Here is a 144,179-nt window from a genome sequence, read left to right on the forward strand (position 1 = left end):
ATAAATAAGAGTGGAACTTTCAGTGTATCCTTGCTTTTCCACTTGCTCAGGGAGGAGAAACCTACAGAAGCTTGCCCAGCATTTAAGCACTTAAGCAATCTTAATTTCTTTTCTTCTTTTATGTAATGAAAGCATCATATTTTATACTAACCTTCATCTGTCATGTAACTTGCAGAACGTCTTACAAATATACACATGGAAATTAAAATATTATCATCTTAGATAAGAAATACAATGCCTTCAGAGTGCTTGCTCAAGTGTAATAAGGTTTCTTATAATGGGTTTCTATCTATTTTGAGGAAGAAACACAGTGGCCAGTAAGTATATGACTTCTAAAATAAGAGATGTGAAAATACTTCACTTATATCCTATGATGCCATGAAAGGAGAGCTGAGAAGCAATCATTTAGATACAAAAAAATAAGAAATTATGAGCCTGAAAAATTAGTTAATATCCCTTAAGTCTAAATACTAAATATAACATTGTTTTGCTTGATATATTGAGAATTTAATATAAAATCTGATATACATAATTTAAAGATTTATTATTTATATGTAAAGTAATATATAGTTATGATTGTGTAGGTGCCCAGAGAAGCAAGTAGAGACTGTTTCTCCTTCTGGAGCTGGAGTTCTAGGCAGCTATGTGCCACTGACCTGTGTGCTGGGAATTGAACAGAGGTCCTCTAGAAGTACTTCTATTCACTGAGTTATCACTGTATACCTTCATTAGTTTGTTGTTGAAATAGTTTAACACATCAGGGCACATCATACCTAAAAATATTTAACAATTTCATGCCAATTAAATAAAGCATTGATATGATTGTCACCATTGTACTAAAGGAAATCAATCTTATGAGTTGACCAAAGATACAAACAGCGACTAGATACTAAATTAATAAAGTCCATTTATGAACTATTTGTACCTGTGTTTTAAAATATTTACATTTTTAATAATTTTAAGTTATGAGTTATACAGACTAACAAATTAATAGTTAATATGTGAATAAAGATAAGTTAATCCTGCCTGTTCTTAATTGTCTTTACTAATTGTTTAAAGAACAAAAAGAGGAAATCGTGTTACGCTGTTTATTTTCTCAGGAATTAATAATATGGAACTTTTCTGCAGTTCTGAGAAAGTTCAGAAGACAACAAAAAGTCTATGCAGCTCATAAGCATTTCTAAGAGTATTACCTGTTAGGAGCGATTTTCCTTTAGATGAATTTAAGACATAGACTTATTTTCACTATAATAAATCACTATCATTATCTACTTTCTTGTTTATACTCAAATCACTTTGGGATAAAGTGTCAATGACTACAAAAGAAGAACATTCTACACATAATAAAAGTTGCAACATTCTGAGTAACAACATTCCTCAAGGGCAGACCTAAATTTGTAGAAAAAGAAATACAGAAGGACTTTGTCCAGTCATGTTTTAAAGAGAAAGGAGACACGTTCCTCCTTGATGCTGCTGAAATGTTTATAACCAGCTCTTGACTATGTTTTTCACTCTGGGACTACATACTGGAGAGTGGTGGGCTCAAAGGAGCTTACTCTTTTATGTTCATGGACTCATAAGCTTTCATTTGCACTTAGTCTTATACATTGCAGCCAGGGCTACCACTCACCAACCAGAATGAACAAGACGCTGACAAAAATCAGCTCATGTAACTAGATCACATTCACTTAAAGGTTAAATATGAAGAAATGGTGTTTAATTTATGCTAGTGCTTTCAATAATTATATCTAAAGCATTAATATTGTCAACTCTAAGGCTTGACAAAGAACATGCATTTTTCATTTATTTTTGTCACATATGTGGGGGAACCTGAATTATAACAGGGCAATGATAGTGTTTATAAGTTAACACTTTGTTATTGTAATGTTCATGAACAATAAATCAACATAATCATGAGATACAAATAAAGTGAGAGAAGAAAACCAAATAAAAGAGAATTATTGATACAATCATACAAATAAAAATGCACTACCATGCACTCCAGATATTTTCAATGGTATATTTTCATCAGGGAACCAGTAAGTTTGCTTTCCAGTTTTATATATTTAATTTTCCATGGGGTCCACAAAACATTTAGTCACTGACCTTTTTTCAGTAATACTTCTTTTATGTACTTTGATATAGCTGTTTATCACTAAACCCCACCAAAATTAATTCTTTGATAGTCTGAAAAAATATAATCTATAACCATTTTGTACCCTTTGCATTGAGTGACTCCTCATCTTTTAGACTGCACACAATGATAAGATACAAGAAACCTCACCAGTGCCCATTTAGCATCAATGACTTTACTTCGTTCTCTTACTGTGTCATCATTAATGGTTCTCTACTAATTGCTGGCATTCACTTGATGAGTAAAAAGTCAAGCAGTGATGGATCACCATGTACAGGAGGTAGAACAAGAGCTTGCTATACCATTGTAAGGTGAAGCCAGAAACTATGGAGTATAGATACAGGATACAGAGGATCCTGCAATTGTGATATATTTTAATAATACAAAAATGACCATATTACACACAATTTTTTTACCTATCACTATGCTGTCAATACTACAGAACTCACTTCTGCTGTGCAGGAGCAAATCAATTCCCAGAATGCAAAGCTGTCACTTAGTAGTGGAGAGGGGTCCAATCTCTTGCCTTTTTAAACTACAGCTTCTGAAAGTCGATACAAGAATTTGATGCTAACAATTTACAGCTTTTTTTTTTGCTTTCTACTGTTTATTCTTGACTATAAAAATACAAAAAAATATTAGTGGCATAGCAAATTTAATCAGCCTTTCATTCTATATGATGACTCTGTCGCAAGCCCATGGTGACAGGAATTGGCAGGCGTGTTAATTCCATATAGTCAAACTGCAGTCAGCCGAGGAGTGAAGACAGGCAAAATTGCAATCCAAGATGGTCTTGAAAAAATAATAACATCTAGAAACAATCAAACTGCATTCATTAATTCAAAAGAAGATCTGAGTAAACCAGTGATATATAATGAATGAATATATAATGAACAATGAATATAAGAAATCAAGTTTTCTGACATCTTGTATACTTAATAAATTTATTGTTAGAAAACTTAATTCTAATAAGTCTTGCTTGTCCAGATTTGGCATTTCAATTCTCTACATGTTGGATATAATGCACTTTTTGAAACCGTTTACTGGATTAATTTAATTAAGAGAGGTGAGAGGCTGCTAAAGTTGTAGTCATAGAGCAGTAGATAAAAGAACGTTATTTTTGTTGACACATGTATCAAAAGATTATCAGTGATTTGAACAGAGAATCACACAATAATCATAATATTTTCCAACTGATGTCTTTTCATGAAGATGACATCAAATTTTCTACTGAACAGTTATTCGCCTTTCATCTGCTGATAACTTCCATTATACTTGGGGGAGTCTAGCCTCTAATATTGCCACTTCTGTAACATTTTCAACCAGTTCAGCCCCATTTTTTTAGGTTCAGCATTTTTAATTCACTCCAAACTTTGTCTTGTCATAAGTCATGTTTGAGTGGTGTTCAGTTTTCCTCTAGCTCTATAGACTTTGACAATTATATGTCAGTACATGTCACTATTTATAGACATCTTCATCATACAAAACATGTTCTGCATAGTTTATAAGTCTTGTATCTTGTATTTTGACTCTCTCCCAGTCCCTCTCGCCCCCACCTGTGTGTGTTTGTGTGTGTGTGTGTGTGTGTGTGTGTGTGTGTGTTAGAGCATAATTAAATACATAGGACATGATTGTTACAGTCATATACAACAATTACCAAATCTTTTAGTTCATGGTCATTTGGGGTACTTTGAATAAAATTTCTAGGAGCCTCATTGATATATTATTTTTTCCTGTTAATATGCATCAAATAGTATAATTAAGGGATTATTTTTGGGTTTATGCTTCATGTACATAAGGGTCCCATATATTTCAATATTCATCAATTCTTGTTACTGTAGTCCATTTTTATTGTAGTGATATTAACAGGTTCAAAATAATATCTTTTAGTAGTTAAAGTTTGCCCTTCTTTGATCGTTGAGAGATTTTTAAACAGAATTATTTTTATAGTGTTGTCTTATATGTGTATCATTTGGGAGAAAAGTGTGTTTGGACTCTTTGTTAACTTTCTAATTGATTTTTATCTAGAGCTACAGTTGGTTGATTTCTTCTGCATTTTTTCACTCAACTCCTTATCACAGGACTGGGTCACAATGTTTTCTGTATTGTAGAGATTGTCTTCACTTTTCTGGTGCTATTTTATATGGTTTCTTTCCCATTGCTAAAGTACCATTGGACTTCTTTATTTTCTATGATAGTTTGGGTTTTGATCTTATATGCACTGCTGCTTCCAATGTCATTGTAGGATAAAACTCTATATTGAATTACTTCACCTCTCTTAAGTTTATATTTTATTTATGATATGGCATAAAGTGAAAATTTCACTTATTTCCAAGTATACATCCTGTGCTCCTTAATATCATTCACTGAAAAATCTCTCCTTTTCATATTTTATGTTTTTGGGAACTTCACCAAGGTCAATGAAGCAAATATTTGAATTTATTTCTAGGCACTTATTGTTTATTATTTCCTGATTAATATTGTGCTAAAACATGCAATTTTAGCTACAGATCACTGAGGCATATTTTAAGACTATACATTTTAGGTATTAAAGCTTATTTGCAAGATTACTATGAAAAAATTTTATACTTGCATATGAATTTATAAACATTTTTGATGTCTGTGAGATCTGCCTCATGAAGGTTCATAGGAATAACATTGAATTTGTATGTTACATTGGATCATAAAGGCATTTGATGTTTCTTTTCCTACCAGGAAAGCAGGATATGTTTCTATTTGTGTTTTCGTTAATTTCATTAACTAGCATTTTATAATTTCCCAGATGTAGATTTTATCTTTTCTTCTATTAATTTATGATATCATATTATACTTTTACTACAGCATAAGAAATATAACAATAAGTATAGAACAATACCATTGATGTACAAAGATAAAAACTTATCTACTAATTCATAGAAAAAAATAATTCAACCTCAGCCTATTAAAGTACTCCTACACCATGATTCTTAATGTTTATTTCTGGAATGCAAAAATGGAATAGCCCAAGGAAACATTAATTTAATCAGCAACATTAATGAACTACAGAAAAGCATGTCACATATTTTACCATAGAAATAAGGATCTACAAGTAGTGTACACAAATTTAACCCAGTGGAATAAATAAATTGCTAATTATGACAAGAATAGAGTTAATATTATTAATAAATGTGAGAAAATAATGGTCTTTTCTGAAATTAGAAGGCAAAGAAACTTCCCATAGACTATTTTGCACATTATTATAAGTCTCAGTGAGAACAATTAACCAGAAGAATGAATAACATACAGCAACATGAGAAATGACATCAAATTCTCTCTACCAGATAGATAATATTATATTATGTATAGAAACCCAACAAATTATATCAAGAAGACTTTAGAATTAATAAACTCATAGAGCAACTTTGTAAAATACAAAACAAAAATAATGAATCCAATAATAAACTTCTTAAAATTAAATTAAGAAATAATACATTTTACACTGGCATAAGCCACACAAAGAATGGATAAATGTAGTGAAATTTCATTTAGTTCTTTTTTTTATAAAGTGACACAATGTTCTCAGGCTCTTTCTCCTTGGTGTTGTTTTTGTTAAGTCCACAAAGAATAAATAAAATATTGACAGTTATTTGTTGGAAATACAGGCCAAATCAAGTAATACTCAATGTTAATGTTGAGGCATAAAATTAAAACTGCAGAAAAATTACACTAAGGAAAAATTATTCAGCTATTATAATAAAATAATTTTATAATATTGAATTTAACAATTTTGGTGGCTGAATTTGTTGTTGATTTTCTCAATATGTATATAGAGGTGCTCCTGAGTGACGTAACCCAGACACAAAAGAACACGCATGGTATGACTCACTAATAAGTGAATATTAGTTCAAAAGCTCACAATGCCCATGATACAACCCACAGACAATATGGAGCATAGAAGGAAGGAAGACCAGGATGTGGATGCTTCAGTCCTGCACTGCGGGGGGAACAGGATGATTGTGGGAAGGGGAAGGAGAGGGGGACCAGAGAGGGAGACAGAAGGGAGAGGAAATAAGGGTGGCAGTATCAGGAATCAGAGGAAATATGAGAGAGGTACAGAGGTTCAGGAAACTGAACAAAAGTATGTAGCAGGGGGAAGAGGAACTGGGGATAGCCTGTGGAGGGTCCCAGACATCAGGGAAAGGGAAGACTCCTGTCTTTATCTGAAATGTGCAAGAAGGTGGCGATAGAACCTGTTGACACCACCTCCAGTGATAGGCACTGCATCTGGTTGAGGTATGGCACCAAAGTCCGCCTCAAAGTTTTTAACCCAGAAGCATTCCTGTCCAGAGGAAGAGCAGGGACACAAAATGGAACAGAGATTGAAGGAAGGTCCAACCTGGGACTGCCCAACCTGGGGATTCATTCTGTCTGCAGACAACAAATCCAACACTGTTGCTGTGGTCAAGGAACTTACTGTGGTGGTTCCTTGGGAGGTCCGGCTAGCAACTGTAGAAACTGACTAATGCAGATGTGGATGCTTGGAGCCAACCCTCAGATTGAACTCAGGGAACCTGGTAGGGGAGCTGGCCGAGGGACAGGAGGAGCAGAGGGGGATTGCAACCTCATTGGAAGAACAAGATAGACTGGCTTGACCACCACTTCTTCCAGAGTCTAGACCACCAACCAAGTACCTGGAGTGATCCATGACTCCAGATACATGTGTAGCAGAGGATGACCTTGCCTGACAGCAATGGGAGGGGAGACCCGTGATCCTAGGGAGGTTTAATGCCCCAATGTAGCGGAATGTTGGAATGGTGGGGTAGGAGAGGGTGGATGAGTGGGGAAGCACTCTCATAAGGCAAAGGGAAGGGGGGAGGGCAGATGTTGGATGGGGGATTGGTGGAGGGGTGACTCGGAAGTGGGATATCCTGGCATGGGAGGTTAGCAGAGGGCGTCACTGGGAAGTGGAATATCATTTGAAATGTAAATGAATGGAATGATTAATAAAGGAAAAGAATTTCTAAGATCCCTGAAGAACTGGGGAAATGAGTTGTGACATAAACTCTTTTATTTGAGAATACCTTAGCAGATGGCAAGGCAATCAGGACTAATCTTCCAGGCATACACTTGTTTGCACTTCTGAATTAAAAAAAAAAAGGCATTCGTTTACATTTAGCTTTCTTAGTGACCTTGTTGGTGCTGCTACTCTTAGTAGGGCTTTATTGTAATATATTTTCATTTTCCCAAGCGCAGCCTAATGACATAGCTTAGTACTTTAAATTCCTTTTCGAATAAACCCGTGATTGTGTCACTACAATGAATTCACATTACTATGAATATGCTGTGTCCAATATCATGCTTGTCATCAGCACTTTATTTTACCTGGGCCTCTCTGCTTAGTTAGTCGGCAAACAGCTCAAAATTTGTATTCTATATTCCCACTTGCCAGGAAAGCACCTCTTTGCCTGAGGCTTCTGTTTCTGTAAAGGTAATTGCTGTTCTTTCCCATCAGTAGTTTAGAGTAAAAAAGAAAACACTTTCACCTGTCTTTCATGGATCTCCATTCTTATGCTATAATTACAATTAATTGCCCGTGGAGTGTAATATGCACACACACGTGCACACACACACACACACACACACACACACACACAATCTCTCTCTCTCTCTCTCTCTCTCTCTCTCTCTCTCTCTCTCTCTCTCTCTCCTGGCTCTCTGTCTGACTGATAATAAAATCTGCCGTTGCCTTCCCATGCTTATATTACTTTTGGGTTAGTTCTCCTAGTGCATTTAGCTCCCTTTCCTCTCTCATAAATTTTCTGGAGCCTTATGAGTTGGCCTTTTATGTGTTAAATTTTGGATCCAAAATTTTTCAAGAGCTTGAGTCTCATGTAGAAGGGTTTCTGGTATGTATATGGCCTTAAGAGAGATTTCCGTGACTGGCTTTTATGAAGGATTTCTCTTTCCTCACTATTTCACCCTTTAAAACATTTCTCTTTCCTTCTCATTGTGACTGTGGCTAATTTTTTTTATATCACCCACACAAGACTGCCATGACCAGATTATCTAAGCACTACCTTACGTGTCATTGCTGAAGGCTTTGTGGTCTTGTTAATATTTAGGATAAGCTTACAATGGGCAACAGAACTTAAAATGTGGTTGTCCCTTTTCCAATTTGTTAGTGGCATCAAATAATTGACTTTTCTCAGGAGGAGGAATTGTGACGTCAGATGGAATAGAAATTTTAGCTCAAGCTTCCTTCTCTTTGCCTGTTCTACAGACTTCACACTAAAGATTGTGATACTAATTTGGCCACCAGGTCTAGCTTAATAATATTCAATTTACCATCTCCCATGGTTATGTCTTCAGAAATAAACCTTTCTCAATCATGCATATATAGTCAATTTATTCTGTATCCTTGAAGAACATTGACATGTTATACTTTTGTCTTCTGACACATTATATATTCATTTATTTATATATTTCCTCTTCCATACCATGACAGCATTAATGCATAAGACTTGAGTGCTATTTTTCTTTCCTTTTTTAAAGATTTATTTATTTTGTGTCAGAAGAGTGCATCAGATTCAATTACAGATAGTTGTGAGCCACTATCTAGCTGCTGGGAATTGAACTCAAGACCTCTGGAAGAGAAGGCCAGTGCTCTTAACTGCTGAACCATCTCTCCAGCTTGAGTGCTATTTCTTTATCTCACTATTTTCTAGAAATATATCTCAAAATAGTCTAATTCTAAAATAAATGAGTAAATGGATAGTATATTATTTTATGAACAGAATGATAGTTCATAAAACCAAAGCAAAATAAACTCTATAAGAATATATATGTAAGTAGAACTTAGTTTATGAAATTGCCAGGTAGTGATTAAGAAACCTTTACATTTCTGTCTGTATCATTTTCATTATGTGTCAGTATACAGACACATGAGTGTTCTCATTAGGCTGTCAAGGTAGATGATTGTTGTATTTCTTCAATTACTTTCCTTCTTTAATTTTTGAGGAAAGGTCTCTTAATGACCCTAAATCTTGATTACTTAACTAGATTTGCTGTCCAATGGCACACCAGTTCTTCCCCATTCAAGGCTGACATTTTCAGCATTCAAATCTATTCTCATATTTTTACATGGGATCTGAGGATTTGAACTGATGTAATCATGATAGCATAACAGGTCCTTTACCAATTCAACTATTTCTTCAGCAACTATTAAGTGATTTTTATAATGTTTTCCAAGAAATAATCTGGGTCATTTTTTGTTTGTTTGTTGACCTAACTTCATCTATTATCTATATGTTGATTATCTAATATATGCAACAGGTATATACATATAGAATTTTAACTAACCTATTTACAAAGGGTGAGTGGGACACAAATAATCACAACTGCTCACAACCAACACACTACCAATACATGTGGAAGGAATCAAGAGGGAGGACACTTAAGAAGGGAAGCAATGAGGAAACAAAAAGCAAGGAAATGTCCACTTATCAGTGAGTATGTACTATGTGTGTTCTTTTGTATCTGAGTTAGCACACTCAGGATGATATTTTCTAGTACCATCCATTATCCCAAAAGTTCAAAATACTACAATATTACCTACAAACTATATGGAGCTTAAGAAGTAGGACGACCAAAGTGTAGATGTTTCAATGCTACATAGAAGGGGAAAGAAAATAATCACAGGAGATAAAGGGAGGGAGGGACCTGAGAGGGAGAGAAAAGGGGGGGGGAATAGGAGAGCAGGATTAGGTATTGGAAGAGACAGGAGAGAAGTACAGAGGGTCAGGAAATTGAATAGAAATATGAGGCAGTGGAAAAAGGGGAACTGGCATTAGCCACTAAAAATGTTCCAGACTCCAGGGAAGCTAGAAGCTCCCAGGACCCAACTGAAATGACTGTAGCTGAAATACCCAAGAAAGGAGAGAGAGAGAAAACCTGTAGAAACCACCTCTAGTAGATAGGCATGGCCCCAAGTTGAGAGATGGCACCACCCACCCATCTCAAAAAATCTTAACACAGAAACGCTTCTGTCTAAAGGAAAGGCAGGGGCAAAAATAGGACAGAAACTGAAGGAAGGGCCATCCAGAGACTGCGCTACCTAGGGATCCATCCCATCTGCAAACACCAAACTCCAACACTATTGTTTATGCAAAGAAGTATATGCTGAGAGGAGTCTGGTATAGATGTTACCTGAGAGGTTCTACCAGTACCTGACCAATGCAGATGCAGATACTCAAAGTGAACCAATGCACTGAGCCTCAAGAGCCCAGTGGAAGAGCTAGGGGAAGAACTGAAGGAACTGAAGGGAATTGCAACCCCATAGGAAGAACAATATCAACTTATAAGATAATCCTGGACTTCCAGATTCTAAACCACCAACCAAAGAGTTTACATGAAGGGATTTATGGCTCAAGATATATATGTAGAAGAAGATGGCCTTATCTGACATTGATGGGAATGGAGGCCCTTGGTCCTGTGGAGGCATGATACCCCAGCATAAGGAGATGTGAGGTGAGAGTGAGTGAATGGGTGGGGGAGAATCCTCATAGAGGCAAAGAGGGTGAGGGAGTATGGGAGGTTTGTGGAGGGGTAACAGGAAAGGGGATATCTTTTGTAATGTAAACGAATAAAATGATCAATTAAAAATACCTCTCTTGGGCATATACCCAAAAGATGCCCCAACATATAGCAAAGACACATGCTCCACTATATGCATAGCAGCCTTATTTATAATAGCCAGAAGCTGGAAAGAACCCAGATGCCCTTCAACAGAGGAATGGACACAGAAAATGTGGTACATCTACACAATAGAATATTACTCAGCTATCAAAAACAATGACTTTATGAAATTCATAGGCAAATGGATGGAACTGGAAAATATCATCCTGAGTAAAATAACCCAATCACAGAAAAACACACATGGTATGCACTCATTGATAGGTGGCTATTAGCCCAAATGCTCGAAGTACCCTAAATGCACAGAACACATGAAACTCAAGAAGGATGACCAAAATGCAAATGTTTCACTCCTTCTTTAAAAGGGGAACAAGAATACCCTTGGCAGGGAAGAGAGAGGCAAAGATTAAAACAGAGACTGAAGGAACACCCATTCAGAGCCTGCCCCACATGTGGCCCATACATAACTAGCCACCAAACTAGATAAGATGGATGAAGCAAAGAAGTGCAGGCTGACAGGGACCAGATGTAGATCTCTCCTGAGAGACACAGCCAGAATACAGCAAATACATAGGCGAATGTCATCAGCAAACCACTGAACTGAGAATGGGAACCCTGTTGAAGGAATCAGAGAAAGAACTGGAAGAGCTTGAAGGGGCTCGAGACCCCATATGTACAACAATGCCAAGCAACCAGAGCTTCCAGGGACTAAGCCACTACCCAAAGACTATACATGGACTGACCCTGGACTCTGACCTCATAGGTAGCAATGAATAGCCTAGTAAGAGCACCAGTGGAAGGGGAAGTCCTTGGTCCTACCAAGACTAAACCCCCAGTGAACGTGATTGTTGGGGGGAGGGCAGTAATGGGGGGAGGAGGGGAAGGGGAACACCCATATAGAAGGTCAGGGGGAGGGGTTGGGGGGTGTTGGCCCAGAATCCAGGAAAGGGAATAACAATCAAAATGTAAATAAGAAATATCCAAGTTAATAAAGATGGAAAAATATTATGCACATAGAAAACTGGGGGGAAATGAAGTAATTATATTTTAATTAAAATGTACAAGATACAAAGAAAATCAATGAGACTCTATAAGAGAACACTAATTTTTCTTTGTAACTGTGTGTTATTTGCAGTTAGCTTCCTGGTTTTGGTTGGGATCCTATGTTCCTACTCCATCTAAAGGATAGGACTTATCAGGCTTGGACAATGTTTGTAAGTTGTTATGAACATAGTTTTGTTGTGTCTGGAAATTTCTATTTCTTTGGTTTCATTCATCCTTTTTGGCTTTTACAATATTTCTGCCTCCTCTTCTGTATAGCTTCCTGAGCTATCAAGGTAGACTTCTACATGTTGTTCAGGTTTTGTTCTGTTTCTTAGTTCCCAATTACTGCAGTGGAATCTCATTGAGTATATTAACCATACTTAAGAGTAGGCCCATTCCCAGTAGTATCTTTTAGATCTCAGGTCTTTGGCTAGTATATTGTGGTTTTTGATTTTGTATATTTACATTTTAGTGTGTGTGTGTGTGTGTGTATGTGTGTTCATATTTCTTGTGATTTTTTATTTTATTTTTTGCCCTGGTTGTTTGATTTCTAAAAAGAAATGTAAAAGAAAGATCTTAAGTTTGGATACGTGGTGAATTGGGAAGGTCTTTGGAATCTCTGAGAAAATGTTTGGTGTTGGAAAACCATAAACAGAATATATTGAATGAAAAATCTTGTTTTCAATGAAAGAAAACAGAAAAGCAAAAACCAAAACCCACTAAAAACTGTTTAAAAATAACAATGCTATCTGATATGTCTTCTCATTGGAACATGTGTCTATTTGACACTTTTAAATGTCCACATGTAAGTGTCCACATTTCAGTATCAAGATTTTTTCAAATAATTGACCTTTAATATTGAGAAATATTAAAGAAGGTCATCAATTCTGTCATTTAAAAAATGTAAAAAAAAAAGCAGGACCCCAAATAGTGGGCTAAAGTATGTTTTCTTTGTAGGTTGGGGTGTAATATTCATTTCTAAATACATTTACATTGAGATCAGTGAATGTGGATAATCAGAACAAACAAGTGTTCTTATATTTTTACCAAAAGTTCTGCAGAACTGAGGGATCATTCTTTGTTTACATTTGTTCTGAGAGTAGAAAGAACTAATATAATTGTTAAGAGAGACCATAAAAAATTTGTTCTGTTGGCTTCTATCATACTTTATAACTGGTGTAGAATTTTAAAGTGGTACATTTTTAATTTGTCCATTCACTCACTCAGTTTCAAAAATAAAATACGTAAGTTTTGTATTGACGTACTTGTACAAGTATTAATGGTACATATACTGACCTTTAAAATAGATGCACAAATGTACAAACACGTACACACACACACACACACACACACACACACATGCCTATACACATGCACATGTGCAAATATACACAGAGTCATGAACTCAACACAGTGAGACAGGTTTCTTAGTTGGTGCAGTGAAATAATTGAGTATGGATATCCTGTATGTAATTATGCATAATGGCATAAAGAATGTTTTATATCAGTTTTATATTTACTCATTTTAAAATTTACAAAAATAACTTGTGTCACATTCACATCTTTTATACTGATTTATTGTTGTATAGCATTTGAATCTAAAATAAAAGTTTTTGTTTATTTTTGCAGAAAAGTATTCCATTCTGCTTGTTGTAGAAAATTTAAGTGTACTTCATTTCACTGATCATGAGATCTCTGATTTTGTTATGATAATGTCAATGAGCAAAACACCTGGTGGCAGCCACCTGTGCCTTACATACCAGTTTGAGTTTAAAAACAGATAAATAAAATGCCAAAATACTAATTAAAGATACTATCCCGACAAGAAACACAAGTTCAATGTTTTATTAACAGCACCTCCAGCATTATATAGTAGGTACTCAATAAATATGAATTAAATAATAACTACCTCAAAAGTTAAGTTTCCTTTCTCAATGAAACAAAACAACATGGGTAAAAATATATGTATTGCCATTATGTTTATGTATCAATTTTTAAATGTATGCATACAAGAGGCAACTGGTTTCAATTATCCCGATAATGTGCCTTCTATCAGCATTCCATTTACCTTTGCACTCTGTGTTGCTTTTCAAATAGCATTTCACTGCCTTGAAAGAGTCGCTGTTCTGCCTGAACACAAGAACTTACTTACTAAAACATTTCCTAATACCTACATTTAAGCTAAGAGTTTATCAGATGCTTATATGTTCGCCACAGTGTTTGCAATATTTCTGAAATGTTTTACAATTTCTACTGTTCAAAGGCAAGTGTTGTCTTTGCCTTCTGTGACTAAGGCATTTACTTTTTCTTGGAAATGTTGTAAGCTGAAGGGGGGAAAAAAGGTTTTCCTTTAGAAATGTAAACATTTGTGCTATTAGGGTGGTACCAAATGAAAGCCTCCCTGATTGCTTTAAATGAGCCATTTAGAAAACCTTTGCCAATGTAGACACAGCCCGTTGGCATTCCACAAGATTGCAGAATGTTCCACCTTTTTTGGTGCTTTTGCAGATCACACCAGGGATTTGAGTAAATTATGTTGGCTTTTCTTCAGAAACCAGATGTTGCACCTCTGCTGAGCTTTACATAGGAAAACAATGTATTATTACAGTGAACATGAGCTGTGCAATCAGAAAGAAACTCCACATCTGGCTGTACAAATCACTGCCCAGTTCGAACCTGTGGCAACGGTCTATACAGTGACTAACAGCTTACTACTAACTGAGGGGTGGAATTAAAAAGGATAGTTAGAAGACTTTGTGGATTGTAAAAATGCATAAGAAACCATGGGTATTGCCTAGAGAGAGTTGGTCCCTGAGGAGTGCTGACACACCGAAGATCAGAGTCACAGTCTGAAAGGCTTACAGGCTCACAAGAGGAACAGTCGCCAGTCACATACAACAAGAATAACTAACACAGAGATAAGCAGATAGCAAGAGATAAGCACAAGAACCTAATCAACAGAAAGCAAAGCTACTTGGCATAATCAAAACTCAGTTATCCAGCCACAGCAAGCCTTAGATATACAAACACACCAGAGAAATAAGATGTAAAATCATATCTCATGATGGTGATAGAGAATTTTAAGAAGGACATAAATAACACTCTTAAAGAAATACAGGAGAACACAGGTAAACAGTTAGAAGCCCTTAAAAAGGAAAAACAAAATCCCTTAAAGAATTACAGGAAAACACAACCAAACAAGGTATTGAAAAATCCATCCAGGATCTATAAATGGAAATATAAACAATAAAAAATATCACAAAGGGAGACAACCATGGAGATAGAACCCTAGGAAAGAGATTAAGAGTCATAGATTCAAGCATCACCAACAGAATACAAGAGATAGAAGCAAGAATCTCAGGGGCAGAAGATACCATAAAAGACATTGACATAACAGTCAAAGAAAATACAAAATGCAAAAATCTCCTAACCCAAAACATCCAGGAAACAAGGACACCGGGAGAAGTCCAAATGTAAGAATAATAAGTATAGAAGAGAGTAAAGATTACTATCTTAAAGGGCCAGTAAATAGCTTCAACAAAATTATAGAGAAAACTTCCCTAACCTAAAGAAAGAGATGCCCACAATTATACAAGAAGCCTCCAGAACTGCAAATAGGCTATAGCAGGAAAGAAATTCCTCCCTTCACATAATAATCAAAAGACAAAAAGCATGAAACAAAGAAAGAATATTAAAAACAGTAAGGGAAAATGGTCAAGTAACATATAAAGCCAGACCTTTCAGATTATACCAGACTTTTCTCCAGAGACTTTAAAAGCCAGAAGATTCTGGGCAGATGTTGCATTAACATAGATGGAGAAACCAAGATATTCCATGACAAAACCAAATTGACACCATATCCTTCCAAAAACCCATCCCTACAAAGGATAATGAATGGATGAAGAGGGAAACTGCACCTTAGGAAAGGCAAGAAAGTAATCTTGCAAGAAACTCAAAAGAAGAGAGCCACACACAAACATAATTCCAACTAGAACAACAAAAATAACAATCATCTTTTGTTAATATTTCTTAACATCAGTGGACTCAATTACCCAATAACAAGACATAGACTAACCGACTGGATACGTTAACAGGACCCAGCATTTTTCAGCATACAGGAAATGCCCCTCAGTTACTATGACAGACATTACTTCAGAGCAAAAGGCTGGAAAAAAATGTTCAAGCAAATGGCCCCAAGAAACAAACTTCAGTAGCCATTCTAATATGAAGTAAAATCATCTTTTAACAAAAAGTTGCCAAAGAATAAGAAAAGACACTTCATATTCATCAAAGGAAAAAAATCTAACAAGATGAACTCATAATTCTGAACATCTATGCTCCAAATTTAAGGGCACCCATACTCATAAAGGAAGTTTACTAATGCTCAAAGCATACATTACACCTCACACAATAATACTGGGAAACTTCAAAACTCTACTCTCATCAAGAGATAGATCATGGAAACAGAAACTAAACAGAGATAAAGAAAATATAACAGAAGATATGAACCAAATGGATTTAACAGATATCTGTGAGGATTTCATCCTAAAAAAGGAAAATACATTCTTCTCAGTTATCATGGTACCTTCTTCAAAATTGACCATATAATTAATTGGTCATAAAGAAGGCCTCATCATATACAAGAAGACTGAAATAATCCAGGCATCCTATTAGATCACCACCATGGACCAAGGCTGATCTTCAATAACAAAAAGAAAAAAAAAAGCAAAGAAACAAACAAACAAAAAAACAGAAAAGCCACATACAAATGGAAGCTGAAAAGTGCTCTGCTCTACTCAATAATAACTTGGCAAAGAAAGAAAAATTAGGAAAGAAAATACAGAATTTTTAGAATTTAATGAAAATGAAGACACAATATACCAAATTTATGGGACACAGTGAAAACAGTGCTAAGAGGAAAATTCATAGCTCTGAGTGACTCCAAAAATAACCTGGAGAGAAGATACACTAGGAGCTTGAAAGCACAACTGAGAGCTCTAGAACAAAAAGAAGCAAATGCACCCAAGAGGAGTAGATGGCAGGAAATAATCATTCTCAAGGCTGAAATCAAACAAGTAGAAACCAAAAGATTTATACAAAGAACCCACCAAACTAGACGTTGGTTCTTTGAGGAAATTAAAAAGATAGATAAACCCTTAGCAAGATGAACCAGAAGGCACAGAGACAGTTTCCGAATTAACAAGGCAGAAATGAAAAGGGAGACGTTTACATTTCAAATGTCATTTACATTTGAATGTAAATAGAAAATAAAAAACAAAATAGAGGTGAAGGCAATTCTAATGCTTAACCCCAGCTTCTACACAAGAAAGGAAGAAAGAAAGAAAGAAAGAAAGAAAGAGAGAGAGAGAAAAGAAAAACCCTAATTTTCATTCAACATACTTTGTTCATATTCTTTTCCATCTACCAACTCCTCCGAGATCATACCCACCTCCCTACCCACCAAACAATATTCTTCCTATTTCTATCTCTTAAAAAATATTAAACGCCCCAAAACAAAAGAAAAAACAAACATAAAATTAAAACAAGTGAGTAAAAATCAGTAATACAAACAAAAAAAGCACTCAAACAAAATAAAACAAAACAAACAAAAAGAAGAAGAAGAAGAAGGAGGAGGAGGAGGAGGAGGAGGAGGAGGAGGAGGAGAAGAAGAAGAAGAAGAAGAAGAAGAAGAAGAAGAAGAAGAAGAAGAAGAAGAAGAAGAAGAAGAAGAAGAAGAAGAAGAAGAAGAAAGAAAGAAAGAAAAAGGAGACATAACAACAGAAACTGAAGAAATCCAAAAGCATCATCAGATCCTAGTACAAAAGCCTATACTCAACAAGACTGGAAAATCTAGATGAAATGGAGAATTTTCTAGACAGATACTAGGTACCAAAGTTAAATCAGGATCACATAAACCAACTAAATATTAGTCCCATAATACCTAAAGAAATATAAGCAGTTACTAAAAGTCTCCCACCAAAAAGCCCAGGACCAGAAGGGTTTAGTGCAGAATTCTATCAAACCTTCAAAGAAGACCCAATACCAATATTCTCCAAACCATTCCACTAAATAGAAACCAAAGGAACACTACGCAATTCCTTCTGAGACTACAATGCTCATACCTATACCACACAAAACCCAACAAAGCAAGAGAATGTCAGACCATTTTCACATATGATTTCAAAGCAAAAATACTCAAGAAAATTCCCGCAAACTGAATCCAAGAACAGATCAAAACAATCACCCATAATAGTCAAGTAGGCTTTGTCCCAGGGATACAGGGGTGGCTCAATATATCCACATCCGTCATTGTAATCCACTGTATAAACAAACTTAAAGAGAAAACCACATGACCATCTCACTAGATGCTGAGAAATTTGAGAAAATTCAACACCCCTACATGATAAGAGTCTTGAAAAGATCAGGAATTCAAGGTCCATACATAAACACAGTAAAAGCAATATACAAAAACCAGTAGCCAAACTCAAGCTAAATGAAGAGAAACTTGAAGCAAAACGACTAAAATCAGGGACTAGACAAGGTTGCCCACTCTCTCCCTCCCTATGAAATACAGTACATGACATCCTAGCCAGCATAAATAGAAAACAAAAAGAGATCAAAGGGATACTAATTAGAAAGGAAGAAGTCAAAATATCACTATTTTCAGATGATATGATAGTATACTTAAGTGACCCCCAAAATCTCAGCAGAGAACTCATAAAACTGATGTACAACTTCAGCAAAGTGGCTGTACATAAAAAATAACTCAAATCAGTAGCCTTCCTCTAATCAAAGGATAAACAGGCTGAGAAAGAAATTAAGGAAACTACACTCTTCACAATGGTCAAAATTAATATAAAATACCGTGGTATGACTTGAATCAAAAAAGTGAAAGATGTATATGACAAGAACTTCAAGTGTCTGGAGAAAGAAATCAAAGAAGATCTCAGAAGATGGAAAATCTCCCATGTTCATGGACTCTCAGGATTTTTATAGTAAAAATGACCATCTTGCCAAAAGCAATCTACAGATTCAATTCAATCACCATCAAAATTCCAACTCAATTCTGTTAGAAAAAGCAATGTACAAATTCATTTGGAATAACAAAAAAAAACTTGATATCTAAAACTATTCCGAAAACAATAAAAGAATTTCTGGAGGAGAAATTGAAGAACACCTCAGAAGATGGAAAGATCTCCCATGCTCATAGATTGGCAGGATTAATATAGTAAAAATGGCCATTTACCAAAAGCGATCTACAGATTCAATGCAATCTCCATCAAATTACCAATCCAATTCTTCAAAGAGTTAGACAGAACAATTTGCAAATTCATCTGGAATAACAAAAAACCCAGGATAGTTAAAACTATCCTCAAAAATAAAAGGACTTCAGGGGGAATCACTATCCCTGAACTCAAGCAGTATTACAGAGCAATAGTGATAAAAACTGCATGGTATTGGTGCAGAGACAGACAGATAGACCAATGGAATAGAATTGAAGACCCAGAAATGAACCCACACACCTATGGTCACTTGATTTTTGACAAAGGAGCCAAAACCATCCAATGGAAAAAAGATAGCATTTTCAGCAAATGGTGCTGGTTCAACTGGAGGGCAACATGTAGAAGAATGCAGATGGATCCATGCTTATCACCCTGTACAAAGCTTAAGTCCAAGTGGATCAAGGACACCACATCAAAACAGAAACACTCAAACTAATAGAAGAAAAACTAGGGAAGCATCTGGAACACATGGGCACTGGAAAAAATTTCCTGAACAAAACACCAATGGCTTATGCTCTAAGATCAAGAATCGACAAATGGGATCTCATAAAACTGCAAAGCTTCTGTAAGGCAAAGGACACTGTGGTTAGGACAAAACGGCAACCAACAGATTGGGAAAAGATCTTTACCAATCCTACAACAGATAGAGGCCTTATATCCAAAATATACAAAGAACTCAAGAAATTAGACCGCAGGGAGACAAATAACCCTATTAAAAAATGGGGTTCAGAGCTAAACAAACAATTCACAGCTGAGGAATGCCGAATGGCCGAGAAACACCTAAAGAAATGTTCAGCATCTTTAGTCATAAGGGAAATGCAAATCAAAACAACCCTGAGATTTCACCTCACACCAGTGAGAATGGCTAAGATCAAAAACTCAGGTGACAGCAGATGCTGGAGAGGATGTGGAGAAAGAGGAACACTCCTCCATTGTTGGTGGGGTTGCAGACTGATACAACCATTCTGGAAATCAGTCTGGAGGTTCCTCAGAAAATTGGACATTGAACTGCCTGAGGATCCAGCTATACCTCTCTTGGGCATATACCCAAAAGATGCCCCAACATATAAAAAAGACACGTGCTACACTATGTTCATCGCAGCCTTATTTATAATAGCCAGAAGCTGGAAAGAACCCAGATGCCCTTCAACAGAGGAATGGATACAGAAAATGTGGTACATCTACACAATGGAATATTACTCAGCTATCAAAAACAATGACTTTATGAAATTCGTAGGCAAATGGTTGGAACTGGAAAATATCATCCTGAGTGAGGTAACCCAATCACAGAAAGACATACATGGTATGCACTCATTGATAAGTGGCTATTAGCCCAAATGCTTGAATTACCCTAGATACCTAGAACAAATGGAACTCAAGACTGATGATCAAAATGTGAATGCTTCACTCCTTCTTTAAAAGGGGAACAAGAATACCCTTGGCAGGGAAGAGAGAGGCAAAGATTAAAACAGAGACTGAAGGAACACCCATTCAGAGCCTGCCCCACATGTGGCCCATACATATACAGCCACCCAATTAGACAAGATGGATGAAGCAAAGAAGTGCAGGCCGACAGGAGCCGCATGTAGATCGCTCCTGAGAGACACAGCCAGAATACAGCAAATACAGAGGCAAATGCCAGCAGCAAACCACTGAACTGAGAATAGGACCCCCGTTGAAGGAATCAGAGAAAGAAATGGAAGAGCTTGTAGGGGCTCGAGACCCCATATGTACAACAATGCCAAGTAACCAGAGCTTCCAGGGATTAAGCCACTACCTAAAGACTATACATGGACTGACCCTGCACTCTGACCTCATAGGTAGCAATGAATATCCTAGTAAGATCACCAGTGGATGGGGAAGCCCTCGGTCCTGCTAAGACTGAACCCCCAGTGAACTAGACTGTTGGGGGGAGGGCGGCAATGGGGGGAGGGTGGGGAGGGGAACACCCATAAGGAAGGGGAGGGGGGAGGGGAATGTTTGCCCGGAAACCGGGAAAGGGAATAACACTCGAAATGTATATAAGAAATACTCATATTAATAAAAAAAAAAGAATTTCTGGAGGAAATCACCATCACTAACCTCAAGGTGTATTACAGAGCAATAGTGATAAAAACAATGTGTGGTTTTGGTACAGAGACAGGGATTAGATTAATGGATTATATTTGAAGACCCAGAAATGAACCCACATACCTATGGTCACTTGATCTTTGACAAAGGAGCTAAAACCATCCAGTGGAAAAATAACAACATTTTTAACAAATGGTGCTGGTTCAACTGGTGGTCTATATGTAGAAAAACAAATATTGATCCATTTTTATCTCCTCATAAAAAGCTCAAGTCCAAGTACATCCAGGACCTCCACTTAAACCCAGATACACTGAAACTAATAGAAGAGGAATTAGGGAAAAGTCTTGAATACATACATGGGTACAGAGTACAGGGGAATTTCTCCTGAACAGAACACCAATTGCTTATGCACTAAGATCAACAATGAACAAATGGAACCTTATAAAATTGCAAAGCTTTTGTAAGGGAAAAGACACTGCCAATATTACAAAATGGCAACCAACAGTTTAGGTAAAGATCTTTACCAATCCTACATCTGATAGAGGGCTAATGTCCAATATGTACAATGAACTCAAGAAGTTAGACTCCAGAAAACCAAATAAATGGGAAACAGAGCTAAATACAGAATTCTCAACTGAGCAATATTGAATGGTTGAGAAGCACCTTAAAAATATTCAACATTATTAGTCATCAGGAAAATGCAAATCAAAACAACCATGAGATTCTACCTGACACCAGTCAGAATGGCTAGTATCAAATACCCAGGTGACAATCAGAATGGCTTAGATGAAACTCAGGTGACAACAGATGCTGGTGAGCATATGGAGAAAGAGGAACACTCCTTCATTGTTGGTGGGATTACAAGCTGGTATAACCACTCTAGTAATCATTTTGGAGATTTCCTCAGAAAAAGAGACATTGTATTACCTTCCGACTCAGCTATACTACTCCTGAGCATATACCCAAATACATACAACATACAACAAAGACACATGCTCCTCTATGTTCATAGCAGCCTTATTTATTATAGTCAGAAACTGGAACAAACCCAGTTGACCTTCAACAGAGAAATGGATACAGAAAATATGGTACATCTACACAATGGAGTATTACTTGGCTATCAAAAACAATGACTTCATGAAATTTATAGGCAAATGAATGGAAATAGAAAATTTCACCCTGAGTGAGGTAATCCAATCAAAAAAAAAAAGAAAGAAAGAAAGAAAGAAAAGAAAACCCAAAATCAAGAACAAGAAATCATACATGGTATGTACTTACTGATAAGTGAATATTAGCCCAAAAGCTTGAATAATCCAAGATAACAATCCATAGACCTCATGCTCAAGAAGCTTAAGAAGAAGGATGACCAACTTGCAGATGCTTCAGTCCTTCTTAAAAGGGGGAACAAAAATATTCATAGGAGAAAATATGGAGACAAAGTTTGGAGCAGAGACTAAAGGAATGGCCATTCAGAACCTACCCCATGTTGAGATGTAGGTCATATATATACAGACACCAAACCTACACAATATTGATGAAGTCAAGAAGCACATGCTTACACTTCAGGAGCCTGGTATAGTTGTCTCCTGAGAGGCTCTGCCAGATTCTGACAAATACAGATGTGAATACTTGAAGTCCACCATTGGATTGAGCACAGGGTCCCAATGGAGTTACAGAAATGACTTAAAGAGTTGAAGGAGTTTTCCACCCCATAGGAAGAACAACCTTATCAATGAGACCACACAGAGTTCCCAGAGACTAAACCACTACCCAAAGAGTACACATGGACAGAACCATGGCTCCAGCTTCATATGTAGCAGAGCGTGGCCTTGTTGGACACCAAAGGCAGAAGCCTTTTGTCCCACCAAGGCTAGACCCTCTAGTTTAGGGGAATGTCAGGGTGAGTAGGCAGGAAGGAGAGGTTGTTGGGGAGGAAGAGTACTCTCATAGAAGATGGGGGAAGGGGGATGGGATAGGGGGCTTTATGGACAGGAATCCAGGAAAGGGAGTAACATTTAAAATGTAAATTTAAAAAAAATCTAATAAAATAAAAGAAAAAAAAAGAAATGGACATTTAGGAGTCTTCAAACAAAACATATAGGATTGAAGAGTTAAGATGTGCAGGTCCAAGAAAGGTGAATTAGGTAGAATATAGAATACACTTAGAAGAGTAACTACTACAGTTAACATATAAAGATGAATTTTTAGGGAGTTTGAGTAAATCTCTATCACATAGATATACAAGCATTCATATTTTCAATGAGTGTAATATTTATTTCCAGAAATGGAAAACAAATTTTCATATGTTGAACATATCAATCAATTCTGACAAAATGTATTTCATGGCCTATTAAAAGAATTACTATATGTATATACATATATATATATATTGCAATGTATACTATATAATAATATATGTATGTAAAGATTGATAGGTGAATGGTATTCATATGAGAAGATATTTTTTGTAAGATGTAGTGATTTCTTCTTTTTTTAATGGTTCATGCGATCTCATTTATTAATAACTGGACCCTACACTAACATTTCTTTTTCTCTTTTTCTTTTTTCCCTTTTGGATATTAATGTAACATAGAATCATGAGAAGTAGATAAAGAGTCTGTTAGTCTGTCTTAGATTACTGTATCAAACAGCTGAACCTGGCTCCTCTCTAAGGAAAAGAGATTTATGTTTAATGAAGTTTTTGATACTGAAAGTTACAAGATCTGATATCCCTGTCTGGTCACAGCTGGGGACCCACTTAGCTGCAAAACAAAGGGTAGAGAAGGAAATGGCCATTTACAGAAGAGGCCAGGTACATGAGATGAACTTCCTGTATTACAATGTGCTCTTATAAGAACCCACTTTGAGAGGCAGCATTAGTCCCTTTTGCATTGCCACAGATGTGACCCCATCAGGCCCTGTATTTTTTTAATCATTTTATTTGTTTACATTTAAAATGATATTCCCCTTCCCATTACCCCTCCACAAACCTGCATCCCATCCTGCTCTTCCCCAGCCCCATTCCCTCTATGAGGTTGCTCCTCCACCCATTCACCCACTCCCATCTCACCCCTTTAGCATCCCCCTATGCTGAGACATCAATCTCCCCCCCACATTGATGTCAGTTAAGGTCATCCTCTGCTACATAAAATCCACTCTTAATGCTGTGTTTGAATTACTATGTCATCATTGCATAATTCTCAATAATTCTTTGAATCCACACCTCAAGGTAAGAAATACAATATCAGTTTAATTCTTTATTATATAAATGTCTAATACTTGGGATCACCCCTGTCAACATCAGTTTGAAGTGTCTATTCATGACCCCAGTGGTGAGATACAGATTCACTCTCCCTTGTTTTATATATTACAAAAATAGCATGATTAAATAAAGCACATACCAAAAATGATTTAATTTATAATGCATGTTAAAGAGTAAATATAATGTTGTGCTATTCCCGAAACATGGAAAACAAACTATTTTTTCTATCAAACTGTTAATTGTATTAGAATAATGTCTATCTATTTTTCTAAGAACTATGTAAATCCCTTTAATTGAAAAAAAATAAACAAATTGTTCATTTTGTATTTTTTTATTCTAAATCATTAGAAAATTAAGAGTTTGTATTTATGTTTTCCTTTAATTAAATTATTGATTCGTTGATTTTGTTAATCTTGGGCCTTTTTCTAAGTTGTTGTAGATATAAACACTTCATTGTACAATAGTTATCAAAGCTTTCATTCAGAATGTATTATTCTCTTTACCATGTCCTTCTCTCCTTTTCTTCTATCAATTACTTTTTTCAGCTGCACTCTATCACTCTTTATGCTCCTAAATAAACAAATGAGCAAACAACAAAACAGCTCCCTTCTCACCAGCAGGGTGTCAGCTATACTAATTTCTCAATAACAGCTCATGAAGCTGCACAGACTGAGCAGTGGGCAGTGTAATTGTAATGTAAGCTTGAAAACTTGAGACTAAATCCGTGCATGCATGTAGGAAACCAGGTAGAGAAATCCCAGCCCATAGCTCCAGCATTGAGGACGGGACACTGGGCTTGGCTAGCTACCAAAGGCAACCAAGTTGGTGCGTTAAACAATGTTTTAATCATATTTATAGAAGTTTAATTTCTAGCTTGCAATGTGTGTGCACTTAGTTTAAGAGAGAAAAAGAACTCTTACACAAGTTTCCCTGAGGTCCATTAAATGACTGTGGTCTCTGTATCTGTTTTAGTCAGCTCCAGGGTGGGGCCTTGTTAGAGTACAACAATGCTAGTTGCTTGTTCACAAGCATAACATTAATACTGTCAGGGGGTGCTTTTTGCCCATGGGGTGGGTCTCAAGTTGGGCAAGTCATTGGTTGGCCATTCCCTCAGTTTCTGCTCCATTTTTCTCTCTGTACATCTCATAGGGAGAATGCATTTTGAGTCAAAGGTTTGGGGGGGTGGGTTGGTGTCACTATCTCTCCATTCTGACTTCTGTGGCTACAAGAGGTGGCCACTTCAGGCTCCATATATCCCACTGCTAGAAGTCTCAACAAGAGTTCCCATCATAGATTCCATGGAGCCTCCACAATTCCAGGTCCTGGTAAGTCCTTAGAGATGATGCTTCCTACATCTACCCAAGATGAATCCTTATCCATTCTGTGTAATTTTAGGTTAAAAACATAGTGTTATTTTGTTGTTGTTTCTGAATATACATGCATACATACATACATACAGTCAGACAGACAGACAGACATACAGACATATGTGCATGCATATTAGCGCGCATGTGTGTGTGTGTATGTGTGTGCATGCGTGAGAGTGTGTGTGTGTGTGTATGTATGTATGTATGTATGTATGTATGTTTATGGATAAGTTACCTGCATATGTGTCTGTACATCATGCATGTGGATGCTCACTAAAAGTTGAAGAGGATTCCTTGAAACTGGAGTTAGAGATGGTTATTGACCTCTAGATCAGTACTAGTAACTCAACTCTGTGTGTGCTAGTAACCACTAACACATTTTTCTACTCACTCTTGAGCACTGCTTTAGAGAACTAAATTCACCCTCTGTTCTTCACAGACACAAACACACACACACACACACACACACACATGCAGAGAGAGAGAGAGAGAGAGATAGAGAGAGAGAGAGAGAGAGAGAGAGAGAGAGAGAGAGAGAGAGAGAGAGAGAGAGATTAGTCAGGAAGAAATCTGTATAAACGGGGACTACTGTAATCAATTGTATAGTCCACCATGCTTAGGTCTGTAGAATTACCAACATTCTTTTATAAAGGAAGAGGGTCTGGATTTCTTATACTGACAGCTTTGGCTAGTCAAATACATGCCAGTTTCAAGAGATATCAGAAAAAGTGAAGTGAAAAAAAAAAAAAACACAGCTGTGTCTTCCTCACCTCTACACACTCCCCTATCTCTGCTCACTTAATCAACAATAAGTAATATATCAGTAGTTTCTACCATAAATATTTTTGTTCCTACCAAATCATTACAGCATATAGATCATTTTATTTTACGCCTTTAGCAGTAACAGTAGAGTTATGATGTAACATACATATCAGGTAATATGCTAGCATCTTTCACTGACAATACATATAATTTATAGGTTTTGGATAATATACACAAATATGTGAGTATCTTATTTGTAATAAGCCTATTAAAAAACAATATTTTTTTTTGCTCTCTAGAGAAAAGATCTCAAAAGACTTACCATAAATTTTTCTATGCCATTAAAAGATTTTTGGTTTTTTCTTTCATACATCCATAAATTCATGGACAAGAAAATTTGCATGTATATATATATGTATATATATATATATATATATATATCAGTTTATTGGTACCACTGAACAAAATGTTTATTTGTATTTTTAAGAGAAAACAGTATGTTTCATTATTACTCCTGTTAGCACATGCTTTCTAGAGGGGTGTGTCATGGACAAGAGCTGAGTTTATCATATTTGAGTTTAATCATTTAAGATTAATTAATAGCACGGATTTTACTCTTCTCTCTTATTCCATACAAATTTAACTTATTTACTCTGTTAGCTATTTATGTTGTCAGGAATGTTAAAGGTAAAGTTCTAAACTCAACCATTCTGCTAGCTGCACAAAGCCATTTGGAGGCATTCATTCCTTATCCCTAAAGGACCCTGACAAGGCATTATTTTTTACAGTTATTTTTTTATCCTGACTCCACATTGGAATGTCTTCAAATCCCTCTTTCTTTAACCTATATAAGAGTAACCACTCATTCATTGTTATTACATCTCCTGAATCACCATAAACATATATTTGGTTCATAGTGCAATGATTTGAAATTATTTAGATCAAGCTTGTTTTATAAACTGAAATTCTTCATTTAATTAATTGACAGTAATACCCCAGCATGAAAGTCTAGCCATTAAGAGCATGGATTTATAGTTAGATATTTGATAACATGATCTTCATCCTCAAATCTGGCTGTTAATATTAATTTCCTATTTGTCTAGTAATAGTTGTTTCCATATGTGCTTTGAAAAATATATGTTGACATCGTAGAGTAAACAGTTAACAGGAAGTTATATAAAGCAAATGTTTATTAATTGTGAGTAGTGATTATCATTGCTAAAAATGTGTACCCTGCATATCCTGGCATGATGTGCATCTGAGCATACCACATTTCTGGGGCAGACCCGGGTACTACCTCTCTGGATTCATAGGCTCTAGTCATGATAATTAAACATATCAATGTTTTAAAGAGTCCAAGTCAACCTTTAATTTAGTGGCAATATATTTTTCAACATCCAACCTATGAAATGGTTTATTACATAGTATGTGTTCTTTATGAAAAGTAGAAAATATGGAAGAATATAAAGACGAAAATTTAAAAATCGGTACTAATTTTACATCCAAAATATGGCCACTCTGTTTGCTAACAAAAGAAACTATATTTGCATATTCAATATCTAGCCTACTTTTCCTTGTTAATATGTCACAAGCAATTACACTGTTATCAGGGATTTGAAATATCGGCAGTGGCTACATAATAATCTACTGAATGTACATGTTACAGTGTGTTGGAGATTCCCCAGATACTGGGTATTTGCCTAGTTCCTTTTGAATGTCTGTTACAAAGATTCTTAGAAGTGAAACATTGGATAAAGGCTAGGAAAAAGTGGAGTGCTCTTAATAAGAAATTGTGAACTTGCAAAAAAGGAAGAAAGAAAAAAGAAAAGGAAAAAGAAAGAAAGAAACCTACCTCCAATGAGCTTGAGGTTCAGCCATTCTCACTGAATGTTCACGTATTGACCTTGCAAACATACGTCATACATATTAGTACTTCTCTACTTCTTGTGAAACTGACCCCTGAATAAAATTTATGTTTATTCACTGTTTATATGTTCACCAAAACAGTTTGTAAACTCATTTGTGAGTTATTTTCACTTTGATGCACACGGTTTGGCTTAGAAGAGGCATAAGAGATTCTGACTGGCACCGGATAGCACGCTCAAAAATCTGCTTCCTTGGTAACAGCTGATTCTAGCCTCAATCACTTACATGCTACATCATTCAGTCAAATGACCTTGCTTTTTTCTGCTATGATTTCTTTAAAAATAAATGGAATTTAGTGCATTATCTAAGTGGTCGGTGTGATAAGTGACATAAAAAACATAACCAAAGAGGGAAATCATAATAAGAAATCATAATAAGAACTTCTAACATTGAAATGTATGCATTGATGTGCATATATATATGTATATATATATGTATATATATGTATATATATATGCTCTCTCTGCAATACTATCACAAGTTAAACAGATAGGATTATTAGAAAAATTATGTGTGTAAAGGTCTTCATTTTAGTAAAGAATTTTATAGTTTAAAATAAATTTCAACAAAGAAGTATAAAATATGGCCAAAAAAGAAAATGTTTTCATTGCTACTGAAAGGCTAAACTACTACAGGGTAAATAGACACTGCACCCCGTTATGAGTAACACATTCAAAAGTCTCTTCTTTTTAAAGAATCTATTTTTACTGCTACTTATTTTACAATCTAGTTTGGTACCATAATAATATCATGTTTGCCTATCTGAAGCACATTTGTTTTAAATTTTAATTTTGTTGACTTTTTAACTAATGTTTCAAACTTTTTAATACGTAAATATTGCTGGCCAGTTAGCCATCAGAACAACAATAGTAAATTTTGAAGTATTGAGAGGGAATCTGTAAGGGCAATCCAATAGTACACCAGTGTCTTGTGGGCTTCTTTCAAACCATGAATAAAAGAATGAATTATTCTCTTTGGTATTTGCATTTTGATTGAAATTATGGAAAACTCGATTTCCCTTATTTATTACTTGCATGGCATGTGTTTCCCTTGCAAACTGTCATACAGTAAATACCACAATGGTTCTAGATTGGAGAGGAAATTTGTAAAAATTACCGTCATGAGCAATTTTAAATAAACCTGTACATCACTTTTTAAGTAGATGTGAAAATAAAAGACAAAACTAAGAACTTACTCTAAAGTATAGTCACTGAAACTATAAACAATTAGCTGGAAATAACCCAGATGTACCACAACAGAAGAAAGAATCCAGAGAATGTGGTTCATTTACACAATGGAATATCACTTAGCTATTAAGAATGAAGACAACCTGAGTTTTGCAGGCAAATGGATGGAACTAAAAAATATCCTGTCTTAGTCAGGGTTTGTATTTCTGCACAAACAAAATGACCAAGAAGGGATGTTACTTACTGGCTTCCTTCCCCTGGTTTGCTCAGCTTGCTTTCTTATAGAACCCAGGACTACCAGCCCAGGGTCAGCACCACCCACAATGAACTGGGTCCTCCCTCCTTGATCACTAGCTATGAAAATGCCTTACAACTGGGCTTCATGGAGGCGTTTCCTCAACTGAGGCTCCTTTCTCTGTGATAACTTCAGCTTGTGTCAGGTTGGCATATAAATCCAGTCAGTACACTTCCTGAGAGAGGTAACTCAGACCCAAAAGGCACACATGTCATGTACTCACTAATAGGTGGATATTAGTAAAAAATGCAGAATACCCAGAATACAGTCCACAGAACTCAAAAAGATTAGCAAGCTGAAGGGCCCAGATGAGGATGCCTCAATCCTACTTGGGAGGGAGAATAAAGCAATCACAGGAGAGGGGAAGGAGGGAGAGACCTGGGTGGGAAAAGGGAAAAGTGACACGGAGGGGAAGAAGGGAATATGATCAGGTACTGGGTGTGTGTGCAGGGGAACAGGACTGAAGCCCTGAGGGCAAGCAGAAAGAATGGAAGCAGGCAACCATGGGAGGTAGAAGGTGGGGGTGGGGGGTGCATCCAGAATGTACCAGACAACTGGGAGGTGATAGACTCTCGGGACTCAAAGGGAGGGATCTTAGATAAAATACCTTCAGTAAAGAGAGGGAAGTTGTAGAGTCCACCTCCAGCAGAAAACCAAGGCATCAAGTGAGGGATGGGGTTGCCATTCCACAGTCAAAATCTCTTACCCATAATTGTTCCTCTCAGAAAGAACTGAGGGGAAAAAATAGAGAAGATCCTGTAGAAAAGGAGGTCCAGCGACTGACCCAAATTGGGATCCAGCTCAAGGAGAGGCCCCAAGACCTGACACTATTACTTAGGCTATGGTGTGCTCACAAAAAGGGCCTATTGTGACTGCCCCCGGAAAGACCTAACAAGCAGCTGAAATAGTCAGATGCAGATATGTGCACCCAGACAATGAACAGACGCTGCTAACTTCTCTGTTGAATTAGAGAAAACCTGGAAGAAGCTGAGGAGGAGGGCGACTCTGTAAGAGGACCAGTCTCAACTAACCTCGACCTCCGAGATCTCTCAGATATCGGGCAGCATATACCAGCCTATATGAGGCCCCCAGCACATACACAGCAGAGGACTCATAGGGTGTAGGTAGGTCTCTTGTGGTGCGGAGTATGGGGAATAGGAGCATCTTCATGGAGATGGGGGTGAGGTGGAACAGTCAGAGGGCGGTCAGGGAGGAGGATAAAATCTGAACTGTAAAAGGGGATTAAATAAAATTAAAAAAATTATAAAGACAAATGTGTCACACATATTCGGATGTTAGCTTTCCTTATACAGTTAACGATAATCAAAATGACCAAAGAAACTCAGTATTTGGAAAAATGAAAAACAATTTTTAGTTTGTGATAAAAATATCATTTTAAAATATATTTTAATAATTCTCTGATTATTTCATTTAAACCTTTTGTGTTTATATTTCCTCCACTCCTACAACTTGAAATATTTGTATAGAAACGCTGAATCAAATTTGTGTTAATTATCTACTTACAGTTATGAGATTATCTACCCAAGTATGATCAATTTCTAATTTGAAAACTGTTCTCTGTATCTCTGTGTCTCTGTGTACTGTGTCTCTGTCTCTGTCTCTCTCTCTCTCTATCTATCTATCTATCTATCTATCTGTTTCTCTGTCTCTCTGTCTCTGTCTTTCTCTTTCTCAGAAAACTCAAATGGATATATACTTTCTACAGTGGAATATTTTTGAACTAGAAAATATTTCTAAGTCATCATTTCTTACATTTTACAATTTCTGGGAGACTTGAGGAAATGGTTAAATATCCAAGACCACACAATTGAAAAGAACCAGTTAGGAAAAGATAGTAAGCTCATTATAGTAAGCCATGGTTCTGTTTGTTTGATTTTTTATTATAAGTTCTCCATTCAATATCAAGGAACAAATGGAATTATTTATGAGATATAAAATAGTATTGATATGGTTAACGCTAAATTTCAAGAGATGCTTATGTTTTTCTGTAACAGCGTGCTTCAGAGTTCCACCTTGCTCTTGCTTCTGCTAGTCAGGCAGCTTGAGCAGCTTTCTCTATGACTTGTACGGTGCTGGGAGAGTAGAAAAGCATCATAATCCCTCTGCTCCTAAATTATGTCTTAAATCCTGGGAGCAAATAAGATATAGTACACAAATAAGCAGAAGATTCAAATAAGATCTACAGAGGAAACTAAGCTACAGTTAGAGTAAAAGGTGGGAGAAAGTCAGCAGGTGATATGAGTGCATCACTTTTAGACAGCAATGGGATGTTCTATAACATTGTGTGAATATTCTATAGTATTGTGGGGATCCAGAAGCCATGTGAACTTGTAGGGAAAATTGAAAGAATAAATCTTAGCAAAGTACAGGAAGGAGACTTCTGCCTGTGAAGCTCCCCATTTGGAATTATCTGTTACCTCAGGTTATCCTATTTGCTTTGCAGTCAGAACTTACATATTCTTCCAGATTGGTATTCTGAGTCTAAAGTGTAAGATTTTTATCTTTCTTAGCCTTTTATAGTTCCTGAAAAAATTGACATGTGCAATAAACTATTTCTTTTAGCAATTAAGTCTTAGTTCCCTTTAGTTTATTCACTTTATCCTGACTATACCACTCTTCTTCTCCCAGTCCCCTTTCACACATCACTGTCTCTCATTCCCCTCCCCTTCTCCTTGGACTAGGGGAAAGAATCCAGTCACTGCTGGATTGTCATATCTCCTCCCACTAAGGCCAACCAAGGCAGACCAATTAGGGCAACAGGATCCACAGGCAGGCAATGGAGTCGGGGAGAAACCCCCTACCTCCAGTTGTTGTTGGGGCACATGAAATCCAATATGTACACCTGCTACATAAGTGCTGTGAGAGGGTAGGGGAGGGAGGTACATCTCATGTCATATTTGTGGTTCAGTCACTGGGAGCCCTCACAGGGTCAAGTTTGGTCTTCTTGTGGAGTCCCTGTCCTCTCAGGGTCCCTCAATCCTTTCCCCTACTCTTCCACAAGAATCCCTCAGGTCCATCTAATGTTTGGTTTTGGGCTTTTGCATCTGTTTTTGGTCAGGTGCTGGATGGAGCCTCTCAGAGGACAATTATGCTTGCAGACAGGAGCACAGCATAACAATTAAAGTTTCTCTCTTCAGGCTCATCTTCCTTTAGATCTGAACAATCAGGATTTATATAATAGATTTTTCACTTTTCATGGCTTTTGTTTTGCATTTATACACACAGTTATACATTTTAAATGTAGTTAGAGGTTTCTGTGTGTGATTGGATCTCTTAGAAAATATCTTCCCTTTTTTTAAATCTGAGGCAATACTGGAGCTCTCGAGCTATGTGCAGTCTATAATTAGCTTTTACTTTTGTCCAAAATCAGATAAAAATAGCTCTTGTTTCTAAACCACTATTGTTTATACTTTCTTGGTTTAAACATGCAGTTCCAATCCAAATAGGTCTTAACATGGAATACTCTGGATAGACCTAATGAAAAAAAACTATTTAATCTGGATATTTTATCATAATGATTGCCTGTGTGCCTCTGACTTTGACATTAGTTAATTAACATCCATTTAATATTCCCCTTCAGAATGCATGCACATGCTCATCGTTCTTCTGACACCATGACCTCTGATTCCCCTTGGCTTCCCTTAAGTAATAACTAGGACGTCCTCTCTTGTGTTGGCATCTCCTGCTGCTGCAATCATCTCAAGGCAGCTACTTTTGTTTTATGCTCATGGTTGTGGGCTTGAAAACAACTAAAGAATTTCACATCATTTGTCTGGCTCTTTGAACTGCCTTAGGCTTTGTCAAACAAATTTAAAATACAGTTATGGTAGTTTGCTCACAGTAGAGTTTAGGGTTTCTCATAAATGCCCTTCTGGATTGTTCGTTCTAAGTTGGAGAGTCAAAATAAAAGGACTTTAAAAGAATCAACTTCTGTGAAGTCAAACTTTGAGGTTTCAGTGAACCAAAGTTTTATATATACATATATTCTATTTGTTTTCTTTTTCCTTTCTCAGTTCCATAAGCAACTTACATAATATACTTACAACTTTTAGAAATTTGCTTACTCTTTTTTTCTTCCACAACTAATTGGAGTTGCAAAAGTTACAGCCACCAGCAGCCACAATGACCACAGAGTGAAATGAAGTGGCCTGTGGTCGGTAGTGATTCATTATGCCCAGGTTTTAGAATTAAACTTAATGGAGGGGAAATGGGTTGCTCATTATGAGCGGTTGCCATTTTCTCCATTGATTTAACCACACTGTTAAACACAAATAAGAATATATTTTGCTTAAAATTTACAATTGAATTCAAGTATTTTTCTCTTAAGTTTATATGAATTAATTCTACCATCAGTTTTCAGCAGTCCTTTAAAAATCAAAAATAATTGATTAATGTTTTGAAGATAAAAAAAGAGTTGAACTCATATGCGGCAGAAAATAAATCAGTGTGTTCAGCATTAAGTATTTAAATATATAATATTTTATATATTGCATATATGTATATTGCTTAATATACTCATGTAATTATTTAGTAATTTGTATAATTATAAATATAATATATCACGTTTATATATGATATGAATATAAACTAGTAAAAATCCAGTTAAAACGCATTGTAGATTTATTAAACATACTTTTGTAGAGCCTATACATTCAGCAGAGGGAAAATATTCTCCTCTTTTATGTGTTGATAAATAAGACATTGAAAAAAATTGTAGACTTTAAATGGACTATACTAGAAAGATGACTTCTTGGGTAAGATGTTTGCCATGCAAGTATGAGGTTCTCGGTTCCCATTTAAGCACTGGGCATTCTGTCTCTTGTTTACAATCTCAGCCTTCTAAGGAACACTCAAGATGGGTTGTGCGACTCCTTAGCCTGATAGCCTAGTGGATATAGTGAAGTCTAGGTTCAGTGATAGACCCGGCACTGAAGACGGAGAAAAAACAAAGATGAATAACATCTTTTGGAAAAAAGCTCATGTCATGTCAACCTCTTGCTTCTGTTAGTCCTGCATGGGTGTGTGCATACTCACAGACTGATTCATGAGCACATATACATAGCGCATGCGCGGACACACACACACACACACACACACACACACACACACACACACACGCACGCACGCACACACACGCACGCACACACACACGCACATGCACGCACGCACGCACGCACACACACACACGTTATCCACACCATTTACAAATTTTAGGGTTTTTAGTTTTTTAATTATTGGATATTTTATGCATTTACATTTCAAATGTTATCCCTTTTTCAGGTTTCCCCTCTGGAAGCCCCCTATCTCATCCCCCATCCCTGCTTATATGAGGGTGCTCCCCCACCCATGCACCCAGCCACTCCTACCTCACTGTCCTGTCACTCCCGCACACTGGAGAATGGAGCCTTCACAGGGCCAAAGGCCTCTCCACCCACTGATGCCCAACAAGGCCATCCTCTGCTACATATTTCAACTGGAGCCATGGGTCGCTCCATGTGTACTCTGGTTGGTTTTTCGTCCCTGTGAGTTCTGTGAGGTCTGGTCGGTTGATACTGTTGTTCTTACTATGGGATTGAAAATGCCTTCAGCTCCTTCAGTCCTTTCTCTAACTCCTCCATTGGTTCCCTGTCCTCAAATCCTCAGTCCAATGATTAGATGTGGACATAGGGCTCTGTATTTGTCAGGAGCTGGCAGAGCCTCTCAGGAGAAAGCTGTAACAGGCTCCTGTATGTAAACACTACTTGGCATCAGCAATAGTGTCTGGGTTTGGTCTCTGTATATGAGATGGATCAGTCTCGGGATGGCCTTTCCTTCTGTCTGGGGCCCGGGGGCTGGGGAGTTATATCCCTGTACACCACAAACCTATTTGTATCATGCTCTTCTTATTTTAAATGTTTTAAATTTGAATGTTCATGGACATTCAGCTGCCGAGCATTTTGGCTCCCTCACATTTCCACTCTGTAAGTTTCAGTGAAATGGAAGGAGCCTACAGCAAACAAATGGCGTGAAAGTGACCCTGTGCTCATATGGGGATGAGGTCATATTTGTGTTTCTTCGCAGGAAGAAATGGGGCAAGATGGCTGCAGGAAAGTTTGGTGTGACAATTGGAACAATACTGCCCTCCTGCTGATTAACTCTCTGGTGATCATGGTTCCTGTAAGTGGTGAAGTCTACTGGGCCTATGTTCCTAACCCTCCACTAATACATCTGGTAGTGTGGTCCAGACTGGAGATTCTCATAACCGATAATAATACACAACTTCTTGGATCTCTCTGAACTGGGGAGTCAACTTATAATAAGATGATGACTTTCAATGCATTTGGGGGTGCGATTCCTGTTTGCTTTGTGAAGTATAGTATGATTGCTGGGTGTATTTCAGTGTTTCCTCAAATTTGGAAGAAAAACCTTTTAGCTGTACTCAAAGCATAGAGATATGCATGAGATAACATTATAAGGAATTTGCCCCTAATCCTCATGAGATTCAACCTTGTGGATCTGAACCCAACAGTGAACAGTGGTACTGGCATTTATCAAAGTTATTAGATGGAAAGAATGTTATAATCAAACCCCAATGTGGTTTAATGTTTCCAATAAAATGTGAATTATTGATTGGGCAGGGAATCCATCAAACATTGGGCAAAAGGAGATGTCCCTAGGCCTGCAGCAATCAGAAGAATTTGTTTTTATCCTGGTAAAGGATGTTATATCTAACATGATAGAAACAATTTGTTTCTCATAAAATATAATGTTATCATTTGAATAAAAAAGAAATTAAAAGTGTTTTTACTCAGCGAGAGCAATATGATACAAACTTCCTTAAAACATTTAGACACAATAATTCAGAACAATTTACAAAGTTGGGATAACATGCAGAAGAAATATTAAAAGTCCCTAATAGCCAGTAGGAGTAAGAATGGCCTCTCAGATCTTCTCACAGTATAGCTGGATCTCTCTCTTCTTTATTTGCTGTATCATACTTGGTTACTCCGTTCTAGCAGCAGTTTTTGTTTTTGTTTTTTTGTTTTTGTTTTGTTTTGTTTTTTGTTTTTTCCAGAGCCGAGGATCAAACCCAGGGCCTTGCACTTGCTAGGCAAGTGCTCTACCACTGAGCTAAATCCTTAACCCCAGGTTACTCCATTCTAAATCGCTCTCCTTCTTTCGTTTATTTGCCCAATACATGATATGCAGAGGGTGTGTTGCGTATTGGACATCATTCTAACTAATCTCCTTGCATGAAGACAGGAATTTAAGTGAAAGTGGGTTTTTTTTATATTTTAGTGTAAACATATGTTATATTTTTCATGGTGTACCAGATGATCATCAGTTTCGAGGAGATAGCTTGAGGTTAGGCAAGGATTGTAGGAGTAGATGTCATACTTTTATTTCCTGTATCCTAATTATACTCTGCCCAATAGAAACAAAGCATTGCTTAGCTTGAGCACCACAATGGGAAATTCTCCTGAGGTTGTAGGCCCTTACTTTAGCAGATCCATTTCCCCTCTACAAGCACACAGACATGGATATTTATGCCACACAGCTGCTAATTACATGTGTCTTTCCCAGGATTAATTAAATGCGGGTTTGACCTTTGTCTTTTCTGTGCTTCATATTTCAATCTTTGAAGCACAGTGTATCATTTTTTTAAGTGCATTCCTAATCTCCCTCTGGTACAAGGGGTGATATTCAATTACTTTTGTCAAGTTTCCCGATTTGCTTCTGGCAGTGAGACCCTTAAATGTAATGTAAATTCACCGTCTTGACAATTATCCATTCTCATATCATCTATGCAGAGAGCAGGAGGTTAAAATTCACCAAAAAACATATGATTTTTTTTTTACAAAATCCACTGTTTCTACTCAGGTCGTTATAGAACTTTGGCAGAAATGAGGCACCATGTCCTAAGGTTGTTCTTTGTTTTCACATAACATTCAGATCACCCAGGTAACATGAAAAATATTTGTGCTTGATCCCACATCCAGGGTTGAATTCCACACGATAGATGAGACATGGGTTCTTATAGTTTTGAAATTTTCACAAAATGATTCTATTTTCTAGGCAAGGAAAATGAGAAATTCAGATGTAGCAAGAAACCTCTGTCTAACCTACAAGCTTTGGAGAAATGCAATCTCAGACCATATCTCAAAATATGGTTCAGTATCTAAATTTTAACAAAACCACTCATTAGCTGTCTGAGCATTCACATTCAGAATTCAGTGCCCAGGTTTCTTAAACACTTCCTCTTTGTGAAAGTATAGAAGTCGAGAGAAGAAATGTTTTCTCTGTTCTAGAGTCAGGCAATTGGGTAAAAGAGAACATGGTTAGATTCCGGTTTTAGACTCCTCTCTTTTGATTATTTCTTTGCATGTAGTGACTTTTCACCATAAAGGACTATAGATTTTGTAAATGTATAGAACCTTGATTCAAAGTGGAAGAAATCCATGCACAGACCAATAAAAGAAAGAATAAATTGCACCACTGCTAAATAAAAATCAATACAGCCAAAGACCTTAAGCAAAGAGTACTGAGAAGTTAGTCATACTTTAATAGCCACATAGAAATTTGATTGTCATAATAGCTTTAGAAAATTTACTGCTGACCAAGTAATGAGCTTTCTCAGACTCCTACCATATATTTATTGTGTTTTTTTCCTAACTTTTGATTTTCTACTTCTTTTTTTAAGACAGAAACAAAACAAACATTTAAAAGTACTGTCGTAAATTCTGTGTACCATAATAGAGCTAGCTTTGATAATTTTCATTCTTTGCAGAACTTATTTGATTTGTGTTCCAGTATTTGTTTGTGTAGTCCAAAAATCCATTGTAATCAAAGAAAATGCCCAGAAGAATTTCCCCTCTAATATATAGTTATCTGGTCCTGTTTATTATAACATCAAAAGCAAATAGAATGAAAGCAGATGGTCTTGTTATCAGGGGATGGCTCTGACAGCATTGTGTACGCATGTCAATTTCTTAATCCTTAAGAAGAGACTATTATCATTCATGACCACAGTTGAGAAAATAATGAAAAATAAATACCTCCCATGAAAGAAGCACCTATGTGTTACAAATCTATTCAAAATGGAATAGTGATATCATGTACAATATTTCAAAATCATAAAAACACATCTTTTGGTGAAGAGTCAATGTTTGGAATCTATTGCAAACTATTTAGCAAACACTGAGTCCTAATTAATAAGGCATTGGTTATGTGCTTACTATCTTAGGGATTCCATTGTTGAGATTAGACACTATGACCAAGGCCATTCTTCAAAAAGGACAACCTTTAATTGAGGCTGCCTGACAGGATCAGAGGTTCAGTCCGTTATAACCAAAGCAAGAGAGCATGCCAGCCTCCAGACAGGCATGGCTTTGGAGGAGCTGGGGATTCTACATCTTAATCTGAAGGCCACTAGGAGAAGACTGGATCCCACATAACTAGGAGGAGCCTCTCAAATTCCAACTCCACAGTAGTACACTTCTTTCAGCAAGTCTACGCTTACTCCAATAAGACCACATCTCCTAATAGTGTCACTCCCTGGGCCAAGCATATTCAAGGCACCACATTTCAATCCCTGGCCACCATAGACTTGTTCAAACACATGAGTCTACTGGGGATATACTTAGGCATAGAACGATGCAAAATGCATTTAGTCCTACTTCAAATGTCCCATAGTCAATAACAGTTTCTACAATATTAAAAGCCCAAAGTTCAAAGTCTCTTCTGAGACTTATACAATCCCTAAACTGTAATACCTTTAGAAATCATAGTTACAAAAAACAGATTATCTACCTCCAATATCACAGGATATGCATCATCACTCCTAAACATCATAATGCGGAAATACTGGACCAAAGAAAGACCCAAAAACCAGCTGGACAAACTCAAAACTCTGTATTTCCATGTCTGGTAGCAAGGTACTTTTTTTATTGTTGTTTGTTTTGTTTTTTATTTAACAATCATATTTATATCAGTAAATTTAAATTCCACAAAACATCTGCACAAAGAAAATCACAACCAATTGAAAATGATATAAACTGCCCACCTAGATAAGATTAATTTTAGTATAAAAATCTATCTCTTATGAAATATTCATAACTACCTGTAGCCCACTAAGGTCACACAAATCTGGGTCACCCTTACCTTCCTCTATTTTGGTTCTTCTTCCTCTTTCTCCTCTCTCTTGCCTCTCTTCAAACCTATGTGCCTACCTAACTATTTTACTGCCTAATCACAGGCCTTGCATTACCTTATGCCTGCCTTCACCTGCATAAAGACAACAGTCTACACATCACCCTTCCTGTCTAATTAAAAAAGGAACTTTTCTTTCAAATGAAAGCTGAGCACAACTATTACCATTCTGTAATTATAAAGTATAAAATACCTAAGACCCAGTCTATCATTTTTTGTCAATTAAATAGTAAATTCTGTTGTCTACTGTAGCTTAAGAAAGGCTGAAAATCTATGCGTCCTGTCTTGGCTACCTGGTGTATTATCTGAAAACTATCTAAATACATACGCATTCTCAATGTGAAATAGCCTGGGTGGGCTATGAGGCTCTAATTAGTATTCAATGCCCATCAGAAATCTGAGAATTACAAATCCCATCTGAAAACATAAAAAGCCTAACACGGCTTCTAGAATGGAGGCAAGTTGTAGAGACCACCACCTACCTATACAATCATCTGTTAGCAACAAGTAAGAGCATCAGGCTTCAGCCTCTGGCCCAGTAGCATCTGATAGAACTTTGTTACATAGAATTTTGAAGGATTGGTTATTGTGACTTGCCAGAGATTATCAGTTGACTCTTCTATGTGTCCTTTTCTGGACAGTATTTTGTGTGTAGGTGAAATAGTTAAATTCTGCCCAGTAGCTATCTAGTCACAATGTATTATCTCACTTGGAGGTAGAGATGCTCAATTTCATCTTCGAATCCACAAAAGGGCAGCTGCTAGGAGCAGATATGCCTTAACAAAAGAACACATAACATTAAATGTCACATTCTGTGGATTTCTGAGGTTTTTGAAAACCATCTGTCTATATAGAGTAATCTGGACTGTTGTCTGTTGACTACCCTTAGCTATTTCTAATAAATTATCTTGAAAACACCCTAACAGTAACCTTAGAGCCATGAAATTGCTATCTGGCCCTTAACTTGGATATTTAATTATCTCAGCTCAGTAATAATAACAGTTATAGGACTGGGTGTAAGCCTTGTATTACTAAATGTGTTGTATAAGCACAGTGCCAATATGACAGTAACAGTATCAATCTCAATTTTATATCAATAAGAAATTTGTACAAATGAAAACTTAAATTTGTATCAAATAAATTCTGTACCATTGTAAGAGATTATAACTTCAGTTTAGTAACAAATATAAGGATTTTTACCAAATGAGATTATTGCTATACAATTTTGCTAATTTTTCTCTGTTAAATTATGACCATTTCTATGTTCTCCAGAAGGACAACCTCAGAACCACCATCCTCAACCCTCCAAGTTCAGGACATTGGGTTGATAACTCTTCCCAACTTTTTCAGGCTAAATATCGGCTTTGAGATATCGTGAGGTGGTAGGGAAAATGAGGCCTTCGGAAGGCCACCCAATGATTGTTGTCTCTGATGCCTGTCCTGACTTGATCCATCTCAAAGTCCCTGAGATCAGGAGTTCAAGCAGGTCATTCAGAATGTCTGACAGAGAGTCAGCAAAGCTATACATTCTGTAATATATCAATCTCAAAACAAAATTTTAGTATTTTCAGAGTTCTACATGGAATGTGTCAGTCTGTGGAGGATGGTCGGACTGGTTAGGATGAAATTTTGTACTTTTTTTTATTTTCTTGAATCTAGTTCTTCCGGAGAACTGTGATCAATCTGAACCTTCCAACAAATCTGATAGTTCTGCAAGGTGTCCAAAGCCTAATCACCTTTACCTTTCCTTTCTTTTTCTTCTTCACTTTTTCTATTAGATATTTTATTTATTTATAATAGCCAGAAGCTGTAAAGAACCCAGAGGAAGAGAGGAATGAATTCAGAAAATGTGGTACATTTAAAAAATAGAGTATTACTCAGGTACTAAAAACAATGCCTTCATGAAATTCTTAGTCAAATGGATGAAACTAGAAAATATCATTCTGAGTGATGTTACCTGATTATAAAAGAACTCACATGATATACACTCACTGATAATTAGATATTAGCCCAAAATCTCTGAATACCTGATACAATTTGCAGACCACATGAAACTCAAAAAGAAGAAAGACTAAAGTGTGGATGCTTCAGTCTTTCTTAGAAAGGCAAACAAAATACTCACATTAGTTATATATAGAGATTAAGTGTGGAGCAAAGACTGAAGGAAATTCCATCCAGAGACTGCCACACATGGGGATCCATCTCACATGCAGTCGCGAAACCCAGTCACTCTTGGGGATGCCAAGTGGTACAAAATGACAGGAGCTTGAGATAGCTGTCTCCTGAGGAGCTCTGCTAGAGCCTGACAAATACAGAGGAAGATGCTCACAGTCAACTATTAGACTGAGAACAGGGTCCCCAGTGTAGGAGGTAGAGAAAATACTGAGGTAGCTGAGGGGGTTTGCAACCCCATAGGAAAAAGAACAATATCAACCAACCAGGCATCCCAGACTTCCCAGGGACCGAACCACCAACCAAAGAGTTTACAGGGAGTGATCCATGGCTCCAGCTGCATATGTAGCAAAGGATGGCCTTGTTCAGCATCAATGGGGGGAGAGGCCCTTGGTTCTGTTAAGGTTTGATGCTCCAGAATAAGGGAATGCCAGGGCGGGGAGGTGGAAGGTAGTGGGTGTGTGTGGGGGAGCACCCTCATGAAGACAGGGAGCAGGAGGATGAGAAAGGGGTTTTCCAGAGGGGAAAGCTGGAAGGGAGATAATATTTGAAATGTAGATAAAAGTATTCTTCATATTTCCAACTTCTTTCACCCTTGTTGACTGCTCGTGGCAGATCGGGCATTCAGTGACAGCAAAGTTCATTCTCTTTACCCCTTGTTAGATGCTTCCTCTGCAGGTATGCCATGGCTCTAATACCCTAAACATCTTGTCATATCTAAGACAACTTCAACTTTACAGCTTCTTGTTCCAATACCTTGGATCTACAGATGATCTTCTGGGCTCCTTCGCAGGGCTTGGGTCAGTTTTCCAGCTCTGCTCACTGCAGCACTCTAGTTAACTCTACTGTACTACTGCTGCTGTTCTTGGTGGTCATCCCATGCTACTGGCATCTCCATCATGTTCTGATACAATTAGGCTTTATGAATATTCTGTCACTGGCTTTCTCCATGGGGGAAAGTCTCAAATTCTTTACATGACTCCTTCAGTCCTGGGGCATCAACTGCAACTGAGGATGCACCTTCACCAATTGCTTTCCTTGGCCTTACACAGTGTGAAGCCTTAGTTACTCTCCATGACCCCTTTTGCCCTTCAAAACGAGGACCACATGGGTGATTCTTATACCTAACTATGTCCAAATTATTTGTGCTCTCAGAAAATACTTCCCAGAAGATTTCAGCTCATTGTTCCTGATCTCTTCTTAATCACTAATTTCTTAGCTAAAGCTAACCAGCATCAATTGTCCCAATGGTTCCTTCTATTCTGGACTGTAAAGCCATAGCTACATGGCTGAAGCTGCTGTATTCTGTTGCTTACTGGAGCTGGAACATGGTTCTCTTGTTCTATTACATTATCACCAGCTTTCTGTTTTCCAACTCCTTCACTACCTAAGCTTGGCTTTAATGGAATTTGTTTTGTAGATTGACCATGAACTCAGAGGTCTGCATGGCTATGTCTTCTGAATGCTGGGTTTAAATGTGTGTACCAACATGCCTGGACCTAAGCTACACTATGCTTAGAAGTGGCTCTGTCCCAGACTGGACTTGAACTCACAGATCAGTTTGCCTCTGTTTGCTGGGATTAAAGATATGTACCACTACGCTTGGAATTAAGCTTTTTATGGCCACTATTTCTCAAGTTTTGCATCAAAACTCTATGTCTTCCAGCCTCAAGATCTGCATCACAATTGTGCTTTCAATTTCTGGGTTGTAGTTCATTTCAGGCTAAAAGTCCAAATGAAAGTAATACCAAGTCCCTTGTTCAACTTCAAAGTCACAAATAGTTTCTCAGGGTGGAACCTTACTTCGAGGTCTCCATTCCCTGTAGACTTAGATTTTTCAAAACCAACTTTTAATAAGTGTTCTTAAGTGCTTTCCCCTCCCTTCTAGCCCACCACCCACAAGAGGTAGTGAAAAGGATAGCTTACTAGAACAAAGGAGGATGAGGACCTGATTAGAAATATTTCTTTGGAGCAAATCCAATCAGTCTTGTCAGGATATCAGCCGTTCAGTTCATACTGATCAGCGTCAGCAGCGATATCAGCTTGCAGAGAACATTCGTGAATCAGCAACAGAAGGACTATCCAGAAGATACCAAAATGCTCTGCCACCAGCCAGAATCCGCAGAAGTAGCAAGAAGCTGCCAGAACACCAGCAGAAGGGTTTTTTTGGTGCATTTTTCTCAATGATGTCATGGCAACGGGTGACCAGCAAAGAACACCAAGGCACACCAATATCATCCGTCCTCCTCCATTGTCCACTGGGCTCTGTGTATATCCTTTCCGAACATCATGTGTTCTCTCAAGCATCAACTCTAGCAAAACATCACATGATCCTTTTCCACGTTGCCTCCAAAAAAGACCATTACCTGTCTATAATTAGCAAAACATCCTCCTACGTCTCTGTATCAGAAAAAAAAATGCTCTCTTAAGATAGTTTCCAGGAAAACATCACATGACACAACTGAGTCTGCAATGAAAACAGAAGTTTCCACTTCAATTCCCTTAATTCGTTTATGTCCTTGAACTTGGGATTCAGCTCCATTTTACTTCCTGGTGCCCTTTTACCTTTGAACCATATATTTGTATTTTTGTTTCTTTTTAAGCATTCTACCCTTGATCAAAACTAAGTTTATGAGACAAGACCAGAGAACTAGATCTCTGCTGGGCTTTTTTGTGACTTCCTTTGTTAATGCAATTAATATAAATCTCTTCACCTTAGTCTCAGGTAGACTCTTCAAACAAGGGCAAAAAGCAGCCCCATTCTTCACCAAAAAAACCACAGAAGCAGTCTCTAGATCACATACTAAAATTCCTCTAGAACCAGGCTTCAAATCACACTCAACAACAAAGTCTTCCATATTGCTAGTAGGATGGGCCACTAAGCCCCACTTATAGCAGTACACTGCTTTCCAGTGTCCCCAAATCCACATTATTCCAACCAAAAGTAGGTGCAGGCCTATCATAGCATTATTCCAGTCCCTCGTACCAACTTCTGTCTCAGTTAGGGTTTAAATTGCTGTGAATAGACACTATGACCAAAGTAACACTTGGAAAAAGACAACATTTAATTGGGACTGGCTTACATGTACAGAGGACCAGCTCGTTATCATCAAGATAGGAGAGCATGTCAGCATTCACGTAGGCATGGTTCAGGAGGAGCAGAGAATTCTACATCTTGACCTGAACTCCAGTAGGAGAAGAGTGGTTCCATGTGGCAAAAATGAAGCCCAACCCCACAGTGACACACTTCTTCTAACACCTACTCGAAAGGCCACACCTCCTAATAGTGTGACTCCCTGGACCAAGCATATTCAAACCATCATTCATCTGTAGTTTCCATCATAGCCTTGATAAGTAAATTCTTGATTTGGGCTTTGCATTTTCTTTGCACAATCACCATTGTAGTGAAAGAAAATGCCAGGAGCTTTAACACTTAAAGATGTTTATTTTATGCATCAGCTTCAACAACTTCAACATATACCACTTCCTACCCACACAGGGACAGGGAAATCTTACTCAATGAGACTGTTACTTGTGTAACTCCTTCCTTTTAGAACTTCCTAGCATGGGACCAAGTCAGTGATGATAAGCATAATGCTATTTTTATGTGTGGTTTGTAGAAAGGTGAAAGTATTTCTGGTAATATAAGAGGAGGCAAAGAAATAAGAAATATGAATGACAAAAATGATAAAATCAGTGAAGTCACTCTTTTCTGCAGAACCTATAGCCAGACATTTTTCAAATTACTTATTAACATTCAAAAAGCTTATACTATGCACTTGCTGATTATAATGAGTAACTTTATCTTACTTTCGTGCAAACCTAATAGTATATTTTTTACATCTTGTCATCAAGAATGAAAATTAAGTAATATTTTATAATATGTACATAAATTTGAATTCTAGCAATCATTCCTCTTGTTAATAATATGGGTCCTTCTTTATTTCAGAATCAGAGATAGGCTGTATGTAACATATAAAAAATGTTACTTTTTAGTCTCAATCATATATAATGTCTAATATATGCTATTTAAGCAGTAACTTATTATGTGACAAATGCCATTTTGAATTTTGAATTTCCATACACAGTGCTCTGAGAAATGTCACCTCATTCTTACAGAACAAGTGATATGTTATTTATGTAAGTCATATATTGTCATGCCTGACAACGATGTCCAGAACTCTACTGACTGCTTTGAGTAGTCAACAAAATACAGATATTAAAGTAGATAAGTGAAAACCAAAAAGCAATATTTTTTCATTGTTGTCTTTAATTCCATGATTTAAACAAATATGGTACTTTCTATTACTAATTCTTGATAGACAATTAAATTAGTAATGCAATTTTCTCCTCCCAAATGGTAAATGAAGAGATATGACTATCTCTTGAGCATATTATTATATTTGATTTTAGTGTAACTCTTGTACAAATACAATAATAAACATTTCTCAGGTAGCATGTTATATTATCTACATATTTACAATAATAAATAGCTGATGGTTCTCAACTTCTACAGTGTGTAATATAAGCTAAAATATTTCTATTATTTTATCACTTCTGTGAGATTTGTCTAATGGAGTAAAAGATAAACTGTTTCAGGTTTTTTTTTTTTATTAACATGAGTATTTCTTATTTACATTTCGAGTGTTATTCCCTTTCCCGGTTTCCGGGCAAACATCCCCCTCCCCCCTCCCCTTCTTTATGGATGTTCCCCTCCCCATCCTCCCCCCCTTGCCGCCCTCCCCCCAAAAATCTAATTCACTGGGGGTTCAGTCTTAGCAGGACCCAGGGCTTCCCCTTCCACTGGTGCTCTTACTAGGATATTCATTGCTACCTATGAGGTCAGAGTCCAGGGTCAGTCCATGTATAGTCTTTAGGTATTGGCTTAGTCCCTGGAAGCTCTGGTTGTTTGGCATTGTTGCTCATAAGGGTTCTCAAGCCCCTTCAAGCTCTTCCAGTCCTTTCTCTGATTCCTTCAACGGGGGTACTATTCTCAGTTCAGTGGTTTGCTGCTGGCATTCGCCTCTATATTTGCTGTATTCTGGCTGTGTTTTAAAAACATAAGTTGTCAGCCTCTTCTAATCCATCCATCACACATAGTTAAATAGTTGGTCAGAAAGAGAGAGTATAAATTAAAGTATGAATTCACTGAAAACAATATGGTAAATGAGGATAATACAGAGAAAAAGAAAAGGAGAAGATGAAAAATTTAAAAGTAACAAAATGTGAAATGGTAGAGGCAGAAAAGTAGACGAAAAAGGTTAATTGTCTTCAGGTGGATATAGTCACAGGTCCAATACATATTACATATGTTTATATATCATTCACACACATGCATAACATATATCTGTAATTATTTACTCAGGACATTGCCCAAGGATACCCAAGGTATACTAAGGCAGAGTATGATGTTTTTCAAGGGCCCAGTGGAAATCAAAGAAAGTTATAGCAGAATAAAGCATGACTTTTGAGAAAAAGTAACTGGTTTGTCTGTCTCTTCATGTCACTTTGACCAGTTCATCTAACCTAACTTTCAAGGACTTATGAAGAAACCTTTATGCAAACAATCATGCATAAGAAGAATATCATAGAATGAAACGAGATCGGCCTTATGAAAAGCATATTGAAATGCATTATGCATCTGTTCTGTAAATCCCCAATCTCCTGCCTCAGCAGCCCTGGGTGAAAAGCTTCTCCCATACACCATTTCCTGTGAGATGGTGAAGTTTTGCAGCTGGGGTGCAAAGACTCTCACCATGATTGGCCTGGAGTGTTTGCTGAGAATATATTAAGATGAGAATATTCTAAGTTTATTTAACTTTCTTAAACTTTCCAACTTTTTCTCATTCCATTTTTCATACCTGGTTGTGTGTCATCTAAATCTTATATTCTTCAAACACCAGGACAGTCTATAAACCTGAGCAATCAGGCATCAAACTTGAGAAAATTTGCTTACTGCCTGAAAAAGAAATTGATCTCCGTCAAGTAGATTCACAGATTGAAAGGATTTTTAAAAATACTTTGCAATTAGCAAATGGGACTAATTCCATTTATGCACAAAGAAACTAAATAATTTAATCTTGAGAACCACCACAGAAGAATTTTGAATTTCATAGTTTTGTTATACAAAGATATGTAAGAAAAATGCAGATGCAAAGGGTACATTGTATCGATGGTTGTTAAGGTCATCATGGCCATCTAAGATAGATAAAATTAATTCACAGGTTTATATAGAACAATGATTTTCATATTAAATAGCTTTAAGTTTCAATATTCTGCTACCTTCAGTGAATTCTGGAGTTTGCAGAGTACACTTTGATCACTAGCAAAAGTTTCTTTGTATTTATGGTCATAGTAAAAATTGCTGCATTGGGTGTTGGGAAGAATCAAAGAAAGAGACGTAATCATACTTCTAACCACCTAAGGGAGAGAAAGCACCCAAGAAAAAGGATTTGGAAACTGGAGCCATGACTCAATGACATAAACTGCCTGAGTTTCCAGCACGACTTTGGATCCACAACAGCAATGTAAAATGCTAGGTGTGCTTTGCCTGTAATCTGAGTGCTGGGTTAGGAGAGGCTGGTAAACACCCTGAAATCTCTGGTAAGCCAGTCTAAAAATTTGATAAGGTGAAAGGGTAAAGACCTTCCATTTCAAAAATTCATGTGGAGAGCAATAGAAGAGGATACCCACTGTCAGCTTCTGGCTATCATAAATGTGAACATGCACCCACATACCACAAACAGAAGCAAAACGTAAAATCACAAAGAATGACAGTTCTATACTACTTTGCATTGAAACCAGAAGAAATTCACCTCTCAAAACAGGGACTAAAAATAGTATAAATTTTGGCTACTTCTATTACAAATCTTATACATTTACATATATATGTAACTTATAAAATTATAAGGATGACTTGAATTTACTGTTTAATAGTATATACATTTTTTATAAGGCTGTAACAATTACTCACATTTGCTTTACTGTAATCAGGTTCCATTGCTTTGCCGAGACCTTGAGGACAAAGAAATCCTAATCTTTTTGAACTGTGATAATAGAAATGAGTGACTTAGAAGCCCGTGTAGAAGAAAGACACTGCAGAAAGACCAAAAAGACCTAAAATGTTTTTCAGAATTTCTTGATATCTGGCCAAATTTTCATTATAAAAGCCCATACAGTATGTGTAAGCAGAGTGGGTCTGGCTCTATCATGAACAAAAATCTTCAAAATGGGCTGGAGAAGTGTGCTGTTATCTTGATAACTAAAATAAGCATCAGCATTCTACACGAGTTTTGCAAGGCAACATTATCGTTTATTGGCAGTGGGTAATGCTGCTTTCAGATCAGGTTCTGTGCTGGTTTCTAACATTCGAAGTTCTCACAGTGACATTGTCCAGGAGCATATGCCTTCTTCATTACAGGAAGCATTACGGTACTTACAGACGCATATGGCCTGTTAAAATCGAAAGTTAGAATATTATGGAAACTAGGATTTTTCTGCTAACTAAACTTATGTGCTGAGCTGTGAAGAACCATCTTTGGGAGTTAAAAATAGATGCAGGGTGTCTTTTCACTCGGCTCCCTCAAAAAAGTACTCTGCGGAAGGCTGAGGATAGCAGGATCTACCCCTCTCCCTTTGAGCTGACCTGCACTGTTTCTGAAAAGTGTACAAGCCTGATGACATCACAATGTCACTGCTTGTTGAGTCATCTACACAAAGGCTGTGGCACTGGGTTGTCCTCCCTAGTCTTGAGACTTTTTTAAAGGAAGAGTTGAATTTGCTGTTGTATCTAAAACTGGATAAAGTTTCTCCCAGCATACATTCCTTAATGAATGATTATTCTTAAAAAGAAGGGTCTTCACATTCTCCACTTGTGTGTGGAAACTAACTGAATGCTAAGAAAGTGTGGTCAGCTCAGAATGTTAATTGTCTCTCTTTCCAAATTAGTACATAATCCCTATGTTTAGTAAAGATTTAGTTAGTTAGCTTTGGTTTTGACCGTGTACATATGTGAGTGTATACCACATGTGTGGTGATGACTGTGGAATCCAGAAGATGGCTTCAAGTTCTCCTGGAAGTGCATTTAGAGATGCTTGTGATCTGCTTTGTATGTCCTGGGATCCAAGCACCAGTCCCATGTGATAACACTTGTGCCTGAACTAATAGACCATCTCTTCAGTCGCCCTATACATCATCTAAAAGCATTTACAAAGGTAAGTATAAGTCATTTTAATTTTGACATCAGTAAATTTATGTTTATTTTTTATTCTCTATTACATAATAACCATTTTTTCAGGCTTTTGTGATTCATTTTGTTATGATCCCCATGAAGAATGGACTTTCTATCTCATTTGAAAGGTGGGTAGGATAAGAAATTATATCTAATTCTAAAGGTCGCATTTTTCTATCATATAAACACATTTCACTGCATATTTCAATATATTATTGTGTATTATAAATAATTGTTTTCATCTTGAATATTCAGATTTTTTAAAATTTGTTCTTATCCCAACAAATCAGCATAACAGTTGGCAACAAAGGAGAATACATATGAATAATACTAAACATCTTTTATAGGAAAGATGAAAGTAATTTCAAATGAATGTTTTTTCCAGAATTGTAAGATTAAATAGAATTTTTAAACTGAAAGTATATCATAAACTGGCTGTGAACTAATTGTGATTTTAATGTACACTAAATGTAAATGAGTGTCGTGATGAAATCATATATGTATAAGAATATAACAATAATTAATGAAAATAGGTTATGGATATGAAAGAGAACAAAGACTCTTACACAGAAGGTTTTGGAGGGGAAAGGAAAATTATATAATTATATTGAATTATCAAAAAATAAAGGAAGTAATTTTGAAACTCTATTGGAAAACATCAGATTTTTAATTTTACAAGGTACTTACTACCATTTCATAGTGCTCATTTACATATTTGATATTTGTACAAATAAATATATACATATGGTTCAAAAGAAGGCTCAAAAATTATGTTAACACCTCAACACAGAGTTATACATATAAGAAGCCACTGAAAAAGAAGTGAAGATGAGATAAATTTTTATGACAAAATGTGATAAGTTAATTCCTAATTTTTTTTTACTTTTTTCTTACACACATTTTTTTAAATTGATTATTTCATTTCAGTTAAGTGGAATATCTGTTTTATAACATTGGCTGAGAAATTTAATGCTGTAACCACCTCCATTGTAGGTGAAAAAGGGGTTTTGGGTTCACTAGTTTATCAGGAGGAAGAAGAAGCAGAAGCAAAGAAGGTGGAGGAGGAGGAGAACGGAAAGAAGGGGAGAAAGTGGAGGAAGAGAAGGAAGGGGAGGGAGATGAGGAGAAGGAGAAGGAGGAGGAGGAGGAGGAGGAGAAGAAGAAAAGTTGTTGATGATAAAGATAGATAAATGGATATACAAATAGATCATAGATAAAAATGTTAGGTAAGAGATGGATACATAGATGACAAATAATTAAACACTTGTAACTATGTTACTAAGCTACACTGTATACAACTTTATTCCCTGATTAATATTTATCAGGATTTATCTTAAGTAATTTTTAAAAAGAAATGACTTAATTTATGTGTGGAATCAAATACTGGAAGAATAGTGTTAAGCTATAGTTATTTTGGTGGTGGTCTTCATATTTGGAAACATGTTTAAGGAAAGAAATTCCAGGAAGATGGAGAAGAGTTAGAATGAAGTCTGTGTAAATTGGGGCTGGTCAAACATAGAAGTAAGCACACTAGGTAATATTAGCCTTATTCCCTACTATAAATGATTATCAGATCAGAAGCATTTTGTTTTGTTTTTGGTTTGTCTTTTGAAATGTAAACATGAAGAATATAAAAATGGAGCCAATAAGTACATAGTTCAAAAGTCTTGTACCTTCAGGGTTCCAGATTCTGAAATTTTATTATACTAATAAAAATAATATGGTAAGACAAACCCTCTATTATTTGGACTAAACCCTCAGTTACTATCTTCCTACTATCTTCTCTACCATGAATTGGACCATGGCATAGTATAAACATGTATCAAAATTAATGTCTTGCTGCCCATTCATGTATGCTGTGTCTGAAATCTCCATATCACATCTTGCTTGGTATGTGGGAGTTTGAGACTGATTCCATAAGAAGCCCACTCCTGTGAGTACTGGCTTCTATCTTTTATCTCATGCTAAGTGTGTCATCTATTGTGTCCCCAACTCACTTCCTGTAAAACAAAAGATGTGGAACATATTATATGATTTATTTATTTTCACCTCTTGGTTGCCTAATCTATAATTAATTGTTCAGGAAAAATATTCATTATATATATAATATATATCATATATGTATATAAATATATATGTTTGAAATTAAACTCTTCAATTAAAATATGTGGGAAATCCATATAACTGCAAAAATGCATGAAATTTTTCTAGTTCTGCACTTTTACAAGAATATACTCTCCAAAAAGCATGTAGTGCTTTAAGTAAACACACAAGTAAAGTAATTAAAGTATTCTGTTATGCCTGTATAACAAAATTCGAATTGATGTTTAAATATAAACACTTAACCTGAGGTATCAGACCTGAAAGCAACTAAATAACCAACATAACTGACAAACAGATTCTAGATGATGTGACCTTTGGAAAACATCTGTAACTCTAAGCTCTACACACACGTACATAATTTCCAATAGTGCTTTTCGACTGGAGCATCAGAATCCTCTGGTTGATTTTACCATCACAGAGTATTTTTCCTGGATCCGAATGCCTGCGGTAGCCCATGCTGTTTAAAATATTTTACTTGTATTTATCCCATGTTTTGCTTTGTATCATCCCAAGAGAATTTTCACAGACTCTTATTACTTCCCAATACGAGTTATACATTCCTTTTTTTTTGTCTTTTTTTTTTTTTTATTAACTTGAGTATTTCTTATATACATTTCGAGTGTTATTCCCTTTCCCGGTTTCCGGGCAAACATCCCCCTCCCCCCTCCCCTTCCTTATGGGTGTTCCCCTCCCAACCCTCCCCCCATTACCACCCTCCCCCCATAGACTAGTTCACTGGGGGTTCAGTCTTAGCAGGACCCAGGGATTCCCCTTCCACTGGTGCTCTTACTAGGATATTCATTGCTACCTATGGGGTCAGAGTCCAGGGTCAGTCCATGTATAGTCTTTAGGTAGTGGCTTAGTCCCTGGAAGCTCTGGTTGCTTGGCATTGTTGTACTTTTGGGGTCTCGAGCCCCTTCAAGCTCTTCCAGTTCTTTCTCTGATTCCTTCAATAGGGGACCTATTCTCAGTTCAGTGGTTTGCTGCTGGCATTCGCCTCTATATTTGCTGTATTCTGGCTGTGTCTCTCAGGAGCGATCTACATCCGGCTCCTGTCGGTCTGCACTTCTTTGCTTCATCCATCTTGTCTAATTGGGTGGCTGTATATGTATGGGCCACATGTGGGGCAGGCTCTGAATGGGTGTTCCTTCAGTCTCTGTTTTAATCTTTGCCTCTCCCTTCCCTGCCAAGGGTATTCTTTTTCCTCATTTAAAGAAGGAGTGAAGCATTCACATTTTGATCATCCGTCTTGAGTTTCGTTTGTTCTAGGGATCTAGGGTAATTCAAGCATTTGGGCTAATAGCCACTTATCAATGAGTGCATACCATGTATGTCTTTCTGTGATTGGGTTAGCTCACTCAGGATGATATTTTCCAGTTCCAACCATTTGCCTACGAATTTCATAAACTCGTTGTTTTTGATAGCTGAGTAATATTCCATTGTGTAGATGTACCACATTTTCTGTATCCATTCCTCTGTTGAAGGGCATCTGGGTTCTTTCCATTTTCTGGCTATTATAAATAAGGCTGCGATGAACATAGTGGAGCACGTGTCTCTTTTATATGTTGAGGCATCTTTTGGGTATATGCCCAAGAGAGGTATAGCTGGATCCTCAGGCAGTTCAATGTCCAATTTTCTGAGGAACCTCCACACTGATTTCCAGAATGGTTTTACCAGTCTGCAATCCCACCAACAATGGAGGAGTGTTCCTCTTTCTCCACATCCTCGCCAGCATCTGCTGTCACCTGAGTTTTTGATCTTAGCCAATCGCACTGGTGTGAGGTGAAATCTCAGGGTTGTTTTGATTTGCATTTCCCTTATGACTAAAGATGTTGAACATTTCTTTAGGTGTTTCTCAGCCATTCGGCATTCCTCAGCTGTGAATTCTTTGTTTAGCTCTGAACCCCATTTTTTAATAGGGTTATTTGTTTCCCTGCGGTCTAACTTCTTGAGTTCTTTGTATGTTTTGGATATAAGGCCTCTATCTGTTGTAGGATTGGTAAAGATCTTTTCCCAATCTGTTGGTTGCCGTTTTGTCCTAACCACAGTGTCCTTTGCCTTACAGAAGCTTTGCAGTTTTATGAGATCCCATTTGTCGATTCTTGATCTAAGAGCATAAGCCATTGGTGTTTTGTTCAGGAAATTTTTTCCATTGCCCATGTGTTCCAGATGCTTCCCTAGTTTTTCTTCTAGTAGTTTGAGTGTGTCTGGTTTGATGTGGAGGTCCTTGATCCACTTGGACTTAAGCTTTGTACAGGGTGATAAGCATGGATCGATCTGCATTCTTCTACATGTTGCCCTCCAGTTGAACCAGCACCATTTGCTGAAAATGCTATCTTTTTTCCATTGGATGGTTTTGGCTCCTTTGTCAAAAATCAAGTGACCATAGGTGTGTGGGTTCATTTCTGGGTCTTCAATTCTATTCCATTGGTCTATCTGTCTGTCTCTGTACCAATACCATGCAGTTTTTATCACTATTGTTCTGTAATACTGCTTGAGTTCAGGGATAGTGATTCCCCCTGAAGTCCTTTTATTGTTGAGGATAGCTTTAGCTATCCTGGGTTTTTTGTTATTCCAGATGAATTTGCAAATTGTTCTGTCTAACTCTTTGAAGAATTGGATTGGTATTTTGATGGGGATTGCATTGAATCTGTAGATTGCTTTTGGTAAAATGGCCATTTTTACTATATTAATCCTGCCAATCCATGAGCATGGGAGATCTTTCCATCTTCTGAGGTCTTCTTCAATTTCTTTCCTCAGTGTCTTGAAGTTCTTATTGTACAGATCTTTTACTTGCTTGGTTAAAGTCACACCGAGGTACTTTATATTATTTGGGTCTATTATGAAGGGTGTCGTTTCCCTAATTTCTTTCTCGGCTTGTTTCTCTTTTGTATAGAGGAAGGCAACTGATTTAAGTGATTTAATTTTATACCCAGCCACTTTGCTGAAGTTGTTTATCAGCTTTAGTAGTTCTCTGGTGGAACTTTTGGGATCACTTAAATATACTATCATGTCGTCTGCAAATAGTGATATTTTGACCTCTTCTTATTCGATCTGTATCCCCTTGATCTCCTTTTGTTGTCTGATTGCTCTGGCTAGAACTTCAAGAACTATATTGAATAAGTAGGGAGAGAGTGGGCAGCCTTGTCTAGTCCCTGATTTTAGTGGGATTGCTTCAAGTTTCTCTCCATTTAGTTTAATGTTAGCAACTGGTTTGCTGTATATGGCTTTTACTATGTTTAGGTATGGGCCTTGAATTCCTATTCTTTCCAGGACTTTTATCATGAAGGGGTGTTGAATTTTGTCAAATGCTTTCTCAGCATCTAATGAAATGATCATGTGGTTCTGTTCTTTCAGTTTGTTTATAAAATGGATCACGTTGATGGTTTTCCGTATATTAAACCATCCCTGCATGCCTGGGATGAAGCCTACTTGATCATGGTGGATGATTGTTTTGATGTGCTCTTGAATTCGGTTTGCCAGAATTTTATTGAGTATTTTTGCGTCGATATTCATAAGGGAAATTGGTCTGAAGTTCTCTTTCTTTGTTGTGTCTTTGTGTGGTTTAGGTATAAGAGTAATTGTGGCTTCGTAGAAGGAATTCGGTAGGGCTCCATCTGTTTCAATTTTGTGGAATAGTTTGGATAATATTGGTATGAGGTCTTCTATGAAGGTTTGATAGAATTCTGCACTAAACCCGTCTGGACCTGGGCTCTTTTTGGTTGGGAGACCTTTAATGACTGCTTCTATTTCCTTAGGAGTTATGGGGTTGTTTAACTGGTTTATCTGTTCCTGATTTAACTTCGATTCCTGGTATCTGTCTAGGAAATTGTCCATTTCCTGAAGATTTTCAAATTTTGTTGAATATAGGTTTTTATAGTAAGATCTGATGATTTTTTGAATTTCCTCTGAATCTGTAGTTATGTCTCCCTTTTCATTTCTGATTTTGTTAATTTGGACACACTCTCTGTGTCCTCTCGTTAGTCTGGCTAAGGGTTTATCTATCTTGTTGATTTTCTCAAAGAACCAACTTTTGGTTCTGTTGATTCTTTCTATGGTCCTTTTTGTTTCTACTTGGTTGATTTCAGCTCTGAGTTTGATTATTTCCTGCCTTCTACTCCTCCTGGGTGTACTTGCTTCTTTTTGTTCTAGAGCTTTTAGGTGTGCTGTCAAGCTGCTGATATGTGCTCTTTCCTGTTTCTTTCTGCAGGCACTCAGCGCTATGAGTTTTCCTCTTAGCACAGCTTTCATTGTGTCCCATAAGTTTGAGTATGTTGTATCTTCATTTTCATTAAATTCTAAAAAGTTTTTAATTTCTTTCTTTATTTCTTCCTTGACCAGTTTATCATTGAGTAGAGCATTGTTCAATTTCCACGTATATGTGGGCTTTCTTCCCTTATTGTTATTGAAGACCAGTTTTAGGCCGTGGTGGTCCGATAGCACGCATGGGATTATTTCTATCTTTCTGTACCTGTTGAGGCCCGTTTTTTGACCAATTATATGGTCAATTTTGGAGAAAGTACCATGAGGAGCTGAGAAGAAGGTATATCCTTTTGCTTTAGGATAGAATGTTCTATAAATATCCGTTAAGTCCATTTGGCTCATGACTTCTCTTAGTCTGTCGACATCACTGTTTAATTTCTGTTTCCATGATCTGTCCATTGATGAGAGTGGGGTGTTGAAATCTCCCACTATTATTGTGTGAGGTGCAATGATTGTTTTGAGCTTTAGTAAGGTTTCTTTTACGTATGTAGGTGCCCTTGTATTTGGGGCATAGATATTTAGGATTGAGAGTTCATCTTGGTTGATTTTTCCTTTGATGAATATGAAGTGTCCTTCCTTATCTTTTTTGATGACTTTTAGTTGGAAATTGATTTTATTTGATATTAGAATGGCTACTCCAGCTTGCTTCTTCTGACCATTTGCTTGGAAAGTTGTTTTCCAGCCTTTCACTCTGAGGTAGTGTCTGTCTTTGTCTCTGAGGTGTGTTTCCTGTAGGCAGCAGAATGCAGGGTACTCGTTGCGTATCCAGTTTGTTAATCTATGTCTTTTTATTGGGGAGTTGAGGCCATTGATATTGAGAGATATTAAGGAATAGTGATTATTGCTTCCCGGTATATTCATATTTGGATATGAGGTTATGTTTGTGTGCTTTCATTCTCTTTGTTTTGTTGCCAAGACGATTAGTTTCTTGCTTCTTCTAGGGTATAGCTTGCCTCCTTATGTTGGGCTTTACCATTTATTATCCTTTGTAGTGCTGGATTTGTAGAAAGATATTGTGTAAATTTGGTTTTGTCATGGAATATCTTGGTTTCTCCATCAATGTTAATTGAGAGTTTTGCTGGATACAGTAACCTGGGCTGGCATTTGTGTTCTCTTAGGGTCTGTATGACATCAGTCCAGGATCTTCTGGCCTTCATAGTTTCTGGCGAGAAGTCTGGTGTGATTCTGATAGGTCTCCCTTTATATGTTACTTGACCTTTTTCCCTTACTGCTTTTAATATTCTTTCTTTATTTTGTGCGTTTGGTGTTTTGACAATTATGTGACAGGAGGTGTTTCTTTTCTGGTCCAATCTATTTGGAGTTCTGTAGGCTTCCTGTATGTCTATGGGTATCTCTTTTTTTAGGTTAGGGAAGTTTTCTTCTATGATTCTGTTGAAGATATTTACTGGTCCTTTGAGCTGGGAGTCTTCACTCTCTTCTATACCTATTATCCTTAGGTTTGATCTTCTCATTGAGTCCTGGATTTCCTGTATGTTTTGGACCAGTAGCTTTTTCCGCTTTACATTATCTTTGACAGTTGAGTCAATGATTTCTATGGAATCTTCTGCTCCTGAGATTCTCTCTTCCATCTCTTGTGTTCTGTTGGTGAAGCTTGTATCTACAGCTCCTTGTCTCTTCTTTTGGTTTTCTATATCCAGGGTTGTTTCCATGTGTTCTTTCTTGATTGCTTCTATTTCCATTTTTAATTCCTTCAACTGTTTGATTGTGTTTTCCTGGAATTCTTTCAGGGATTTTTGCGATTCCTCTCTGTAGGCTTTTACTTGTTTATTAATGTTTTCCTGTGCTTCCCTAGGTGTGTTCATGTCTTTCTTGAAGTCCTCCAGCATCATGATCAAATATGATTTTGAAACTAGATCTTGCTTTTCTGGTGTGTTTGGATATTCCATGTTTGTTTTGGTGGGAGAATTGGGCTCCGATGATGGCATGTAGTCTTGGTTTCTGTTGCTTGGGTTCCTGCGCTTGCCTCTCGCCATCAGATTATCTCTAGTGTTACTTTGTTCTGCTATTTCTGACAGTGGCTAGACTGTCCTATAAGCCTGTGTGTCAGGAGTGCTGTAGACCTGTTTTCCTCTCTTTCAGTCAGTTATGGGGACAGAGTGTTCTGCTTTCGGGCGTGTAGTTTTTCCTCTCTACAGGTCTTCAGCTGTTCCTGTGGGCCTGTGTCTTGAGTTCACCAGGCAGCTTTCTTGCAGCAGAAAATTTGGTCTTACCTGTGGTCCCGAGGCTCAGGTTTGCTCGTGGGGTGCTGCCCAGGGGCTCTCTGCAGCGGCAGCAACCAGGAAGACCTGTGCCACCCCTTCTGGGAGCTTCAGTGCACCAGGGTTCCAGATGGTCTTTGGCTTTTTCCTCTGGCGTCCGAGATGTGTGTGCAGGGAGCAGTCTCTTCTGGTTTCCCAGGCTTGTCTGCCTCTCTGAAGGTTTAGCTCTCCCTCCCACGGGATTTGGGTGCAGAGAACTGTTTATCCGGTCTGTTTCCTTCAGGGTCCGGCGGTGTCTCTGGCAGGGGTCCTGCTGCTCCTGGGCCCTCCCCCACGGGAGCCCAGAGGCCTTATACAGTTTCCTCTTGGGCCAGGGATGTGGGCAGGGGTGAGCAGTGTTGGTGGTCTCTTCCGCTCTGCAGCCTCAGGAGTGCCCACCTGACCAGGCGGTTGGGTCTCTCTCTCACCGGGTCTGCATCAGACATCTTTTTGAAGATGTAAGAATACATATGATTAAGGCCTCTGATGTCTGCCCATCTTTATCCAGGAGTTTTCTATCAAGTGATTCTATATTTAGCAAATTTTCTGGTGGTCTTGATAGCAAACCAAAGGGATCCAGACCTCTGAAGCCGGGAGGCGCGGAGTGGCTTACCCAGACCGCTGCAGGACGTCCGGAGCTCAGAGAAGGAGGAGGAGCAGCGGGTGGAAGAGAAAAAGGAAGGACAGGAGGAGCGAGTTATACATTCCTAATTGGGTCCTTCTAAAACTCTCTCTCTCTCTCTCTCTCTATATATATATATATATATATATATATATATATATATATATATGCACATTATGTGTACACATACTGCACGTGATTTATAATCTGGATAATACTAATCATATATTTAATGTATTTTATAAGGTTAGCTACTGTGTCTTCAGCAAATTCAAAACAGCCCATGCTATTCTTAAGAGGAATTTAGGATAGAAACTCCCCAGCATGCCTTTGTATATATCTCATTACAGTGTTATGTCTAGTCTAAAGTGGACATTGAACCTAAAAGTAAAAAGACATTAACATTATCAAAGATATAAATACAAATTCCAAATTAATATCTGTTTGTTATATGCTACATGAATTTTAATCATAAGATGAAGAATCCTAAATGGCCTAGAAACTCAATATGTTATTTAAATTTAACACAAAGTATTTTATATAGAAGACCATGCTTACTCTAGATCTTGATTTTTTTTGATAAAAATATGTTTATATCAAATTAAATATCATTGATATAATTAAAATTGTAAGGCCAAATAAGTATTTGAAGTTATGCATTATCAGGACACAAACGCTCTTGCTTGAAAAATGTGCTATAAAATTTGTGAGGAAAGTTTACATTTACATATCAGTGTACAAAAGAAGTCATAGAGAAAAATCACATATTATAAGACAAGAAAACAAAATTCTTTAGAGTAATATGGTTTGAAACCAATCATCATGAATACAACTTGATTGCAATTTCCACTCATACTTAAAAAGTAAACCAACAACAAAATCAAAATATCTTTTTTCTACCACCACACATTTCTTCGTGTCTACTTTTTCTATTCATTGTTGCTGTCGTGAACTATTTTATTTACTTACATTTCCAATATTGTCCGGCTTCCTGGTCCCCTCTCCATGAGCACCCTACTCCATCCCGCATTCCCTTTGCCTCTAAGAGGGTGCTCACCCCCACAACCACCCACTCCCACCTCAGTCCTGTAGCATCCCACTTCTCTGGGGCATCAAAACTTCACAGGACCAAGTGCATCCCTTTCTACTAAGGGCCGAAAAGCAATCCTTTGCTATTTAGGTAGAGGGGACCAATGACCTAGCCCATGAATGATCTTTGCTTGATGGCTTAGTCCCAGGGAACTCTTAGAGGTCCAGTTAGAAATTGTTGTTCTTCCTATGGGGATGCTATCCCCTTCAGCTCCTTTAGTTTTTCCCCAGCTCTTCCAAAATCATCCCCAGCCTCATTCCAATGATTAGCTGTATCTGTGTCTGGTAGAGGTGCTGGTAGAACCTCTCAGAGGACAGCTGTATCAGGCTCCTGTCTTCAAGCACTTCTTGGCATCAGTGGAAGTGCCAGGGTTTGGTGTGTACAGATGGGATGAATCACAAATTGGGGCCAGTCTCTGGATGACCTTTTCTTCAGTCTCTGCTTCATTATTATAACTCCATTTCCTTTAGACAGGAACTATTTTGGGGAAAATATTTTGAGATGGGTGGGTGGTCCCATCACTCAACTGGGAGCCATGTCTCTCTACTGGAGATGGTCTCTTCAACTTCTGCCTCCCCCACTGTTGGGCATTTCAGCTAATGTGCCATTGGATTCTGGGAGCTTCTCACATCCCCGGTGTCAGGGACTATCTAATGGATTCCCTTGCCCCCAACAGAAACTGCTGCACATTTCTATTCTTTCTCCTGGCCCTCTGGTCTTCTCTTCTGTCACCCCCCCATACCTGATCCTTCTCCCCTTATCCCCCACTCCCACCCATGTCTCACCCTCCCTCTGCCTCCCATGATTATTCTATTCCCCTTCTCAGTGGGACTGAATCATCTACACTTGGGCCTTTCTTCTTGTTAAGCTTCATATGGTCTGTGAGTTGTATCATGGGTATTTCAAAGTTAAACATCTCAAAGAAATTCCTTCTTTGTTCTTTTTCTTCTCTCCATTCCTCCTTCTCATTCTTAGTTCCAATAAATATTTTCAGAACCTAGACATTTCTCAGATAAGTACCTATTGTCTTATAAACATGTGCTTGTGTTTTGATTAAAATTTGAATTTTTAAACACTGGATTAAGTTCTACCCCTGTTTCATAATTTTAAAGCACATTTAGTATCAGATTTTTTCTACCTTTTGTGTTTCATCTTTTTTTTTTAACTCTGCCAGACTTTTAAATATTCTGCAGACAATTAAAAGCTTGGTAATTTTTCATGTCTTTACATTTTGTAATTGATATATATGACTCTAGTGGATTTTTTCAGTCCAAGAAATATATTGTATAGATGTACCAAAATAACATAATGAGACCCATTATTTTTTAAATTGATGCACTAATAAAAATCCTTAAGTATCTGTCTTAATACAAAAAGAATGAGTTTTAACTAATGAATACATTCTGCCTGACCTGATAGCTCCCAGAGGATAGGCTTGTTGACATAATGAGACAGCAATTACTTGATGACATTTATTGTAAGTGAATCTTTAACAGTTTGGTTAAAAGCAGTGTCTTAAAACACACATATCTCATCCTGCCTACATTTCAAGATTGGAACACGGAGAATTCTCTCTCTAGCTAACACAGATATGTCCAAACTTGGATATATTTGTTCTTTCGTGTGTTTGTAAAAGCATTATCTGCCTTGTTGGCAAACTTTGTATGCCTATGATAAACATGTCTGAATCGTGCAGTGGCGAGATCATTTTAAGCAATCTGTGCTGAATTCCTTTTTCTCAGTCTGTATTACAATCAGAAAGTCAGATCTTACTTTTGCCACAGAACTTCCTATGATGCAGATAGACAGAACCTGCTTACAGTTTTCACTCAAACTTTATAAATACCTATGCTCTATTACACATTCATGAGAAGGACCACGCAATCCTCAAAGTAGAAAGTGATAAGGGGAAACATTTCAGGAAATACAACATAACAATAGAAAACAGAACAGAAGGAGGGTAAAGAACAGAGAAGGAGAGAGAGAAAATGTAGGGAGCGGGCAAAGGGAGTGGGAGAGAGCTTCATAGATTCTTTTCATTCAAGTGTGTAAGTACAGTTATAGACATAGATCCACTTTAAAGATGCAAGTCTTCAGCACCTAGAGATTTCTCAATGCCAGGAGAGAAATGCCTGCATGATATACCACAGAAAGCAAACTCCGGGGTCTCTAGCTACACTTGTGTCAAATAGCAACAACTATGAATGGCCCACAAACTTGTAAGCTAATCAACATAAATAGGAAAAAATATAGATAAAATTTCTTCAAGCACATTGCTTACCAAGGAAGGTGACAACAGTAACATAAACTACATTTTAATACATTTGTACTGTGTGTGTGTGTGTGCGTGTGTGTGCGTGCTTGCGTGTGTGTGTGTGTGTGCATGCTTGCGTGTGTGTGTGTGCGTGCTTGCGTGTGTGTGTGTGCGTGCTTGCGTGTGTGTGTGTGCGTGCTTGTGTGTGTGTGTGTGTGCGTGCTTGCGTGTGTGTGTGTGCGTGCTTGTGTGTGTGTGTGTGCGTGCTTACGTGTGTGTGTGTGTGCGTGTGTGTGCGTGCTTGCGTGTGTGTGTGTGTGCGTGCTTGCGTGTGTGTGTGTGCGTGCTTGCGTGTGTGTGTGTGCGTGCTTGCATGTGTGTGTGTGCGTGCTTGCGTGTGTGTGTATGTGTGTGTGTGCTTGCGTGTGTGTGTGTGTGTGTGCTTGCGTGTGTGTGTGTGCATACATGCACATATGAACATGTTCTGTTGTGGGGTTATATGATTGTGGACATGCAAACATCATAAGGCAACTTGTGTCGATAGGTTCTCTGTTTCTCCCTTTAGGGTCCCAGGCATCAAAATCAGTTCAGTCTGTTCTGCCATCTAGCACTTTCAACAGCTGTGTCATCTAATACAGCTACGATGCAGACCTTATATAATGTTTGAAAGAAATTGGGAGAGCGACTTTTCATAGGGAGTGTGGTGAGTATTGTGTGGACTGAGCTGGCCTAAAACTTTTTATGTTGCCTGAAGATTACTTGAACTTCAAGTCCTCTTGCCTCTAAGGAAGGTAGGTGCTAGGAGGCAGCGAACCAGCAATCAGCAAGGACACCTCATTTCAAAGAAAACAAAAAGAATAAACAAATAGTTAAAAATATTTGTTCTGTGTATAAGAAACAATGATTCCAAATTACTATTTCTTTCAGTTCTAGGGGCTGATCCCGTGTCTATAGCACATGCTGGCACTGGCTCCTTTGTGCTCCTAAGCTTGAGTCCCAGCCCAAGAGTAGGACCTTAATCGAATACACATTGTTTAAACATATATTTAGGCAACAGTAGAGTTATATCCTGCCTTGTAGGTGCTTTTGTCTTTGTAGGACATGGTTTCCTGGGGATGTGGTGGTATTCATCATGTGGCCCGACACTGGATTGTAGCATTCAAGCTTTAGAGAGACGGACAGTTTTCAATCGTATTTCTCTTTTTGTCCATCTTCTCTCACATTCTGAGGTCATGCCCTGATCCACAGTCATGAGAGTCTACTGTCGAAACTGTATTGTGTTTAACAACTCCTATCAGGACTAAAATTCCAAATAAATTTGCAGTGTCTGGTGTGAGCAGATTCTCTAAGAGATACTGATAAGACGGAAAAAAGTGTAGTGGGAACCAATGCCAGTGTGAAATTCTTCTCTCAGAAACTTTGAATTGTGGACAAAAGGGTTCATGTGAATATTTAGGAAACAGAAGGCAAAACCAAAGATACATTCTGTGATATAATACCTCTCGTTATTGTAGCAAACATCTGAAATTATCAGTTTTCTAAAGATGGTGATCCTTTTGTTCTGTTTTCCTGCCCAGGGCCACTAAGAGTAGCTTGTACAGCAGATACCATCTAACTGCGTTTTGTCCAGCAATCTGTGCAGGTAAATATCCATGGCATGCCAGCCTTAACGACAAATCCCTATCTTGTTATCTGTTTTAAATACTAGACAGACTCTATGGAAACTATGGATTTTGTTTATTTTGGTTTCGTGAGCCACAGTCTCAGGTAGCTCCGGCTGGAAGAACACATGGTCTGAGGTAGAAGATTACCATGAAATTCTGATTTGTCTGACTCTTAAAACTTTTCTGATTATAGGCATTCACCATCATGCGTGACTTAAATGGTGCTGAGATCAAACACAGGGCCATGAACATGGTAGGCTACATTTCTATCGATTGAACCCCATCCATAGCCGGACTCTTGCACATTTTCTTGGGTTCACCTTAGCAATCTGCAAACTATAGCAGCATGTCTGACAAATACTAAGGACTTTTCTTTTTTCCGGGAAAATATAATTCTCCACTTGCTCTGTATCCTTCATGAATTAAACCTTTAAATCCTGGCTGGTGTATTTACCAAAAAATAAAGTCAGAGGCAATAACAAGGAACACTGGTAAAAAGAGACATGGTCTCTCCAGAGGTGATTAATAGCTTTGCCATGCAAGTTCTGGAAAAGTCAAAAGAAAAGAACCTTTGAAAGCTACTATTGTTGAAGATCCTGTGGATACAGTGACAGTTACTTCCCACAGACAATGAGATGTGTGTAACAACCAAGGGTTGGTGAAAATGAATAAAAGCTAAATCTGAAATTTTAGTAAAATTATATATTCAATTAGGCTAAAATCACATGCCTATCAATTCTGCTGTTTCAAAGAATGTGTTGAATAGAAGCTGCCTTCCCCCAAGCCAGCAAGCAACCCTTTCTCTCTTCGCTACCAAGCTGCAGTGCCTCCTGGTTGCCAGATGCATGAGGTACTTGATCTAACCCTAAGGTGTTGAGAGCCACAACAGATGGAACTTAGACAACCGATATGAGCTTCAGAAGAACCCAGACGGGACCTCAGCTCCAAACAATAAGCAAATTTTTCTTGAGGTATAAAATCCATGTGCTTACATATAAGTATGTCTCTCATTATCTAGTTGATTCATTATTTATTTTTTAAAAAAGAAAACAAAATGCAAATAACCACATCAGACAGTCCCTTTGGGTTCATGCCGTAGGCAAACTAAAAGCAGGTACAGAGTTGTCTAGGTACAGAGACCCTCTAAACTTTTGCATCAATTATCTTCATATGTAGAAATAATTCTATAACAAACATCGAAGCGAAAGCTGACAAGACATTTTAATCTATTAATTTAAGATACATGTTAAGAACACTGACTCTGAATCCAAGTTTCCATATAATGATTTGTGCAGTCAAATAGAAGTTGTGTCGTAATTTGTCCAAAGATATTAAATTTAACTGGATCAAACTTAAAGGACTAAATATTTCCAATACAAATATGTGAATATTAAACGTAACATTTTAAACAAAATAGTAAAACCATTTAAATATGACAGCAAAACAGAAGCATGTGTAACTCCTTTAACCAAAAAATATTTATGAAATTGGCATGCTAAAATATTTATGATTTTCCCTTAAAAATGATTCAGCTGCATTCTTCTTGAAAAATACATTAAAACTTTCTTTTGAACATATTCAGACATGCAAATTTTCTGATTTAGATCGTCAGAGATATAATGTTCAAATAATGATAATCTTTCCCTAGTGTGATTCTTATGGTACCATTGCTTTTGATGTTGTTGTTGAGACAGGGTCTCGCTATGTATATTGGGCTGATAAGGAACTTAGTTTGTAGACCAGACTGGTTTTCAACTGACAGAAGTTCATTTGGCCTTGAAAGCAGAGTGCTAAAATGTTTCTGTTTTTAATTTTATAAATATTTTTAAATAACATTCTTATAATATCAACTGAGCTAAATAAATCTAGATATGTACACCTATATTTATATCTATATAACAAAGAAAGTGTTGAATGAAAGCAACCTCACCAAAGAAAGCAAGTGCCCCTTTCTTTTTTTCAACAAGCTCGAGAATATATATATATATATATATGTATATTTCTAGTATAATTATATATTATATGTTTATGTGCACACTATATTGATTCTGTATTCAATTCTTAGAATTCGTTATGTTATTGTGTTTTGGAGAAGTATTCAATTTTTTTTCACTATACTCAAGTGAAATTTTATGGAATAATTTGTATTTTTCAGGATATCTCTTGTTACACGGGTATGCAAATGCATTATTTTTCTCTCCCCATCATGGAATTAGATAAGTGTGTAATACTACTGGTAGGAAAGCTTTAAGACAAAAGTTGAAAAATCTACAATGAAAGGGATCAAGTTTAAAGAGTCAATGCACAGTGTAGATATGATTATTGATGTTCCTTTAAAGCTGAAAAACCCTACATCCAGACTAAGCCTGTCTTTCATTTCATCACCATGACAGTATGTACCATTTATAAGAACCCTGATGAAAGCTGAAAACTTCAGAAGTTCTTGGAAATAGCATGCAAATGATTACTAAGTCCAGGTTTTTCTAACTGTATATTCAGATAAAATATTTCAGTCTAAGTGTACTCCTTGGTTCTTGCTTTGATTCTCGAGGCTTGGTGGCTTCAGGTGGATCGTTTTAAAGGAGTCTTTTGAACTTCTGCTTAATATGATTCTCATTTCTTCTCTAAAATTCTTTTCTTAAATGGTTATTTTATTTATTTACATTTCAAATGTTATCCCCCTTCCCAGTTTCTCCTCCACATCATCTCCTCCCTTTCCCTGCCCCTATAAGGGTGCTCCCCGACCCACCCAACCACTCCTGCCTCAGCGACCTAGCTTTCCCTTATCCCGGTTAATCAATCCTCCACAAGACCAAGGGGCTCCATTCACAGTGATGCCGGATAAGGCAATTCTCTGCTACATATCCAGCTGGAGCCATGGGTACCACCTGTGTATTCTTTGATGTTTTCATCCATGGGAGCTTTTGGGGAGGGTTGTTTGGTTGGTTGATATTGTTCTTCCTATGAGACTGCAAACCCTTCAGCTCCTATAGTCCTTGCCCTAACTTCCCGATTGGGGTCCTGGAGTTTAGTCCAATGTTCGGTTGTATATATCTGTATCTGTATTGGTCCGGCTCGGGTCGAGCCTCTAAGAGGACAGCCATACCAGGCTCCAAGCACTTCTTGGCATCAGCAATAGTGTCTGGGTTTGTTTTCTGCAGAAGGGCTGGAGCCCTAGCGAGGGCAGTCTTTGGATGGCCTTTCTTTCAGTCCCTGCTCCACTCTTTGTCCCTTATTTCCTTTTGACAGGAACAATTCTGGATTAATATTTTTGAGGTGGGTGGGTGGTCCCATCCCTCAACTGGCGATTGAACCTATCCATTGGATACGGTCTCTACAGGTTCTATCTCCCACATGTTGGGTATTTTTGGCTAACGTTCTCCCTGTTGGTTTCTGGAAACCTCTTGGGTCCTTTGCAACTGGGACTTTCTAGTGGTTACTCTCATTTGCTACACACCTACCGTCAAATTCCTGTCCTCTCTTTCTCTCCCATCTCCTCCCATATCTGAACTGGCCCCCCTTTTTCCTCCCTCTCATCTCTCCCTCCTACATCCCTCTATGCCCCAGAGATTATTCCCTTCCCCCTACCAAGTAGCACTGTAGCATCCACGATTTGCTGTGATCTTTCTTCTTGGGTTTCATATGGTCTGTGAGGTATATGGTGGGTATGTTGAGCTTCTTTTTGACTAATATTCAGTTATCAGTGAGTATATAGCATGTGTGTTCTTTGTGACTGGGTTACCTCATTCTGGAGGATATTTTCAAGTTCCATCCATTTGCCTAAGAATTTCATGAAATCACTGTGTTTAATAACTGAGTAGTAAAATGCTTAAGCACTCTGCTTGGAGACAGGCTTTCAGTTTTGCATTTCTGTTCATTTCCTGACCCATTCCTCTGCTTAGCACCTGAAGAACCAGTGTGTAAGATAATTGAGAGAAATGAAGGATCGGTACTATTTCATCACTAACCTTCTTGTCTCAGAATTTTGAGCTTTAAGCACAGAATATCATTGACTTATGACTGAGGGAAATGTGGCAACACAAAGAATGTCCTAAACTTACCTTTCAGCTTTTCATTAGCACATCCCATGTGCTTTGGCCTCTCGAAGTCTTCAATGCAATGAATCTTAATATAAGAACCCATGTGCCACATAATTGAAATGAACTCCTTAGCATATTTCCTAAAGAAGTATAATTCAGCTCTTAATCTGCAACATAGGCTGACACAAAATGTACCCAAGCATCACCATCAAAATATAGAGTTCACTCTTATGTACAAACCCACATTGTCCTGAAATGAGGTCCTATCCCCATGGAGACATGAGACATTTGACAAACTGCTTCATAAGCTCCATCATTTTTTCCTATAGTAGAAAAATACTAATGGGTTGATTCTATACTCAATCCACTTTGAAAAGAAAACAGCCACTCCCAGATAGTTGAGAAATTTCTGAGATTGATCATTTGATGAATTAAAAATTGAACACTCTTGAAATAAATTTTTCAGAAGAAAGGAAGAGTACATAAATGCTAGGGAAAACAGTTCATTTTATTATGTTGGATGTTAGAAGTGACAAGAGTCCTTTAAGTGTGTCTTCTGTGTACATCAATGATGATGACTTGGGCGAGAAAAAACTATCTCAACATATAAATTTTGAAACTTTTAATATTTTCCTATTACCTCTTGAGTTGATTTTTACCATTTAGCTTCTTAGGATAATTATTCAAACCTACACTTAATAACCTTGATAAGAAAGGCACATGTTTCAGCCATATACATGACTGTGTAATGATGCAAGATCATCTTAATTCCCTCTCCTTCTGTTTTATTTTCCTTTAGGGGACAACAATTCTAAATGCTTAATTCTGCCTCAGCTGGCGAAAGTTGAATTGCCCTGCTGAAGTCTGGTGCATTCTTCCTCTCCTTGGTGGTCAAGAATAAAATTCCTGTACACTTTTGAAAGTAAATCATTTAAAAAGTGTTAGTGATTTGTGCCCAAAATGGTTTTTCTTATAGAATTGAGCTAAACACAGGGGGATAGATAGGTTACTATTTCCAAAAACCCACTAAAAGGCATAAAATCACACCAAATGATATGTCATTTTACAGATTTCTCTCTTTAACACCATTTTCCCAAAGGCTGCCCTGCTAGTTAAATCAGGGAAAGGAAGTGTGGTCAATTACTTAGAACGTTAGAGAAAGAAGCCCAGAGATCACCGTGGGGCTCAATCAGGTTTATTACCGGAGAGTGAGTAACGGGGATGCTGCAGGTTTGATGAGCCCCCAAGTAACCTCTCTACGGATGCCCGGCTGATCTGGCTCGAGGCCCAACATGTTTTACTATCAGCTCCTCACTCCCTCTGCTTCCCAATAATTCCCAAGTTCCCCATTCTTGCCTGATTTAGTCTTTATAATAACGCCAGGGCTTTTAGGCTTTGCTTGGCATGTTCCTGGCTGACTGACTCTTGAGAGCTCACACTTTCCCCGTTCTCTCTGGTGATGTAAAGTCGCTCTGAATGCCTTGTTCATCCCAGGCCGATAAAGTGAATGTGGAAAAGCTTCTGGTGCCCAGAGCTTCAGAGCTACGGTCATTAATGGTTTTTGGAAAGGCCAGAGATGCATTTCACCCACGGAGGAATCCTCTTGGCACATGAAATGATCAGAGCTGTGTATGTGGAAACATTTCTCAAATAACTACTTTTTCCAGACCAATCACTATAAAAATTAATTTGTTCATCATCCTGCTCTGTCTGTGTATTGAACAGACTTAAATACGAAACTAGGCCTATCACAGTAAAGGATGTTAAAGAACTTTTGGACTGGATCGCTGTAGATTCCGAAGACTCAGCAGCATTCCTATGGGCCCCTCCCCAACATTAAATCTGGCTCCTTCACCGATGAGGACTACAGGAAATCCATAACCAGAAGAAAAATTATGGAGTTCTGCAGGGGACAGTATAAATGCCTCATGGATTTTAGGAGCATATTTATAGCATTTCTCCCACTCCTTTTCTGACCTTAGAAAAGAGGAACGAGTTAAACTACTACAGCCTTGGTCCTCCAGACTAAGCAACTGGTTTCCTCATTCGTATGTGGCTGTTAGAAGTTTGATTATTATGTTAAAAAGAGTGTCATTCCACTGGTGATGTGTTTACTGAAAATAAAGAACACTGACTTGGATAATATTGTGGGCCTCCTTTCTCATTTTATCGCTGCAGCTCTCAGTCAAAGTCTCTCTGAATTTGTCAAGGTGCAGCAAGAAAGGACTCTGTCCCCAAAGTGGGAGATAAGCTCGACAGCTTCCCTGCCTTTCTAATTCTGGGCAAAGATGGCTGGTTATACCTTCGTGTCTGTAGGCTGGGGATTGTGATTATAAGAGATCTGTATACTTGTTATTAAATGCTATCTTTAGAAACTCCTGATCATTGTAAAACTCCATAAATAGTTTGATGTGGATAATCAGTGGGAATATATATATATATATTATATGTACATATAATATATATATATATATCAAGGAAAATATGTATTACCCAAACATAATGTCAACCCATTCACTGATTTTTATGCTGAAAGATTTGAGAAATAAATATCTATTATGGGATCCATGTTACAACAATAAAACTGGCAAAGACAATGTACAATACCTTTTGATCCGCAACAGCAACCCCCTGGAGTTTCTAGAATAGGTCATGCTCAAAAAGAATCACCGTTTTCCCTTGCAGTTTCTCACACTGGCAATATTTCCTTTTGTTTAAGCTCCACTCTTAGTAGCCTTCAAAATTTTGCAGGTAGGAAATCTTATAAGCACTCCCTGTTGCAGACAAAACTTTGTAATCCAAAAAGAAGTTTTGTAAGTAAACTTCAGAGTAATATATCTAATCAGCTCAAGTTTCTTCTACTCAATATTCAACTTATATTATTAAATAGCTGTCAACATATGGACTTCAAGTTTGAAGATATTGTGATTAACGTGACTAATTGTGCATTCAGATAGAGATAGATACAGTCACATTTGAGAATTTAAAAATGTATAACTAATTATTTTCAACAAGTGAGACAGGTTAAATAGTCATAAAATTGGACAAGGCCATGTGTTAGAAATCACTAAACCCTTTGGCCTGTAGGGATAGGAGAAGTCATAAGCAAAGGTTGGGGTCCATCTACAATGAAAACCAGCAACCTTTACAGCAAGATGAAAGAAGGAAAGTATTGATAATTTAATGTCAGCTGAAGGGTTAGGCCTCCCAGAAAGTAAAATTCTGCCAGTTCTGAGTTGGATGTTATGTTTGTTAGTATTGGAAGATCACCATGCTGACTAAAATCATTAGAAATTCCCAAGTTTGTGGAGGACAAATCCGAAAATTGCTAGGGCATTGCTAATATAAAACAGCAGAAACCTCAACAGAACTACAGAATGAAGAATTCAAAGCAGAATCCCAGTGACAGAAATTCTTCCTTACTTCACAAAGATAGACCAGGTAGAACACGTAAATGAGAGTCGGCATATTTGAAGCATGATGGCTTACATGCGTGTGGTTGTGTGGGAAATGAGAAGAGCATTATGTCCTCTAACATGTTTAGAGTTTAACTGAATGTCCGATGTTCAGGTGAAGGCTTCTCACAAAACAGCATAAATATGCACAGTCAGAGTAAAAGATAGATACCAGAGCTTGTGAGGTTAAATGTGTCACCAGATTTGGTAGAATAATGATATAAACCAAGCAATTTCAAACCTGGGTTTCAAATACTGAAGGATGCCTGAAGCATCAATGTGTGGATGATTACAATTTTCACTCAGAACAGCTTGCGTAGATGACTGTGCATCTAAACCAGTTTGAACAAGGATAAAAGATACAGAGAAAATTAATAAAAAAAATACTGGTAGCCAGTGAATCTAAGCCTTGCAAGAATATTCTGTGCTCCATAATTGACCTGTCAGATAATTTCTTCATTGTAGGAGGGCTTCTACATCATAACAACATGGTATGGAAATTTCCAGATTGAGAGATTAATTGCAATTTTACTTCAAAGTAAAATATAAAGAATATACCTCCAAGAATTGCACTGTGTGCTTGTGTTGATAATGGCACTCCATGGACCCATTTACACAGGACTCTAATGCACATTTTGGCAAGATTTCAATTGATAAGAATCTAATATGATATTAAAATAAAGTAAATAATAGACACACAAATTCAAAGAGGAGAGGGTTCTTTCTTAATATCATCTTATGAAACACAGCTATTAATTGGAATACAGCACCAGCACCGATCACTTCATACAAATGGTAGAATTGTTGTTGAAATTTAATCCAAAGCTGATGGGATAAAAGTCCTAGTTATTGTTCAGCTTAATAATACAGGCATTCACTTTCCTGATAGCTTCATGTAGAGCAATATAATAGTCTGTTTCTACTAAAATAATCAACATTTTGAGTGAACTATTTTTTACATATTTTGCCAGTTATAATTTCACTTCATTTCGTGACATGTTTAGTCATTTATTTTATTGCACAGTTTGGCTGGTGGTTATGTCATATGTACACGACTGGAACAGATGAATTAATAATGAGAACAAAGTAAATGCTAATCAGATTTAATATACCAATAGCCTTTTGGATGAAGTTTAAATGATGTGGTTGTTCACCAAGACAGTAAACATGAGAAAGAGCTACATATTCCTGCTTACCTGAAGTACAGTTTAGTAAAGTCACAGGTGTCAGTGACTCTGAAATCAATGCAGAGGGTTGAATGGAACATAGATGTGCCATATACCTCGAGAAATGCTAGCATCTTGGCAGCCTAGGCAGCTAGTTTTGCTCAAGAAAATATGCTCACTTGAAGCTTCACCAGAGGTGTGAAATGGCACTAATTAAAAAATGGAGCATCTGAGGTCAAGAGTAGTCAGAATTATAGGGTGAGTATAACAGAGCCAAGTGAGACAAGGACACCCAGAACCTTCATATTAGTTCAGTGTGTGATGCCGTATAGTAGGCTTGAGAGATTATTTTCATAACAGTGACTCATTACTCAAGAAGAAAGCATGTAGAGGGCTGGCGAATTTCATACCCCCCAAATTTGAACAAATTCATTATAAATACAGAAATGAAGAGATCTCCAAAGTCAGCTATACACTACCTGAAGGGTTAGAGATGGATAAATGTTTACATACTACAGAAAAGCAAATAAACATTTCTTCTAGGTGCCTTCAGGACTATAAGATGAAAGGTTTAACAAACTTAGACAGGAATCATGGTCGATATTTTCTCCAGTTATTAATACAACACTATATATCTCAAGGACTCAATAGACAATGGTTTCCATGATACTTAAGTGAGATAGTGAAGAGTTAGAAGCCTATGGAAGACCTACAGGGAAATATCGTGCCTTAGGCTTCAAGCTTTCCATAGAACAGAGTGTCATTTCAGCATCACTTTGAATTAATAGTGTCCGGGCAGCACACCTGGCTTAACAGGTGCCTTTGAACAGGAAGAATTTGACTCCTAGTTAGAGCATCACGGAGGATCAGCATAATGGGCACTCTGTGAGACACTAATTCTCAGCAGGAAGTAAGGCAGTGCATTTGTCAAAGCCTGTGACCCTGGGTCCCATGTCCTGGACTGTGTACAACTGAGAGACCTGGTTTGACAAACAAATGCAAAGATTTATGATCAAATATTGGAATTGTATTTATCAGTATTACTAATGAAATAACAATAAAAACGAGTGACTTTTAGAGCCTTTTATAATTTTGACACGCAAACTTAAAAAGTGCTGCCCTTCTGAGTTGCTGAATGGTTGAGAATTATTTACCTCATCCCTTAGTTAACTTCCGACACACTCTAAGAATTCTATGCATCACTTTCATCCAGGAGCCATGGAAAGCCCATCAGACCTGGTCTGAAACTCAACTTACTAGGAAATAGGCAAAATGGCAGAAAAACAATTTCTTCCCCTATAAAATCCTGAATATTATCATTTCTTTAACAAATTACTCAGTGACTAGTAGAGATCTACTAATGGTGGAGGTAATCTGCATGTTGTATGAAGTTGAAACATGATTTCTTTCTATATGAAAATTATGTTCTAGTGGTAAAATACACACAGATCAGCTATACATAAAAATATATGAAAGACACATGTTATATACATGTAAATGTAAAGCAATATCATGAAAAGTCATGCTATTGCTGTTTTAGAGTGAAAATATTATTCTTAGGGGCAGTAGGAGCAGATATCAAAATCTTCATATAGGTAGTCTTTAAAAAAAGGTAGTATTGATCTTATAAAACTAACAAAGTAATTATTTCGCAAACTCCTGCTGTAGCCAACCAATATCTTCTCTTCCAGATGTGGCTTGCAGAGTTGCCTTAGTTAGGCTAAGATAAGATGTTACAACAAAGAACTCAAGAAGTTAGACCGCAGGGAGACAAATAACCCTATTAAAATGGGGTTCAGAGCTAAACAAAGAATTCACAGCTGAGGAATGCTGAATGGCCGAGAAACACCTAAAGAAATGTTCAACATCTTTAGTCATAAAGGAAATGCAAATCAAAACAACCCTGAGATTTCACCTCACACCAGTGAGAATGTGTGGCTAAGATCAAAAACTCAGGTGACAGCAGATGCTGGCGAGGATGTGGAGAAAGAGGAACACTCCTCCATTGTTGGTGGGATTGCAGACTGGTACAACCATTCTGGAAATCAGTCTGGAGGTTCCTCAGAAAATTGGACATTGAACTGCCTGAGGATCCAGCTATACCTCTCTTGGGCATATACCCAAAAGATGCCCCAACATATAAAAAAGACACGTGCTACACTATGTTCATCGAAGCCTTGTTTATAATAGCCAGAAGCTGGAAAGAACCCAGATGCCCTTCAACAGAGGAATGGATACAGAAAATGTGGTACATCTACACAATGGAATATTACTCAGCTATCAAAAACAATGACTTTATGAAATTCATAGGCAAATTTTCGGAACTGGAAAATATCATCCTGAGTGAGGTAACCCAATCACAGAAAAACACACATGGTATGCACTCATTGATAAGTGGCTATTAGCCCAAATGCTTGAATTACCCTAGATGCCTAGAACAAATGAAACTCAAGACTGATGATCAAAATGTGAATGCTTCACTCCTTCTTTAAAAGGGGAACAAGAATACCCTTGGCAGGGAATAGAGAGGCAAAGATTAAAACAGACACAGAAGGAACACCCATTTAGAGCCTGCCCCACATGTGGCCCATGTATATACAGCCATCCAATTAGACAAGATGGATGAAGCAAAGAAGGGCAGGCCGACAGGAGCCGGATGTAGATCGCTCCTGAGAGACACAGCCAGAATACAGCAAACACAGAGGCGTATGCCAGCAGCAAACCACTGAACTGAGAATAGGACCCCCGTTGAAGGAATCAGAGAAAGAACTGGAAGAGCTTGAAGGGGCTCGAGACCCCATATGTACAACAATGCTAAGCAACCAGAGCTTCCAGGGACTAAGCCACTACCTAAAGACTATACATGGACTGACCCTGGACTCTGACCTCATAGGTAGCAATGAATATCCTAGTAAGAGCACCAGTGGAAGGGGAAGCCCTGGTTCCTGCTAAGACTGAACCCCCAGTGAACTAGATTGTTGGGGGGGGGCGACAAGGGGGAGAGGATGGGGAGGGGAACACCCATAAGGAAGGGGAGGGGGGAGGGGAATGTTTGCCCGGAAACCGGGAAAGGAAATAACACTCGAAATGTATATAAGAAATACTCAAGTTAATAAAAAAAAAAAAGAAAGAAATAAAAAAAAAAAAGATGTTACAACAAGACCACAAACATTGAGTTACTTAAAGACATTGAATGTGAATTACATTCTGAACCCTGGATTTCTCTATAAATCGCTAATGTGTTAGCACTTGCTCCTCTGCCTCGTCAAACATTAGTTGCGATCTGTGAGCCTCCATTTCTTATTAGTGAGCAGAGTTCTTCAATATGCTGTGATGTTTTCTGTCTTTTTAGTGGCTGTAATAGAACACATACATACAAGTTCCTTGGGGGTAGAAAGGGCTTACTTTTAAGCCAATTCAAGCGCACCAACCCCCATAGAGGTAAGTCAACCCTCTTAGAGGGAAGTCATCGCAGTGGCAGGAGCCAGAAACAGCCAGTTGAATTGACCCCGTTTTTGCCAAGAAGCAGAAGCAATAAATGCTAGTCCTGAGCTCAGCTTCTGCACATTCCAGTAACCAAATCCAGGAAATGTTGCCAGTCACAGTGGGTAAGTCCTCCTGCCACAATTAACCTACACAGTATAAGTCATAAGCCTACCCAGAAGCTCATCACCCAAATGATTCTAGATTTCATCAAATTAACATTTGAGATTAACCATTACACCCGGGATTACATGAATTGCAAGATGGAAAGAAGGAAGGGAGGGAGGGGGGAACGAAGGGAGAAAGGAAGGGGAGGGATAGAATTCATTTACACAAACATCCGTGTACACTTCATAATGGAAATGAAGAACATTCTAAAAAATTTTGAGTACAAATTTTAATAAAAATAGGTTATACTGAGTAGAAATCAACAAAAACCAGTAAATAGTATTAACTTACTATGGTTAAACAATAAGTGATAAATTAGTGAAAAATATCAATTATTAATCCACAGTTGCAAAATCTTAATAAAAGGATAATTTGCACATTAAGTTGCAGTAAGCATTCAGCAGGTCTATATATAATAAAATTTTATGTTAAAAATCTTTTCCCATTTCTCAAAACCTCTTAATTCCCAGTTTATAATTCTCAGTGTATCTCATTGTCACTATAACATACACTATATGTTACTTTTTATGATATTAAAATATTCAGAGAAATCTACACTTTGTCTGTCATTTGAAAGCTAATCTAATTAGTGAGATGAAATGGAGAATTTAGAAGTCTGTATTTGATAGTCTATTGATGTCCTTCCCAAAATAAGGCTTGCATGGATTTTCACTATGAAATCAGAAACTAACAGCAACATTTTAAACCCTTGAATAATTGCAGAATTAATAAAACAGAAGAAAGGGTCTTCACTTGTCTCTTATTTGAAATATTTAATGTGTAAAGCTATTTTATAATCAATGTGCCCATCCTTTGAAAAAGTAATCAGAAAATAATTGCAGGCTCTGGGGAACTCAAGAATTCAAATGTCCTTCTTTACTGAACAGTGCCCATTCTTCATTGCAACAACACTGTCTTATTTTGGGTAATGGCTGTGCAGGTGGATGATTCCAAAGATTCACCACCTTGAAATATCTGTTTTGTACTTTTAAACCATTTGAGGGTCACTCTCAGCAAATGCTAGAATCATTCTGAAATGAGCAGAAGATCACAGCCTGGAATTCCTGGTTCTGATCTGCTAAATTTAGATACAGCTGTCAGACTTCAAGGCCAAGGGGTCAGTCAGGAATGAAAACAGTAAGAATAAAAGTTAAAGCCTAGGAAAAAGTGATCTGTATCAAAGGGGCCACCGATTGGGGGTTATTTACTGGCTTTCATCTTAGAAGGAAATAAATTCCTCATTTTGACAGTCAATGAATTTTCCTAATTTTTAAAAAGCTGGCTGAAGGGGAAAAGCAAACACCAAGAGGTCTTTTGCATTCATGCAGTTAAAATATTTCAACTAAACTTTGTTTCATTGTTTAAACATGTCTCAACATAAGAAAGTGGTATACAAAAGAAAAAAAAAGAGAATATTAAGAAAAATTGAAAATTAGGAAAGAAACAAGAATGACAAGGTAAAAAGAAGCAGAGTGAAAATGAACAAACCAACAAACAATCAATCAAAGAAAGAAAAGAAGACATGAAAATTAGAGTTTCTCATTCGCGAACTCGCATACCCATCATTATATTTATGGTGTGTACCCTCCCATTCAATAATATTAAAATATTAACAGATACTGACACATTTACACTGCTATGTGGAAAGCTACTCTTCTGCCAAATATAATGATTTAAGGCTAAAGCAAAGTTGCACTGAGATGGCAAGGAAGAAAAAAGTTGAAATATCCCTAGTAGACACAGAAAGTGGCTTATGCAGGGCCTGGGAAACCAGGAAGGATGAAGATTAATGGCCTGCAGCTATTCTGTCAGAGATTTGCAGGAGACAATTTTGCTTTATTTATTTGGGCTGACAAACTAAAATAAGAAGATTCTGGTACATACAGGTATGTTCCATACAGCACTAGGCAAAAAAAGAAAAACAATAGACAATGCTGACATTCTAAAAGTTTTTGTCAACACACATAGAAGAGACTGTAATTTCAAGACAATTTTGTACCTGGTAATAATTCGTGACTTTTATATGACACAGATTGAGGCTTTATGCTTTCCTAGATTCTTTTCAACAAATGAATTTTCACGATTACAAATAATCTTAGATTATTTCTGCTTTGCACATTTGTGTCCCTTGTGTCCCTTTGGCTGTGGGTCTCAGTATTTGTTCCCGTCTGTTTAAGAGAAAGATTCTCTGATGATGACTGTGTAAGGCACTGATCTCTGATCCATGAGAATACAGAAATATCACCAGGGAGCATCTTAGCATTACAAATTTTTAGAACTAATAATATTTAATTTTGTCCTAGATTCCTAGGTTACCTAGTCTCTCTGGTACTGATGACTCACGAATTGATGGGTATGGGTTCCATCTTCTGTAGTTATGTTTAAGTCAAATAAAAATTCCATTAGTTACGACCAAAAATTTGTGTTCCCAGTGTCCTATTGTATTTTGAAGGCAGGACTGCTTCGTACATCAAGGGATTTGTGGCTGGGATGGTGTACATGTTTTACTTTGTTTCCCTGCATGAACCTTTCAAGAATCTTAATCATCACTTAATATTTTATTATTCTAACTATAGTGTATATAAACAATTTTTTTATTATTAAAGAAACAAAGGAACTATTCCTTTTAAATATTTTTCAGAATAATTTATGTGTCAATACTTTGCTGACATGTTATTGTTTTGAACATGTGTGTAGGCCAGAAGTCTCATATGAAAAATGGGAATTGAACTAAGATCTTATATAAGAGCAATGATTCCACTTAATGGCTAAGCTATCTCTCTAGCCACAGATCTTCTATTATTATCAGTGAACAAATACAAATTTAAGCACATGATTTGTTGGCTATGCTTTAGTTAATTGCATTCTTATCCTGTCTAAGAAACTTATTTGAGTTGATAGCATAATCACTTCTGCTTCTGAAGGTATTATATTTTTGGAGTTATTAATGAAATGAGAATGGTAGGAGGATAGCATTAACCTAAGATGAAAGATTTCTCTAAAACTAAAGCAAGTTGTACACATGTTGGCAGAATATATTCCCTTCAGTGAAACGTTATGATACTTTCCTAAAGGGGAGCACCAAAACTTTTACACACAAATATTTTCCACCAAGAATGCCATTCTTAAACATTTCTCTTGCCCAAATTTTATTCAGTTTTAAGGGTCACTACTTCTAGGAATAATTTTCTGTAAACATATCATTCTTCTTCAGGATTTGAAAGAAAACCGTATGATGAACTGAGTTTATAATATATAAAACATAATCTGTATAATACATAAAAATATATACTATATATCACATATATTTTGTGTGAATGGGTGTTGAATTGTGTGTGTTGGGGATGTGTAGGTGAAGTGTGTCTGTGTATGTATGTGTGTGTGTGTGTGTGCGCGTGTGTGTGTGTGCACTTTTAAAGATTTCAAAACTGACTGAAAGGGAGGGGAGGATAGAATCTTTATATCTGAAATCTAGATATTAGTCTTTCTATAGGTCTAAACTATTTGCCTTCTGGAACTACAGATTACTTCCTTAAAGTTATATGCTTTTTTTCCCTGCATTTACATCCTTACCAGGTTCACTCCTCTCAAACTTTACCATCCATCAGCTTCAGCAAACTTTTCCTCATTCCAGGTCATATGTGTGTGTATATATATATGTATTCAACTTCATATTTTTTATACTTTACCTTTCTATTCCATCCCAAATTCCTCTTCTCACTTTCCCTGTAGAATCTGTACTATTTTTTAACATTATATTATTCACAGCAGTTGGGTTTTTTTTTCATTGTTGTTACTAGGGAAACTTATTTCCCTGCGATTCAACCACCTAAAAAAGGCCTTCAGTGTAAACACATGTAAACTCTTCTTAATTTAAAGTTGATTGCTGTAATAAAGTATCATGACCAAGAGCAGCTGTGGAAGGAACAATTTAACCTTATATTTACAGTTCATCATAAGATGGACATCATAAGCTGGGAATTCACAGTAGCAACCTCAAATCAGGAACTAGAGCAGTAATGAAAAAAGCTACTTACTGGCTTGTTCTTTATGCTTTTTCATCCTGCTTTTTATGAAATTTAGTACCATTTTCCTAGTATAGGCACCATCCCATCCTCCAACATTAATAAATAATCAAGAAAACATCCATCAGATTCATGTATAAGTAAGATTGATGAAAACATTTTTTCATTTTATCAAATAAGGATCTGTCTTCCTGGAAAACTATAGTCTGTGTCAATATAAAAAAATTCTAGCCGGTATATCCTACTCTAGGAAGTGGTAATGAACCAACAGACAAATGGTTCTTTCTGGCCACATAAAGTTCCCTAATTTCTTGTTCAGCCTGTTTATCCTTTGAGTAGAGGAAGGCTACTGATTTGTTTGATTTAATTTTATATTCAGCCACTTTGCTGATGTTGTTTATCAGGCTTAATAGTTCTCTGGTGGAACCTTTAGGGTCACTTAAGTATACTACCATATCATGTGCAAATAGTGATATTTGACTTCTTTTTTTCAAATTTGTATCCCTTTGACCTCCTTTTGTTGTCTAAATGCTCTGGCTAGGACTTTGAGTACCACATTGAATAGGTCAGGAGAGAGTGGGAAGCCTTGTCTAGTCCCTGATTTTAGTGGGATTGCTTCAAGTTTCTCTCCATTTAGTTTGATCTAGCCTACTGGTTTGCTGTCTATGGGCTTTGAATTCCTGATCTTTCCAAAACTTTTAAAATGAATGGGTGTTGTATTTTGTCAAAGACTTTTTCATCATCTAATGAGATTACCTAGTGGTTTTTATCTTTGAGTTTGTTTATTTAGTGGATTACATTGATGGATTTATGTATATTGAACCATCCCTGCATCTCTGGAATGAAGCCTACTTAATCATGGTGAATATGATCATTTTGATGTGTTATTGGATTCAGTTTACAAGAATTTTTTTGAGAATTTTTGCATCGAAATTCTTAAGGGAAATTGGTCTGAATTTTCCTTTTTTTTTCATTGGGTCTTTGTGTAGTTTAGGAATAAGCATAACTGTGGCTTCAAAGACTGAATTGGGTAGTGTTCCCTTTGTTTCTGTTTTGTAGAATAGTTTGAAGACTATTGGTATTAGGTCTTTTTTGATGGTCTGATAGAATTCTGCACTAAACCCATGTGGTCCTCGACATTTTTTGGTTGGGAGATTTTTAATGGCTGCTTCTATTTCTTTGGGGATTAGGGGACATTAAAAATTTATCCATTTCCTCCAGATTCTAATTTTGTTGAGTATAGGTTTTTGTAGTAGGATCTGATGATTTTTTGAATTTCCTCAGGTTTTGTTTTTATGTCTCCCTTTTCATTTCTGATTCTGTTAATTTGGATCCTCTCTATGTGCCCTCTGATTAGTCTGGCTAATGGTTTATCTATCTTGTTGATTTTTGCAAAGAACCAGCTCCTGGTTTTGTTAATTTGTTGTATAGAACTTTTTGTTTCTACTTGGTTGATTTCAGCTCTGGGTTGATTATTTCTTGCATTCTAGTCCTCCTGGGTGGTGTATTCGCTTCCTTTTTTCTATAGCTTTCTGGTGTACTGCCAAGCTGCTAGTGTATGGTCTCTCCAGTATCTTTTTGGAGGAATCAGAGCTATGAGTTTTCCTCTTAGCACTGTTTTCATGGTGTCCCACAAGTTTTGGTATGTTGTGCCTTCATTTTCGTTAAGTTGTAAAAGTCTTTTCTTTCTTTCTTTATTTCTTCTTTGGTCAAGTTATCATTGAGTAGAGCATAGTTCAGCTTCCATGTATATCTGGATTTTTGTTGTTTTCAGTCTTACTGCAGACCTGTCTTGGTCCATGGTGTTCTGATAGGATGCATGGGATTATTTTAATCTGCTTGTGTCTGTTAAGACCTGTTTTGCATTCAATTTTACGTTCAATTTTGAAGAAGGTACCATAAGTTTCTGAGAAGTTATATTCTTTTATCTTAGGATAAAATGTTCCATAGATATCTCTTAAATCCATTTGGTTCAAAACTTCCATTAGTTTCACTGTGTCTCTCTTTAGTTCCTGTTTTCAGGAACTAAAAGGTCTGTCCATTGCTGACAGTGGGGTGTTGAAGTCGCCTACTCTTATTGCGTGAGGTGCAATGCAGGGTTTGGGCTTTAGTAAAGTTTCTTTTATGAATGTGGGTGCCCTTGTACTTAGAGCATAGATGTTTAGAATTGATAGTTCATCTTAGTATATTTTCCTTTGATGAATATGAAGTGTCCTTTTGATAATTTTCTCTAAACGTCAATTTTATTCTATATTAGAATGGCTATTCTATCTTATTTCTTGGGACTAATTGCTTGGAAATTTTTTTCCAGCCTTTTACTCTCAGATAGTGTCTGTCTTTGTCACTGAGGTACATTTCTTATATTCAATAAAGTCTGCGCCCAGTTTATATACCCAGTCCGTTAATCTATATCTTTTTATTTGGGAACTGACTCTACTGATATTAAGAGTTATTAAGGAAAAGTGATTGTTGCTTCTTGTTATTTTTGCTGTTAGATGTGAAATTATATTTGTGTAGCTGTCTTCTTTTGGGTTTGTTGCAAGATTACTTTCTTGCTTTTCTAGGGTGTGTTTCCTTCCTTGTGTTGGAGTTTTCTATCTATTATCATTTCTAGGACTGGATTTGTGGGAAGATGCTCTTTCTTTATGTTAGGGAAGTTTTCTTCTATAATTTTGTTGAGGTTATTTACTTGTCTTGTAATTTGGGAACTTTGCTCTCTTCTATACCTATTATTTTTAGGTTTGATTTTCTCATTGTGTTCTGGATTTCCTCAATGCTTTTAGGAGCTTTTGCATTTTGCATTTTCTTCTACTATTGTATTGATGTTTCTATGGTATCTTCTGCACCCAAGATTCTCTCTACTACATCTTGTATTCTCTTGGTGACTATGCCTTCTGATATCTTTCCTAGTTTTTGTTTTGTTTTGTTTTGTTTTTAATCTCCAGGGTTGTCTCCCTTGTGATTTCTTTTTGCTTCTATTTCCATTTCTAGATCCTGGATGGTTTTGTTCAAGTCCATCATGTATTTGATTGTGTTTTCCTGTAATTGTTTAAGGGATTTTTGTGTTTCTTCTTTAAGGGCTTTCTACCTATTTGCCTGTGTTCGCCTGTTTTTCTTTAAGAGAGTTATTTATGTCCTTCCTAAAGTCCTCTATCATTATCATTAGATATAGTTTTAAAGCCAAATCCTGATTTTCCTTTGTGATGGGGTATCTAGGATTTTCTGTAGTTCTGATGATGACAAGTAGCCTTGGTTTCTGGTACTTCTGTTCTTATGCTTACCTCTTGTCATCTGATTATCTTTACTACGACCTGCCCTTTCTGTCTCTGTCCTTCCTGTGATCCTGGTTCTGTCAGACTCCTCAGAGTCTAGCTGTCTCTGTGATCCTGTGATTCTGGGATCCTGAGATCCTGGGTGTGTCAGAGCTCCTGGGACTCAAGCAGCGTCTGGGATTTTGAAATCCTGGTGTGATCAAACTCCTGAGATCCTGTTGTGGCAGTCAAGTTTTGCAGGAGGGAGTTGAGATCCAGAGTCTTGGGCACTGTTGCAAGCTGAAAGGAACCCGTGCCTCTTGCTGGGCAGGGTTTGTATTTCCCTGGTTCCTGTGGGGGTTCCAGTTAACCTTTGTATTGGGAAAGATGTTGGGGTTTCAGTTGTGATCTTGAGTGTCTCAGAGCGCCATTGCTCCTGGTTGTATCTGATCTCTTGGAAGTTGAGCTTCCTGTGTGATCCTGTGAACCTGGGTATTCCAGAGCACCTGGGAGTCAGGCTCCCTCTGTGTGTTGTAACCCTGGATGCAGAGCCAGTGACCCAGGTCTGCTCCAGGTGAAGTTTCAAACTGTGATCCTGGGCATGTTAGAGTACCTGGGAGTCTAGCTTCCTCTGGGTGATGTGGAACTGGATGCGGATTCAGCACGTGCGGTCTGCTCAGGGCACTGGTTCAGACTGGAAGGGCCCCCATTAACTATTTATTGACTATTCTTTAAAAAAATGCATTCGTAATTTGAATAAAGAAATTGCAGTCTCCCCATAATCAAGGCACAGTTGCCAATCCACATCCTAACACACGTCCAGCTTTATATGACATGTATTTTATGAACATTGAAACTGATTGAAGAATTAGAAATCTTTATTAGTGGTAGGATTAAACATATTTTTGTACATCTTAAGTGTTTATAGACCAAATGATCAATTAATAACCTTGAGCCCTGTGGGGATTTATTAAGCTCCACTGTTGTCATCATTTGTTTTATTTTATTTAGTCCTTTATATTAAGAAGGATCAAAGCAGAATAGCATCCCATTCTCCTATACGTTGTCAAATACCCACATCTTGCTTTGAATTGTTTGTAATTTATAATAACTCAATCTGAGATAAGTGACACATTACAAAAGTGATTGTGGCATTGCCTATTGCATTGAGGTTGTACAAGTTCTAGCACAGAGGTGAATTAGTCCAATAAAGAGTACAACATACAAGTTAGAAGTAAATGGAAGGACAAGACAAAATAAGCCTGGCCTAAGACCTCAAAAATTGGCTTTCCATAGTATCAGTATATTTAGGTATAAACATTTTTTTTTAAATTGAGACCCATAAGTTAAAAAATTACATAAAATGAATCAATTCTGTTGAAACAGTGCACCCAGAGTCTTTAATAATATTAGTTATATGCTAACTATAATTTACCTTACCAACATGCTCAATTAACTTGTAGGTACATCTGGAAAGAATTCCATCATTGAGATATTTGAATAGTCTCATGCTCAGGGAGTGTGCAGGCAATTTGATCTTAGAAATACTACAAGCTAAACATATATAATATATTAATGTAGAATATATATTATACATACATTATATAGCACATTCTATATGTATGTAGATGTGTAGATGAGGATATATAAATATGCATATATGTATAAAACATAAAATATATGGTGAATTGCTAGGATTAGACTGCTCTATGGAAAGTCAAAGGTTATAGAAAATGGTAAGTGAAACCCTGAAGTTATACAAGGACAAGAGTGATCCACCTGTGGGAGAACAGCCAGAAGTTAATCATCTCTGAACCAGGAGCAACCTTCAAGTAGACATTTAGCTTCCACCTCCTGCCCATGAGTTCTTCAGCTCTAACTTTGTGAAGAAAGTTTTGCTATGTTGCTAAGGTTATGCTACTATGATATGTCATCTCAAATAAAATAGAATAGAATGGATTCATATATACATTCAGGTAGTACCTTAAACAAACAAATAATTAAAATCCCAGGGGAGTAAAAATGCTAGATAGTACAGCATAATCTAAAAGCAAAAAGATTTAACCAATGTATCTTTAGTATTAAAGTATGTAAATAGTCTTCAGAAACAGTGATGTTGCCCACCAGTAGTGAAATAAATTATATGCTAAAAAGTTTATAATTAATCTGGTGGTTACATATATAAGTCATAAAATGGTCGTGTTTACCTTTAGAAGTATTCTGAAGACCTTGAGAGGACAAGGAGCTCTACAGGTTGACTCAAGGAATAATTCAGTACCTTGAATTAAAAATGAACTTAAAAGATCATACATTTAAAAAATGATTAATAGGTATTCAGGACTTCTTCAGAGCATAGTCTCATTCAGGCCTTGTGCTAATAGTCTGTAAGAGGAAGCAGGCAGCATATTAATGACATTTTTTAATAAGACAAAGTTGAGAGATACTGGACCATAAGTTAGATCTTAAAATAATCTGTTTTATAAGTGTCTGTAGGACATTTAAGAGGCATGAGGAAAATCATGAAATGGTACCCAGGAAGACTCAGTTCAATGTGCTGTATCATTAGATTTTTTCAATAACCAGAAAGCTCACTGAATGAATAAATGAACTACATTTGAACCTAAAAGTTAAAACATTATTTGTATGACGTCACAGCAGATTATCTGTATAACACATGGAAAATTTTATAATCATCAGTTCCATGTAAGAAGTAAACTATTTGGAGGATTTTTGAAGGTATTGTTTTTTTTTTCTTTAAGATACTGAATCTTAGGGGTTTAAGAGAATTTTTATTCTATGGAGAGGTTCCCATAACTGACTAGTTAAGTATCACAGAATGAAGATGCAGTTGCTTTTGTAAGATTATAGAATAAGATTCTGGAAGCATGACAGCATCATTCATTAAAACCTTGTTAATCTATTGTTGAACATATGCCTCATTCTAATGATGGTTTTAGGTTGTTATAGAGTTTCATGCTTAATAGATGTGTGAATTTTCTTATCTCAATGAAATTTAAAACTCTTATTTTGTCTTTCCTGTTCTACATATACATTTCAATAAGCATAAAATCACACACACACACACACACATATATATATACATATATATATATTTATTACAGTTTTCTATTACTAGTGGTATCACAGATGAACACAGCTATTTCTATGCTTATAGTTTTCAAGGTAGTTATTGCTCAACTGCAAATACACTGGGAATAAGAGTATCTAGGATTAAGATTAACAATGAGTATTTTCTTTGTTCCTATGCCTACTCTCACTGTCAGTTTGGTAAAGGAGTAAGTAGTGACATGACATCTAAATTCAGTGACTCTAAAGCTAGTAACTTTAATCTAAGAAAATATCATTCTTCAGTGAAGGAAATCTCAAAAGGATAAGGATGAGTACTAAGGGATATCACATACCAGTTCAGAATCTTCTCGGTCAATGGGAAAGATATCTCTCTTTTTAAAGAGTCATAAAAATAAATAAGGCATAAATTAAGTGGCTTTGTACCAGAGCTTCTATTGACAAAATTACATGACTTCTACTATGACACTCTTACTACTCAGGAATAAATGTTCAGAAGACCACATTCCCAATGACCTAAAATTGCATAAGCAAAAATAGGCATTCAATGGTCATTTTCTTATCCATTCTTTCCAGACATGTATTTTACATAATCACTTAGGTCAAGAAATAATCTTTATGGGTGGCCCATCTTCCTGAATAAACTCCATCTATGCTTCTTGAACAAAGCTTTTACGAATTTTCTGTATGGAATTAGCCAAGATTTGTTTTTCTGGAATACAGGTTGTAGGAAAACCCAGTACAGCTTAAATGTACTCTTTCTTCAGTCTTCTCTCGGTAACTTGCTTTCCCTTTCTCCTGGAAACATTAACATAAATCCATCCTTGCCTTTCCTTTCAATAATTCATTTCACTGTGTCATCAAATTTTGTGGCCACTATCTTAATATATTTATAATTAACTTACCCCCTCCACTATTATGCCTTTAATGCTAGAAATATTTTTTCTAATCTATATGCAAAAATGCTCTAAATGGTTTCATTGTTTCTTTTAGTTACACAAGTAATATACTTCTAAAGTATTATTCTTGGTGATCAATGTTAAAACATCAGTAATCTTTTTTCATTTCTCTATTCAATTGTCTTCCAGGTTTCCTACCTTAACACTAGCAGAAGTCAAAAGTCTTCTTGGCATCCCAGGTTTACAACTGTTACCTTAATTTCAGCTGTTTTTGTTGTATTACTTCAGTTCGACATCTTTGGTCACTTTTTTGTTTGTTTGTTTTCTGAAACATTTGAGCAGATGTCTTCCTGGTACCTTTGTTGATTCCTCCATAGGAAATAATTTCTCAGTTGCTGTTTTTATTTCTGACATGTTTTTCCCCTATATAACTTCTGTGTTGTAGTTGAGATGTCCTCCTATTTCGATGACACCAAGTATATTCTTCATATGTATCTTATCTACAATATAGAATCTGATTTATAGTGACCATAACAATAGGGATATCCTCACTCACATATACTTTTCTCATCTTAAGGGATAGTGATTTATTTTTTCTTCAATTTTTTTGAATCTGGACCACAGATTTTTGAGCAGAGAATATGAATTGTACCCTTATGTTACAGCCAAACATAAGAATATAAGAATGGTCGTTCGGGTTTACTCGGTATCAAGGTGTCAAGAGTCTCCATAGAATTTCTCTTTCTTTTCTTTCCCTTTGTTTTCAAAGATAAAACCAATATGTTAGGCAAGTACAGTTAAATTGAATACAAGACATGCATGAGATCAACGTAAAGCATGCAATCTCTTTTAAGATACTAGATAATATTTGTCTACAATAGTTACCTTGTCAGAGAACCTCACAAATATCAATGTATTTTGCTATCCCACAACATAGTTAGCAAATAAAATACATTAATCACATTAAAGACTGCCTTTTACATAATTCTCTTTTATGCACTTACAAATTATTTTTATTCATCTGATGAACAGAATGCAATTTTTTCAAAGGTGTGGAGTTTCACCTGCACAGCCTTTCGTTCTGAGATTAAACCTTCCCCTTTGGAATGAAACTGATTAAGGCCCAGACGTTTGATGGGAGATGAAACTACAGGCTCTTTGTTGGTGAGATGACATAATCCTTCTTCAAGGGAAGTTTCTTAGACTCAGGGCGGCCCTTAGTTAGGGTTTCTATTGCTGTAACAAAACATCATGAACAAAAGCAACTTGGGGAGAAAAGGTTTAATTCACATTTCAGCTTGGAATTCGTCATCCAGGGAAAGCCAGTTCAGGAACGCAAGACAGGAATCAGGAAGCAGTAACTGATGCAGAGACCATGAGACAGCCTATTTACTGGTTTGCTTCCCATGGCTTACTCAGCCTGATCGCTCATACAATTAAGGACACTTGTTCAAGTGTGGCACCAGCCACAATTAACTGGGCCCTCAAACAGCAAAAAACTGATTAAGTAAATATACCACAGACTTGTTTACATCCCAATCTGGTGGAGGTTATTTCTCACCTGAAGTTCTCTCTTCAAATGTCTCTAGCCAGTATCAAGTTGACATTGAACTTAAACATCACAAGTGGTAAAGAACTCAAATGCTTCAGGCGGTTCCTGAAGGTGACCAGATTCACTGTGGTCCTCATTCACACAATAGTACAGATGCTTCAATATAGGTTGAAAGAAACATTAGACACGTTCAGCTGTCTAGAAACCTCTTTTAAAAAAAGTTTTTTATTAGAAAAATTTCTTTACTTACATTTCAAAGGTTATTCCTCTTCCCGGTTTCCTGTCTATAAGTCCCCATTCCCTCCCCTCCCCGTCCCCCATACCGGTATGCCCCCTATACATCCCCTTTTGCCCACCCCATATTCCCCTACCCTGTGTGGTCCAACCTTGGCAAGACCAAGGGCTTCCCCTTCCCCTGGTCCCCCAACAAGGCTATTCTCTGCTACATATGCAGTTGGAGCCCTGGGTCAGTCCATGTATAGTCTTTCTGTAGTGGTTTAGTCCCTGGAAGCTCTGGTTGGTTTGCTTTGTTGTTCTTATGGGGTTGCAAACGCCTTCAACTCTTTCAATCCTTCCTCTAATTCCCCCCAAGGTGGTCCTATTCTCAGTTCAGTGATTTGCTGCTAGCATTGACCTCTGTATTGGATATGCTCTGGATGTGTCTCTCAGGAGAGATCTATATCCGGTCCCTTTCCGCATGCATTTTCTAGAGAAGCCTCTTATATAAGCTGAGCTCTCTATAGGTGACCCAGACCAGAGCAGTTTTTGGAAGGAACAAGACCAGCCAAATCCTGTGGAAGAAACATATAAATCAGACAGAGCAGGAAAGAGCTCACCTACCAGGAAGAGGGTCCGACCACACGAGCTACCTGCAACGGACCCACTTCAAACTATTGTGTTCTCAGGTAGGTTGTGTACTGAGTTCTATGTTTTCAGCTTTAGGGAGTTGTCACCGATGCTGTGGTAGGCTTTGGTGATACAGCTGTATTTGAATTATTTCTGCTTTTGTACGTTACCCCAGTAACATTCCCTGTTTCTCTAAGTTTAACACTAGTAATATCCATTATGTGGTTTAGAGTCACATTTGTTTAAATCTTGTGAGAATGATGTGACCTAACAATACTTAGTTCATCAGAACCTTAAATGTTCGTTGTACATCACATGTGTGTTCTATACTAATTTAATTAAAATTTGTTCTTTGTATACTATTCAAATATGAGTGAAGAAAAAAATACATAGATATACTAGAATGAATGATAATATACAAAGATTGTCCTGATTCGTATCGATTAGGAAGATCTTAGGTTGGCTAACTAGTGAAGTGTAGAGAGGTTCAGGTAATCATGCCTTATATTTGATCACATGTATTTCCATACGTAATGTTTGTTGTTCATTGTGATTTGTCAAATATTTAGTTTGTGAGGCCATACTGGTGTTATACTTTCTATCATAAATGTCCAGTATGTTCCTGTGTTTTAAAAGCTTGGTCTCTAATGTTGTACTAACAGGTACAAAGAAAGCTTAATATTGCAATTCCCCACCTCTCCTCCTTTCATGGATGAAAATTGAGAAGTTTTGATCTTCAAAGTTGGAGGCAGAGAGAAATTACTGAAAAGTTCAATGAGCTTTGAAATTTTCAAAGCCCAAAGCTAACGACATACCTCCTTTGAAGGACTATACCGTCCATTCCTTCTCAAAGTGGTTCAAGCAACCATGGACTAAGTCTTCCAGCATAAGATTCTATAGTGGTTATTCTCATTGAAATTACTACACAAATAATGCTTTTATTTTAATAATTTAAGCATGTTTTAATAATAGGAAACTAACATATTTTCTCATGTTGCTAGATAATAAATACTTTTTTAAATAAAATTTATTATCCAGGTAACTGTACATCTTTAGTTTTCCATCAGAATGAGATGTCATGTCATTCCACAAATCTATAATCTTTAGGATAAAATAGAAAAGAAATGCATGTTCTGGTTACATTCCCTTTGATTAAAGATAAGGATACCCTTCACCTGAGTCAATAAAGTCATTGATTCCAACTAAACTTTAGACTTCATAAATTCCTTACCAAAATATTGCTAGTATGTTTTGCTTTCCAGAAACATTGAAATATGTATACAATATACAACTTCCTAGGTAAGATACTATATAGGCTTTTTTGTGTACTACTCAAAAAATTGTTCCATTTTTTTTCCAGAGCTGAGGACCGCACCCAGGGCCTTGAGCTTGCTAGGCAAGCACTCTACCACTGAGCTAAATCCCCAAAGCCCATTTTTGTCTATAGGTTTGCTCCTGTAAAACTCCTAAGTGCATACTTCTGGTCAGTGAAATCTCATTCAATTGATTTGGTTATTTTCGAGTTACTAAACATGTTTAATAAATTGTGCTTAGTTTACACAGAGCACATTAGAACTATAACCAACATAATTGAAAGTATGATGGTGATTTTAGAGTGGCAACCTTAACGTGACATGTTTCTATTAGTACCTTGTTTCTTTCATAATTTTAATTCAGTTTGTATATAGCACTGAAGTTGAATGTTAAAGGTATATTCCCTGTAGAGTACAAATCTTTTTTTTTCTTTGTCAATTACAGAAGCTCAGAGCTGAGTCTAAACTCCTAGACCACTTAAATTATTCCTTCATTTCTCCTGATAGATTTTTGTCAAATAATACAGTTGCAATTAGTAGCAAAGAACCATTTTGCTTCAAATAGAATGCTTCCCCAGGGTGAAAGACATTTATACAATGTTTGTATTGTACAGTCTGAAAGAAAACAAAAATTTCCAACCTGGGAAATCAGCGAAGGCTTCTAGGAAGGGACAAAATAAAAATAGGGAAAATGAAAAGATACTTAAATTGTCTAAATGAAGGTTAAATTCTGAGAAAAAGAAACTAACATAAAAAAACGCATTATCAATAATCCTTCACAGGAAGAACTAAAAAGCTAGGAAATACTAAAAATAATTCCAATTTTATCAAAAGGCTTTTTCATAATAAAGCATCTATTTTTCCTCTGATGCATCTGGTCTTTGTAAAAAGCATAGAAGAAGGAAATAAAAACTCATAATGGGGAAAGTCATAATCACAACTCCTACATATTCTTCAAAATAGAAGGATTGACTTAGACTTGTTGTTTGTACATTTATTTTTAGAATCAAATGAGAACTCAGGGGAAATCTATATTTGGTACTATTAATAAATTCTGCTAATAGATTCCCCTGTAACAGTCAGACCATGTCCCAAATAAAAGAGGCATGTTTTTATTTTAATGGTAGAAATATCTGGTAAATCAAACCACACTGGTATGTGTGCATTTACCTTCTGAGGATTACTGTATCAATTAACTTCATGTAGCTAGTTACCTGTAACTGTCAAACGAACAGCCATCTAAGAGAATGATACAAAACTGTATCTCCATCAGAATAGATTTTGTGACTCAGGATTGCACACATGGTTGTGATTCCTAGGACAATTGAAAGACAAGTATTGAAAGCCAGGTAAAGCTCAGATTTATGACAATTCTTAAAATATACTGAGTCATCTGTAAGTGTGAAGGAGACTTACATTGATAATTTCAAATGAAAAGGAAAGAGAAATTTCTCTGAGCCTGCCATATTTGTCTCTTTATCATCAGTCTGTCTTTCAGTTTATCATTCATGTTTGTATGTATGTATGTATTAATGTATGAATTATCTATCTATCAATCTATTTATCTATTTATCTATATATCATATGTCTAGCATGTCTTTATATTATGTATAATCTAATATAACATAATCTATATTTCTTTCTACCTATCTCTCTACCTATCTATTTATCTATCAACCACCTATCTAAAAATCAATCTGTGTTTGGCTTATAAATATGCCATATATGCAAAATACGAAATTAATTAGCACAATACTACATTACCAGTCAAGCAAGTGGTTTCAAAGGGTTATATTAATGACATTAAAGTGAAATTCGTGTAATATTAATTTAAATTTGAATTTATTTGAAAATAAAAACCAATCAAACCAAAACAGGAGCATTCTTACTCTTTGCAAATTGGAACATTTACTTTCTCCTGGACATCTGGAAGAAGTTGTACTCTGTCCTCTCTATTATCAAAACACAATTTTACAGTTGTACAACAAAGAACATAATTAAAAATTTTTGTTGAAGTTTTAAATTTTCAATTGCCTTCTTTTCTTTTTCTCTTATATCTTTCACACTTCTCTCACAGCCTTTTGCTACATCTCAAAACAGGCCTTCTTTATTCTTTGTTATTTTATACACACACCCATGCACATGCACACATACACACACACACACACACACACACACACACACACACACACACACCACCTGATAACACACATGCCTAAATATATAAAGTCAAAGGAACCTCTCAGTTCCTTTAGTGCCATATATATATATATATATATATATATATATATATATATATATATATATATATATGACTGGAAGAATGCAGTCTGTTTTATTAAGCAATTAAAAGGATAATATTCCAATATTAAATTCTCATTGTAAATAGGAAAACTAAAATGATACTTTCTAGGGTTATAAGAGGTATCTGACTAACAATGATAATTATGAATAATGGATATTAAACACTCTGACTATCCAGGAGCCCTTTGCTTGTGTTTGTATACAGTGTTTGTTTTTCTTATCATCTGCTGGCCTTCTATTAATGTTCCTACAAAGCAGGCACTAATATAATTTTCCCTGTTTTACAGGTAAAATCACAGCATGGTTGTATAATATGCTTTAGTCACTACTGGGACCACAATTCCGAATGTCAACAGTGTAGTTTATGTACTTATGCAAGACATTCTAGAGCATTTCCATCTATATTTTTTCTACCAAGCAATATTTGTCAAGCAATATATCCTTCCAAGTTTGGGTATGTATGGATTAAATCTGAGAATTTGGTGTTTGGCCACAGGCCCAGGCAAGTGCCAAAAGAGCAAATTGCTCTGGTATCAGGTTATAGATCTGATAAATTGGTAGTGCCTGCCAGTAAAAGTCGATGGAGGATTCTGTGACTCATGTCTTTTGAGGAAAATCTAATGGGATGAATTCATGAAGACAGACTACAGTGCTCTGGGAGGTGGGCAGTAAGACATTAGTTTGTTTCAGAGAGCTGAATATCTTGGATAGTTTATAAATGAGAGATGAGAATAAAAGTTAGGAAAGGGTAAACAAGAATGATACTAATGAGCATGTCAAACAGACAGAGAAAAGACCAAGAAGCTGTAATGTTTCTGAAAATCATCCCTGAAAGTCACAATGTGAAATTCCCGGGCCTTCTTCCTACTTCAGATTAGTTCACACAGATCTCCCTTTGCAATGCTTGGTCTGAGTCCACACAGATCTCCCTTTGCAATGCTTGGTCTGAGTAATTCTGCTCAAATTATTTTGTCTTGTGACAAAATTCTTTCCTTCACGAATGAAATATTACAGAGATGACTATAACAGTTTTTTTTTCACAAAGAGCTTGTATACATCCATTATGGCTTAGTTCTTACAGTCAAAAGCAAGCACCACGACTTCTACAAAATGGCAGGCAACAGTGTGCCCTGGACACTGCTGGGGGCGATTGTCTGGCTTTTATTCATTGGGCCACTTTCCATATTCCTCTACTAGCCTGACTGGAAATTTGACTACAATCTATTGGCATCTAACTTCCTCTTCCCTCCAGCATTTTGAACGAAGACATTTCCAGTTTTTAAATGTATTTATTTTACTTATTTATCTGGGTGATGTGCCACTCTCTTCTAGGCAGATTGCACAGTTGACAGCCATTAGCCCCACTCAGGGATTCAGGGACGGTGCCAGGGGACACAATGAGCAGGTGCAGCTATTGCCATTCACCTGATCAGACTGCGGTCTCCTGAGAATGTCATTTGTTGAAACAGCTCTTAGCCCATTTTGGCTACAGGGGGATTTAGCACTGACTGTAGAACCTAGAGACTCCAGTTTAAGACAAGTGGCCTGGAAGAGAGATAAGCACATGCTCCTGAGATGTGCCTGGTAATTAGCTCTCCACAGCATAAATCGTTCATCTCCAAATGATGAATTTTAATTTTATTTCCAAAACCTTTCAAGGGGAAGAAGGTGTCAGAGTTTAACACTAGCTACTAGATTTAACATAAACGGCTATTTGCCAATTAGTTTCTGTTTGCCAATCGTTTTTGTCCTAATATGTTGGAAATGAATTATGTGGCTCAAGGTGAAATGAAATCTATAATCCTCTGTATAGTGTTGAAATACTAAATCATGTTAATGAAGTGAGTGTCAAACAGGAGCACACTGCTGATTTATACACACACAGCAGGTGTGTGCTTCAACCAGATCTGAATTTGGACTAAAAAGGATGTGGCTTGTGTGGCTATGAGGAAAACATGGATTTCTAGGAGTTCAGGAGGGAATATCAGAAGGAAGCTGGGAAAGTCCCCTCATGTGCATGGACAACACTAACATGATCAGCCTGGCAGGCAGAAGAGAGACAAGGAATGGCTAAATCAACCCTCAACTACTCTGCAAGCTTAGGAAGTGTGTGGCCACTGTATCATAGGACTGACTAGGTTAAACATAGCATAGCATAAATAGTAAAGGGACCAAGGGGAGGGAGCTGATGTAGGACCTCTGTCTAACACATATCAAGCCAGATGTGTTATCCCCAGGGGCAGAGGACTTTGCATAGGTGCTATACCAGAATCCACCTTTATACAAAATTCCAAGATTCTGTGGAGTGATAGGAATGTGTCCTCTAACTCGGTGACTTTAAATAACTTACTCTTGCCTGAGATACTGTTATTGGGTGAATTTTATATCCTAAAAATGTATGTTGAAGTTCTGAGTCAGTACTTGATAATGTGGCTGTATTTAGCAATGGGGTCTTTGCAGATGCAATCAAGTTAAGATGAGGTCATGCTGAATTAGAGTATTCTCTTAATCAAATATGAATGATTCATCCATAAAAAGAAAGGGTTTAGACATTCTGGAGACATATAATTGGGCCAGGTGCTAAAGGGCAAACAGCACATAACAAGCTAGGCAGGGACTAAAGGATAAATGCCTGCAGATTCCAGCAGCCAGAAGGAAGGACAGATTCTTTTGCACTGCCTTGGAAAGAGCAGATCCAATCGGCTTCTTCACTTCAGATCTTCATCCACAGAACAATAAGAAAATCTACTGTTTTATGTTTGTTTTTGTTTTCTTATTTTATTATAGAAACTCTACAATTCAGCAGGTCATTACGATGTTGACATGATTAAATTATGTATGAAAAGTCACATGTGACGAACTGAAATAGACCAAGTCCTGCATGACAACAGCGTCCTCTCTGAGGAACATTTGTCTTCCTAGTAGTAGAGATTAAAATCCATTAACATTTCATTTACATATGTTGAACTGTCATTTTTCATGCATGTTTATCTAAACGAACTTTACAGTCCAGAGACTCTATGTAGTGACCACTGACATTCTGCAGTGGAATATCATTAGTGGTCCAGCGCCCTCCTATGCTATACCAATGCCCGAATGCCTCCTACTCTATTGCCTGCTGTCCTAGAAATCCATGTGTCTTAAATTGGTTTGGAGGGAAGGCCATTCTCATGTTCAAATACGAAACAATGGGGACAAGTGTTGTGTAATCTGCATCCTGGTCATGATATGGCCATTACACAGATGCATGCTGTGGTTACCTGTATAAGACTCATCAACTGTTTGCAGAGATGGGGAGGGTCACTGGAAGATCCTCTCTTAGCTGAATGGCTATTGACAATTAGTAGCTGCTAAGATTACAATGGGAACTTTTTTTTTTGTTTTTTTCAGAGTTTAACCAAAATTAAGTTGCCCATGATCCAATAAAAACTTCGCACTAGTGTACACACATAAACCCTAACAGAATTCAATTGTTTCCTTTGCATTTTAAAAGAGAGGTTTCATTTTTTTAAATTAATTAATTAATTTACATCTAGCCACAGTTTCCCTCCCTCCACTTTCCCCAGTCCTTTCCATCCCACTCCCAGCTTCTATCTACTCTTCCTCTATTTCTCTTCAGAAAAAGGGATGTTTTTCATGGATACAAACTGGCCTTGGCATATCAAGTTGCAGTAAGAATAGGCAGGTCTTCTTTTATTGAGGCTACACTAGGCAGCCCAGTCAGGTGAAGGGTCACAAAGGCAGGTAACAGAGTCAGAGATTGCCTCTGCTCCTGTTGTTAGGGGCAGCACATGAAGGCCAAGTTGCACCTCTGCTAAATATATGAAGAGGACCTAGTTCAGACCCATGCATGCTCTCTGGTCCTTATGGGCCCTGGCAAGTTGGTTCTGTATGTTTTCTTATGGCGTCCTTGACCTCTCTGGCTCCTATAATTCTTACTTCCTTCTTCTGCACGATTCTCTAGGATCTGCCTAATGTTTGGCTCTGGGTCTCTGCACCTGCTTCAATCAGTTGCTAGTGAACGCACTGTTGAAGATTAGGGTAGGTTCCTGTCTGCAACTTTGGTGAATTCATTAATATGTCAGGGGTGGGCTACCTCTCATGGCATGGGACTCAGGCTGAACCAGTCATAGGTTGGCCATTCCCTCAGTTACTGCTCCATGATTACCCATGCACATCTTGTAGGTTGAAGGTTTTGTGGTGTGACTGGTACTGGAATGCCTCTATTAGAAATCTTGCCTGGTTTGAGGACATAGTAATTTCAGGCTCCAAATCCCCAGTTGCTAGCAGTCTTACCTATGGTCATCCTCATAAATATCTAGGATTTTCCAATGCCCTAGTTTTCTAGTTCATCCCAGAGATGCCTACTCTCCAGCTGTCTCTCCAAGAACTCTCTTTTCCACCTTCCCCTTACCTTATCTCTCTTCTTCTTAAACAAGGCTTCCCCACCCCACATTCAGTGCTCCCCCACCAGTCCCTGCCCACTGATGTTGACTATTGTATTTCCCTTCTCAGTGATATTATCGATGGCTTATCTTTAAATGTAGACATAAATACCGAAGAGGGAAGGTTGTGAAAATAAGGATCTCAGAGGGATTGGGAGGAAGATAACCCAGGGAAGGAGGTGAGTATGATTAGAAAATGTAACACCCCCTAAATGAAGTTGGTAATACATTTTTAAAATTTAAATTAAAAATTAAAATATAGTCAGGGGAAAATCAATAAAAAGTGTCTCGGCCAACTGTATTAAATAGTCAATGAGTTGATTTATTTTCTACTAATATTTAGAAGTACTGGTGTCTGTCAGCACAGAGAAATGGCAACTGCATATACAAATTCAATGAGCACAACATGGAAAACATATCTAATAAGGTATCCTTTCTTGTTTTCCATTTTAAGTTGTTAAATCTCAAAATAGAGTAAACTCCCACGTCTGTAACAGAAGTGCTTTACAGTCTCTCTCCTTACTCACAGAGCACTTTCCCTAAACACCTTGAGTCCTAAATACCTCTTCTGTATTTTAGTTTAGAACTTTCTTTTACTACCAATACAGTATACGAAGATGAATATTCAGGGGAAATTTCTTAGTCCAAGATCTATCCATACTAGCAATGCTTAACATTAGCAAATAATACATTCTATATTTTCAAATACTTCATAATGGTATTAAATAACTATCAAGCCATGCTTATCAAAACTATATGGTACTGTAGGTACTAACAGTAATATTTAGCTGCACTAACACAGGTGCTATAAAAGAAGGCTGATTTTGTAAAGGATACTGATGTCAACAACTTAATAAACATTAAAAACCATGTGTCACGCAAGAATTCAAGTGATAAGTAAAGGCAATAAATTACTAGATTTTTAAAAATTTACCTAGGGAGGGTTTTGCACACACTAAGCATTTATAGTACCACTCTGTCTCGATCATAAGTCTTAATATACGTTTTTAACATTCAAGCTCCATCTATAAGACCATTAACTATATATAGTAAGATGATGCTACAATTTTTTGTGTCTATAATTTTCTCAAAATTTATTAGGTGACATTTAAAACTTTCCAGTACATAATTCATCTTCATGTGTACCAGGTATTTCTCTAAAGGCTTTTAAATAGCCTAAATTACTTAACTTCAGGAATGCCCTGTGAGATGAATGTTTATTATCCATATTTTGAAGAAATAGGTCACAGACAATTTGAGTGAAGACCCCAAGGTCAAAGACAATTGAGTCCCAGATTCCCACCCAGAGCAGGTGAAAAACTAAGTCCAAAATCATTTAGTTTCACAATTTCCTAGCAAAAGAGCAGTCAATATAACTAAATCGCATAGAACTATAAAGACCCACAAGAAAAAAATCTGTCATAAATAGGAAATATTTTCTTTCCGAGTGATTTTGTCTAAATTTAAGAGAAAATATCAACTCACCAAACAAACCAAAGCTTTTCAGCTACATGGTACTTAAGTATAAGTGTAAAATATTGAAAGAATTTAATTTCTTCAAAAGCCTTTATGAATATTAAATTTAATGATTAATTTTTCAGGGGGCGGGCACTAGAAAATGGTTGATCATTTAAGAGCACTATTTTTTTCTTGTATGGAACCAATCTTCCTGCCAGTCCACAAATATCTGAGCACCAGGCAAAGACAAACACACACACACATACACACACACATACACACATACACACACATATACACACATACACACACACACACATACACACACAAGACAAAATTCTTATAAACAAAAAACAATAAAAGTGAATTTTTAAAAATAATTAAATCTTTGCATGACAACATTGTTTATACTTAGACCTATTAATTCCAATTTAGGTAATTTATTAATCCATTGTACACATACAGAAATGATTTTTATTGAGACAAATCATGGAAGGTATAGGTTTAATAACAGAGGGGTAAATATATCCTAAATTCCTGTTAGTAGGAAATAAATATACAAGAACTTGATTGTTCTTGGAATATGTGTGTGTAGACATTAATGACAAAACACTGCCTCTAAACACTTTAAAGTATCAAACTCATTTTAGAACACTATGAATGGAGAGAAGCTATACTATAATAAAAGAAGTATTTAATCATTATCATAATAGTAATTATCTCATCTGAACTATTAATAAACCTTCATACTTGATCATATGATGAAATATGATTTAAGAAATTTTGTATATCCTCATAGATATAAGTGAAATATCCTGGAATGATAGAAGATTTTTATGTTTTTTTAGTATAAAAACAAATGCATCAACAAAAATGTTTAAAAAAATCACAATGTCAGATGACATTTTTGGTTGTACATACCTTTTGAAGATTTTATTGATTGTCCTTACACCACGTGTCTCAAACTTCTTCATACTAGTAGTCACCATCTAATTCTGACTTCCTTTGTCATGAGTTATTGGGATTAGATTCTTTACCTTCAAACTTTCAAACCTAATCAAAAGGGGACCTGTATCATGACTTGAAATTCTCCGGGAAATTCAACCTAAATTATTAACTGTTTCATCAGCCTTTTCTAATCTGTCTTATTGGGCTTTAGTAGTCCTATTGCTCAGACTGTGACTGAAAAAAAAGACTCATTAAAACATTGTAAATTATGCCTTTCAAATAATAATTTTATTTCTAAGTTTGGATCTCTTTTTACGTTAATATTTGCTGTTATGAAGAGTCTGCACACATACATATGCAAAATAAAATATAAAGATGTCATTATCATGATGGTGCTGGCTAAGAGTCTCTACTTGACATAGCAAAATGACAGTTATCTGAGAAAAGAAAACTTGAATTAAGAAAATTCCTTCCTAAAATATGGTTGTAGGCAAGCCTGTGGGGACTTTTTTTTCAATTAGTAATTGATGTGGAAAGGTACAGCTCATTATGGGTGATGGTGCCTGTGGGCGGGTGGTCCAGGACTGTGTAACAGAAGCAGGCTCAGCAAGCCATGTAGAGCAAACCAACAGAGAGCATTCCTCCATGGCTTCTGCTACATTTTTTTGCCTCCAGGCCATTGCCTTAGGTGCCTATCCACATATCCCCTGATGATGGACCACAAGCAGTTAAACCCTTTACTCCCCAAGTTGGTTTTAGCATAGTATTTTAGAGTAGCAACAGAAAACCTAACAATGACAAACATAAAATATTGCTCTGTTTTGTCCTTAAAACTAACTACAGTGACTTTTAAAGTAACTGAAGGCCCATCCCAAGAGCCATCTTGAAATTCATTCTAAATGACTGACTGAAGAGTAAGTCAAATTACAATTTAACATATTGCAAGATGTGAAATACTGGAAAATAACTTTCATCTCTCTTTTTGTTTTTCCTCATCTCAATTTTCTCCTCGTTAACTCCATTGTCTATAATTAATGTTATTGACAAATTTTAAGCATTCATTGTCTGATGAAGATATTTTACTTTGCTAAACTTTAGCCAAGATTCTTAAACTCTCCTGTACTTTTCCCTTTCTAGTAGGATTCCATTTTAGCAATCCTTAGCAAAACAATACAGTGAAATTCTTCCTCTCCAAACACCCCTTGAACATCTGATAAGCTCCGACCTCCAACATCCACGAGATGATTGGTCATTTTAAAGTATTGCTGGTAAGAATAATGTTTGTTTTGTATAACCAGAATCCTTCTTATCTCTCATTTTACCCTTAGTAATTTTTTATCTATTGATTCTTTATATTGGTTCTTGGATAATTTAATTTGTTCATGCTATACTAAGAGTTAAAACAATATCTCTCCCAACTTTAAGACAGTGGTAACACCTACCATTATACCTAGTTTGCTTATCAGTATATTACTAGATATAATTCCTTATGCCAATTATACTTAAGGAATAAATTATCCATAGAAGAGACACAAATAATAATGAAAAGATAAAAGAGGCTGGGGATTTAGCTCAGTGGTATAGTGCTTACCTAGGAAGCGCAAGGCCCTGGGTTCAGTCCCCAGCACCGAAAAAAAGAACTGAAAAAAAAAAGATAAAAGAAAACTTCTATATATTATACCTACAAGAAATTTTCTATAGGCGTCTTGAAAGATGGGGCTCTGTTTCAAAAAAAATTCTCAGGATAAAATAACTGCTATTTGCAAGCTGTTTAGGCACTGGCCCTTAAACGCTGATCTTTACTCGGTCAAAACAAAATTTCAATAGTTAGTACACTAACCAAATTATTCTCTATCCAAAATACCATATGAAATAACAATTGGCATCATTTCTCTGATTACTCTAAGAACCAGTGTTACCATGTGATTTCACTACGGAATGTAAGTGCTCAAACCTATATTACATATTCCAATTTGACAAAGGTTCTTTGAAACTTGACTCTAGCCATGGGAAATACTGTAAGTTCAGAGGTCAGCAGAAAATAGGCAGAGTATACTACCTCAAACTACCTTATACTAGTCACCACTGTGGCCTTTGGATTCCTTCACTTACAGCATGGAGATGTGTCCTGGCATTGTGATGTCAGATATCACAGTCTAGCTATGAACCCAAATTTATATTAGTTGACTGAGCCAACCCTCCATCTGATGCCCAACTGACATGACGCTTGCATAAGATGCCACAACTTAGTTAGGCTGAGCCTGAAGTCATACTTTGCATTGAACTTACACCTCAAAAATGGAAAAGGTATATTCTGTTTGGACAGCTTTGCTTCAAAGAATACAACTTCAGATAGCATGATATAAAATGAGTATAAAAATAAGTTCATCAAAGCACCTCTTTAAGTATAATAACAAAACCCTGAAAACAGTACCTGGCCATGAGTGAAAAGGAATAAAATAGAAGGATATGGCTGCTCCCAGATGTAATGGAGAAAGTTATTGTCATTTGAGAGAGAACATAGCCAAAGTCAAAGACGTTTGAGAGAGTCCAGAGTGAACATGACATTGAACTAAGCCACATGAAGAGATGGGGAAGGATCTAGACCCCATTCAGGAGACCAGGAGACCAAGATGTCAAAAGAGAAAAGGGGTAAAAACAATTTTTAAAGTAGGCAAAATAGGGGTTGGGGATTTGGCTCAGTGGTAGAGCGCTTGCCTAGCAAGCGCAAGGCCCTGGGTTCGGTCCCCAGCTCCGAAAAAAAAAAGTAGGCAAAATAACTGTCATATACGTGGAAGAGCTGCTGAAATAACAGTAGCACAGTCTCAGGGCTAGAGAGTTCAAGGGATGGGAAGGAGTAGGGAGCCTGGACTCTATAATAGGTTGGGACTAAGGAACACTGGGAAATCCTGGAAGCAAGACTCTGCTTGAATATGTTATATAGGCACTTCTGTCATGTTTGTGACCTAATAGATCAATAGGGGCATAGTTTAGGACAATAATTTAGGACAATAGTTTAGGATATTCATACAGTACAATCACAAGAAACCTTTAAAATAATGAAATGAATCTATAGGAAATTCTTGTACGCATTCAGGATCAACTTTTTACAAGATAAAAATATTAATTCTATGAGGCCATTAATATGTAACTCTTGATTTTTATTAAAAGTGTCATCAATTGTGACCTACCTGTAAGAGTGATATATTGATTGGTAGAAACATTTTGTTATTTGCTTCAATTAAAATAATATATTTAGTGTTTAAAAAAGAAGGGATTAAGGCTTTTATTAATTTGTTTAAATATAACTGAAATATAGAAAGTTGTAGGAAATTATGACCAGTTTGCATTGGGCAAAGACATAAAAAATGTCTTCTTCATGTTTTCATGGAGACCTACTTTCCCTATATTCTACTCTGATAAATGTCATTGAAGGCACATCTTTATAAAGTAGGACATTTCCCAAAGTCTAGCAGTCTACTGTCAGAATCTTAGTGGAATGGAAAGATTGATGTCTCTCTCTTGGCCTCCTTTAAACTACATTGGACAGCAAATCCACCCAGTACCTGTGCCCCATCTCCGAGATGGCTTTGAATAGATCACGTTATCAAAACAGGTTGAAAAACTGCCATGTGTGATAAATGAGGGGCACTACAAAATCCATACAGAGATGATAAGTTTATTTGGCAAAAGATTAACTCTCATTAACTTGCTGAAGGTGAATAATTGGAGGCCATATCTCATATCTGAACACGAAAAGTCATAAATATGTCCTATGGGGCACTTTTATAGTAAAGGTTTGTGCAAATACCCGAACATAGCTGCTGAGCTGTAACCTCAGAATCAGACTCAGCATCCACTAGGGCTCCAGAGAAATGGGATGAGTCACCTGGGCCACAGAGTTTCTTGACTGACTATTTATGGAGATGAAGCCAGGTCCCCCATTTGTAAGTACATGTTACTAAGGAATTCTGCTATGTAACGGGAACCCTGTCACATACATAAGTCTAAGCCTATAATTATGCAATAATATCTATCAGTTGAATTATCCAGAATGCTGTATTTTAAAGATATTGGTCTCCATATGGATTTTCTAAAGGCTGGAAGAGTGCACAGAAAGAAAGCAGGTATTTGTATCATTCTGTAGAATTTATAAGCAGTTGGACATCCAGGAAAAGTGTGGCACTCACTTTCACTTTCTCAAATTTGTTTGTTGAAAACATTCATCTATGTGAGTATGGTTATGAATTAATTACTGCAATCTATCTTTATAAGATATTGCTGATAGGTAACATTTGCTTTTCTGACTGTATCAGTGCAGCTTAGAACAGATGAATTCATAAATGTACCTTAAAATATCAATCTGTTATAACGGTAAAGATTTACATCTTGTCTGTACCAAAGGGCAGGCTCCTTGTTATATCAGGGCTGTGTTTCTAGAATCGGTGTCCCATATGTTGTCTGCAAAAATATTTTCTATAAAGTACTGGATGGATAATTTTCTTAAATTTCTTAATGTAGACTAAAATCAAACAGATTTTAGTAGTGGGGAAGAACTTGAAAATTACTGCTGCATGAATGGAAATAGAGCCCTAAAATTTTAAAATTTGCATGGAACACGGATTTTTTTTGGTCTTGTATAGGAAACACTTTAAGTGTGTTTTCATTTAAGCATTTATTTGCATTTATTTTTGGAACATATTTTTATTTTAAAAAATATTTTTTACTTTTGAGAGAATTTCACTGTGTTTACATCAAGATGGTGTGTACTCTTGTCTCCAAGTTCTGGGAAGCATTTTAGCTTTGTTACTTGTTTTCTTTTAAAAATAAAGTAAAAAATATTACTGGGGACATTGAGTAGTAATATATATATATATATATATATATATATATATATATATACAATTTAGTCACTATAATATAAATTAAATAACCAATTATATAAATGTAAGGAAAAAACATATGGCAGAAATGGTACTTGAAGTTCCTTCATAAGTGAACTCAGTAAATGACATATTTTAAAAGCATGAATTCAAATATCATATATTCGTCATAACCTGAAGTGAGAAGCAATGATTCTACATAGTCACTAGAAATATAGTAGTTGACTAAGAGTAAAGCCAAACCTAGATGCACCCAGTAAATGTATGATTCAAGTTATTTAGCATTACTGTTTAACCTAAAAGTCAAATTGAAAAATAAAATAAACAAAATAATTATCTGCCCTCAATAAGGAAATTGTGTATTTCTCAGTAGAGTCATTGGTGTACAGAGACGGTTTGTGAAATATGCTTTAAATGAGAGTAAAGAAATTCTTGTCAGAAGTCATAATTTGAAAAACAGTTGATAGCCCATTGGAATTATTACTGTGTTAAATGTTACAGAAAACACTTTCCATATAATTTTAAGTTGTAAATTGCCCAGCGTTAAAATTAAGATTGTACAAATAATATTTCTTTCTGTTTAGTTCCTCTTTGATAAGACATTGATCAATGCAACTTGCAGGAGAGAAAGTGAATTAAGCTTACACGTCCATATTTGAGAAAGCAACAGTGGACACCCAAGGGAGAAGCTTGAATCAGAAAACAAAGGACAAAGGAGCTTTCCAGCCCTCTGTTTAATATGTTCAAGACATTTGTTTAGCATTTTGCTTGGAGAGAGAAAACCAGATATGCACAAAAGGAAGATATTTGAGAAACTGAAAAAATTTTGGTGCATTTAGAATGTAGGAGGTAGGGTGATGAATAGACAGTACCAGCCGTTTGCTGCTGTTACCTTGTAGAGTCAAGTGAAAACGATCTGGGCAAGTGTTTTGTTGAAAGAATATGCAGTATATAAGGCAGGTAAGTGCATCTTCTCTTACGAGGAACTCATCGGAGATTAGAAATGACCATGCTACTGGGACTCACTGACAGATCATGGACAATTCTGGTGGCTGCAATATTTCCAACAAGACAATTTTCTACTTGGCCCTCTTTGCTGCCAGCCCAGTTAAGGAGAGATAACATCTGCTGTGGCCAAATGTAGAAAGTAGGATGTGCTATCCCCCTTTCTCCTTTAAGCTCCCTCTATCCATATGTAGGATGCTGTCCAGAGCCTAAGGTAATGACTAAGAAATTTGAACCTTTCCCTGTTTTGCCAGCCAATCATCTTTCCAGATTAAGAGTAGCAGAGGGCAACAGATCCCATGAGGAGGTAGAGGCTATGAACATGTTTCAGAGGCAGCAGGAGAATAAGCTAAATATCTGTTAGCTTCCGGTACACAGTCTATTGTCCACCTGACTTCCTTTATAAAACACAAAGTCAGATTTCAAGAGTTGTGCAAAATTACATTTTAATCCTCTGTAGCCATGTCTAGGCATCCAAACTAGAAACAGTGAAAATGAGATTGATTAAAGGTACATAATTCCCTTTGTTTTCATGCTTACATTTGGACTTCTACATAATAAGTAAATGGCTGTAACTGCAGGAATTTTACATTTAAAAGACAAGAAGTATTAAAATGAGAGGAAGAGAAGAACAAAGTAACAGCCTAGAACCTTATGGAGTTCTTAGTTTAAAACGAATATTAATGTTGATAACACTGAGGAATGGAGTGCTAACGCATCTGTTAAGTGCTCTCCATGTTCTTGCAGAGGATCAGGGTTAAGTTCCTGACTCATAACCATCTCTAACTCCAGAACCATGGCATTTGATGCATTTTTCTAGCCTTCAAGGATAAAATGTACATATGTGGTTCACAAATATGCATGCAAGCTAATTGTTCATACATAGGAAATAAAGAAAGCTAAGAGAAAAAATAAATTGATACTATTTGCTTTAATCTTTTGTTTTTATGACTTTTTGAAGCCCTGACATACTCTTAGAGCTTATAGCATTATTGAGAAAATTGTAAATACAAATCTGATAATTTGATTTCAAAACTATAGAACATGGGGTCCATGACACGATCATAAGATTCATTCTTCAGGATTGAGGTAAAATAGATTGTCAAGCATTATTAAACTCTCTAGCTCTGCGTCAACATGCTCGTTCGTGCTCTTATAAAGTCATTTACCTTTGTAAAGATTTAGTACTAGTAATTGAACACAGGATTCATGCATGTTCAACACGTACTCTACTGCCAGGCCATATTGCATTACATACATTGGTATTTGAAATACAGAGTATAAAGCTGTTGGACTTTAGTTAGAGTTACCAATGCTTTGATGAAAAATGATGATCAAAAATTACTTAGGGAGGAAAGGGGTTCATGGGTTATGCTTTCTTATTATGGTTCATCACTGAAGAAAGTCAGGACAGAAACTCATCCAGAGCGGTAACCTGGAGGCTGGAGCTGCTGCACAGGCCTTACAAGAGTGCTGCTAACTGGCTTGCTTACTCTAGCTTGCTAGTCTTACTTTCTTATAGTGACCAGGAGTACCAGACCATGCAAAGCACCATCCACAAACCACAAACACAACCCATATTAGTAATTGAATGGATAAATAACCTATTGGCATGCCTATTGTCCAACGTTATGTAATGATTATCTTAATTGAGAGTCTCTCTTCTCAAATTACTTTAGTTTCTGTCAAGTTGACTTAAAATTAGCCTGAATTGTCAGTGTTGCAATGTATGTACTTAAGAACTTCACAGAAAATTGACAGATGGTATAAAATCACAGGATGGTTTGCCTTGCAGCACACATCCCAAAGAGAACAAATATATACCCAAAGATGAGCCCAAAAGTCCAACTTAGGCTTTTCTATCCTTTTCATAGAAATGTTAGTTTCTAGACTGGCCAATGGGTTCTGCCTTCAACCTAAGGTCTTGAGCTTGATTTCTAGAACACACACCATCAGGGCAGTGAACTAACCCTTGGAAGTTGTCCTCTGACCACTATACATACATGTATGTATATGTAATAAATTTAAAAAAGTAATATAAATTGAACAATATATGTCCCAGTATGCTGATAAATCAGTTGCTCCAAAGTACATGTGAAAATGTGTGCACTGAAAACAGTTCAATATCTTCCCTGATTCAGACACCCAGAGTATTTTGGCATTTAAATATTGCCTTTTGTAAACATGGCTGCAGTCATTTTTCTACAGACTTACTGTCATAATATTTATAAAATACTTTTGAGCCAGATTTCTCTCCAAATTTTGAGCTTAATTTAACTCATCCTACAAACAGAAAAAGAATGAAAGAAAATCATTTCCAACAGAAAACTTAGAAATGAGTCAAAACCATGCTTCACAACCATAAGTTTATCTAAGCCAATTTTGTGTGTGTGTGGCGACTGATTTATATAGTTTTAATTATAAGATAATGGGATATTGCTTATGACCACTTCCCTCTCTCTAATCTCGTTCTCTTACGAGCTGCTCCTGCTGCCTAAGAAAGATTTTAAAGAATGGTTAGAAACTTTGGTGGCTATAAATCATCGGAACCATAGCCCTTTGCTGTCCTCTTTCACATTACTGTATAAACAATCTGCATTTTAAAGTCTATCACCTTCATTAAAATATTTGTAGAATCACAGGTGTAGACCAGAGACAACCAGACCATTCATAATTTCTTATGATTCTTTTTGTTCTAAATGTTTTTCAGTCAAAAGTTTGAAATACCATTGACTAGTTCTTCCCACAGAATGTATGTACTTTTCCCTTAGACACTTAAAGAATGCATGTAATAATCCAGAATAGCAAAGATTTTTCTCAACAATAAAAGAATTTCTGGGGGAATCATCATCCCTGACCTCAAACACTTTAACAGAGCAAGAGTGATAAAACCTGAATGGTATTGGTACAGAGACAGGCAGGTAAATCAATGGAATAGAATTGAAGACCCAGAAATGAACCCATACATTTATGGTCATTTGATCTTTGACAAAGCAGCTAAAACCATCCAGTGGGAAAAAAAGACAGCATTTTCAACAAATGGTGCTGGTTCAATTGGAGGTCAGCATGTAGAAGAATGCAAATCAATCCATTCTTTTCACTTTGTACAAAGCTCAAGTCCAAGTGGACCAAGGATGTCCATATAAAACCAGATACTCAAACTAATAGAAGAGAAAGTGGGCAAGCACCTCGAACACATGAGCACAAGTAAAGTTTCCTGAACAAAATACCAATGCCTTATGGTCTAAGATCAAGAATCAACAAATGGGACCTCAAAAAATTGCAAAGCTTCTGTAAGGCAAAGGACACTGTCGATAGGGCAAAACGGCAACTGATAGATTGGGAAAAGATCTTTACCAATCCTACATCTGATAGAAGTTTAATGTCCAATACATACAAAGAACTCAAAAAGTTAGACTCTAGAGAATCAAATAACCCAATTAAAAATGTGGTACAGAGCTAAACAAAGACTTCTCCACTGAGGAATATTAAATGGCCATGAAGCAGCTAAAGAAATGTTCAACTATATCTTTTTCATATTTATAGATTCTAAGAGTAAATCAGGATTGTCTGCTTTTAGAATAGAAAAGCACTATTGGAATCAGAGAAAGAACTGGAAGAGCTTGAAGGGGCTCGAGACCCCATATGTACAACAATGCCAAGCAACCAGAGCTTCCAGGGACTAAGCCACTACCTAAAGACTATATACATGGACTGACCCTGGACTCTGACCTCATAGGCTGCAATGAATATCCTAGTAAGAGCACCAGTGGAAGGGGAAGCCCTCGGTCCTGCTAAGACTGAACCCCCAGTGAACGTGATTGTTGGGGGGAGGGCGGCAATGGGGGGAGGATGGGGAGGGGAACACCCATCGAGAAGGGGAGGGGGAGGGATTAGGGGGATGTTTGCCCGGAAACCGGGAAAGGGAATAACACTCGAAATGTATATAAGAAATACTCAAGTTAATAAAAAAAAAAAGAAAAGAAAAAAGAAAAGCACTATTTTTAGGGCAAGGTTTTATTTGAAAAATGATTATATGACAGAACAACTAGAAAAAGCTATGAATACATGCACTGTTTAGATTCACTTAGATATCATCTAGATCTATAGTATTCTTACAACCCTTTCTGACCATCCAGAAAGTACTGTGACAGTACTTCATATGCCACATACATTTCACAATATGACTTAATAACACTCATAGTCAAAAGTGAAGTCTTTCCCTGTGCCTCTGCTTAGCTTTGGTCTATTGATCGGAGAAGGTCTTGCCATCAGAATTCAGGAAATAGGAAACACGGTGTCTTCCAATGCTTGTCATTATGCACTCTTGCAGGTTTTGTGTTTAAATGTATCCAAGTCATCTCCCAGCATCCCTTAGAAATTTCCACATTGAAAAGGAGCTCAACTAACCAAGATGCAAAGGCAATAAGATGTGGACACAAAGTGCCTAGTGATCAACGTTGCTTATACACAAATCACCCCCAAATGTCATGCAAACAGACATCAACCTCAGATGAGATCAGAAGGGCCATCTATGGGCTTGAAGGAATAAATAGGGAAAATATAAATCACCACTTTATATCGCACTGTAACTGGGCTGTTATCTCCCTAAGATGCAGTCAATAACTTACACACCTACCACACTTTGTCACTTTCAGTCTTTGAACTTCACTGTAAACTTGTACAAAGTATATTTAAATACTAGAAAGTACCAATGTAAAACGATGTGTTTTGCATTATAAATAACATTTTATTTAATGTTTTAAGGCTCAGATGGCTTGCTTTTATTTGCATAAGACCTCAATGACTGGTGTACACTCATTCAATTTAACTTTTGATGTGTATCGATTCATAAGTGACACGATTCATAAATGACATGATAATTACTTTCAATTAAAGTGCAAAGGTTAATGTAGTTATTTGCCTTTTACTCATAAACTCGTAAATTTTACACTAGCTCCTGTTTCTTAAACTCTATTTTTCCTATCGGAAGAAGAAATTCTGAATTTTATAAGCTGCTAAAAATAATTTCAATTTTAATATAAGCCCACATACAAATTTTCATTGTTTTAGCGAAGAATAATTATTGAAAGTGTCCTTGTTGGAATAAACAGGTGCCCCTTTGGGGGGCTTTTAGTTTAATTTTAAAAGGAATTTAAGAAAGGACGCAAAAGAGTGTTCGAAGGCAATTTTTACTGGGATTGAAATGAAAACTTATAAAGCAGATAAAAAGTAAATCCCAGAAGTTTCCTGCAAGAGGGAGGTAGCAAGGAAGAAGAAGCGAGAAAGCCTGGAATTAGACAGACAGAAAGTTCAGCTTCAGTGTAAAGCAGCAGCTACAGCAGTGAGGGGGGCCTTAGAGAAAGAGTAAGGCCTGTTTGGTTAGAATAGACACATTTAAAAAGGAGAAACTTAAAATGTTATTGGACGATTCCAAAATGTGGGCCAACTTACAAAGGCGCATGCCTGGGATTCTGGAAGGCACTCCAGGGGATAGCAGAAGTCCTAGAATGAAGCAGAGAGTATCTCATTAAATCAACAATTATTTTTCCATGTGTTTAGTGTGGTTTGAGGATGAATTCCCTTCTTAGGTGTGATTGTGACTTTCAGACGGGTGGTTCCTTAGCTGGGTGATTGACCTGCCCACAGAATTAACTCTTTTATATGTTGTATGTCCTGGAATGTTCTGGCTTCACTTGAGCCTAAGAGCTTTCCCTAATGCATCTCCTTCAAGCCCTGATCAAGACCTGTCACAATATTGTACAGTCAATGTCTAGTGTGTCATCTACTCCATGAGGAGTATTTCTGGGCGTATATTCCTTTTACCTCTCCTGCCTTCTATCCACTGTTATATGGATATTACTGAGGCCCTGGTCATCTCATGACTGTGCACGGAAGATCAAAATGGACTCCCTTTACGCCAGGTGACACTAAGTGTCAGGTCAGTTTTGAGTATTGGACTGACTGTCCATAGGAACTGGAAATCATTCATATCAACTGTGATGTATTCCTAGAATATGAGGGTCACCCAATATATTGGTAGTGTCGGAAAGTTTCTGGAACAGAACATCCCAAAGTCTTACACTTCAGAAATCTGCATAACACAGCAAAATATTGTGCACAATTAGAAACTTGGCAAATCCATTTGAAAAATTAAACAAATGAATCTATGATTATGTCATCCTTAATCTCTTTTTTTTTTTTGTGGTTCTTTTTTTCGGAGCTGGGGACTGAACCCAGGGCCTTGCGCTTCCTAGGCAAGCGCTCTACCACTGAGCTAAATCCCCAGCCCCATCCTTAATCTCTTTATCTCATTTCTTCATTTTCCCCTTCCTCCCCAGTTATGTCTTCTAATACATAGGATTACTATAATGTCATTCTTCTCCTGATTTTATGAATTCTCTCCCATCATAACATCATCTCAGATAGAGTGGAGTCTCCATACAATTTCACGGGGGTCTGTGCTTCCTCCTTTATCACAAACTCTCCTCTGATGATGTCCACTGATTTCCATTCTTTGACTTATAACTTTAGGAGGATCGAAATAAGTAATTCAATAAAAACCATAAAGGAAAATATGTAAATATTTAGATTTGTTAAGTACTAACAATTATTAGACATAGCTCATAAGACAGCAACAGATTAAAATGTTCTTCCTTGACTATTTTTAATAATATATGTTATTACAGTTAACTGGATAGAAATTTTAGGAAGACTCTACTCTCTAAGTTAAAATAAGCTTTGCTATTGTTCCTGTTTTGAGACAGGATTTAATATATATGTCTGACCAGCCTAAAATTAACGTATTTGTTGGGCTAGCCTTCACCTTGCAGTGATCCATCTAACACTGCCCTCAGCTGCTGGGATTATAAAAATGGACCACATTGCTCAGAAACATCTGCTTTATTATTACACAAATAATCACAGTTTTGAAAAATTTTAATGTAAAAACTGCATAGCACGTTAAATAGTCACCAAATCCTTTTTCTCTTATTTTCTACCTTTAAGTGCTCTCAGTGTTAAAACTCTTTGTTTATATATTTGCCTTTTTTGCCTTGAGAAAAACAAATGAAAATTAAATTAGTGAAATGAGATTTTAAATATTAAGTATATTTTTCCTTGAACACAAGTAAAAAATCATAAACTGTATCTGTAATAAAATGAAATAGTATTTTTAAACCCCACTTTTAATTCTATATATTTATATATCAGAAAACAGAATAAAAATATTTATGTTTATATAGCTTGCTTGGCAGGGAATAGAGAGGCAAAGATTAAAACAGAGACAGAAGGAACACCCATTCAGAGCCTGCCCCACATGTGGCCCATACATATACAGCCATCCAATTAGACAAGATGGATGAAGCAAAGAAGTGCAGGCCGACAGGAGCCGGATGTAGATCTCTCCTGAGAGACACAGCAAAAATACAACAAATACAGAGGCTAATGCCAGCAGCAAACCACTGAACTGAGAACAGGACCCCTGATGAAGGAATCAGAGAAAGAACTGGAAGAGCTTGAAAGGGCTCGAGACCCCATATGAACAACAATGCCAAGCAACCAGATCTTCCAGGGACTAAGCCACTACCTAAAGACTATACATGGACTGACCCTGGACTCTGACCTCATAGGTAGCAATGAATATCCTAGTAAGATCATCAGTGTAGGGGGAAGCCCTGGGTCCTGCTAAGACTAAACGTGATTGTTGGGGGGAGGGCGGCAATGGGGGGAGGGTGGGGAGGGGAGCACCCATAAAGAAGGGGAGGGGGAGGGATTAGGGGGATGTTGGCCCATAAACCAGGAAAGGGAATAACACTCGAAATGTAAATAAGAAATACTCAAGTTAAAATAAAATAAATAAATAAAATAAATAAATAAATAAAAGAAACCGAAGTACATATGTTTACAGTCTTGCAAGAAGAAACATTTTGAAACAGCAGCAGTGGTTTGAAATGGGCATGTTTGCTTTGATTTCCATCAGGCATTATCTTTTGTATTGCTAGGAGTATCTCTTAGTATTGAGAGTGCCAGTCATAGTTCACATTCCTAAGGCTTCTTTCTTGCATAGAATAAAATCAGAATCTCTTCCATCAGTGCCTCTTTGGCTTTACTTAGAAGAACAATGGGGCTGTTCAGGAGAGACATTCATTCTGCGAGTTCTGCCAGCTCCTTTATGGGTTCTATAAGGAGCTCATTGATAACCCAGGGAACATATAGTGTACTTTGTAAGAATGCCTATTAGCAGGCTGCAACTCGAGTTTTAAAGGATTGAAACCAAATAAACTAAAACATTTCAATCTTGCCTGTTCCATAATAAAGTTCCTCTGGGCACCCTTTACAAAAGACTCCAGGAGAGGTAAATATTAGATTGCACTTAGGCACAGAGAGAAAGCACTACACTTTCTGATGAAGGGCTTTTAACATTTCACAGTTTAACATAATTGGATTCTAATGGGACGTCTCTGTCATAGAGCCCTCTCAGTAAAGAATTATCCATCAAATAATTTGGTTTCACTTACTTCCCTATTTAGAAAGACGGATTTTTTTTTCTATCTAAATGCAACATCAAAAAAAAAAAAAAAACCTGCAAAGTGCCTTGGCAAGTATAAGTCCAACAAAAAATTAATGATAATTATTGATACTTCTGTGCCAATTTGAGAAATGCAGTACAGGAGACATGAGTACTTAGAAATACCCCTTTTTTTCTCAGTTATTAATTTAATGAAATGAACAGGATCAAGTTTCACTTTTTAATACTCACTAAAGTAAATTACCAAAAGTGGATAATGATGATGCTATAAGTTAGATATTAGACTTATAATTCATGCCATGAAAGAATAAACACATGCTAGCATCTACAGGTCTTAGTTAAATGAACAATGATAATTAATAGGTCTAACAAAGGGAATTCTCATCAACTTGAATTTAGTTTTGGCTTTTGGGTTTTCTGTTTGTGTGTTTGTTGGTTTATTTGTTTTTTGATATTTTGGACCAAGCCTTTTAAATTTACTTTCCAATAACTTGTCATAATTACTCAAGTGTAATACAGAATCGAAGTATCAGATAGAGATTACTAAGTGTATAACCTTAGGCTCCTACGATAAAATTCTGACAAGAGACAAATGTTTTTCAAGGAAGGCATTTGTTTAGATCACAGGAATAGTCCATTATCAAGGGACAGAAAGGCAGAAACATGGCGACAAGAAGTAAAGCAAAGGCCACAAAACAATTCTACTTCCTGTCTTGTGCCTAGGACTGTAGTTAGCTAACCTTCCTATATTGTTTAATCCTACTTTTTAGGGGTGTTATCATCATAGGCCTGCCAAGAAAATTCCCCACTGACACAACTCCAGGCTAACATGATGAAGACAATTATTCAGTTGAAGTCCATCTTCTAGAGACTATCAAGCCCAGAAACAAACTTTACCGTAACCTGAAGGAAAGGGTTCCAGCTCAGACCTACATGAACAAGGCCTCACCACAAAGGATATTTATTTGCTTTAGAGGGACAAAGGGAATAAGAAATGAAGACAGGAGGTAAGGAAGAAGGCAAGGGAACAAGGGAAAGGGAGCAGGTATATTTGTCCTGGAAAGAGGGGCAAAGGACTGCCTCTGGAAAGAGAACAGGCAGACGTGGCCTCTAGGGAAAAGACAGTTTATATGGCACAATAGAAAATCCTGTGTTTGGATGAGATGCTTAATTTTAATTGGTCATGTTAAATAGCTGATCCAAAGGGGGCTGTTGATTACTGGACTACAATACTTTGATAGCCAGAACTTGGTAGTCATCCTCAGGAGGAAGACGTGGACAAAAGGAAGGATGAAGGTGAAAAGACTCTGGCCAGTGTCAGAGAAAGAGAAGCACAGTTAAAAAAGGGTTTCACATCAAATCAATAAAGCTACCAAGTGTGCACATGCTCAGAAGGTTCAGAGAACAAGAAGGTGGCCAACGAATTACTGATGAAGCTGAAGGGACTCTGGCCTGCTGGAGAGTGGTGAGCATGGCTCTGTTAGGCATTACCTTTCTCTTTAGTTCCCGCTGCCTTGGTAAAAATGGTTAGATTATAGTCCTAAGGCTCTATTTCCTTATTGGGCAACTTCCTCCTCTCGACATCCCACTATATTGGGATCCAACCAGCAATCAAATCCTCCTTTGGCTCACTTAATTAACATGCCCAATTAAAATGAAACCCTTCATCCTAATGAAGTGGAAATTTCTGGTTGTGTCATGTGATGTGGACTCATGTGATATTTTTCTGAAGCAAGACCTGTGGGAGGACATGTGATGCTTGGGGAAAATATATATAGGACAGTGACAGGATACTTGCATAGGTAGCTATGCAATACTGTGTTTGTCTCTCATCTCCATTGATCTTCACATCCTTGAGAGAGGCACGGCATAGAACTTCTGGCTTTCTGGCTGGTTTCTTGTAGCTCTAGCTGACTCAGTGCCGATTGAGCAGAGGCATGGCTGTTTCTGCTGGATTGTGTAGCCACTGCTCACTTATGTCTGGCCACACTATTTGAACTGGACTCTTGGTATCCTGATAATACAGACCTGGACTTCTAGGATCCTGACTAGGGAGATTGGAATCTATCCAACTATATCTAAATGCATCCCCATACTCTTGTTCTATTTATCATCTTTTTCTCCCCTACCTTTTAATGGTGGGCTAGTAGGGGACAGGGTCAAAGCATTTGATAACCCTTAATAAAATGGGTTTTGAAAAATCTAAGCCTATATCCTACTTGTGGTTTCCCTTTCTATCTTTATAAACTGTCAGTTACCCATGGGCCAACTCTGTCTGCTCTCTATTTAGGCACAGCTCTTTGTCCTTCCATAACAAATATCCCTGTCCCCTTTCCCTTATTTATTTCTCCTTATTCACATCCTCTGTCTCCTATATTTTTCTCTTATTCCCTTGCCCTCTGTCCCACAGAGGCAGAATGCATCTCCTTTGTGGAGAGAACTTGATTTTGGGAATTCCAAGTCAATCTGTTCAAGCCTATTACCAAGAGTACACATAATTGTATAGTTTTGAAAGATGCCTGCCCATGTATTTTACTTTGTACAAATAGGAGCAAAAATAACCCAGAGAAGAATGTGTGATTTTTAGAGCTTAAAATGGAACAGGGGAAGAGATCTTTCCAGAGCTCACCTAAAAACTCAGATTAGAGCTAGTTGAAGGGGTCATGCAATTTAGGTCTTTATGAAATCAATGCAGAGCCCTTGTGAGGATTTTTTCACAACTAATGCATTTAATTTCTCCAAGAATTTAATGACTCAATGGGTGAGAGCAGTTATTATAATTCCAAGGAACCCAGGTTCCTTCCTGGTACCCATACTATCTGTAGAGTTAAGGCCAGTAGATCCAAAGCATCATATCCACAGGGTACATAGATGTACATGCTGGTAACGCATAAGACACATAAAATAAGATAAAGATAAAGCAACATGGGAACAGAGGAAACATGAAACAAAATAAGCTTAACTTAAAGTACCAAGGAAATTAATAACATTATTTTTCAAAATAAAATATATTAAAAGTTTCTGTAAGATGAAATATGATTTGTTTTGACTATTAAGTGTCAGAATATCATTATAAGTAACCATTCAACAACTTAAGAAATCAGTGTATAACCCCAATTAGAACAAAGTTCCACTTGTAAATGTAATCACACATACAAAATAAAGAGATTATCTGGGATTTACCAAAGTGATTCAGCTACATTTATTTCCACTTTTTCCATAGCATTGTTGATAATTAAAGATTGTGTTACAAAAATATTTACTAGTGACATATCTCCCAGTAAGTCTGTAACATGATTTGGACAAAAGAAAAAATGGAATGGAAACACACACAAAATTCCCCGCCTGCTAGCTTCATGAATTCAAATGGATCACCCACTCTTATAAGTGATATGAAAACTTGAGTCATTAATGATAATAGATAATAGTAAAAGTACATAATGTCATTTTTTTCTATGAACTGAATAACAGTAGGCATGAAATGATTTCAGAAAGATAAAAAAGATAAATGAGACTCATTTTAATTTAAATAACCTTAGCTTGCCAGACATGATGGTACAAACCTGTAATCCCAGAACCTGGCTTGTGGAAGTAGGAGGTTCAGAAGTTCAAGATCATTCTCGGTAGCATAGCAATTTCAAGGCTAGGCTGTAATACATGAAACTCTGTCTTAAAAAAAGATATAAAATTCAATCAAAATAAAAATGAGTCATTGAAACAAATAATGTTAGAATAATTGGAAATTCATAAGCAAAAATGACCAATAAAATATACAAAAAATAGTCTTCTTGATAAAATGCAATTAGCATTACATAATAAACCTAAATGTAAAATTCAAGATTGTGAAAATATAAAGAAAACATAGCAGAAAATCCCAGTATATTTTGTTTGATATGTTTTTGTAATATGATGTGTATAACATAAGTATCATCATTAATCATACAAATGATTGCTAAGCTAACATGTTATAATTAAAAAGTATAAATATACTGTTATGAAAGTGAAAGAAAATTCAAAATGAAGAGAAAAGATACTATACTAATCTAGTAAAAGACTGTCAAATATAAGAAAGACGTTCAAACCTCAACAAGAATGAATAAAAACATACAAATGATCTCATTATATAGCTGACCAAAAAGTCACACAGATTAATTATCATTTGCATTAAAGAATAGCTCATTATACCAAGAATGAAATTCTGTGCATAAATCATAAATGCTGAAATCGAAAATTTGACAACATCATTGATGACAAAGATGTATATCAATGTGAACTTCCATTCTTTATTAAGAATGCAAATGACAAATTTGTTTTGGAAGACAGATTAGCAGTTTCTCATTGAAGTAAAATACATTCTTTTCTTAGAATATATTCCCTTTGGATTTTACCAACTTCTTTACATATAAAAGGATGCATATAATATGTTTTTATAAAGTGATATTATGTTAATTGCTAAACTAGAAACAACCATGATACACTTTAATACATGAATTTTTAAAAACCCTGGGCCATAGCTCCTTGGTTACATTACACTTTTCTTCAGCATCAAAAGGCAATAAACTGAGGAGTCATCAAATATATCCTACTTATATATTGATTGAAAGAAGTCAGTCTAGAAGGAGACTTTTACAGACATCTGACTTTTAGTGAAAATCAAGATTGTGTAACTAGTTACAATATAAATAATTGTCAGGAGGTGAAGGGTAAGAAGTGAAGTGAGGTATGAGAGGTCTAAGAAACTATGCTCTGTGCCATAGTAATGATCTATACTATTTGAATTCTCTTTTTTAAATTTTTTTCTTGGCTATTTTATGTATTTACATTTCAAATGTTATCCCTTTCCCTTTTCCCCTTTCCCATAACTTTTCTTCCTGTTTCTATGAGGATATACCCACTCCCACCCACCCACTCCCAACTAAATGCCCTGAAATCCCTTACATTGGGGAAATGAGCCTTCCCAGAACCAAGGACCTTTCCTCCCATTGATGTCCTACAATGCTATTCTCTGCTACATATGCTGCTGGAGTCCATGTGTCCTGTCCCTCCATATGTACTCACTGGTTGGTGGTTTAGTCCCTGGAAACTCTGGTGGAATCTGGTTGGTTGATATTGTTGTTCTTCCTTGGAGTTGCAAACTCCTTCAGCTCCTTCAGTCTTTTCTTTACCTCCTCCATTGGGTCTGTTCATTAATTGCAATGGTTAGCTACAAGCATCTTCATCTGTATCAATAGGGCTCTGGCAAGTGCCTATGAGGAGACATCCATATCTGGCTGCTGTCAGCAAGCACTTCTTGGCACCAGCAATAGTGACTGAGTTAGATGGCTGCATATAGGATGGATCTTCAGGAGAGGCAGTCCCTGGATGACTTTTCCTTCAGTCTGAGCTCCAAACTTTGTCTCCTCATTTCCTCCTGTGATTATTTTTGTTCCCCTTTCTAAGAAGAACTGAAGCATCTACACTTTGGTCATCCTTTTTTCTTGAGCTTCATGTGGTCTGTGGATTGTATCTTGGCATTCTGAGTTTATGGACTAATATCAACTTATCAGTGAGCACATACCAAGTATGTTCTTTTGTGAGTGGGTTACCTCACGCAGGATAATATTTTCTAGTTATATCCATTTGCCTATGAATTTTATGTATTCATTGTTTTTAATATCTGAGAAATACTCCATTGTGTAAATGTACCACATTTTCTGTATCAAATGCAAGCCCAGGAAACTGAATTAATGTAAATGGAGAAACGAAAGTATTCCATGACAAAACCAAATTTACACAATATCTTTTCACAAATCCAGCCCCACAAAGGATAATAGATGGAAAACTTAAACACAAGGAAGAAAACTACACCCTAGAAAAGGAAAGAGTAATCTTGTAATAAACTGAAAAGATAGCAACACAAACACAATTCCACATCGAACAACAAATATAAAAGGAAACAACAATCACTATTCCTTAATATCTCTAATATCAATGGATTCAATTCCCCAATAAAAAGACATAGACAAATAGACTGGATATATAAACAGGACCCAGCATTTTGCTGCATACAGGAAACACACCTCAGTGACAAAAACAGACACTACCTACAAATAAAAGGCTGGAAATTTTTCCAAGCAAATGGTCCAAAGAAACAAGCTGGAGTAGCCATTCTAATGTCGCATAAAATCAACTTTAAACCAAAAGTAATAAAAGATACGGAAGGACACTTCATACTGATCAAAGGAAAAATCCACAAAGATGAACTGTCAATGGCTCCAAATGCAAGGGCACCTGCATTCGTAAAAGAAACTGTTAGTTTAAACAATGAATTTAACTTTCTGATATTTCACAAATGTATAACCCAAATCATACCCAAATAAAAGAATTATGATTAGTAAGATATTAAAAAAATTTCTTATTAAATCTCTACAAATGAATATGGTCACCAAAAACAATGAACATTTTGTCAGTATTTGATTACATTTATTACAATCCAACTATCTATTTCTTAAAACATATGCACTTAGATTGACAAAAAACATTTGTTGGCATCATAATGCCAAAAGCTACATAATACAAATACAAATCAAGTAAATGTGGTGGCAGTATCACTATCTTACAAAACACAATTTAGTATATATAATAGAACAGACAAAATAAAACTATATTCATACATATTATCTATTGTATGCACATGTACATGCATACATGTCCATATACAGACAGACTATTATTTGTGAAAAATAAATTCTAAATTAAAATGCATTTAATAACATCACTTAAGGACATGATAAATGGTGACAACTAAAAATGAAATTTTGATAAATCTATCATTTAAGTTAAAATTTGTTCCAAGTCACAAATTGGCTTGACCTCTCAAAGTTTAAGTATGTAATCTTTAAAACAATGGTGATTACTAAGAGTCTATTGGATTAAACATGTTTCATAAGGGAAAGTAATGATGTAAACAAGACAAGATGAACAGATGGTATAGCTCTTAGGAAGAATGGAACAATACTGATCTCTGCAACACAAAACAAATCCAGATTGCCTGATTGAGGAATACTAACAACAGTCACTGTTGCCCAATCATTTCAAAGAATAATCTAGTAAGCAATCCAATAACAACAGCATCAAAGAGAAAATAGTAAAAATATGAATAAGAATTTAATAAAAGTAAAGAGGTAAAAAAAGAGTAAAAAGTAAAGTATCATCGACTGAAGAATCACACAGGTATCACAGAATTCAGTAGTTTGGGGTGGAGAAATATAGCAAGGTTTGTAACACACAAACCTGACAAGGTTTGTAAACAGGGCATTGGTAACATTCTCGTCAGATTGTGTGGAGCACTAGTAATCAAACCCATTAATGTTCTCACGGAAACTGATGAATATTCACAGCAATTAAGATAAAGACTGCCAATCGCCTCATATCTGTTGATCAGATCAGATCTGGCCTTGGCGTGACATCTTGTGCCAAACTTACTTAAAAAAAGGCACAAACTCAGATTTGCAGTTTGGAGTTCTGAATAAAGAGTTGTGAAGCCAAGTGTTCAACATGGTCACTATGTAATCATTAAATGTGATGGTGCCTTATAATAACATAGCTTCATAAACTAGTAAATATAAGTTTGAAAACTAGTAAAATCAAATGTTATAAAACAATTAGAAAAAACTTTTGAATATATATATATATCATATCTTAACAAAGAAAATAAATTATTTGAGAATAAGTTGCATGTATAAGTTTACCATATTGAACTACAGAGAGGGCATAAGATGGGGAGAATGTACTGGAAGAGACAACTGAAATTGAGAGCATTAGGGGTTAAGGTTGAAACCCAGTGCAAGAGAAACTCCCAGAAAAGATAGGTGACCCTAGCTAAGATTCCTAATTTTGGAATCTCCTGTAACCAGGTAAGACTTCTTACTGTTACTGGAACATGCCCATTAGCCATTAACACAGGGAAGTGAGTCGACTCAGAGCAGGGTCAAGCTGAGGTCATACCTACCCTGCTGTGTATGTTCTGTGGTTATTAATCTTACAAAATTCCACAAAGCTTTATGTAGGACCCATCAAATTAAAGCTTAAGGTAAACTACTATGTCTAAAATGGCTGAATCAGAGCTAACCACTGGATTCCTACACCTTTATATGAACTCCCTGTTTCTGGGTTGTTTTTTTTTTTTTCTTTATAAGCTGACAAAGATGATTTTTGCTGAGGCTCAGCCCACATCTGAGCTACGGACATGGATGGTCAATACTACAATGTGTGTTCAATAAAGCATCCCTGTCTGACTGAGATCCATGTTTGTGTGGTTTGTTGGGCAACTCATGGACCCCAAGACATAAAACAATTAACTCAATCGAGTAGAGTATTAGAAAACAATGTGTAGCTACAAATGAAAAGGGAAAAGATTTATATATGAAAGAAAGTATGTAGCATTTATTTTTGTACATATAAGAGTAAGATCCTGCTGTTCAAAAATGTAATCAAAACACATTCAGGCGAATGAATTGATTAAGAATATATAATATTAAGTCATAAAATCTCAGAAATAAAATAACTGCTGCTTGTTGCTCATATGTGCTTTTACTCAGTATATATATATGATGTATATATGTATATATGTATATATGTATATATGTATATATGTATTTATATATGTGTGTGTGTGTGTGTGAATACAGTGCTTATAGTGTAGTATGCATAAAATAGGACAAGAAAGGCTAAATATTTGTGGGTTATAAAAGGAAACATGAAAACTAATTTGTATTTGCATTTCTAATTCTTTCATTGTTTTGGGGGAATGTTGGTGGTAATATATACTATCATCTGTATTTGGGTCTCATTAGTAAAGTTTTCTGGGGTATTTTTATCTGCAAATTTTAGTAGTAAAGTTTAAAATGAAAAATACTTGTGTTGGCAAAAAAAATTTAGAAGATACAATTTTGTACTAACAGACTGCAAACATTAAGAAGGCTAAATGTGCCAAATTAAGTGAGGACTAGAGAAGTCTAAATATAAGTTACTTGGCCGAGTAGTAGTCACTTAATGTATACATACATTTATATATCAGAATATGCACAGGATCAGAGTAATTTACAAACAAGCAGTATCGCTCCTAACATATACCTTGTAACATGTAAGCAAAGAAAAGAGGACAACATTGAAGTTATTGTCCCAACACTGGACTGGGCAAACCAACATAAATATTCTTTTATAGAAAAAATGAGTGTATTTGATATAATCATACAATGGAATGCAGTGCAGCAATCATACTAATATGAATGCTTTACTCATTAAAAGGATTAAATCTGAAAAATAGAAAGTTAAGTAAATGAAAAGTATTCTGGAGAAACTCTTAACATATCACCGAATCAATAGCATTTATAAAATCTAAAGGTCCAAGAAAGAATACAAATATATAAATGACAGGTTTATCATCTTCCGAATAAGAGGCAATGGGTCACTCCATCAGAGTAGAAGAGGATGATAGGAGATTCATGTAGAAATGGGAGTAGTCACACAGGAAACCCTGCTGCTTTACCATTTTTTCAGTAGACAGAAATGTAAAGAATATGAAAATCATGTTAAAAACATTGTATTTAACCTTGAATGTAATCACATAAGTGCTTTACTGTGCTTTGAATGAAGACATATTCAAATGTGTTTATAGCTCCTCTTTAATCAAATTATTTTAATCTTTAATCCAGGCACTTTCTGTGTACACTAGTTATTGAAGGTCTTGGCTTTATTCAGATCTGTTTCTCAGTTTATATCCCCATTAATTCTTACAACTGCATCTCCTAAACGTTCGTCTTTGGTTGGTGTTCAGTGTTTCGAAAACCACATTGCAATATGACTATCACAACAAGTAGCACCTTCGAGTTTGTATACATGTACACTCGGGTCTGTGAATGACCGTTATTGAAGGGATGAACACTTTCACAGTGTGACTGGTTATCAGGAGCTGAATGGTTGTTGGCTCAATATCCCCTTTACCATTTGAGGTGCTTCTAATACCTGAGCCTTAGGATCACGCCATGCCTGGAGTTTATTTGTACAATTACTAAATCACTGTGAATATCACATTTCTAAAATCTGTTTTCGAGTGACAGGAGTCAAAGGGTACGACTGTGGCTTTATTATGACAGCCTGCTCCAAATCTGGTGGCACTTCTGAAATGTCTATGTAAGGCTGTGATCAATCAATATATTAACCCCTCGATAGATCCATTCATTATATGATGCCCTCTTGGGGAATGGAAGAAAGTAAGGCCTGGAGCCTAACTAAAGGAACTAGGACACTATAATTTTGCCCTGCAAAGAGAAGACCTCATTCCCAGACACTTCCTGTCACTCTGTGGCCCTCAGACTTACTCAGTGGACTCCCAGTCACATCGTTTACCCTACCACAGCAAAAGACTGTGCCATAGGAAGACCAAGTGCTACTTCAGCTCTATCTAAAGGAGTAAAGGGGGATTAGATACCCTCAGGTTGGAGCTGACATAAAGTAACGTCATGTTACAGCACAAGAATTTGGGTCTTCGAAATCGTATCCCCTATGTTGTTAAATGACACCTGGGAGAAATGTTACCAGTTTGTTTTGTTTTACTCACTGAGAAGCCTCAGCTCATCTTATGTCGCATGCTGTCTGTCTCCAGCTTTCTTTCTCATGATAATGCTCTCCTGTATTTTTACTGAAATTGTGTTCTATCATCTCGCCACTCACAAACAAAGCAGTGCTGAAATGATACGCAGATGATCATACATCTCACCAAAATACATCAAAAATTACATCGATTTGGAGGATTTATGACATTTAATCCATGTATGTACTGTTTCTCAATTTGCTCATATTTTTTTCTGTTGACCTGAGTTTTCGTCTTTTTTCATTTTTCTTCCAATAAAATATCTTTACTATTATTTTGCTGCAATGAATCATGGATTTTATTCTGAATATATATTGTATATTAATCACTCTTCTTAGGAAGAATAAAATTGGTAGCATGTTTGTATATATACATATATATGGAATACATGCAAATTATACATGTAATATATGTGTGTGTGCAGTATATATGTACATAAACATGTATATGTATTCATGCATATATTATAAGCACAGACATAAATTGTATCTTTACTTATCAGTCAATATGTAGGCTATAAGGAATTTTAGAATGGAATCTTGAGAAATAAACTCTGCAGGGTAGACTGCTGACTGAAGAGCAAGGGAAGAGTAAATGTTGCATTCTTGAATCTAAATTCAACATAGAAGCACATTTTCTTCTCCATGTGGAACTTCATGTGTTTTGTCTTAATAGATTCCGTGGAGTGGATTGAATGTGCTGATTTAAATCACTATCACATGCATAAATGACTTTCCCAGCAACGTTCAGATAGATCTTTATCCAAAAAAATGGGAATCATGATCTAGGCCAGTGCACTCAAAATCCATGATGTCATTTCAATTATACTTTGAAAGGTCATTCATTCGTGGGTGTGGAATTTGGGATGGCACTCTTTTCTTTCCGTACTTTACTGCTACCCTTTCAGTCCTCCTATTCTATGTGCTAAAGAAGAGAGAATTTCCTGATACCTTCCTCTCTGTCTTTTCATTTGATCATGTACAACTACTATCAGGAATCTGAAGTCTGGTTTATGTAGAGTTTATTAAAACTGATCTAATTATACATACATATTCTTTTCACTTATCGTGGAAATTTTCAGCTATCTTTTTTTTTTGGTATTTTATTGTATTTTTCTCCCATCCTTCTGTTCTTTCCATTCTTCTCCAAGTCCACATGTTTAAAGCTGTTGTACCCTCATTCTGCCTCTGTCCAGACTAGTCCTTTTGTGACACGAGGGTGGCTTTCTAGAAGTATTTGGAATAACTCTCAGTGGAAGTGGAAGGCAGAATGTGTAAGAAGCAGGTATCAGTGCCTGTAAACCTTTACCCTCACAGCTTCCTCGGGTCCCTTGGCTTTGCACTCTATTGGTTACCAAAAGAAAGAAAGGTTCCACCTTTTGCCTGCTTTGGCGCCATCCTGTAAGCATATTAACTCTTCTTCCTTTCTTCTCTGAGCTTATGATGCAGACTGTTCTTTTCCTGAACTGCATTTATCATTGTGTTCTAGCAGGTGATGAGACATTCCCCTCTTTGAGCACTACACTGTTCTCGAGAACAGCCCCCACTGAACCAGAGAGGAAGTGATCAGTTCCATTCTGTCTATGATTTATAGGGAAGAGAATTCTTACCACAGCTTGTTCTCATATTTGGATACAAATTGCTAATCCACAGAGGAGATATGTCACTTGTAAAGAAATCTAAAGCTGGTGTTCTATTTGGTTTTTTGTTTGTTTGTTTGTTTGTTTTTGTCTTTTGTTTCAGTGCTGGAGCTTGAACTCAGCCCATTCCCATGCTAACTAAGCATTCTTCCACTAAGTTACCTCCATGACCCTCTAATGCTGGTGCTTTGAAGAATTATTGAAAAGAAAGACCATTAGGGTGATATTTAATTGTTTTTCCTATGACAGAGCTATATTTTTGTTCTATTTGAGGCAAATCCCAACTAATTTCATCGAAAACATGAAAATGTTAACACTTACCTATTTATGATGAGAGTCAGATCATAATCATTAAGCTTCTGAGAATGGGTTCTTTGGAAGTAATAAATGATAATTGACAGTAATAATTAATTGAATGACACATATACCTTTCTCATTTAACTAAAAAATAAATCCACCTAATTTGTTTATCAGTTATTATAATTTAATAAGGTGAGGCCTTTTCACTGGCATCATAGGCTTCACATGTGTTATAGTTCACAGTAGTTAACCTTTTACAGGAATACCTGGGAGATTATAATAAAGATGCCCCAGTTTAACCTTTATTAATATCAAGTAATATGTAATAGTTGCATGTTCCTCAATAATGTTAATATAATTTATATTAGATTATTAATCACTTATTTAGTTACCCATCATTTCTTTTCTAACTTAATCATAGAGTAGGTATAATACAACATTGTCCTAAGCTCGTGAAGTATATATGAATAAAACAACATGTGATGACATGTAATAATCTTTACAAACCATCTGATTTGTATATTTTATTCCTTCTTTCTTCATAAAAAACAATCTCCTCTTTAAATCCACCATAAACATGAAGGAAAATAGTCTTTCCAATGTCTTTCCAAATGAAATAATATCATAGAAGAAAAATGGATTGTCCTAGGTTTTAACTGCTCCACGCAAGCCCAGGGTGGCCTGTTTGCTTGCTGCACCATCATTATTTTCTTTAGTTTTTGTATTAAATGAATATCTTAATCAGAATTTCAAGGACAAAAAAATCAGAGACTGGAGATGTTTGAATTTTTGTTTGTCACAAACTTGGGAGCTGGAAAGCAATGATAAACGTGTCAGCATTGTTAGTTTCTTGTCAGGAACATTTCTCCTATTTCTGGATGTCTAGCTTCTCCCTGTAAGAAAGAATTCTGAGACGAACTGAAGACAGTGCCATAATCTGTCAGGGTAGAGTCATACTCATTGTCTTATCTAGAACAAATTGAACTCTATAGAGTCTCTTCTTCAAAGATTATTCCACTGGAGATCCTCACATCATTCCAGCATATCAGAAGACACACATATCAGGTCCACAGCCAAGCTCAAATAGGGTTACAGCTGCAAATTCAAAGAGAAAAGAAATAATGTTTTACGTGTTTGTGTGTATGTTTGTGTATGTTTGTTTGTCTGTGTTATATATAGTGAAAGTTAACTTTGATATGGCTCACATGTAAGGGTCAGATGTTAACTTTACTAAATTTGTTCTCTCCTATCAGATTTATACTGGTCTATGAGATCAACATCAGCACTCCTGACTTTCTGATTCAAATACCTTTGTTCACTGAGTGATCTTGCTGGACCATGGAATATAATTTTTCTGAGGTAGCATAAGAAACTGAAATGGCAAAAATATTTTCAGGTTAATAAGTAAAGCAGAGAAAGACCAGAAGAAAGAAAGTTCATTTCTGTTTTCCATAATACTATTGTATTTTCTCACTCAAATTTCCCTAACTCTCTTACTTTAACACATTCAATATATATGTAATTTTTATGAACTTATTTTTGTTGTTTTTATCTGTACCTATTTATACTGCTTTTGGGAACCCATGATGAGTTTAAAATGCTTAAACACTTGTACCTTAAAACTAAGTCCCATGATGAAATATAACATACCCATTTATAAACAGAAGCATCTATTCTGGAAAGCTGATGATATTTCCAAATCCAGCATTGCATTGTATGGATATTGAGATTATGAAAAGACCTGCTGGATGATTTTCTTTGTTCTTCACTGCGGACTGGTGATTAACACTGAAACAACATTGCTGAGTCACAGGAAACAGGGACAAAATTCTCTTCAACAAATCAACTACTTAAGAATAACAATAAGTGCCACAGTTTTATGAGTATAGATTTCAAGATGCTCACACGAGTAAAGCAATAAAGTTGAAAGATAAACCATGACTCATCTGTGAACTTCAGAGGAGAGATGCTTGTCTACTGTCTCAAAGGGTTTTTTGGTTTTTTTTTTTTAGAACATTTGACTAACTCAGAGTCACATGACAATCCAGTTAAATGTCTACACTTTGCTTCAATAAAGGAGCTATTGTGTTTACTGAATTATACATTTATGTTTATTGAATTCTAGTGTCAGAATTCATTAATTAAAAATATCATTTATAGAAATGTTAAACACCCTCTGAAATTAAAAAGAAAGAAACATAGGAAAGAAAGAAAGAAAGAAAGAAAGAAAGAAAGAAAGAAAGAAAGAAAGAAAGAAGAAAAACAAAAACAAAACTAGTTTCTTGGAGGAGAAAGGAACGAAGTCATTTCCATGAAATTGACCCAGATTCAGACAGGTCTGACTTAGGACAAGGACTTTGAAGTAAGTGCCTGACAGTTTGTGATATTACCAATTTATAAAATAATCACATCTTCAATGATACAATGTCAGCCTGTCACACTCCAGAAATGTCCTTTTATCCTGTCAGATTATCCAGCATAACAACTGCTTTCTTTCTCTCAGCCTCCAGGAGTCTAAGGCCAGGGGTGAAGGGAAATGAGTTTTGTTTCTGTTGAGAAGACTTTTTCTCTCCTTTGCAAACAATGTTGATAAATAAAATTCTATGTTCTGAAAGATGTATGTGCATATTTTTTAAACATGAGTATAGTTCTAATTCTCTAAAATAGAATATTAATAATATCCACCTGAATATGACTTTATCAGTACATTCTGGTATGATTTTTTCTACCATAACTTCATCTTATCTTTCATGAAAATTTCACTGATTGCTATATCACAGTTTCAGTTAAATCTGTACATGCCTAAGTTCTGTATTAGATCCTCATGCTCTTTAAAATCAGATCATGACTCACAATATCTGATGTGTTTGGCATATTGTGAAAATGAACACATATCATACTCAAATTTATGGGACACAATGAAAAAAAGTATTAAGAGAAATATTCATAGCACTAAGTGCCCTTAAAATTTCGAGAGATCCTATAGTAGCAACTTAACAGCACACCTGAAAGCTCTAGAACGAAAAGACGCAAATTCACCCCAGAGGAGTAGACTACAGAAAAAAATCCAACTCTCGGTGGAGATCAACCTTGTTGGGCAACAATGGGCGGAGAAGCCCTTGGCACTGACAAGGCTCCACCCCCACTCCAACCCAGTATAGGGAAAGGAGGCAGGAATGAGTGGGTGGATGGGTGGGGGAACACCCTCATAGAAGAAGGGGGACCGGATGGGATAGGGGAATTTTTGATGGGGAACCGGGTAACAAAATACGATTTGAAATATAAATAAAACAGTATCCAATTTTAAAAGGCCCAAAGTGAATGATACATAACAACAATAACAACCACCACTTTCACAATATCAAATCAATAGTCTTCTCAAATATTTGTTTTGTTTTAGGTTTTTAATTAGCTTTCCCTCTCTCTCAGTCTGGCATTAAATTGACAGCAGTACCCCTGCCTCAGCATCTCAAACATTAGGACTGAACCATCCAGTGTGTCACAGGAGAAATAGTATACAGAATTTGAAGCATTTTTGTCTTTTGGTTTTTATTTTTTTCATCTTTTACCATGCATAATGTATGGTAAAAGATGGTATGGTATGTGATGTTGTGTAATAAAAATGACCTGTTATAGAGAGTCTTTGGAGAAGTCTCAAAGTACCCATACTAATAATAGATACCTGGCATAGTGTTCCCAAGCTGTGAAATTCATCAAGAGAGGTGGCATAAGACACATTTTGGATAAAGATGCTTCTAACTTTTGATGTTTGTAGAATATGAAGGTTTTTCACGTGAGCCATTAAATACTAAGGAGTGTTTATGGTTTAAATATTAATCTCATCTGACAAATATTTCCACAAAGAAATATCAACTGACATTTGACTGCAAAGTTACACATGTCATCCTAGTCAGTCTGGTCAATGAAATAAACTACACTTCTTGGTTTCCTCTGGGGATCTAAACTCACCCACACAATATTGGACGCTTTTTTATGTTTTTGGCTCAACTTTTAGTTTGTTGTCAATTAGTTGTAATGTCTCATGCAATCCTAAGTGAAATATCTGGATTTAGAAACTTAAAAACAAACCAGACAGGAAGAAATTTGTTTCCCAAATACCTATAAACAGTTGGGATCGGCATTGCTGAAAGATCGGTGATTTAATAAAATTAAAATATGTTTGGAACATAGTTGCTATGTATACATTAAGCATAGTATTAGTGGTAACAATAATGATATTAATAATTATTTGATCTGAGCGTATTTTCCTGTGATATAGCATAACATAAAACCTTTGTTAGCAGACTCTATTCACCTTTCAGGAAAGGCTATCATCTACTTACTGCTTCAGAAACATTTTGAAAGTATACAAAAGGTAAATGTCTCAAGGCACTAATTAAGGTATTTGTTTAACTCACTTTAATGAAAATGTGGATGACCAAAGTGATGAAAGATTCAATCTGAAACTATTAAAATGTGAATTTCACTTTAAACTTTTGAAAGTCCACTCCGATTCTCCGTGAAATATTATAGTGGGGGATTCTAGAGCAGGGGCTGGGTATTTGTTTTGATATTCTTTCAGAGAAACTCAGAAGTTAACAACAAGGAAACATTTTAAGAAAACCCTATCCTAGAGACTGATTCAACTGGTGGGAAACCTGAGCAGCACAGCCTCCCATTGTCCCCATGGTGCCAAAATGCAGTAGAAGCATTCAGTTCCAAGGAGGCTTAATACTTTTTTATTATAAATTACTGTTGCCTTGTCTCTGGCCCACAGATGGATTACTGCCTCTAGAGCACTGATAACTTCCACCTGAAATCCCATCTGGAGTTAATTATCAAGTGCAGTGATAAAATCCAAACACTGGTAGCAAGTTTAATGCCTGGCTTGATAAAAGGCATGCCATTCTTAAACTGCTGATTGTTTGCAAAAGTATGACTATAGAGACTGAAGAGAGGCCTCAACAAGTAAGAGTGATCACTGTTCCTCCAGAGGACCCAGGTACAGTTTCCAGGACCTACATTAAATGGCTTAAAACTGCCTTACTCTGTTTCCAGGTGATCTGATGCACTTTGGCCTCTGTGGGCACCTACAACCTAGTGGTACACATAAATTCACACAAGTGACACACATCTGTGCATGCACACACACACATACACACACACAAACACACACATTCATATGAATAAAACAATAAAAATCCCTATCAAAACATTGAAGTCAAGACGGGAACAAAACCTGATGGTCATAACCTGTTTAAATTCGTTAAGCATAAAAGCTCATGAAAATTCGGTTTACTCCTTCATTTTGAGGAAGTCCTTGAGTTTCCTACCTCAGCAGCCACTAAAGTGGACTGAGGTAGGCAAGCATGGTAATTTTACCATTCCATGGCTGAAAAGTTACTGCATGAGAGTATTTCTTTACTTCTCTGATTTTTATTTTTGAGATAGTCTACTCAGTTTGCCGGAAGGAAAAGCTGCAATTAGTTTATCAGATAAAGAATTTTACCTAATTTAGGAGAAAGTTCTGGTCAGTTGTTCATCAGTGAACTGGGTTTATTGTCATCTGTTTGCTGTCATGGTCTCTTCTCTTCTACGCTGATATGTCTTCCTCTTTCCCTTTCCCCTTGTTTACTTGTTTCTCTTATTCCCCCACAATATTAAAAAATGCCATGAGAACAAAAAAGAAATAACGTTAAAAGGCAAAACTTAGTAAATCACAGAGGAGAGAAATTTCAACGGTAGTGTTTCACGAGCTATCTTATTTTTATCGTTTCTAAAATGAAATGACGTACTACATACTACAAACCGCCTCAGGTATGTAAAGATGGGCAAATATCTCAGCACACCTTCAAAGTAAAGGAGAATCCAGTTTGAAGGTCCAGCAACAGCTAGTCCTTGGCACTCTCCTTCCCCTCACCCACTGAGAAAGCAAATGGCCTAATAAATGAATAGAATCAGGCTATAGACATTCGATGCAGGAGTCCTTGGCACAATAAGTTACATCATGTATAGTTAGAAGAGAGCAAAGATGTGCTAATTGTGTTTATTAATTAATTAATTACTTAATTTTTAGATGACTGTGCCAGGTAAGAAAACAACAAGGAATCAACGTCAGCATTTTTCTAAGTTGTTTTTTAATACCTCAAGGTAAATATCATGTAGGCCATTATGAAAAGAATAACAACGAAAACATTAAGAACTTGTTCTGAATGTTGTCAAGGATGATGTAAAACTTATTCTGTGAGTAGCTGGACCAAACCATAAAAGTTAATTATGGAAAAAGCTAATCCGTTTTTATGGACCTGCGGCCAGCGGAGGGATTAAAGCTACGTAAGCACTCTCTAAGTGTTTCCTCTAAACATGGGCACAGTGAACTTTTCCAGCTCTCTAAGAATGTGTGGACACAAGACAGATGGCACAACGTGTTTGTGTTTTGTTCTTCACACTTACAAGAAGCATGTCAGGAAATTATGGTCAAGGTAGGTCTCCTTGTGGATATTATCTGGCAATCTGGTCTCTGCTTAAGAGCACTTGTCCATATTTGATGATGCCTTGCCAAGTTTGGACGTAACTTATGAGTTTATATATTTCAGTTTATGAGCTCTAACATCTCTAAAACTAATCTACAATTTCTTCTTCTCTAAGAGCAGAGTAAGGCATAAGAAAATAACACAACGAACAAACAAGCGAAAATGCTCTTGCAGCTCCTAAATTGACTATTTCCTTGTCACCAAACCACAAAGCTGTATAATTCTATTTTGCAAAAAAGAATTCCTTAGATGCATCCATAGGCTATGAGATAAGACAGAAGTCAAGATCAGGATTAAGGGTAGAATGGAATGGAATACAGCAGAGTTAGTCAGTGAACTGTGAAATCCACATTTACTTCAAATGGGAGGAGAGAATATTGCAAGGACACAGTATGACACCAAATCCCTCTGATCACTTGAAAAATGCTGGCCATAGTTACTTTGCTTGTTTGGTGTGCTATGTTCTTCAGACACAAATGCATATGGTACATCTTTAAACACAAATCAGTCCATTTTAAGCACTATTGGAAAACATGACTATTTGGCTGGAAATTCGCATGCTGACATAGTTCTTAACAGAATACTTATGGTATTTGGGCAAGCTCAGTCCCAAGACAGTTAACCAAACCAACACAATATACTGAAAAAGAAATGTATTACAAAAATTAATTCACGCTTGTCACATGTACCACATTCTTTTTTTTTCATTTTATTTCACTGTGAAAGAACTATCAAATAAATAAAAACATTTCACACTAAAAAAAATGAAGAAAAAATAATTGCAAAAAATGTAAGTTACATTTCTTATCATGACAGACTGTATAGTCTAAAGGGGGTTAGTGAAGTCATAAAGTTACAAGGCTGGACCACCAAAAAACAAATAAATAAATAAAAAGTATTAGGCAGTCAGTGAAAGAAAAGGCCTTTTTCTTTCTAAATATAGATTAGTGTTTGGGTGGCAAGATATTTCACTGTTGATGAAAGAAATGAGTGTTTTAACAAAACTGCCAATGAGTGACTTAGACAGAAGCATATGGTTTGTGTTGGTCCAAAGGTTAGAATTTAAAGAGAAAGCTAACATTAGGATTGACTTCTGGTAAGATGGCTTTTGATGTCGTAGAAATAGATAGTTCTTGATTCATCTGCATCCTTCACATAGCACTTTCCTTCATAAGAAGAGACAAAGAAGAGAGATTAAGGGAAAAAAGGGAGGGGATTATTACTTTTATAATAGCAGCCCACAATTAGAAAAGGATCTATCTTAATAATCTCATTGAACTTATCATTTTCCCCCAACTGAGTAAACTTTGAATATCTCTTAAGTGTTGGGACCAGAATTACTTTGAAGTTTAGAAATTGTTCCAGGCATTAAATTACTGACATAAAGAAATGGATGGTTATCTTTGGGATAGGAGATACACCTAAAGAAGATGTTTATTTGTACACATAGAATGAAAGTGTTTGTATCCATAGGATGAAAGTGATTTTGTGTGACATTAAATAAAATTTTGTTCATGTAATAAATTAATAGGATGTACAGAATGGAAGCCTATAGCATCAGACCATCGCTTAAAGTGTTTTGAAGCAATCTAGATATTTAGACTAGAACTGCCAAGTACGTTGTCATATTAAGAGAGAAATTTGCCATACACATTTAGGGGTGAGAATTTAATCTATAGTGGATAAGCAAGGCAATGAACTGTAAAGTTTGAAGTGCTATTCAAACATAAGAATATTCCTTGAGGAGTGCTTATTAAATATAGTGTCCATATTGAGCTATAAAGGCAAAATCTATATATCCCAGCTCTTTGGATGAAGGTAACCCTAGAGAAAATATGATCTTAGGCAATCCAGTCATCCACTTCAAGAAAGTCTTTGAAGTTAGTGATAACTAAAAGGTGTGATGACTAGATTATTACTCTTCAGCTGGAGAGGAGGTCTTTCTTGAGGAACTTTGGGTAGCTAATCTTGGTGTCCAACATGGAGAATGTACAACTGTTTGAATGGATATTCATTAAGCTAGGAAGTCAAGCTAGAACTTTATTCAAGATTTCAGTGACTATTAGAGATTAATTATTGAGGAGGGAAAGTGTTAAGATCTTCAATCCATTCACTTACAGTGTTTACTGGTTCATGTATCCCTTTCCTCTCATTCTCTTTACATTTAAAGCAGCTACGAAATTAGGGGTCTATTTTAATAGTAACTCTATTGTTGCCATAATAATAAAAAAAAAATAGGCGTTACCAGTTCCAGTGCATCACCTCTCCACACTGCCCCCCCTGGTACTTTCAGACCCAGGTAGTCACTCCCTGGCATTAGTTCTGGCACCATAGGGTCATATAGAACAACATTAATTTATCTCTGTGGTGGCAGGTTTCAGTGTGATGCCACGCTACATTAGCCTAGCTCTTTCCTATCCCTAGCGGTCTCTCCACTCCCATTGCTATTCACCCTGGACAGCCCTGGACAGTCAGAAACTCTGGACCCAGCTATCTGGTAATATCAAGACTCAACAAACTATAATCTAACAATCAGATTTATATTACTCATTCCACCATACATCCACAGAATAAATTTGCTGCCAAATAATAAAGATAAAAACTGCCCACCTGGACAAGATAAAATTGACCTAGACCACCTGTATCAGAAGCTTCCTCCTCCTCTGTCTTCATCTTCCTCTCTTCCTCATCCTTCCCAGATTTTCTCCACCTACTCTTCCTTCTCATCCAATGATAGGCTTCACTTTATCCTGGAACCACCATGCTGCATAATGACATCATTCTACACGCTATTGTATAGTAACTTTAGTTAGTTCTCAAGGATCTTATAGACACACTTCATGTATTTTCTTTTTGTCTAAACTCAGCTGAGAATTGTTGAATATGTATTCTAAATGATTGGTAAAATTTGTTCAATTTGAATAATTGTGTAATAATTTACCTAACTCTGCAATGATAGTTTTTACTTTCTTACTTTTTCATTCTTTTTCCCACATCCTCATTCCTCCTTGATACACTGGAGCTGAAGAATTATCTTGAAGAAACAGAAATATTCATGAATGAGTCCTGTTAGCACTCCAATAGCAAATCAAGGATTCAAATTCGATTATCATCTATTTACTCTTTGTTAAAGCACATAGAGTGTCTTTCCACCTAGGCTGTTCATGTGTGCCTTGGGCAGTATTCACAAAATTTGTTTTTGCAAGACTCCCTTCTGTCCTGTATAATCTACTTTTCCCCTTACAAACTGGACCAGTTTCATTAAGACATAACTTTGAACTTGTATTTCTTATCTGAAACTATCACTCCTTTGACTCTACTTACTGCTAAAACAAACACAATCTTGTTTCTCAAAATCCTTTTTATGTCTGTGCTGAGATTCTTCTCTCAGAATCTACATTCCTGCCTGCCCCACTGTGCTGTCACAAGCATCCACTCTAGGCTGAGCTCTTCTTCACTTACAGCATGAAACCAGGTCATGGTAAGGTCACTATTGACTTCATCTTACCAAGTGGATTCTTTGTGGCCTTTATCTTGCAGAAACTCTTAGCTATATTTCAACTGTTCATTTCCTGCATCTCACATAGCTTCTTCCTTTGACCTCTACAACACCACATATTTCCTGTAGAGAGACTCACTGTGCTCTTCTCATCTGGCTCATTAGCTTGAAATTTTTGAATTTTTTTTTTAAGACGGAAGTCTGGGATAGTCAAGACAATGTTTAAATATAGTTCTAAGCCAAAATCTACATTGATGTCATATAAGTAGTACTCACAGCACAAATATCAAAGGCATTGACACTGTATCACATTTATTCCCTCACATCCTTCTCTCTTTAGCTACACTTCCATTCAAATGAGTCTTTCCTGAAGGAGTTGTGTGTTTTGCGATGGTTCTCAGAGTAGATGACATATTTAGTTCTGGTAATGAGGTTGTCATGGAGATAGCACCCTAGTCTTGTAGATTCAAATCCCATAAATAAACAAACAATTGTGCTAAGTTATGGGAAAAAAGTAATATAGAGTCAGAGGCATACACATGATGTTCTATATGACATGGCCAGGAACCATGTAGAAATTCTATAGGAAGTGAACAGTTGAGGAAGAGCCGTCTCTTAACTATACTTAACAGAAGTCGGTAAGAATGTGGAATTGTGATTTCTTCATCCAACCACATGCCCTGAACACATGGTCTGATGTGCTGGGATTCTTTAGACACCCCTAGAAAGAACCTGCTTGTGTCCTAGAGGTTACAGAGACGAATCATGATTTACTAGTATGTAACTTTCTTCCAGAGGAGTATATTGTAGTCCCCAGCCCTCAAATCCCAGCTGAAACTTCAGATTCATTGAATATAATAGACTCTCTTGACTCCCATGGTCCTCTTCATGCCTGTGCTTATATACCCAAAGACATACACAAACATACAATCCCAGATATGCAAAGCAAAAATAAAACACATCCTAAAAAAATTAAAAAAGATCCTACTAGTGAATTTATGCATGACAAATGGAATTAAGTGTACTGGTTTTAGACGTAAAATCATGGTCAGGACTATGTGTTGTCTGCTGATACATAAAAACTTTACAATACAGTGGGGTAACTCTTGATTTTTAAACCAATGTGCTGTGTATTTATATTGTCTCACATCTCAGAGAATCTTTCCTAAAAATACTACTGTGCTTATGGATGGGTGTTACAAATTCTGAAAGCTTATGTTACCCAATGTAAAAGTCAGCTAGAAAAAAAAAAGAGTCAGGGAGGATACAGTGACTCATGTGGTTTAGAAGTTCTCAAGAAACACTGAAACACAATAGATGTCGATGATTAAAGCTGAGAGATTTCTATATTCATTCATTAAAAACACTTTACCCATCAAGTTAAGACTTTGTAGAGATCCTACAAAATCAGCTCAAAATAGTTTTGGTAGGAAAATATCTCAACTCCTAATGTCAAATTAGTAGCATCATTTTACTCACAGACTTTCAAACAAAAACATCATGTATTAGATCTACCTGTCACTTATTATTTCTGCTGTTGCTGTTGCTACTAGTTTTGCTATTTTAAATGGTTTGGGATTGAATTCATTGTTAAGGAAACAAACAAAAACTTGAATTAAAGGCTTCCTGAACAAAGTAAATAAATCAAATTAATCTAAATAAGATTCTTGTGGTTCAGAAAGGTGATTAGTGATACTCATGAATAAGGTAAGAATTTCAGGAACAGTATTTGTAGAACACTCTAAAATAATTTAAAATTACACAAAAGCTGAACCAGAGTTATTAAAAGAAAACCTTTAACAAACTTCTGTTTGGCAGTGTGTGTCTCTCTCTCTCTCTCTCTCTCTCTCTCTCTCTCTCTCTCTCTCTCTCTGTGTGTGTGTGTGTGTGTGTGTGTGTGTACATTGAAGTCCATGGACAATTTACTCAATGGAAAGCAAAAATAACATATTTAGCAGATGTGGTATCAAATTTATAAACACTATAAATGTGAATTATAAGTTTTTACAGAATATAAAATACATTTTATAAAATATTTTAATTCATATGCAAAAAATTAGAAGGAAAAAAGATGTCTTTACTTGTGTTTGCAATTTTTTAATATTTACAAGGAATATTTTCAAAACATGATTGTTCTCAAATATAAATGTGTTCAACGGGGAATTCTATTGTATCTCTATCAATGCCTTTTTTGTACTATTGAAAACTAAAAACCGACTTTAGGTCTGTGAGGTCATTTGCATCATGCAGAGCACAACATTTACAGCACAAGATAAAAATTTTGCAGTAATAATAAGTATCAATTCCTTCATTAAATATATTTTTTACTTTAAGAACAAAGAAACTGCTGCTGATATTATTTCCACTATATACATGTGGACACTGAAAAATTCAGAGGGCTATAAACATGGATAACTGCACACAGTGTGTAAGCAATAAAATCGGGAGGTAAACGTGGGACTCTTGAACTAGAGTCTTTGACACTCAAGTTCATGTTAAGGGGAAATGAGGGTTGTCATAAATTGGAGAAGAGAATGCCTAAGCACATCATAATCCACATTCCTCCAGAAAATCTCCATGGTAAGGTTCTTCACAGCAATAGCCCACTCCTTGGTACTACTTCTCTCTTCCTCACTTTTCAATGGTTGTTATAAAACAGAGGCCACAATTTTTTTTACTATACCAAACTACCTGAAGGCATCAATTTTATACAGCACATAGTAGAACATAAGACCTTGACTGTGTGTGCCTGTGTGTTTGTGTACCTATGTTTGTATGCCTCTGTGTGTGTGCCTGTGTGTGTGTGTGTGTGTGTGTGTGTGTGTGTGTGTATACCAACTTCCCATAAGCTCAAAAACACCTTTGTAACATCTGTAACTGGCATCATTTAGATTCTTTGTGATCAGGTTTCACATGACCTACTGATGACCACGACTTTTTTTTAAAGGAGACATCTGATTTCCTGAAGCCTGCAAAAGTGCCTTAGCCTTTCTGAAGCTTGTCAGCCCTCATCCACAGTTTTCTGCAACTTTCAGCGAGAACATGATGTTTCAAGTCATTATTTTCTATGACATCAATCACACTTAGATATAAAAGACAGCATAATACTTTAGAGGCAGACTATGATTCATTCTTGAACAAAAATCATATCCAAAATCTCTGCAAACAGTATAATTTTGCTGAAGCAAATTCACTTTGCAGAAGTAAATTCCCCACAAAATTTTCCTTGATCTGCTTATAAATGCTATAAGTACTATTATCAATCAGTCAACAATTAAGTATAATATTTCATTCCCTTTTGACCCATTTTAACATAGCATCGTTTTGCTCAGTCTATTTTCTCTCTATGTTACATATGAACTGAGAATTACAATCCTCAGAATAATTGACAACTAGTTTTGTTATTAGACAGGGTTCTCTAGAGTAAAGTAACTATTAGAAGGAATCTCTCTATTCATGCGTGAGTGTGTGTGTGTGTGTGTGTGTGTGTGTGTGTGTGTGTGTGTGTGTCTGTAAAGAGCACTTATTAGGGTGGCTTTCAGTCTGCAGTCCAGTTAATTCAACAATGGCTCCTATGAACAAAAGGTCCAAGAATACAGTTGTTATTCAGTTCATTGTGTTTGGTATCTTAGCTGGTCTTCTGTATATTCTGTAAACCCAAAGAAGTAGGCAGTAGTGTCAATGAAGAAATGTACTTCCTAACAATGTGAGAGCAAGCAGGCAAAGAATAAAAGCTACTTACAGAAAGGGTGTCCAAAAACCAGGTAGATTTTGGGTGAAGCTGTGTGTCTCCCGCCTCTTCCCTCAAAGGCCCGGAATAAAAGTAAATCGCCCAACTTAAAATTAAAGAATTTTTCCCCCAGGTGAGTCGTCCATTTTTGGAACTTAGTTAATTCCAGATGTAGTCAAGTTGACAAAATTTTATAGCTATGACGAGGTTCCTCTGGAAATGAAATCAGGGAAAGTGACAGGCTGGAGCCCTCTCTGCTCTCCTAGTGGAAGCAGACCATCCTAGTTGTCTTCCTGTCCAACAATTAGTTTAGTTGCTCTATTCCCTTGAAATTTGAATTTGAAGCTGCCTCTGACCACTTGAAGACTCCTCGTGGAGGCACTGCCGGAACCTGAAAGAAACAGACCTGATAAACAGTTCTCTGCACCCAAATCCCATGGGAGGGAGAGCTAAACCTTCAGAGAGGCAGACAAGCCTGGGAAACTAGAAGAGACTGCTCTCTGTACATACATCTCGGACGCCAGAGGAAAACAACAAAGGCCATCTGGAACCCTGGTGCACTGAAGCTCCCGGAAGGGGCGGCACAGGTCTTCCTGGTTGCTGCCGCCGCAGAGAGCCCGTGGGCAGCACCCCGCGAGCAAACTTGAGCCTCGGGACCACAGGTAAGACCAACTTGTCTGTTGCAAGAAAGCTGCCTGGTGAAATCGGGACACACAGAGGCAGCATTCCTCTAGGACCGGGCACGTCCTGTGTTTACCTGGAGTCCCACACCCGCGGATCCTGGCCCGCAGCAGCTCTCTGCTCCCAGACCCCATGGGAAAGAGACCTAACCGCCTGGTAAGGTGGGCACTCCTGAGGCTGCAGAGCAGAAGAGACCACCAAGACTGCCCACCCCTGCCCACATCCCTGGCCCAAGAGGAAACTGTATAAGGCCTCTGGGCTCCTGTGGGGGAGGACCCAGGAGCAGCAGGACCCCTGCCTGAGACACTGCCGGAACCTGAAGGAAACAGACCGGATAAACAGTTTTCTGCACCCAAATCCCGTGGGAGGGAGAGCTAAACCTTCAGAGAGGCAGACAAGCCTGGGAAACCAGAGGAGACTGCACTCTGCACACACATCTCGGATGCCAGAGGAAAACACCAAAGGCCATCTGGAACCCTGGTGCACTGAAGCTCCCGGAAGGGGCGGCGCATATCTTCCTGTTGCTGCCGCTGCAGAGAGCCCGTGGGCAGCACCCCGTGAGCGAACTTGAGCCTCAGGACCACAGGTAAGACCAACTTTTCTGCTGCAAGTGACCTGCCTGGTGAACTCAAGACACATGCCCACAGGAACAGCTGAAGACCTGTAGAGAGGAAAAACTACACGCTCGAAAGCAGAACACTCTGTCCCCATAACTGACTGAAAGAGAGGAAAACAGGTCTACAGCACTCCTGACACACAGGCTTATAGGACAGTCGAGCCACTGTCAGAAATAGCAGAACAAAGTAACACTAGAGATAATCTGATGGCAAGAGGCAAGCACAGGAACCCAAGCAACAGAAACCAAGACTACATGGCATCATCGGAGCCCAATTCTCCCACCAAAACAAACATGGAATGTCCAAACACACCAGAAAAGCAAGATCTAGTTTCAAAATCATATTTGATCATGATGCTGGAGGACTTCAAGAAAGACATGAACACACTTAGGGAAGCACAGGAAAATATTAATAAACAAGTAGAAGCCCATAGAGAGGATTCACAAAAATCCCTGAAAGAATTCCAGGAAAACACAATCAAACAGTTGAAGGAATTAAAAATGAAAATAGAAGCAATCAAGAAAGAACACATGGAAACAACCCTGGATATAGAAAACCAAAAGAAGAGACAAGGAGCTATAGATACAAGCTTCACCAACAGAATACAAGAGATGGAAGAGAGAATCTCAGGAGCAGAAGATTCCATAGAAATCATTGACTCAACTGTCAAAGATAATGTAAAGCGGAAGAAGCAAGCTGGAGTAGCCATTCTAATATCAAATAAAATCAATTTTCAACTAAAAGTCATCAAAAAAGATAAGGAAGGACACTTCATATTCATCAAAGGAAAAATCCACCAAGATGAACTCTCAATCCTAAATATC

The 144,179-nt window shown here is 36.8% G+C and overlaps 3 long non-coding RNA genes across 17 annotated transcripts; 2 read left to right on the plus strand and 1 right to left on the minus strand.

Moving 5' to 3' along the window:
• Nucleotides 1-2,772: 2,772 nt before the first annotated feature.
• On the minus strand, nucleotides 2,773-30,935 carry LOC134479460 (uncharacterized). Of its 2 annotated transcripts, none has more exons than XR_010052779.1 (2): nucleotides 30,707-30,935; nucleotides 2,773-2,945 (listed from the first exon to the last, which is right to left on the minus strand). It is a non-coding gene; the product is annotated as an uncharacterized LOC134479460 (long non-coding RNA). The 2 variants fall into 2 exon arrangements; XR_010052778.1 differs by having other exon boundaries at nucleotides 30,608-30,935.
• LOC120103596 (uncharacterized) lies at nucleotides 30,911-69,849 on the plus strand. Of its 14 annotated transcripts, XR_005506159.2 has the most exons (9): nucleotides 30,911-31,124; nucleotides 36,082-36,177; nucleotides 39,825-39,935; nucleotides 50,678-50,739; nucleotides 63,767-63,904; nucleotides 64,779-64,843; nucleotides 65,059-65,118; nucleotides 65,618-65,836; nucleotides 69,705-69,849. It is a non-coding gene; the product is annotated as an uncharacterized LOC120103596 (long non-coding RNA). The 14 variants fall into 14 exon arrangements; XR_005506155.2 differs by having other exon boundaries at nucleotides 36,082-39,935; XR_010052772.1 differs by lacking the exon at nucleotides 65,618-65,836.
• A 6,746-nt stretch (nucleotides 69,850-76,595) lies between these two features.
• Nucleotides 76,596-100,664, plus strand: LOC134479461 (uncharacterized). The gene is made up of 2 exons (XR_010052780.1): nucleotides 76,596-90,896; nucleotides 92,198-100,664. It is a non-coding gene; the product is annotated as an uncharacterized LOC134479461 (long non-coding RNA).
• Nucleotides 100,665-144,179: the final 43,515 nt, after the last annotated feature.

This window comes from Rattus norvegicus, chromosome 6 (assembly GCF_036323735.1).
Source record: "Rattus norvegicus strain BN/NHsdMcwi chromosome 6, GRCr8, whole genome shotgun sequence".
Classification (NCBI taxonomy): Eukaryota; Metazoa; Chordata; class Mammalia; order Rodentia; family Muridae; genus Rattus; species Rattus norvegicus.